At 46.0% G+C, this 144,179-nt stretch overlaps 1 protein-coding gene across 6 annotated transcripts; it reads left to right on the top strand.

The window, feature by feature from the left end:
* The first annotated feature begins 34,720 nt into the window (after positions 1 to 34,720).
* On the top strand, positions 34,721 to 83,959 carry XPNPEP1 (X-prolyl aminopeptidase 1). Of its 6 annotated transcripts, none has more exons than XM_066239343.1 (22): positions 34,725 to 34,864; positions 35,533 to 35,842; positions 41,783 to 41,859; positions 46,622 to 46,746; positions 56,604 to 56,667; positions 57,863 to 57,967; positions 61,195 to 61,287; positions 61,606 to 61,749; positions 63,402 to 63,497; positions 65,625 to 65,706; positions 67,152 to 67,362; positions 68,908 to 68,997; positions 70,354 to 70,404; positions 71,561 to 71,619; positions 71,751 to 71,828; positions 73,494 to 73,565; positions 74,793 to 74,853; positions 76,574 to 76,643; positions 77,857 to 78,030; positions 78,659 to 78,735; positions 79,897 to 79,995; positions 83,694 to 83,959. In XM_066239343.1, the coding sequence occupies exons 2-22, from the start codon at positions 35,796 to 35,798 to the stop codon at positions 83,820 to 83,822; spliced, it is 2,004 nt and encodes a 667-aa protein (XP_066095440.1). In that variant the 5' UTR covers positions 34,725 to 34,864; positions 35,533 to 35,795; the 3' UTR covers positions 83,823 to 83,959. The 6 variants fall into 6 exon arrangements, with proteins under 6 accessions (XP_066095442.1, XP_066095441.1, XP_066095440.1 ...); XM_066239341.1 differs by having other exon boundaries at positions 41,783 to 41,871; XM_066239345.1 differs by lacking the exon at positions 35,533 to 35,842 and having other exon boundaries at positions 34,721 to 34,864.
* Positions 83,960 to 144,179: the final 60,220 nt, after the last annotated feature.

Below are 144,179 nucleotides of genomic sequence, written 5' to 3'. Positions count from 1 at the left end.
GGAGGCCATGGAGCCATCCTCAGGGCCCGGGCCAACTTTGCTCTAGTGGAGCCCTGGCTGCAGGAGGGGAAGAGATAGAGAGAAAAGAGAGGGGGAGGGGTGGAGAAGCAGATGGGCACTTCTCCTGTGTGCCCTGACCAGGAATCAAACCCAGGACATCCACACGCTGGGCTGACGCTCTACCACTGAGCCAAGCGGCCACGGCCTCAGTGAGCTTTGAGGTGTCCTCCTTGAGAAGGGAATGAATGTCGGCTCTCTATGTGGAAAAAGGGGTGAAAATGGACAGTTAGTGTCTGGATGGCTGGACACTGATAGATTGACAGCTATTACAAAAATCCATTTTCTCTTTGTCTTCAGTGCACAGCTAGACCACACTACCTGCACTACACAGGCAACTAGATGTGGCTATAGAAGTGAGTTCTAGCCAACAGAATGTGAGTGAAAGTGATGTAGGCCATTTGGAGGCTAGGAAGGTTGTGTGTTCCCGCCTGCTCCATTCCCCTTCTGCTGGATATATATATAATGATGATGACATAGACCCCAGAGGACAGTGTAGCCACAAGCTGGAAGGAACCTGGGTTTCTGAATCATCACATGGAAAAGAGCTGTCTTCAGACTGTTGAGTAAGCAACAGCAACATAAAAAACTCTGTTGTTTTTGGGCAGTTATAAAATTTTATGTACTTGTTACCACACCTTAGCCTACTTAATACAAGAAGCAGCAGTCTCTCTTAAGTCTGCTTAACCCTTTCTCACTCTGAAGACCGGAATTCATTGCTCCTCTGTATGTGACCCAGATGTTAGCTGGAGCTTCCCTTTTCCTGGAGTGCTAGGTGAAACTGGAATGAATTCTTTTTTTTTTTTTTTTAAGATTTTATTTATTCATTATAGAGGGGGGGGGGAGAGAGAGAGAGAGAGAGAGAATTGGGGAGGAGCAGAAAGCATCAACTCCCATATGTGCCTTGACCAGGCAAGCCCAGGGTTTTGAACCGGCAACCTCAGCGTTTCCAGGTTGATGCTTTATCCACTGTGCCACCACAGGTCAGTGGAATGAATTCTTAATCCCTGGTCCTAAGGGTATCCAAAGCGTCTACCAAGATATCATTGAATTCCCAATGGAGCTTCTGTTCTTAGGGATTCCTTTCCCTCTTGAGTTCTTCAGCTCAGATGCTCTCTGTTCCACGGAGATAAGACATAAAATCCACACCCTGTTCTGTTTACACACACAGATTATTTACAAGCATTAGAGGTTAGACTGAGCAATTGGGGAAGAAGAACTGCAGAAGAGCTTACACCTGTAGGGCGATTCTAAAATGAAACAGTAGGTGTCACACCCTTCTTAAGTCACCTTCCCCTGGTGAGTTTCACTGGCCCTCTGCTTACCTTGTCTGAACTTACTCCCTTAGTTATCACTCTTCTCTCTCTCTCCATCTTTCTCCTTCCTGTTTACTTAAACCAGGAACCATACAAAAGCTCTTGGATACTATGAACAGATGAACAACATGGCTAAACTGGAAAGACTAATAATGGGATGTCTTTTTAAATCGGTGTTTGGAGGGGAATCAATGTCCTGCCTGGGGTGTAAGAGGGAGTGAGCAAAGGAGGAAGACCTCACTCAGCCTCTGCTCTGTAATCCTGAGCAATTCAGCTCTGGCCCTAAACATGCACAACTCACTGAGTAAAAGAAGAGAATTGTGTTTAGCTTGACCCGACCTTCTAGGAAGTTGTTTTAAAATGAATGATCTCTTTTTGTATAATCGTGTCCCTGGTGACTCATCTCAACCCATGTGGCTTATCAGAGTGTCTGTTACCAACTTATCCTTCTCCTCCAGAGAGAAGTTTTGGTAACCTCAAATTTCCCACTTCCTTCATGTTTCCACTGGCATTTTTATTACCCTAGTGAGGTTTCACTGCTGTTTATAGATGGGCATTCCAGGCAGTGGTCTACCAGCTTCCTCCTTAAAAACCATTGTTCAATGCCTCCATTTTAGAAGAAAACCCAAAAACTATTTCCCTTTGTCGCAAGCATCATGCCTTACCTCCTCCTCTGATGTCTTTGACACCAACCACGGCTTGTTATGGAAGGATTTCCGACATAGCTTATCAAGGTACTTTCCCATACACAGAAAATTCTTTCTTTAAAATGAATTCTGGTTCCAGTTGGTAATGTCATAAAAATGTTCCTCACTGTGTTTTACATGGACACGATGGAATATGCTATTTTAGTTGTACAATTAAATTTGTTTCCAGTTCCGACAGGGTTGTCCTGTACCATTGTACAGGTTGTACACCTGTACAACCCTAGGAGGCAGCTTTACACTTGAGTTTATGTGATTTGCAATCGCTGAAGTCCACAACCTGTGCAGTCAGGTGTTACAGTCCTGCTCAAGGACACCCACCACCCAACTAACCACTATCTCAATGGTCTCATTTCAAACTCTTGGGAGAAATGGTTATCCATTTTGAGTCAGTTGTCCATTCCTGTCCAATCAGATATGCCTGGATTGGAAACATTGTTCCAGGCACAGGAATCCAGAGTTTTATCCGTTTTGTGGGGAGAAGGAAACAGTTCTCAGGGAAGTTGTATGGAAAAGGTAGACATCTCAAAACATGGCATCTACTAAAAGAATTTGGCATTGGCATTGCCAAGGGCCAGTGATAGAAGCAATGGGTAGTCAAAGGGTGCATTTAAATAGATTCAAGCAGCCTGACCAGGTGGTGGCACAGTGGATAGAGAGTCAAACTGGGATGTGGAAGGACCCAGGTTCGAGACCCGAGGTCGCCAGCTTGAGCGCGGGCTCATCTGGTTTGAGCAAAAGCTCACCAGTTTGGACCCAAGGTTGCTGGCTCGAGCAAGGGGTTACTTGGTTTGCTAAAGGCCCGCGGTTAAGGCACATATGAGAAAGCAATCATGAACAACTAAGGTGTTGCAAGGCGCAATGAAAAACTAATTATTGATGCTTCTCATCTCTCCGTCCCTGTCTATCCCTCTCTCTGACTCCCTCTCTGTCTCTGTAAAAAACACACACACACAAAAAAACTCAAGCAGTGTTTTTAAACTGTGAACTATGTAATGAGCTGTGAAATCAATTGGGTAAGTCATACTTTTTAAAAAGATAAAAATGCAATAAAGGAGATTAGAAAATAGTAGCATACAAGCCACCTATGAAGGAATACATTGTTTGGTGAAATTATGTTTCAGTTACAGTGTATTTATTTGTATACTGGATCAGTATGTAAAGTGTGGATTGGCCTGACCTGTGGTGGAGCAATGGATAAAGCGTTGACCTGGAACGCTGAGGTCGCTGATTCAAAACCCTGCACTTGTCTGGTCAAGGCACATTTAGAAGTTGATGCTTCCTTCTCTCTCTCTTTCTCTCTCTCTCTCTCCTCTCTAAAATGTATAAAATAAAGTTAAAAAAAACTCTAAAAAAAAGTGTGGATTGAGGTACAAAATATCAAAAGCCAAACCAAAGTCCAAATCAAACAGTGGCCTTCACTGTTCCCTTCCAGCTCACAGATCTGATGCAGGTGCCCTGGGGACATTTATTTCAGCAGGTCATTGTGGGCCTTGCCTCCTCAGTGGCTTCTGCCTTCTTGACTGACCTTCTTAGCTGACCCTTTGTCTTGTATCTGGTTCTTGCTGCCCCTTTATCCAGGTCTCAGAAACTTTCTTCCTCTGGTAAGGCCAGCTTAGTTAGAACCCCTGCATCCCCAGGAAGGAAAAGGTGGACGAATGACAGCAGTCTGAGTCTCCAAGCCCCACTTGCCAGCAGCTTTACCCTCTCTGGTTCCTGAGTCCACGGTCACCTGGGCAGACAGTTGGTCGGAGTCACCACCTGCAGAAGTAGGGCTTCAAGTTCGTTGTGCCAATCAGGACCCAGGGTCCCAGTGGCACGAGGAACATCCAGAGAATCACCTGCTCCCGGATCTCAGCCCATGGCTTCCTTTGCCTAAGCGGAACAACTGGGAGTTTGCTTAAACACTTTGCTCTGTAGTCTCTCTGCTGGAGTTCTTCTGCATGCTGCCTAGATCTTGAAAACCAAGCTATCCTTGGAGCCGAACAAGATCCCTAACATCTTCCTCTTCCTAGTGACAGTCACTGGTTGGGTCTTTCATCTGAATGAACTGACCACCAGGAGCACAGCCCTGCTGCCTACCTGTCTTCCAGTGTCCCCTCCCACACGATGCCCAAGGAGGTCAGGGAGATGCCAACTGAGGACAACAGCTTTCTACAGCAGGTATGTACCCTCCTACTAGTTCTCCCACCTGTGGGTTTCTTCTCTGGAATCCTGGGCTTACAATCCCTCATCCTCCGACCTGCTTCCCAATCTTCAATTTCTGTAGAAGTTTGAATCTCTTTCTCTGCATTAATTTCTGCAATTTGGGGCTCTGGCTGGTGGGCTCAGTGGTAGAGCATTGGCCCAGTGTGTAGAAGTCCTGGGTTCAATTTGTGGTCAGGGCACACAGGAGAAGAGACCATCTGCTTCTCTCCCCCTCCCCCTCCTCCTTCTCTGTCTCTGTCTCTGTCTCTCTCTCTCTTCCCTTCCCACAGCCATGGCTCAAACGGTTTGAGCAGGTTGGCCTCAGACACTGAGGATGGTTCCATGGCCTTGCCTTCGATGCTAAAATAGCTCGGTTGCCTGAGCAATGGAGCAGTGGCCCCAGATAGGCAGAGCATCGCCCTGTAGGGGGCTTGCCAGGTGGATTCCAGTCCGGGCACATGAGGGAGTCTGTCTGTCTGCATCCTTGCCTCTCACTTAAAAATTTTTTTTGGTAATTTTGAACAAATTGTTAAAGTATTGTATTTTCAAAATTTCAAAAAGTAAGTCTTTGTTATTATTTCTACATGACCCACTTTAAACTATACCCCAGTCAAATTTGCTTAAAGTGCTTCAAATTCCATGATTTGAGAGAGAAGAAGATGAAAAATGCAGTCTGTGATGCAAAATGGATGCTTCTCTGTGGTCCCAAACAGCTGCACGTCCCCCCATCATGTTAGCCTCTGGATCTGCTCAGCATTCACTCTGGAATTTCTAAAATGTCATAACAGCGGGCTTTCAAAATAATATGCTCATGCACCCCCACCCCCCAAGCCTGCAATATTGTCAGGATGTTTTATCTGGTGCCATATATCTTGCACATGACAAATCCGTTTCTCCAAACAAGCTATCATACACGTCCACACCGTCTATAAATTTGGAATCCTGACATCTATGCTATTACCCTCCGATGTTTGGGTTGGCTTGAGCTGGGCATCATTGGGGGGGTCGATGTTTTTAAGGAATGGAGGGGATGTCACTCTTTTCTTCCTGATGAGTTCCCTCTGGGGAAAGTGATGTCAGGAACATGCAAGGCTTAACCCTACTGGAGAAAGCCCCAGATGCTCTCTCCGGGGTACCACGAGATTAAACAGGCCTGATCTGTAAGCATCCCCACTCCAGGGGTGATAACAAGGTCATTCTGTACTTAGGTTTGGCTTTGTAATAATACATCTGGCATCAATAGAGTTTCTTTCTTTCCAAAGTACTTTCCTACTTATGATCTCATTTGCCCTCATGGGAGGAGGAAAGGGAGCTGGTTAGGATGAGCAAACTGGAGTTTCTCCTGCTGCGGGCTGGGCAAGTTGCTTTCTTTACCTTTCTCAGGTTGAGTTTCTCCGTCTGCAAAGCAATATCATGATGGCTGTAGGTGCTGAGGGTTGTATAAATGCCAGTGTATGTGGAGCGGGGAAGAGCTTTAAGAAACCCAAAAAGCTATAGACAGAAATGTGTTGTGAAGATAAAAGTCATCTACATACTCTGGAAGGAATCTAAAAAATAAATCCAAGAAATAAACAGAAAGAGGTTTCAGCCTTTATATTGTGAAGACCCACAGGTGAATTGTGGTTATGCATAGAACCCACTGCTTTGGTAGGCTCCGAGTTTCGGTCTGTAGCTTCAAGATACCTCCGTAGGTCGAATGTCATTGCTGGTGTCGGCTCTTTCTTCACTTTACGCTCTCACACTCAAGAAGGCGTATCAGAATGCAAATGAGATCAATGTTATTATGAGAGTAACCCTGACTTCGCTCAATTTATTTTTGCTCAATTCATTTTCCAAAAGTGCAAACTCAGGATCCTTATATGCAACAAAACCAAACTGACTTAAGCAAAAGATCAAATTTATTGACTTGAATAAGAAAAAAGGATCCAGGACCAGATGCTTAAGTCACGGCTGGATCCAGGGTCTCTAATGGTTTCATCAGGACTTAAAACTATTTATCCATCTCTAGGTTCTGCTTTTCCTTGTATTGATGTTGTCAGTTTCTTCGTGAGTGACAAACGGCTTCTGGGAGCCTTAGGTTTATATCCTCAAAGCTTAGCACCCTCTGTGAAAAAAGATTTTTTTTTCTTCCAATAGTTTCAGCATAAATCCTAGGATTAAGACTTAGTGGACTGACTTGGAAGTACTATGCACAGTCCCTGCATTGGCCACCGGGTTTGGGTATGGGATGTGCTGATTGGAGAGAAATGTCTTCTCTCTCCCTCTCTCTCTCCTCCTGCTACCCCCCCCACCCGCAGGCATCCCCAAACTATGGCCCCGCGGGCCGCATGAGGCCCCCTGAGGCCATTTATCCGGCCCCCCGCCGCACTTCTGGAAGGGGCACCTCTTTCATTGGTGGTCAGTGAGAGGAGCACTGTATGTGGCGGCCCTCCAATGGTCTGAGGGACAGTGAACTGGCCCTCTGTGTAAAAAGTTTGGGGACCCCTGGATGAGGGATGAAAGTGGGGTCAGTCTCATCAGTACCATATAGATTAACAGTGAGTGTAGGGTGCTCCTCAAAGGAAAACTAAGGGGCTGTTACCAGAAACTAGGAGAACGGAAGTTGGGTGAGCAAAATCAATAGATGTTCCCTACAGCAAATACGATACTTAGGCAATTAATAGTAAGAAATGATAGCACATATTACACATGGGTGGTGCTTACCAGTGTGTTAGAGCAGTGTCACTGAACACCTCTGACCTAGTTCACTCTATCGTCTTCCAGATTTTCTTGTCATTTGATAAGTTTATTTTGGGAATAAGGAGTGAAGTTTTTGTTTTCGATTTTGATACCTCAATAGAGGTTTCCTCAGAAGAAGGAGCCAACCTAAGTGCTCTTCTCACAAGTTTTCCAGGAAAGAACCTGCCCTCCAAAGGTGAGGAGGAAATGACTAAGGTCTGTTTTATACAAGTGGTGTCCATACTTCTTGCTGTGAGAAAAACAAAGAAAAACAACGTACAAAATGTAATACCTCTGATTTCTCAACTGTTTTCATGACCCAATGGCAGTAGAAGGAAGTACATACAGTTTTATTACCTGGATTTAGAGACAAGGGAATTAAACTAGAGAAAACCAGGCTCGTGAGCAGACAGCATAGCTAGCGACCATCATTGTATGACTCAAAGCACTTCAAAAGGCCTGCTGTCTGGAAACCTGTAAAATAAGCAGTCTCTGCCATTGGAAGTGCTTCTTCCTTTGTCTTTTCTTTTCTTTTTTTTACTACCTTTTAAAACTTTTTTGCTTTCCATTTTATTTTGCACTGGTTTCAGGTAGGCAGCATAGTGGTTAGACACTCATATCCTTTACATAGCCTTCCCCTGCTATTTCCAACACCCACCTGGCACCCTACACTGCTAGTACAATACTACTGACTGGGTTCCCTATGCTTTCCTTTACATCTCTGTGACTAGTTCGTAATTAGCCATTTGTACTTCTTCATCTGTTTGCCTCTTTCATGCGGCCCGCCAAGTCCCTTCCCATCTGGCAACCACCAGTTTGCTTTCAGTGTCTATCGGTTTCAATTTTGTTCATTTATTGTTTTCTTTAGATTCCACGTATAAGTGAAATCATATGGTATCTGTCTTTCTCTGAATGACTTATTTTTCTGAGCAGAGCATAACACCCTCTAGGTCCATCCATGCTGTTGCAAATGGTAAGATTTCCTTCTTTTTCATGGCCGAGCAGTATTCCATCGTGTAAATGCACCATGACTTTTTTATTCATTCATCAGCTGATGGGCACTTGGCTTGCTTCCATATATATATTGGGTATTGTTAATAATGCTGTAGTGCACATAGGGGCACTTATGTTTTTTTACATTAGTGTTTCTGGTTTCTTTGGATATATTCTCAGAAGTGGAATCACTGGGTCATAAGGCAGTTCCATTTTTAATTTTTTTGAGGAAACTCCATGCTGTTTTCCATAGAGGCTGCATCAATCTGCATTCCCTCCAACAGTGCACGAAGGTTCTCTTTCCTTCACATCTTTGCCAACATTTGTCACTTGTGGATTTATTGATAGCCATTCTGCTAGGTATTTGTGGTTATAATTAGCATTTCTCTGATGACTAGTGACACTGAGCATCTTTTCATATGTCTACTGGCCACCTGTATGCCCTCTTTAGAGAAATGTCTATCAAAGTGCTTTATTTATGAGTTGTGTGTAGTTTAACTGGATCTAGGCATTACATTGCCTAGAAGCCAAAGCATAATTAATGCATTTTTAAGGGTCAGTTCAATTCAACTAATAGTTATTGAGGATTTATTACTAGTTGTAGCTCTCAGGGTGTTTTGGTTGCCAGTAATAGGAAATCCACTTCCAACAGTCTTAAAATATAAAAGGAATTTATTGACAAGCCCAGTGGTAAGGTGGCCTTCAGGGGAAGCTTGATCCAGAAGTTTACTGAAGACTCCGCTTCTCTTTTCTTTCTTCTCAGACTTCCAGGCTGTCTGCTTCACTGGCTGCCTTATGATAACAGGATGGCTGCCAGAATGTTCTGAGAGCTACCCGCTTCCTTATTCACATCCATCAGGAGAAAAACAGTTGTCCAAGGAGTTTATAGGGTGAGTCAGTTTTTTTCCAGAGAATATCTCCTCACATCTCAATAGTTCAAACTGGGTCATGTACTCTCTATTTCTAAACCGGACTTGTTGGCCAGAGGGTGGGATATGCTGGTAAATAATGTCTATACAGCACCACTTCCCCAGCGGCATGTGGGCTGGGGACAGGGAGCCAGAGAGGCAGCGGTCTGGTCTGAATGAAAGTCCACATATTGTCATAGAAGGAAAGGGAATAAATGCAAAAATGCATCTCATTCAGTGCTGGCTTTTTAAAAAAATTTTTAATTTTATTCAGTGAGAGGAGGGGAGGCAGAGACAGACTCCCACATGTGCCCCAACAGGATCTACCTGGAAAGCCCACTAGGGGGCGGTGCTCTGCACATCTGGGGTGTTGTTCTGCTGCTCAGCAACCAAGACAGCAGAGGCCATGGAGCCATCCTCAGCACCCAGGGCCAACTCACTGCAATTGGGCCATGGCTGCAGGAGTGGAAGAGAGGGGAGGGAGGGGTGGAGAAGCAGATGGGCGCTTTTCCTGTGTGTCCTGACCGGAATCGAACCCGGGACATCCACACGCCAGGCCAATGCTCTACCATGGAGCCAATCCGCCAAGGCCAGTGCTGACTTTTAAATTAATGAGTAGAATAATATTGAATATTTGTAAATACAATGAGAAAATCAAATATCAAGGAAAGTGTAAGGCCAGGAGCCGTCATCGTGACCATTCACATGCAGGTTCCCATTGGATTCGGGCAGGCAATAAAGAAATGGCGGAGTCAGAGGATGGGGGGCCATCCTATTTATTGGTGTCTCACCAAGACAGGCAAACCACAAAAGAAGACAAGGGAAAAGCAGAAAACCAGCTCTTCCCATGAAGGGCAAGGGATCAGGGGAGCCCCTGCAATTGTGATAGCAGGAACTGTGTGTCTGAGCTCCTGGTCTGTCCCACTTTATAGTGTAGAAAACCAAAATCCCTTAATCCAATATACAAACAAGGAAGTCTCCAATACAAAGTCACTTATCCAAGGCATAATTGGATTTCTCATGAGAGTGCACCACCCAGATCATACAATCAGTCAAGGGTGTGGGGAAAAGCTTAGTCCCAAAACCAAACCTCAGGCTACAACAACCTGGCCTGCTTATAGCCTGTCCCCCACACCCATTATAAGTCACAAGCGAGCAAACATATATATCATGTTTACAAACTTATTTGACCAACATTCCACCCCTTTTGCTCGCTTTACAATCTAAACCACAGGCATCTTCCATGATGGTCACTGTGCAAAGAGTAGGATACATTGCATAAACAGAAATAGTACCAACTACAGCAATAGAATTAACAGATCAAAAACTATGGGCGAAATGAGAGAGCTGTCAGTGGCACCAAGAGAGGCAAATCTCTTCCCTCTGGCAGAATACAGGCCAGAGTTTTATCTGCAGACAGCACTGTAGCTGGCACCAGAGGCCGCCCTGAGCGGGCGTACCAAACCTTATTGGCCAATACACCAGCATCTGCTGGTTCTATGTGTAGTAAAATAGGGGAACTCATTATTGGCCATAAAGAAATTACAAAGGTGCCCTTCAAAATGCTGTCCCCTTGAGCACTCAAGGGATAATACACTTCTACCTTAGGTGGCCAGGTGCTGGTTGCCCAAGGAGTTAACTGGAGGTCCACCTCTAGCCCCTTTCCCCATGGTGCCAACAAGGCCACCCATCTCAGATGGGGGGCCTGTACAGTCCAGGGCCAAGTCCATTGAAGCCGTTGTCCTTTAAGAAGGGCTGTTGGAGCAGGCAAGAGCACGTTGCCCTGCTGTCCGAAACCTGGCTTGAGTAAAATGTCCTTAGTGCGTATCTGCAACTGAATAGGGGCAGCTGTCCGATGCAGGAGGGCCTCTACTGGAGCTGGGCTTCCCCGTCGAGGTCGCTCATTCAAAATCCGAAGTACTGTCCATAAGCGGCGCGTCCATCCAGTAAGAGAGCCGGTGCCCCCCTCCTGTCGCAGTCCCTGCTTTAAGAGTCCATTATAACGCTCAATGATGCCAGCAGCCTGGGGGTGGTAGGGAACATAGTACTTCCAGTCCACCCCCAGCTTTTGAGCCCATTGCCTCACCATTGAACCAGTGAAGTGGGTACCATTGTCACTTTCAAGGACCAGCGGTCGCCCGTATGCAGCACTCAGGCGGTCCAGAGCCTGTATGACTGCCCTCTGGTCAGGGTTACGAGCGGGGTAAGCAGCAAGCAGCCCGGTGGCAGTATCTACACAAGTGACTGCATACTGGTACCCTTCTGACTTTGGTAAGGGTCCAATGATGTCTATCTGCCATCGTGTCAGTGGGACATGACCCCTCTGGATCTGTCCAGGTGACACCAGTGGTCTCCGAGGGTGTTCCTTGGAACATACTGCACATTGCTCACAGGCTGCAAGTACCTCTGCATAGGACACAGGCAAGTTCCAAGCCTTAACCATAGCCCACATAGTTTTCTGTCCTGCATGGAGCAGGCGCCGGTGGAGCCACTGTGCCACATCACCTGCAGGTGCAGTCTCCAACCATCGCACCCTTGCCAACGTATCTGCCTCATCATTCCCAGGATGGGCTAGAGGGGCATGCCCTGTGACATGATATACTGTCACCTGCTTCTGGTGTCCTATTTCCCATAAGTCCTGCCACATGGCCTGACCCCATAATGGACGGTGCATTACCATCCACTGGTTAATGTGCCAAGTAGCAATCCAAAGGGTCAGTCCACGATAGACAGCCCAACTGTCAGTACAGATCACCAGAGGTGAAGGTTCATTATGGGCAACTAGCCAAACAGCTTTTAATTCTGCCCATTGGCTGCTTTGGCCTGTACCCGTGTCCATCCAAATAGTCTCAGTGGCCGGATGGAAGGCGATAGCCGTCCATTTGGCAGGTTGGCCCCTGCTGGAACCATCAGTATACCAGGCATCTTCGGGGATGGGCACCCGCCCCTCCTGGTAAGGACTGACCTCAGGTTCTGCCTCCTGAGCCCCAGTTGCACCTGACTCTAAGGTCGCATAGGTGACTGGACCCAAGACCTCCTGCAGTTCTGCCCTCAATGGGCTGGTGCTAAGAGCACAGCGTTGTTGCAGATAGGCACCCCACTTGGCCAGGGTAGACATTTGGGCCATACCACTACGTGGTTTAGTTGCCCAATCTCTCACCCATCCAGCTATAGGGTATGTTGTTTTGACTGTAACTGGTGTTGTGGTTGTAATACTCTCAGTTGCCAGGAGGGCAACATACACAGCTGCCAGCTGCTTCTCTACTAATGAGTAACGAACTTCAGCACCTTTCCACAAGTGGGACCAAAATCCAATAGGTTGCCGTAGGCGCTCTGTCCGCTGCCACAAGCCCCATCCAAACCCCTCCGAGGTTACATGAATATCCAGCTCACAGGGCCTGGCAGGATCAAACACATTCAAGGCCTGTGCCACCTTGACAGCTCTCTTAGCAGCTGCAAATGAACCTTGCGCCTGCTCAGTCCAATCCCAGCGAACCCCCTTTCGAATAAGGTTGTACAAGGGGCGTAGTAACTGAGCCAAATGCGGTATAAATGCTCGCCAATACCCCAACAAACCTAAGAATTCCTGTAACTGTTTTACCGTAGTGGGCACGGGGTATGCTTGAATCTTATCTATAACTGCGTCAGGGATAACTTTTGTCTTACCCAACCAGACAACTCCCAAGAATTTAACAGATAACCCAGGTCCTTGTAATTTGTTCTCGTTAACTGCCCAGCCACATGCTTTCAAATGGGATAGCAGGGTAGGGACTGCTTGCTCCAATTCTGAAAGAGAATCACTAGTTAGCATAATATCATCAATATAATGGTACATGCGGACTACCTCTGGCTGTTTCCATTTAGCCAGGTCAGCAGCCACCAGCCCATGGCACAAGGTGGGGCTATGCAAATAGCCCTGGGGTAACACTGTAAAGGTCCATTGTCTCCCTTCCCAACTGAAGGCAAATTGGTCTTGACTCTCTGCGGCTATATCAATAGAGAAAAAAGCATTGGCCAAGTCTGCCACAAAGTGGTATGTCCCCAACTCATGGCTTAGCCGATCCATCATGTTAGCTATCGAGGGAACAGCAGCGTGCAAAGGGGGAACAACTTTATTAAGTTCCCTGTAATCTACTGTCATTCTCCAGGTTCCATCTGCTTTGCGCACAGGCCATACTGGGGAGTTGTAAGGACTGTGTGCTGGCCGGATGATCCCCACCTTTTATAGTTCAAGGATTGTCCCTGTGACTTCTTCATAACCACCTGGCAGGCGGTACTGCTTGGTGTTAGTCACACGCCGAGGGATGGATAATTGCAAAGGGGAATGTGATGCATGTCCCCGCAATACTGCCTTCACAACCCTGATCCGCAGCCGGAACTCCCCAGCTGTAGTTTCCAACCACAGTCCTTGCAAGACATCTACCCCCAAAATATATTCAGGAATAGGAGATACATACACCTTATATGGCTTAGGAGGCAGTCTCCCTATCCCCAATGGAATAGTTATTGGCTTCACTTGGACAGTTTGGCCCCCATAACCGTCAATGGCCACTGGGGTCCCAGCAAACCGCTCTGGGTTTCCATAGAGAAGGGAACATTCTGCACCTGTATCCACCAAGGCCAACACCTGTTGTACGTTGGAAGGGGACCAGTGGATAGCCAGTTCCACATGTGGCCTCCGGTCCCCGCCCATCCCCGTTAGACGGGTCCCTCGGCCTTTTTCCTATTCAAACTGGTACAATGGGTCTTGGGAGTTCCCCTCTCCCTCGGCTGTCTCTATCATATAATCTTGTAACCGAGCTGTGCGCGCACCAAATGTTTTATTGGTAGCTGCTGGGGCCTTTCGTCTCAGTGGCTGGAACTTCTGTTCTGGTTTAACCTGCCGCCAAAGCTCCAAAAGAATTTTATTAGACTGGCCATCCAATTTCCCCTTATCTGCTCCAGCCGCAATCAAGTCTACCCACATCTGCGTTCGGGTAACCTTTACAGGCCCGTTTCCCTTGTTAGTTGGGGGGGAAACATAGGCAGCAGCCCTCACTGCTTTATGATCCCGAGCGGCCTCCAGCTCTCCCAAATCTGCTACCATCTGTGTAACTGCATTGATGGGCTGCCCCACATAGGGGCCCAAGATAGCCACAAGTGACCCAAAAAGGGCTGACGGGGCGCTAGCAAGGACAAATTCCTTCATTTTGGCTGTAAACACTTCTTCGTCTGGCCCACGAGACCCAGGGTTGAAAACAGCATTCTTCATACCTAGTTCTCGAAGGACCTTTACTAACTCACTGTAGCACTGCCACCGACTCATTGCCCCCGGCAGTTCTCCAGCATTCTGCCAGACCATACGAATGGCAGCCATCACCCATTCTAATAGGGTATGGTCTCCTGGGTTGCCATGGCAGTTCTGAAGACGCTGCCTCAAGGAAGAGTGTGTGGTAATGGCGGCCAATTTCTCCATCTCTGTTCCGGAGAGCATGATGCCATCCACCCCTATATCCCATAATCGTAGTAACCAGGCTACCAGGGATTCAGTAGGTTTCTGCCTAAATTGTGCCCCCAACTCCATCAGCTCTGCCTGGGTATAGGGCCGGACCACAGAGTGTTCCATTACCTGGGCAGGAGGCTGTGGCTGCCCCTGAGGGACTCTTTGTTGCTGGGTTTTTACCTTCTTGGCGACAACTGGTCGGGCTCTCAGTGTGCGTATGGCAGCTTCAGCCTGAGCCTTCTCATCCTCAGAAGAGGAGTCGCAAGCGCCTGCTCCCGCTGACTCAAAGCCAATCCACCGGCACGGATGCTGCTGCTCCTTTGGTGACCGTTTAGGCTCCTGTGGCTGCTGGCTTTTGGCCAGAAGCTGAGACTCGAGCTCTTGAATCTGGAGTTGTTTCTCCAACAACTGCCAGTGAAGACGTTCAGCTTCCAGGGTAAACTGCAACTCTCGAACCCGTAATTCCTTCTCCAGTGCTCGCTCCAGTTCCAGCCTTTTCTGCCGTTCTGTTTGCAATTCATGCTGAAGCTTTTGACCTCAGGCAGTTTCCTCTTGAGTAAAAAACATGTAGCTCATGGCCCCTAAAAGGACAGCCATGGGGAGCCAGAGCAGCAACCAGTACTCTATCCCACCCATCAAGGGTGGTGGCTCCATACCAATCTCTGAATCCTGCCGGAAACTACGCCAGTTGTAAGGCCAGGAGCCGTCATCGTGACCATTCACATGCAGGTTCCCATTGGATTCGGGCAGGCGATAAAGAAATGGCGGAGTCAGAGGATGGGGGGCCATCCTATTTATTGGTGTCTCACCAAGACAGGCAAACCACAAAAGAAGACAAGGGAAAAGCAGAAAACCAGCTCTTCCCATGAAGGGCAAGGGATCAGGGGAGCCCCTGCAATTGTGATAGCAGGAACTGTGTGTCTGAGCTCCTGGTCTGTCCCACTTTATAGTGTAGAAAACCAAAATCCCTTAATCCAATATACAAACAAGGAAGTCTTCAATACAAAGTCACTTATCCAAGGCATAATTGGATTTCTCATGAGAGTGCACCACCCAGATCATACAATCAGTCAAGGGTGTGGGGAAAAGCTTAGTCCCAAAACCAAACCTCAGGCTACAACAACCTGGCCTGCTTATAGCCTGTCCCCCACACCCATTATAAGTCACAAGCGAGCAAACATATATATCATGTTTACAAACTTATTTGACCAACAGAAAGAAAAGAAGATAATTTGAATTTGGGACATATTGAGTTTCAAGTACCTGCAGAATATTTGGGCAATACTGTTGAACAGAAAGTTAGGATTAAGGACCCAACATTCAGAAAATCAGGTTTGGGCTGGAGATATAGGTATGATAGTTAAAAGACATGATAGTGGAGGCAGGTCAGTTCAGGGCAAGCACCCAGGGGTCGTGCAGGGCGAGTGAGAAGGAGCCCTGAGGTGTTGGGAATGGGGAAATAGTAGGGACTGGAGAAAGTGAGGGAAACACCCTATCAAGAAGGCCCAGGGGAGGACCAGTCCACGGAGGAGGGAGGGGTCATCTCAGAGGCAAGGTCGTGTCTGTTCAGGCCAAGTCAGGCCTCGGCAGTGTCTGTTGGATTTAGCTGCTGGGAGGTCCTTGTTGGCCAAGACAGAGGGATGTGGAGGGGTGAGGAGAGTCCCTGAGAAGACAGGGAAAATAACATGGTGGAGGCAGTGATGGGGGACCTCACCTTGCAGAGCCTGTCTCTGAAGGTCAAGGGGAGAGAAGGCAGAACTCAAAGAGAGAGAGAGAGAGAGAGAGAGAGAGAGCGCTACCTTTTCCCTGACAGGGCCTGAAAGAGGTTAAATACTTTTTGTATCAGGTCATTGAATCTGTTGATATTCCTCTCTCTGGACAGGGAGGGCAGGTGGGTGTGTAGGAGGCGGGGGCTGGGTCTACCCCAGGTGGTGGACCGCAGCACATAGACCCAAGTCTTTCTTTCTAGACCAGGTAAGAACAAACATCACTAAAGTGCCCATCTGCAACTGCTCAGGCATGTTGGTACCTTCCTGCTAGCAGTAGCTTGGGTGTCCTGAGTGAATTAGGTACCTTTCCTCTTCTTCACCTCCCACCTGACCCGAAGGGCAGATATGGGGGCCCCTTCAAACCCCATACAAGGACCTCTCAGAGCGCCTGATGTGTAGACTGCCTGCCCCAATGTCCAGGCTCCCCAAACCCTTTCCCTTTTCCGCCTATGTCCGCCTCACAGCTCAGCCTCCATTGTTTCGCAGTCCCGGGTTGGCCTGCCCGGGCCTTGGGAGGCTCAGAGGAGCAGTCCTTGGGCTCAGTCTTTCATCTCCCCGTCTCAATGGACCCACAGCTGGTCTCCCTTCTATCTGTTGCTGCCAGTGCCCCTGCTCACCCCGTCCTCACGGCCTGTCCCCAGGGAAAACACCCTGGACAGGGAGCCTAAGGACCAGCTGTGGTGGTGGGCTGTGCGCAGGAGCCCCCAGCCCAGCTCATCTTCCAACCTCTGCTGTTCAGTCCGAACTTTAGAGAGAAAACCTCAGTGTGAGGGTGTTTCTGAGGCTGGGAGAAAGGAAGGGAGAGATCATGGCTTCCCAGGAATGCTGCCGGGCACGCCTCTAATTAGCACCCAGGGGCACTCCAGCTCTCTCCAGCCCGCTGCATTGTAATCCCCTCTGCTCTCTGTCCCAGACCTGGGCGTAACCGGAAGTCTGAGCCACTTCAGAGGTGCAACAGGATTCCAGGAAATGCGGAGGCCTTGGAGGGGTGCAAGAACTTGGCCAGGGCTAAAGCTGCGCTCACCTGGGTGAGCCAAGTGCTGGCTTCTTTAACGGGGGAGGGAGCTATTAGCTTCTTCCCTGGAATCGCACCCCACCCAGCACCTCCCTCCCTGTTGGAGCATCAGCTACTTTGGATTCCAAGGGCTCCAGGCTTTGCATTCTATCACTGCTTGTTATGAGCAACAACTGATTTCAGCAGGAGTCCAACCTGTTCAGTGCCTGTACTGTGTAGCAATAACAGGGCTACAAAAGTAGGCCTACCTCTACCTCTCTCCTTATGCTAACAGCCCAGCTCCCAACACAAGACTTATGCAAATAAAATATTTAGAGAACCAATCAAATTTTTATTTAGTTCTTGGAGAAATAAAATGAAGGCAAACAGGGAATCGGCACAGCTTAGAGCTGTGCTATTGTTGGTCAAATAAGTTTGTAAATACGATATATGTTTGCTCGCTTATAGTTTGCATTGGGTGTGGGGGATAGGCTGTAAGCAGACAGGGTTGTTATAGCCTAAGGCAGGGGTCGGGAACCTAAGGCTCCTGAGCCAGATGTGGCTCTTTTGATGGCTGCATCTGGCTCGCAGACAAATCTTTAGTAAAAAAAAAAAATAACATTAAAAATATAAAACATTCTCATGTATTTCCTACCGCTCATGTTCATGGTTGCAGGTGGCTGGAGCCAATCACAGCTGTCCTCCGGGACAACACCAAATTTTTATTGGATAATGCCTAACGTACATGGGTCATTGTATAGCTCTCACGGAATTACATTTTAAAATATGTGGCGTTCATGGCTCTCTCAGCCAAAAAGGTTCCTGGCCCCTGGCCTAAGGCTTAGTTTTAAAACTAAGCTTTTCCCCACACCCTTGACTGTTGCATGATGTGGGGTGGTGCACTCTCATGAGGAATCCCATTATGCCTCAGGTAAGTGACTTTGTATCAGAGACTTACTTGTTTGTATGTTGGGTTAAAGGTTTTGATTTCTATACTATAAAATGGGGCAGAGGAGCCCATGTGAAGGAGAGCAGAGAAAGGCCACGTGGAGGAGAGGAGAAGCAGCCAAGATGGCAGAGTGTTGAAGGAGAAGAGAGTTTGTGCAGAGAGAAGGAGATGGGGAACAGAGGTGAATAAAGCTGGTGAGGTATGAACCTTTGATTCTAGGAAACTCAGATAAGTCAGTGGCTTTGGGAACCCTGAATGGAAAGGGAAGTGTTTTCCCACTGTGTGTATTTCTTGCCCGCCGGGTGCAAGCTAGGATTAAAGCTGATGGCCCACCAGTTCTTGGCTCTGTTGTTTCATTACTGTCTGTCCGAATCAAATGCGAACCTGCATGGGCCAGGCGGCTGTGATGGTGGCCGTGGCTACTGGCTTTACAGCTATCCAATACTGTAGCTACTACACCACAGGTGGCTATTCAAATATAAAGTAAGTAAAAGTCAATAAAATTGAGAACTCAGTTTCTGTAGCCACCAGTGACTAGTGGCCACCGCACTGGACCACAGTGCAAAATTAGTTTTACCTTGCAGAAAGTTCTATTGGGCAGTGCTGGCCTAGAGTCACAGAGGCTGACTTCAGAGGATAAGTATGGCTCTGGCCGGGCCTAGAAGGACAGCAGAATTAGATAGAAGAGGAGTGGAAGGGTTTCCAGGTGGGAGGAACTGGAAAACTGTGTGCAGAGGTTGGAATGAACCTGGCATGTTGGGACAGCGCCCAGGAGCAGAGGGTTGGTTAGAGCAAATTGTTTTTTTTTTTGAGGAGCTGTGAAAACCATTGTCCTGCTGATGATAACAGGCATAGGGAATGGAAGAGGGAAGCCCATCTGCTTCCCAGCTCCCACCCCATATCCCATCCTTCACACTGATTACCCCATGGGGAGGAGGGAGTGCTGACTGGACCTCAGGCTCCTGGTCTCAGTGAGGCGGCTGCTAGCATCACAAGTCTAGTTACCTGCTCTATTTGAAAATTGCTGGGAAGGGATGGGATGGGAGTCTGGATCTGTGACCTCCCTTTTTTAGGTGTGTGTGTATTTTTCTGGAGTTAGAAGCGGGGAGGCAGAGAAACAGACTCCTGCATGCGTCCGACCGGGATCCACCTGCATGCCCACCAAGGTGCAATGCTCTGTCCATCTGGGGTGTTGCTCCTTTGCAGCCAGAGCCACTCTAGCACCTGAGGCAGAGGCCATGGAGTCGTCCTCAGCATCCGGGCCAACTTTGCTCCAATGGAGCCTTGGCTGTGGGAGGGGAAGAGAGAGACAGAGAGGAAGGAGAGGGGGAGGGGTGGAGAAGCAGATGGGCACTTCTCCTGTGTGCCCTGACTGGGAATCAAACCCAGGACTTCCACATGCCAGGCTAACACTCTACCACTGAGCCAACTGGCTAGGGCTTGTGACCTCCCTTTTTTTACCAACCCAGATCTCTGGCAAGCTGACTTCCAAACCTCCTTGACTGAGTGGGGAATTGGGAAGAGCACAGAAGTCAGGCTTACCTGAGTTCAAGTACTGGTTCACCAGCCAAGTGCCCTTAGGCAAGCACTTTAACTCTAAGCCTCAGTTTACCCATCTGCAAAATAGGGATGATGCTAGTGCTGACCTTACAGGGTAGTTACAAGGATTCCATGCATAATGTTTGCAAAGGAGGAATATCTTTGTCATTTTTCACTTGATAGTTGAGTCATCAAATGCTAAAACAAGAACAGGGCATGAAGTACATCCAGATTCTATATTATAGATCAGGGGACGGTGGCTCAGTGTGGACAGTGATTCCTGAGGTCAAACCACAGCTTAGCACTAGGCCAACCCTGATCTCCTCAGAGCCAGAACCCCTTCTACTTCTGGTTTGTCCTGCTGCTTCTCTGAGAGAACAGTTGGCTTCCCCTTCTTTAAGCTCTGTGACCCTTCTACCCCCAACCAGGGAGCACAGTTGCTGTTCCAGGAAACCTTCCACCCCTTAGAGCTTTTACAATGTGCAAAGGTCCTGTGGTGCACAGAAGGAATGAGGGACAAGGGTTGAACAGAGCCTTGCCCAGCACAGCAGCTTAAGGTTTTCAGACTTTTAAACAGTAGTGGGATTCAAGCTGGTTTGCACCAGTTTGGCAGAACCGATACCTAATTTTTTGTTGAGTTCGGCGAACCGGTTGTTAAAATGGCACTTGTTTTTTTTTTGGTATTTTTCTGAAGTTGGAAATAGGGAGGCAGTCAGACAGACTCCCACATGCGCCCGACCCGGATCCACCTGGCACGCCCACCAGGGGGCAATGCTCTGCCCATCTGGGGCATTGCTCTGTTGCAACCAGAGCCATTCTAGCGCCTGAGGCAGAGGCCAAGGAGCCATCCTCAGTGCCGGGGCCAACTTTGCTCCAATGGAGCCTCGCTGCGGGAGGGGAAGAGAGAGACAGAGAGGAAGGAGAGGGGGAGGGGTGGAGAAGCAGATGGGCACTTCTCCTGTGTGCCCTGGCCGGGAATCGAACCCGGGACTTCTGCACACCAGGCCAACGCTCTACCACTGAGCCAGCCGGCCAGGGCTCCATATTGCTTCTTGATTGGGGTTCTCACTTGCAATTTTTTTCACCTATGGACAGAATGAACATGACTACAGGTGCTTAGAATGCACTGTTGCGCAGATGAATGTTAAAAAAAAGAGTAAGGAATGTAAATTTGTGATATCCACATTGGGCGGCTGCCCAGATGCCCACCTTAGAGAGAACCCTGATTACAAGTGCCATTTTAGGCCATGGCCAGTTGGCTTAGTGGTAGAGCGTTGACCTGGCGTGCAGGAGTCCTGGGTTCGATTCCTGGCCAGGGCACACAGGAGAAGCGCCCATCTGCTTCTCCACCCCTCCCCCTCTCCTTCCTCTCTGTCTCTCTCTTCCCCTCCCGCAGCCAAGGCTCCATTGGAGCAAAGATGGCCCGGGCGCTGGGGATGGCTCCTTGGCCTCTGCCCCAGGTGCTAGAGTGGCTCTGGTCGCAACAGAGTGACGACCGGGAGGGGCAGAGCATCGCCCCCTGGTGGGCAGAGCGTTGCCCCCTGGTGGGCATGCCGGGTGGATCCCAGTTGGGGGAGTCTGTCTGATTGTCTCTCCCCGTTTCCAGCTTCATAAAAGATACAAAAAAAAAAAAAAAAAGCAGCAGCAGCAATATGGAAGTATCTAAAATAACAGTTTTATTGTTTTTTTTGACAGGTATTATTTAATATTTTTAATTAATATTTTAAAACTCTTTTATAACAATCTAGTTTTGTGTAGCTGTTTTATTGTTCTTATTTAAGTATTAAATGCATGAAATAATAAACTACCTTCTTTTGGTATGTCGTTTTTTATATTTAAAACAGTCATTAGGGAAGAGAATCAATTGTTAAATTATTTGAATCCCACCGCTGCTTTTCAAGCCTGTTTGCAGTTGACAGCCCCTAAAAACAGGTGATCCTTCTTTAGAGATTTTGAACCTATTCCGTTTTTAAAAAAACCAACCTATTACTTAACACGCACATGATTCCAATTCCACCTAACTTCAAAGAAAGGAAGAGGGACGCGGTTGGCGATGAGGTCACACAATAGAAGTCTTTTGTTTAGTTTTGTTTCACTCCTGCCTCGGGACCAGTGCTTCCTTCGCTCTTACCTCCTTAAGCCATTCCGCGGCTTCTTTTGTGCCAAAGAGCTGGGGAGAGACACAGGGACAGGCTGTTTTTACAGCTGTGCTGAACTCTAACCTGAGAGCCGTCCATCGCGGGGCTCCTACACTCGGGCGGCTCCAGTGGGGAGGGAAAGGATGTAAATCACGCCCTCCCACGTGCGTTCCCAGCTCAGTTGTCTCCCAGCCTCACCCAGGGGCTTCTTAAGTTCTGACTAGGAAGCGGAGCTGCCAGGAAAGGTGACTCTTCAGCCCAGCAGCGAGGCTTACCCCGTGGACAAATCTACCCTGGTGTCCACAGGTGTGCCTTGCTTTACACAATAAGGGCATTGACACAACCCTGCACTGATGGGACCACACACTGGTCGGGGCCACCACCTCATCTTAGGGCAGAGGAAACTGCTTTTCTCATAAGTTTAGTGAACTCGGTGCTCTCCCGGGACTCCTCCCGTTTTGACAGCCCTGATTTTATGAAGATGTATAGATATCAGATTTTTAAAATGCCCTGTGAGAGTTCACCAGTAATGACAGAGCTAACATTTATTGTGTTCTTTCTGGGCTCCAGACACAGTAGAAAATGCTTTTCGTGTGTCCTTTTGTTTAGTCTTCAGAATAGGCTTTAAAGTCAGGTAGCCTTTTTCTCCGTCACCAATTAGCAGTTGATTAGAAGAGCTCGGTGTGCCGCAGGGCAGAGCAGACCGGATGGCACTTTTTGGACACAAGCCCAGCTCCTCGCATGAGGGGAGGGGGAGGGCTCAGGAGACTGCATGCTGTTCCCAGACTTTCTCTGGTGGGGACTTGTGCTCTGAGGCAACACACGGTCTTTCTTACTCTTTGAAATCTGTAGAAGCCTTGCAGCATCTGCTGCTAATTTTGTGAACTCAGGGCCAAGAGGAGGCCCCACGGCCTCCTCCTCACTGCTTGCAGCATCCCGGTGTTCCTGTTTCCATCACCTCCCTCCAAAGCCTGCAGAGATCTCAGTTGCCTACCAGTATTTGTCTGTCTGCGTGGTGTCTTTCTCTTTTTTATCACGGCCACGTAGAGTGGTAGTACTCCTGCGGACAGCAAACACACCGACACCTCTTATACTTCTTTATTACCTGAATTAAGAGCCCTATTCAAATACTTTCAAGAACTAGGCAGTTAGCTCAACGAGTGAGGCCAAGTGGGTGGGCACCGGGCAGCACTGCCCAACCCAGCCTGCTTGTTCAAAAGTTTAATTAGGAACCACAGGTCCAATGTTAATAGATTTTTGGGGGTGAAGTCACTTCATTTTTAGGAGTTGTTAACTTTAAAAACATGTTAAAATACCATGTAGGAATAAGACTCAGGGACCAGTTCACAACCTTTGATCGATCGAGGTTTTCACTTGAGTGGGTTTTGTGGCAGGTATGATCCCAGGGATCCCCTGATTTTGCACTTTGCTTGGTGTGTGTATGTGTGTGGATGCAGACTTTGCTCTTGAAATGATAACTGCCTGTGTTGGCTAAGCTGGGTTTGCACAGCTGAGACACTGGGTTGGACCGACAAAGCAGCGGTAGAGGTATCAGCAGACCTGGCTGCCAGTATGATTCTGCAATAGACCAGCTGTGTGGCCTTGCTCATGTGAATCTCTGGGGTCGAGCATCCTCATTTATAAAGGGAAAGCGTTGGTGAAAGTAGCCTTAGGGCCCTTCCAGTTTCAAAATTCCATATCTGTGGCTTTCATTTGAGTGATTGAATTACTTTCTTTTGCTTGAATCCAAAATGTCCAGACTTGGTGCTTAGAGACTCAGGCTTACAGTGCTCTGTGAAAACCAATCCGATTCACTAGAGTAAGGGGGACCCCTGATGTATCCCTTTTCCAATGGCTTCCATAAAAAGAGAGGCCAACTAAGGGTGCACTCTAAAATGAAGTGTCACCTCCTTTCTCCAGTGGAAAAGGTTGTTAGGAATATCATGCAGTCTGGGGAGAGTTGATGGGGAAAAAAGGACAAATATATTGATAAAGAAGAAAGATGTACAGAAATTGGAACACTTACTTACTGTTGGTGGGCATATAAAATAATAAAGGCATCTTAGAAAACAGTTTGGCAGTTCTTCAAAATATTAAACATAGAGTTACCATATGACCCAGCAATTTCATTCCTAGGTGTATGTCTAAGGGAAATGAAAACATATACCTACTAAAATTTTAAAGACTTTATTTATTGATTTGAGAGAGAGAGAGAGAGAGAGAGAGAGACAGAGAAAGTGGGAGAAGGAACAGGAAGCATCAACTTATAGTAGTTGCCTCTCATATGTACTTGACTGGGTAAGCCCAGGGTCTTGAAACCATGACCTCAGCACTGCAGGTCAACACTCCCTACAAAATAAATTTATACATGAATGTGCATAGTAGCATTAATTTACTTAAAATTCTGTTTATTTATTTACTTGAAACAAGTAAAAATGTATCTATTTAAGCTGTGCAATGTGATGTTTTGATATGTGTATACATAGTGAATTACCATAATCAAATTAACATATCACCTCCCATCATTATGTTTTTTTGGTGTTTAGAACATAAATTTCAAATATATAATACATTATTATTAGCTATCATCATACTGTACATTGGTCTCCAAAACTTACTTATCTTACAGCTAGAAGTTTGTACCCATTGATCATTATCTCCTCTTTTCTCTTAGCCCCAGGCTCTCTGATAACCATCATTCTTCTCTGTTATTATGAATTTGACTTTTTTTTTTGAGTCAACATATAAGTGAGATCACGTAATACTTGTCTTTCTGTGTCTGGCTCAGGTTCATCCATGTTGTCTGAAATAAGAGGGTTTTTTCTTTTTTTTTTAAGGCTGATGATATTCCACTGTGTATATATAGCACATTTTCTTTATCCATTCATCCATCGATGGACATTTAGGTTGTAATAAACATAAGTGCAGATAGTCCCTCGAGATGGTGATTTTATTTCTTTTGGATATATACTCAGAAGTGGAATTGCTGGATCATATGGTAGTTCTATTTTTAATTTTTTGAAGAACTTCCATATTATTTTTCCATAATGGCTATACCAATTTACATTCCCACGAACAATGCAAAAGGATTCCCTTTTCTCCGTATCTTTGCCAACACTTATCTGTTTTTCTTTTTGCCATTATTAGTATGGTTTTAATATCCATACAATGGAATATTATTCTTCAGTCAAAAGGAATGAAGCACTGATACATGCTACAACAGGGATTAACTTTGAAAAACGTTGTGCTAAATGAAAAAAGCCAGACACAAAGTTGACATATTAGATGATTTTATTTATATGAAATGCTCAGAAGGGGCAACTCTACAGAAAGAGAAAACAGATTAGTGACTGCCTGGGGCTGGAAAGGATGGGGGAGATGAGGAGTAAGGCTATAAGATAGGAGGTTACTTCTCAGGGTGATGAAATTAGATAGTAGCGATGACTATGCAACTCTCTGTGAATAAACTATAGTATAAGCCATTTAGTTGTACACTTTAAACGGGAGAGTTTTTAATGTGTGAATTATATCTCAATAAAGTTGAATAAAAAAAGAATAGTGAGAATAAATATCTGAAAAGATGGATGAATGAAAAGTTAAAGAGAAACAGGTGAAAGAATGTTATATGGCTAGGTTAAGTTACTAGTAAGTATTTTTAGAGAGCCTCATCTTATTCTGAGAGAGGGTTAGCAGGCAAATTATGATTAGGGGAAAGGATTATTAATAATCAGAAACTGTAATTTTCATTCTTGGCTATGGTCCTAAGCATATTTTTCTGATATTTTTATGCAGTGTTTTGAAGTTCAGGCAGCCTGTTACTCTGTTTTTTTTTTTTTTTGGTTTTTTTTTAACTCCATTTGTTTGCGTTTGGCTGGTGTGAGTTAGTAATAAGGATGCATTATGGCAAGAGACACTCATGACATCAGTATCAACAAGGCTGCCAAAATTCTAGAGGCCTTACCAAGCCCCAGTGAGTTACCCCATGCCTTGCAAAATACACATCGCAGAACAGGAAGAGCGGAGGACCTGATAGTTCATGGTGCTAAGTTTGGGGGAGTCTGTGTTTAAGTGCCAAAGGTGAAAAGATTTTGGCAAGAAGTCGTTGCTTTAACTCAATTGCAAGGGCAATTTCGGTGGAGTTGAAATCCAGGCCATGCTTTGTCAAACTCTCTAGGAGAAGGAGTCACAAACTAGGATGTCTACAGGAGCCTGGCAGGTAAAATAAAAGTTCCTATTTTACTTGTCCCATTTCAGGAGAGTAGACCCTGCTCTGTTCATGCTGCTTGTTGCTGCATAGAAGGAAGGACCAGTGTTGCCAAACCAACCTACTGGTTTTCCAAAAGAAGCTGAAGATACAGATTTTTAAAATTGCAAACCTTTCCTTTTTTTAAAAATTAATTTTAATGGGGTGACATTGATAAATCAGGGTACATATGTTCAGAGAAAACATCTCTAGGTTATTTTGACATTTGATTATGCTGCATTCCCATCACCCAAAGTCCAATTGTCTTCTGTCACCTTCTAACTGGTTTTCTTTGTGCCCCTCCCCTCCCCCAACCCCCTCCCTCTCCTCCCTCCCACCCTGTAACCCCCACACTCTTGTCCATGTCTCTGAGTCTCATTTTTATGTCCCACCTATGTATGGAATCATATAGTTCTTAGTTTTTTTCTGATTTACTTATTTCACTCAGTATAATGTTATCAAGGTCCATCCATGTTATTGTAAATGATCTGGTGTCATCATTTCTTATGGCTGAGTAGTATTCCATAGTATATATATACCAAAGCTTTTTAATCCACTCGTCTACTGATGGACACTTGGGCTGTTTCCAGATCTTCGCTATTGTGAACAATGCTGCCATAAGCATGGGGGTGCATTTCTTCTTTTCATACAGTGTTACAGTGTTCTTGGGGTATATTCCTAACAGTGGGATAGCTGGGTCAAAAGGCAGTTCGATTTTTAATTTTTGGAGGAATCTCCATACTGTTTTCCACAATGGCTGCACCAGTCTGCATTCCCACCAGCAGTGCAGGAGGGTTCCCTTTTCTCCACATCCTCGCCAGCACTTATTCTGTGTTGTTTTGTTGATGAGTGCCGTTCTGACTGGTGTGAGGTGATATTTCATTGTGGCAAACCTTTCCTTTTTAAATGTTGCTAATTAGAATAAGAAATACAGAATGGGAGAATATATTTACAAATCATATATCTGATGAGGAACTTGCATCTAGAATATTTAAAGATTACTTATAACTCAATAATAAAATTTTTTTAAATGGGCAAAGGATGTGAATAGATATTTCTCCAGTGAAGTTATATACATAGCCATTAATGACAGGAAATGAAGGTCAGCATCATTAGTTATCAGGGAAATGCAAATCAAAACCACAGGGAACCTGACTGGTGGTGGTACAGTGGATAGAGTGTTGACCTGAGATGCGGAGGTCCTAGGTTTGAAACCCTGAGGTTGCTGGTTTGAGCGCGGGCTCATTCGGCTTGAGCGCAGGCTCACCAGATTGAGCGTGGAGTTCTGGCTTGAATTTGGGATCAACCACATGATCCCATGGTTGCTGGCTTGAGCCCAAAGGTTGCTGGCTTGAAGCCCAAGGTCATTGGCTTGAGCTCAAGGTTGCTGGGTTGAGCAAGGGGTCACTCACTGGCTTGGCTGCAGTCCCCGGGTCAAGGCACACATGAGAAAGTGGTCAATGAACAATTAAAGTGCCACAACTATGAACTGATGCTTCTCATCTCTCTCCCTTCCTGTCTGTCTGTCTCTTGCTAAAATTAACAAAACAAAAAAAAAGGAGAAACCATTTAATATCTACTCAGTTGGCTAGACTCAAAAAGAAAGATAAAGGTGGAATTGGCAGGCAGTTAAGGGCCTACAGGTGCCAGAAATCTGTATCTTTAGACACTAGAAAAAAAAAAGAAGAGAGGTAAGTATTGATGAGAATATGGAGAAATTGGAATGCTCATACCGTGCTGGTGGGAATAGGAAATGGTGTAGCCACTTTGTAAAAGCACTTCAGCAGTTTCTCAGAAGTTTAAACTCAGAGTGACCATATGCGTCAACATTTCCATGCATAGGTATATATACTTAAAAGAAATGAAAACATGTCACACAAAAACATGAATGTTCATAGCGGCATGATTCACAATATACAGTGGGAACAGCCAACTGTCTATCAAGTCATGAATGGATCAATATTATCTGAATATTCTTTGGCAATACAAAGAAATCAAGTACTAAGCCTTGCTACAACATACATCAGAAACCTTGAAAACATGATAAGTGAATAAGGCTAGTTATACAGGACCATATAAGATTCCATTCATATGACATATCTAGAAGAGGCAAATCTGTCAAGGTGTCAGGATAGAGAGGAGAGGATGGAGGGAAATGGGCGGGGACTGCTAAAGGGTGTGGGTTTTTTTGGGGGGGTGATGAAAATGTTCTAAAATCGACGGTGGTGATGGTTGCTCAACTCTGTGAATATACTAAAAACCATTGAATTGTCTACTTTATTTTACCTTTATTTAAAAATTTTTTATAGAATTTATTGGGCTGACATTGGTTAATAGAATTATACAGGTCTCAGGTATACAATTCTATAATATCATACATCATCTGTATATTGTATTGTGTGTTCACCACCCAAATCAGGTCTCCTTCCTTCACCATGTGTCTCCCCTCACCCTCTACTGTCCTCTCCACCCCCTTTCCCTCTTATAATCCCCATACTGTTGTCTGTGTCTATGAGATTTTTTTTCTTTGTTTAACCCCTTCACCTTTTTCATGAATTGCTTACTTTAAATCAGCAGTTTTCACCTTTTCATTGCATGGCACATATGAACTAATTACTAAAATTCTGTGGCACACCAAAAAATACATTTTTTTTGTTGTTGCTGATTTGACAAAAAAAAAAAAATAGGTATGGTTTTGATTCATTCACACCAAATGGCTATGGTTGTGTTGGGTGTCGTCATTTTTTTATTTGACAAGGGAAAAGAGGTCAGTGTCCCTGACTAAAAAGTCAGATATTGCATGCTTTAAAAACTCTTGCGGCACACCAGCCTGCCTTTTGTGGCATACTGGTTGAAAATCGCTGCTTTAAATGGATGAATTGTATGGTATGTGAATTATATAAAGTTGCTACAAAAAAAGGAATTATACAGCGAAGGTCACATAAAACGTATCTGCCAGGCTGTCAATGTCAAGTCCTCTGATTATGACTTGATCAAATGCATAGCAGGCCTGGAAGAGATTGGTCAAACCTACATTCTTAGGAAGTCAGAGAATAGGGTGATCGGCTGGTTCCAAAGTCACATGCCCAAACTATGTAGTGGCCAGGAATTGTCTCTTGACCTTAACCTCTAGACCAGGGGTCCCCAAACTTTTTACACAGGGGACCAGTTCACTGTCCCTCAGACCGTTGGAGGGCCGGACTATAAAAAAACTATGCACACTACACATATCTTATTTTAAAGTAAAAAAACAAAATGGGAACGAATACAATATTTAAAATAGAGAACAAGTTAATTTAAATCAACAAACTGACCAGTATTTCAATGGGAACTATGCTCCTCTCACTGACCACCAATGAAAGAGGTGCCCCTTCCGGGTGTGCGGCGGGGCTGGATAAATGGCCTCAGGGAGCCGCATGCGGCCTGCGGGCGGTAGTTTGGGGACCCCTGCTCTAGACCATGCTGCCTCTAGCTCACGTCCAACTTTTAAGGCACAGCTAAGAAAGGGTTGTGAGAAGTCAACACCAGGAATAGCTGGGTATACTCTCTACCCTTTCCCACATTTTACAAAGGTCTCTCAAAGACTTCCCAAGAAAAGGATAAAACACAGTAAAAAGAAATACTACTTAAAGGAAGAGACAATCATAGAGCTTCCCTGAGCCACTTTTTTTTCTTATAGCATGGGAGGTTTCTGTGTGGTTGAGCACTTAGTCTGTGTGTTTCTGATTCATTTACACTTAGCTCATCAATATGTTGTTTGTGTAAGAACCATTCGTTGTCCAAGAAACCCTCTGGGCCATTTTTAAAAATCTGAACCAGAAAGGTGAACTTTGCCAAGAGTAAATGGAACTCAGATATCAAAAGGTCTGAGTTCAGTTTTCATTGAATACAAAGGGTGAGTGAATTTCGAACTGAGCCAAATGCATTCTCTCACCCTTAATTTACAGTGCATTGTTCTGGCAGACTCTACAATCCTGAAATTTGGCCCTTCTCCTCCCATTCCTTTCTAGGGTGTAACCACAAGCCTATCTTCCAGTTAACTTTATAAAAAAATAAGGCTATGTTATAACAATTTATGAGAGCCTCACTCATCACTGTTCCTATAACCAACAATTTTATTAAGACAAATTCAAATGTTTGGAAAGGTTAAAACCCTCCTCTGGAGTTGTAATTTTTTTTTTTGCTATCCTATAAGAATGTCTATTTTCAGTCCTTTCATCTGGAGGTTTATCAAAAAGGATGGTTGCCCTTTCCTCAATCGATGGCCAGGCTATCAAGCAGTTATGAGATTGAATACCAGAGGACTATCGCTAGTGGTACTCAGATATGAAGGATGTAACAGGACTTTTATTTTGTCCTTTCAGAGACAGAGAGAGAGTCAGAGAGAGGGATAGATAGGGACAGACAGACAGGAACGGAGAGAGATGAGAAGCATCAGTCATCAGTTTTTTGTTGTGGCACCTTAGTTGTTCATTGATTGCTTTCTCATATGTGCCTTGACTGTGGGGCTATAACAGACCGAGTAACCCCTTGTTCAAGCCAGTAATCTTGGGTCCAAGCTGGTGAGCTTTTGCTCAAACCAGATGAGCCCATGCTCAAGCTGGAGATCTCGGGGTCTTGAACCTGGGTCCTCCGCATCCCAGTGCGATGCTCTATCCACTGCGCCACCGCCTCGTCAGGCTATTCTGTCTTCAAAGGAGAAAGAGTCAGAAAAATGATTACTACTTTGAGTTTCTTTTAAATTGAAAGGCATCTCAAAGAAACCCCTCAAAAAGCATAGCAAAATTAATATCGCCTCAAATCTGCCAACTCAGGAAAAGCACTGTTGATATTTTGTGGACCATTTTCCTTTTATTCTAAAAACATATCTATATCAGTATATACATAGTTATAATATTACATATATAATCATAAAGTGGGATATGACATTTATTGTATAATTACTTTTTCATTTCTTAGTTTATAACTAATGATCAATATTAAAAAATTATACCTATACCTTCATGTAGAAAATGCAGATGTACAGCTGAAACACACTTAAAATGATTCAGTGAGGAGTCTTTTTATTGCAAGCAACAGAAAATCCATGTCAAGCTGACATAAATACAAAACAAAATTTTTGGTGGACATCTGAAAAGTCCAGGGGGAGATCTAGTTTCAAGCATGGCAGGATTCAGAGCTTAAATCATGTTATGAGGTCTCTGCTTCTCTGCTCTGCCTTCTGCTGCTTTGGTGCTATCCACAGGTTGTGTGTTGCATGTAGAGGCAACAGTTTCAGAGTATATGCATCCAGGTTCTCGCCTGTCAGAGGAGAAAAAGGCTCTGTTCCAGCACTCACCATGAAAATTGCATTGCACTGGTCCCATTCCAATCTCTGAGCCTCTCTCTGTGGCTCATCACTGGGCCATGATGGACTCCTGGAATCCAAGTGTTTCAATAAGAGAACGCAGACTGGGAATGAGGGAGGGAGGGAGGGAAGGAGGAAAGGATGGAGCCTCAGAGGGAAATAGGAGGATGGTAACCAGAAGGAGAATGAATGAATGTTGTGTGGCTTAAGTAACAGTCCCACGATTCATACACTTGGACATTTAGAACTCATTCTGTATTGTTTCTAGGGCTTTTGTAACAAAGTACTCCAAACTGGGTGGCTTAAACAGAAATTTATTGTCTCATGGTTGTGGAGGCTAAAAGTCCAAGATGAAGGCATCCACAGGTTCTTTCTGAGGGCCATGAAGGAAACTGTTCCATGCCTCTCTCCCAGTTTCTAGTGATTTGTGGGCAACCTTTGGCATTCCTTGGCTTGTAAATGCATCACCCTGATTTTTGCTTTCGTTTTCACTTGGCGTTCTCTCTGTGTCCAAATTTCCCCTTCTTATAAAGACAACAGTCATATTGCATGAGGGACAAGCTCTAGTATGACCTCATCTTAATTATATCTGCAATGACCCTATATCCAAACAAGATCACATTTTGAGGTACTGGGGTTTGGGCTTCAACATATGAACTTTGGGAAGACACGATTCAATCCTTGTTTCCACACACTTAATATTTCTGGTTACATTTAAAACCTATCCAGTCTGAGTTTGAATGATGAATGATGAATCTGGATGCCTCCTTTCTTCCACTGTGTGGGCTAGGTTAGATGACGTGACTTCTAGTGTCCCTTCCATATAATTTAGTGGTTAAGTGCTGGGGGCTAGGAATCTATCTTGCTGCCTGAACCTACACGACAGCCCCATCACATACTAGCGTGCTGACTTTGGGCAAATGGAAATCTCTGAAAACCTGTCTTCTCAACCAGTAAAATGAGGGTGTTCATTCATTGGGGTGTTGTGGGCCAGGCACACAGTGCTCAGCAAATGTTAGTCAGTGTGACTGTTCTACCTTTTCAAACATGTGAGGACTGCAGAGCTATGAGAAGAACCTGACATAACCCCAGTATTCTCAACCTTTAGTGATAGCAACAAGACTACAAATCTGTTTCAGGGAACAACAAGTATTTCTCTCTGTCTCCACTAAAGCCAGATGCCATAAATTCTGAGCAGACTCCTCTAGGCAACAGGATTATGAAATACCTGTTCCCTCTAGGTCCCACTTCTCTCTCTCTCTGACATCTTTTTCCTGGTACAACTTGATCTTTCCCACCATCTCTCAGATGTGGACTGGAACCAGTCATTTTATTTACAAGCTCTCTCCTTTTGGCTCCATAAATTTGGGGAAATGGAACAGACCTCTGCTGCTTTCCAAGGCTCCGCATCATTTAATTTTTTTATACTTTTTTTTCTATAAGGCTGAATTTTGCTTGTCGAAATGCTTATTCAATAACCATCAGCATTTCGAGCTCTTGAAGGCAGCAGAATCTATTTGATTACAGGTCTTTACCAAGGTCAAAGCAAAACACGTGGTCATTTTCATTTAGCAAATATTTCTTAAATGCTGTCTCTGTGCCAGGTGCAGTTCTAAGCACCAGGGTCATAGCAAGGAACAAGAGAGCTACTGTCCCTACCCTTGAGGACCTCACATTCTGGGGACATTCGTTCATGCATGAGAACTTACTACCTATCAGATATTGTTCATCATTAAACAAAACAGACACAATTCCTGCATTGAAGGATATATATATATATATATATATATATATATATATATATATATATATAGTGTGTGTGTGTGTGTATAAGGGGGGACAAACTACATTACATATAAGTGATTTTTTAAAATCAGGTAAAAAGACAATAAGTGTTATGAAAAAACTAGAGCAGAGTAAGGGGGATTAGGAATGTTGGGGAGGTTACCATTTTATTTTATTTTATTTTTTATTTTTTGTATTTTTCTGAAGCTGGAAACGGGGAGAGACAGTCAGACAGACTCCCGCATGCGCCCCACCGGGATCCACCCGGCACGCCCACCAGGGGGCGATGCTCTGCCCCTCCGGGGCGTCTCTCTGCCATGACCAGAGCCACTCTAGCGCCTGGGGCAGAGGCCAAGGAGCCATCCCCAGCGCCCGGGCCATCTTTGCTCCAATGGAGCCTTGGCTGCGGGAGGGGAAGAGAGAGACAGAGAGGAAGGGGGGCGGGGGTGGAGAAGCAAATGGGCGCTTCTCCTATGTGCCCTGGCCGGGAATCGAACCCGGGTCCCCCGTACGCCAGGCCGACGCTCTACCGCTGAGCCAACCGGCAAGGGCCGGGGGTTACCATTTTAAATAGGTGGTCAGAGTAGGTCTCATTGAAAAAGTGTTATCTGAGCAAAGACTTGAAAGCAAGGCGAGGGAAAGGTGAGGAAGGGAACCAGGGTATTTGGGGGAAGAGCAAGTCCAAAGCCCTGTGGCATGAGTGTGCCCGCTCTTTTCAAGGATAGCAAGGAGGTGGGTTCAGCTGGAGCAGAGTGAACAAGGTGAGAACAGAAGTTAGGGGCAGATCACACAGGGCTTTTAGCCTGTGTGAAATGAGGAACCACCAGCAAGTGCTTGGCAGAGCGGGGACGTGATCTCAGACTGCAAAGGACCGACCTGGTGCTGGTTTAGGCTAGACTGAAGGTGCCTGTCTGGTGGCAGTAGGGAGGCCAGAGTTATCAGTCACATGAGTGGAGCAGTAGTGACACAGACCTAAGGCGGTAAGCTCGGGGTGGTGAGAAGTGACAGGATTAGGAATCTGTGTTGAAGAAAGGCCCAACAGGATTTTCTGACAGGCTGGATTTGAGGTGTAGAGAGGGGGCTGGGATGACGCTAAGATTTTGGCCTGAGTATCTGAAAATGCAGAGTAGCCACTGATTGAGATGGTGAAGGCAGGTAGTGCACGTGTTTATGTTGGTGCATTGGGCCAGGAGCGCCATTCGGACACGTTAAGTTTGGGGCGCCTGTTAGCGACCCAAGTGGAGTAGGCAGTTGGATTTTAAAGCTGTCTAGACAGGTGACTTCGGGGAAAGCTCTAAAACCTCAGGAAGATAATCTCCAGAACCGGCCACATGCCTCTCCTCTTCGCCCTCATGGAGGGCAGCTCTTCGTGCCGCAGCCGTTTCAACCGACAAAGCTCTTGTGCCACTTGGGGAATGGTGAGAAAAATGAACAGAAACGACGCGCTAACTCGGCGTCGACCCCCGAACTCACAGCAGTCAAGAAGAAACGGGTGGAAACCGCGCCGTCAGACACCGAGAGGCGGGCGGGGCCTGCGGGTGGGCGGGGCCGCGGCGCCCACGAACGCCACAGGCGGGGGCGTGGCCAGCCCGGCGCGCGCGCCTGCCCCGTGCGCTCCGGCCGGCCTTCTTCTCTGCATCCCTTCCGCGGGTGATCAGCTGGTCTGTGCACCCCTCACGTGGATTGGGGCACGTCACCGCCGAATGGCAGCCTCCAGAAAGGCCCCGCGAGTAAGGTGAGGAGCCTGCCGGGGAACCGGTGTCCGGGCAGCGCGCGGCTCCTCGGGCCCGGGCGCGCGTGTGGCAGTCCGCAGGGCAGGCACGAGCGGGCGGAGAGCGGCGGGCGGCCCGCTGCGGTCGGGCGCAGGCCGGGGCTTGCTGGAGCCCCCCGAGCGAGCGCTGGGGGAGGGAGCCATGCAGCCGGCAAGTTCCGGTTTGTTGCTGGCGGGGCCGCGGGCACCCCCAGGCTTCCCGAGCCCGAGTCCGGCCCCCGGAGGAGTGAGTCGGCCGGAGCTGCCGGGTTCGGCCCCAGGGGGCGGTGACTGTCGCCGTCCCCGGCCCAGCAGGGAGGCCACGCTGGTTCTGGAAGTTCACTCCCCCAGGTTCCTACGGGGAGCCCCTGCCCTCGCCCCTGTACCCTGGGCATCTAATCCCAGATTACACCCGGACAACACTGACACAAGCGGTCGCTCTACTTACTGGTCTGTCACACACTGTGACAAAGATAGGTAACTGCGGGCCCCTCCCTACCCTCACGGTTTCAGAAGGCTGTGTAAGGCGGTGTTTTGACATCATCTCCAGGAAACTTCCAACACTAGCTGTCTTCTCCCGGTATACAGGGAGGTGAGAAGGATAGTCCTCCAGTCTCACATTAAGTACATTTCAGCCTGTTCTTCCCCCACAGCCAGGGTATACTGGTCAGAGCAGCTAACAAAGTGGGAGACAGAGAGACGGTCAGAGTTCACGAGGCCCAGACACCGAACTCCCTGGAGGTCCACATGGAGTCACCATTCTCCAACCAGTTGAAATGGAAATGAACACGCTTGGCAGCATGGCCAGACTCAGTTGCTGAACACAGACCATGGCTGGTGTTTGTGTTTGTGAGCTTGTGAGTGGACAGATCTCCAGCCGACCTTGACTTGGACTTGGCCTTGGCCTTGCGACAGCATGTTAGGGATAAGAACCACGCCTGCCCTGTGGAAGAGCCTGGTGAGGTGTGTCAGACCCACACGTGGAAAGAGCTACCTGTGTGTTAAATGCCGGAAATGGAGTCAGGCAAGCGAGTAATGATGAATTAGGCTTTAGGTGCAGAAGTAACCTTTGAGACCAAGGTGGTCTTGGCTGGGTTCGTAGAATTACAACATAGAAGGGTCTTTCAGCATCAGCTGATAGAACCTCTTTACCTTACACAAGAGGCCATGGAGAGGCAGAGAAAAGGGAGACCATTCGCTCAGGCACCTCCCTAGTGGCAGAATTTGAGCACCACTCAGTGTAAAAATGACTCAGTTTAGGTCAGGGGTAGTCAGCCTTTTTATACCTACCGCCCACTTTTGTATCTATGTTAGTAGTAAAATTTTCTAACTGCCCACTGATTCCACAGTAATGGTGATTTATAAAGTAGGGAAGTAACTTTACTTTATAAAATTTATAAAGCAGAGTTATTACAGCAAGTTAAAGCATATAATAATTACTTACCAATACTTTATGTCGGAATTTTGCTAAGTTTGGCAGAATAAATCTTTATAAAACAACTTACTATAGTTAAATCTATCTTTTTATTTATACTTTGGTTGCTCCGCTACTGCCCACTGTGAAAGCTGGAACGCCCACTAGTGGGCGGTAGGGACCAGGTTGACTACTACTGGTTTAGGTGATGGAAATTGAACTCGAATTGACTTAGGTAAAAAGGGGTTGAGCTGGCTTCTAGTGCAGCTGAGTCCAGTAGACTGGCATCACATTCCCTCTCTTTCACATCTGTTGGCTCTGATTCTTCAGTGTTGGCTTTATTGATAGGCAGGCTTTCCTTAGAGCAGGTAATGACAGTTCTAGACTGACAGCCCTAGTGAAATAGAGCCTTCTTACTTTAACATTTGGAGCAGAAATCTCAGCTCTGATTCTCCGGGACTGAGTTGGTCCTTTTGACCATCCCTGAACCAGTCATTGTGGCTGGAGGGATGGATTAACTAGGCTTGGATCCCAGACCTTGGAAGGTGACTCATCTCAACTCTGTGGACTGAAAATGGTGAAGAGACAGTCTCAAAAGGAAAACCAAGGTGCTCTCATCAAAAGAAGAAGAGATGGATTCTGGGTAGGCAAAGACAACATCACCTATTTCCCTTGTTGTTCCATTCTATTCTTGCCACACCTCACCATCTGTGATTGAGCATCTAGGTGGTCCTTGTTTTGCCCCATCCTGAACCACAGATTCTCATCATGGGCTAGGGGAAGGGCTAGGGGAACAAGAACCTTGCTGGGATTTCTTTAATAAGAGAGGGAGAAAAATGTGCCGTAGACATCTTATGCAAAGATTGAACAGGAAGTTCTCTGCGCGCCTCTTTCCCACCTCCAGGTACTGTAGGACAGTGGTCCCAAACCCCCAGGCTGCGGACCGGGTACCGGTCTTTGGGCCATTTGGTACTGGTCCACAGAGAAAGAATAAATAACTTACATTATTTCCGTTTTATTTATATTTAAGTCTGAACGGTGTTTTATTTTTTAAAAATGACCAGATTCCCTCTGTTACATTCGTCTAAGATTCACTCTTGATGCTTGTCTTGGTCATGTGATACATTTATCCGGCCCACCATAAGGGCTGGTCCGTGAAAATATTTTCTGACATTAAACCGGTCCGTAGCCCCAAAAAGGTTGGGGACTACTGCTGTAGGATGCTGAGAGGGTTTAGTTCTGGCAAGGGGCAGAACACGGAGTGCAGGTGGGAGCCCTGGATTCGAGTTCTAGACTAGCTGTGTCGCCAGATAGCTGTGAGGCCTTGAGCAAGTTTGATCTTTTTGGATATTATGCACATTTGTGAACAACTTTTTATGTGGATTTGTATTTTTGATTTCCGCACCTAAGAGTGGAACCGCTGGATTATAGGGTAACTCTGTATTTAACTGTTTGAGGAACTCGTGTTTTCAAAGCCACATTCCCACCAGCAGTATCTGAGGGTGCTAATTTTTCCACATCCTTGTCCTTGTTGGTTTTTTTTTTTGGTGCCCTTACTTGTTACTGTCCTTTTTATTTTAGTTATATTCTTCCTAGTGGATGTGAAGTGGTAACTCATTGTGGCTTTGATTTGCATTTCCGAAATGAATAATGATGTTGAAATTTTTTTCATGTGTTTACTGGCCATTTATATATCTTAGACATTTAATTTTCTATTTATAATCTTTGACCATTTAAAAAATTGGGTATTTTTCTGTTGTTGTAATAGTTTTTTTTTATATACACTGTATTCTAGACTCTTACCAGGTAAATGAGTTGCAAATATTTTTTTCTCATTTTATTATGGATTGTCTTTTCACTTTCTTGATGATATCCTTTGACGCATCCAAGTCTTTTGTTTAACGATGTCCAAGTAATGTTTCCTTTTGTTGTGCTTCTGATGTCATATCTGAGAAATCATTGCCTAATCCAAGGACAGGCAGTTTTATCTCTTGTTTTCTCAGAAGAAAACATGTTTATGATCTATTTGGAGTTAATTTTTGTTATATGGTATGAGGGCAGAGGTTAAACTTTATATTTTCCAATTGTTACATCATCATTGGTTGAAAGGACTATTCTTCTCCAACGAATGGTTTTGTTACACTTGTCAAAAATTAATTGGCAATGAATGTGAGAGTTTATTTCTGAACTAGCAATTTTACTTCATTGTTCTAGAAGTCTATCTTTCTGTCAGTACCACACTATCTTGATTACTATAGTTTTATCAGCTTTGAACTCAGGAAGAGTGACTCTTCCAATATTGTTCTCTTTCAGGATTGTTTTGGTTATACTGGATTCCTGCATTTCCATGTGCATTTTAGGATCTCCTTGTCAATTTTTGCATAGAAGCTAGCTGGAATTAATGGGTGTTGCATTGACTGTAGATTATTTTGTGGAGTATTGCTATTTTTTCACAATGTTAAGTCTACTAATCCATGAACATAGAATGATTTTTCATTTACTTAGTTTTTTAAAAATTTCTTTCAACAATGTTTTGTAGTTTTCAGAGTTTAAACTTTGCACATCTTTTGTTAAATTTATTTTCAGGTATTTATTGTTTTGATTCTACTGTAACTAAACTTAAAAATTATTTATTAATTTTAAAGAGAGAGGAAGGGGGAGAGAGAGAGAGAGAGAGAGAAAGAGATAGAAACATTATCTGTTTGTGTATGTGCCCTGCCTGGGGATTGAATCTGCAAATTTTGCTAATTGGGACGATGCTCTAACCAACTGATATATCCCATCAGGGCCTTGAACTTTTCTTAATTTCACTTTTAGATTGTTTATTTCAAGATATATTAATATTAATTTTTGTACATTGATTTTGTATACTGCATTCTTGATGAATTTATTAACTCAGATTCTTTAGAATTTTCTGTATTCAAGATGATGCATTTGCAAATGGTTTTACTACTTTTTTTTAAGATTTTATTTATTCATTATAGAGAGGAGAGAGAGGGGTGGGGGAGGAGCAGGAAGCATCAACTCCCATAAGTGCCTTGACCAGGCAAGCCCAGGGTTTGAACCAGCAACCTTAGTGTTTCCAGGTTGACGCTTTATCCACTGCACCACCACAGGTCAGGCGGTTTTACTACTTTTAATTTGAGCATCTTTTATTTCAATTTTTTGTTTACTTGCTCTGGATAGAATCTCTAGTATAATGTTGACTAGACATAGCAAGAGTGGATATGTCTGTCTTGTTTCTGATATTAAGGGGAAAGCACTCAGCCTTTTTAATAAAAGTTAATTAAATTGAATTATTGGGGGTGACACTGGGTAACACAGTTATACAGGTATCAGGTGCACAAGTCTACAACACATCTTCTGTACACAGTATTGTGTGTCCACCCAGTCAAGTCTCGGTCTATCACCATTTAGAGCCTCATACCCTCCTTCACCTCCCCTGAGTCACCACTTCATTGTCAGTGTCCACGAGCTTTTTCTTTTCTCTCTTTTCTCTTTTTGTACTTTTTTGCTCAATCTTTCCTCCTACCTCACTCAGCCAGTCGTCTCCCCTCCCAAGCATTCAGCCTTTTAACATTAGGGATGATGTTAGCCATGGGTTTTGCAATATTCTTAATTAAGTTGAAGAATTTCTCTTCTAGTTTATTAAGTACTTTTATCATGAAGGGGTGTTGGATTTTGTCTAATGCTTTTTCTGTCTCTATTGAAGTTATCATGCAGTTTTTGTCCTTTATTTTATTGCTATTGTGTGTTATGTCATTTTTTTGTATGTTGAACCGATCTTGTGTTCCTGGAATAAATTCTACTTGGTGATGGTGTAAGATCCTTTTTATATATTACTGGATCAGTTTGCTAGTGTTTTTTTAAGGATATTTGCATTTGTCTTTATAAGAAATACTGAGATGTTTTACTTTTAAATGAAAGAATATATGGTTCCCCCAATAAAGAACATCTTATTCTGTCCAATGAAATTAAAGTAGCAGGTATCTGAGAGCAGACCTTGAGTGAATGGTGAAAATGACTGGTTTTCTGGTTCTGGCTGTATGGTGGACTGAGCTAATGTGGACCCCTCTCCCTCTACTGACACATCAAAATGTGGTAAAGTTATAACCAAATTTCCTTTCAGTTCATAGCTGAATAAAATCTAAAACCCTTTCTGTAGCCTATAATAGGCACCTTGTTGCTTCTCTGATCTTGTCTCCTAGCTGCTTACTCCCAGTACATGGGCCTTCTTGCTTTTCCTTTGGTACACCAGGCATACTCCTGCCTCAGTGCCCTGGCTCTTGCTGTGCTCCATTTTTGGATTGTTACTCTCTTAGACATCTACAGGGCTTAAGCCCTCACTTTTTTTTTTTAGTCCTTGATAAAATGCTATCTGTTAGCATAGAATCCTTGCCTGGAAACCCCATATCAAATAACCTTCTTCTCTGACTCTCTGTTCTCCTTGCCCCAGTTTTTTTTCATAGAACACATGCTCACTATTGGACACACTGTATTCTTGTTGTGTGTCTGTTGCCTTTCTTTTCCTCTCCTTTCCTCCTTGTAACCTCCCTCCCCACGAAACCCCCATGTAAACCTCTTGAGACCAGAGATGTCGTGTATTTTGTTCACTGTTGTGTCTAGAATAAGGCCTGGATTATAGAAGATTCTCAGTAAATACTTGTTGACTGAATGGACTTGAAAGAGAAATCCTCAGGTACCAGAATTTTAGTGGAACTTAAAGCCTGAATTTTGGGGGAACTTTGCTGGTAAGCTGAGCCCTGGGAGGTTATTGAATGCTATAGGCCTTCATACCAGGGGTCCAGAGCATCAGACTATCCTCATATGGGGACAGGAGACTTGTGTGCAGATCTCCTAGCTAAGAAGTTCAAGTAAAAATTAGTCTCTAAAGCATACAACAGTGACAGTAATGCTTGTACAATCCAGGACATAGCTCATTTTCATAGTCTCTACTGAAGATAAACTCTTCCTAAATGATTATAGAACTCACAAGGAATGAACCACTAGGAGAGAGCCAGTAGATCAGCAAATTTGAAGGTTACTATCCCCAGGCTTTCTAGTGGAAAGTCTGAAATGAATTATAAAGTAAGGGCCCCAAATAATAGAAGCTAAGAGAATAAATAGAAACCACAGTGAAAGAACAGAACACCATGAAGAAAGAACAGACAAATCTGAAAAAGAACCAAGAACGTGTATGTGATAAAATCATTGCAAATTAAATCTTTTTATCCTAGTTAAACAGGAGATTAGACATAGCTGAAGAGAATTCATGAACTACAAGGCCCTAGAAGGTTTACCTGTCATGGTCACGTCTTATCTGCAGGTTTCAGTTGAGGCTTTTATTTATTTCGTCACTGATAACCCGGTAAGAGTTCTTTGGGCGCATGAATTAGAATTACTCAGTGAAGTTGATGGCCTCTCTGACTAAGGCTTGCCACGTTTACTGCGGTCAAAGTCTGCAATATCCTGTGCTTTTTCTCCTCAAGGGCGAGTCACCGGGATTTTCAGTTGAAAAATTTAAGAATAATTGAACCCAACGAGGTGATACACTCAGGAGACTCAGGTATGGAAACAGGTAATAATTTTGCCTTTTACTAGATGGAAGATGTCAAAAAGATTTTAGGTGCCCCTGCCTCGACCCCAAGGTGGGAGAAAAGAGAAGGTAAGGGGTTAACAATTGATGATAGTGGGGTAGGAAGATATATATCTGGAAATTAAAACCCATTTTGTTTCTTGGCTTCCTGGGTAATTTGGCTACTGTTGGGAAGTATTAACTACATTTTTTAGTGTAGTAAGTTAGAGAACTAAAGTTATTGCATTTCCCATTTCAGGGGTAGTTATGGTGGTGATAGGTTGTTACTGGAAGAAGTCCTAGTCCAGTTTTTCTAATCTCTACTATAATCCTTCATTGAGTACCCTCAAGGTTAGCTTTCAGTTTTCATCTCTGATTATGAAATGAGATGTTTGTGATATACAGGGTAGGGGCAAAAGTAGGTTTACAGTTGTGAGCAGGTGAAACAGAGTTTATTCTTATATTAATATGCATTAATTCTTGTATTGTTGTCCATATGAACAATTGTGAACCTACTTTTGCCCCCACCCTGTATTTCTGTGCTTTATAAATTGAATGTGCATTCAGGAAAATCTTTTCAGGAATAATTTCTGGGACTGTAGTTTCTCCCCAGAATGTTAACTGTGTTGTTGGGTTGCCAGAAACTTGAATTCTGAAAGTGATGCATTTCTGTATTTTTAGCCCATGTAAGCCAGTGCTTGCCTGTGGACTACCCAGGAGAACCACAGTGTTTCCTTGTAGCTGTGTGAGAAATCGATCCCTTGGGTCCCTTGAAGCACATAAGATACCATGACTAATCTCTGTTTAAAAGATCAGTGCTATAATTGTACTGATCCTATTTCTTTAAAGATATATATGTACGTATGCAACACATTTTGTGCTATATTAGGAGGGAGGAGAGGAGGGAGAAAGGAGTGGAAAAAAGGGGAAGTAAAGACAGGGAAAAAGTGATAGAACCATCAAATTTAAAGGTTGAGGAGAATTTTTTTTTTTAAAGCAGGCAGGAAATACCTGTTTAAATTCTTTTTTTTAAAGATTTTATTTATTCGTTTTAGTGAGGGGAGAGAGAGAGAGAGAGAGATAGAGGAGAGAGAGAGAGGAGAGAGAGAAGTATGGGAGGAGCAGGAAGCATCAACTCCCATATGTGCCTTGACCAGGCAAGCCTAGGGCTTCGAACTGGTGACCTCAGTGTTCCAGGTTGACACTATATCCACTGAGCCACTTTATTATATATTAAGAAATAGAGATTCAGGGAGTTCAGTAGTCTGAGGTTGCAATCCCAGCTGGAAACTGGAACCCACTTGTTCTGATGCCTTTGGTCTTAAAATAATTAAAGAGAGCTTCTGTTAGGGTTACCTAGATAGTATGGTTTAATACAGGGGTCCTCAAACGTTTTACACAGGGGGCCAGTTCACTGTCCCTCAGACCGTTGGAGGGCCGGACTACAAACTGACCAGTATTTCAATGGGAACCGTGCTCCTCTCACTGACCACCAATGAAAGAGGTGCTCCTTCCGGAAGTGAGGCGGGGGCTGGATAAATGGCCTCAGGGGGCTGCATATGGTCCGCGGGCCGAAGTTTGGGGACCCCTGGTTTAATAGAACATGGACTTGGGCATCAGATAGACCTGGGTCTCAGTTCCTAATGATTCCAGTTGACCTGGGCAAGTGTTTAACTCCTGTACCTTTATCTGAAAAGTGGGAATAGTAAAATCTCTCTTGGAGGATTATTGTGAGAATTAACCACTAATATATGTAAAGCCATTGGCCCTTGCTCAGTGGTGGGACAGAGAAACAAAACACCGCCTCTAAAGCTATTAATGCTGGAGGAGCGCCTTCGCATCTGTGCACATGTTAAGGTGCTGAAGTTGGAGAAACCAGCCCCTTCTATTATAACAAGGCCTGTGGGAATCCCAGCCAGTGCTTCAGGTCCAGATTCAAATTCTATTTCTTCAGCTCCTACAATGTATCACATGCTGCAGGCCTTGCTTTTCACACAGTGCACGTGTTGCTTTCACACAAGTTGTCACATTAAATTCCAGCCACCTAGCAAGCTAAATAGGGTGTGCTTTTCATGTACTTCCAAGGAGTCAGAAGTCCTGTTTGTGATAAAGGTGGAAGGTTTAGGAACTTATTTCTAAAAGCAGACCCACATATGCAAGAGACTAAAACGAGTCATTCATTTTCAAGCATGCTTTAAAAACCCTGGCAGCGTATGGGCTAATGTTACATCATGGACTAGGTGTGTTGCTCCCGGCTTTCCACTTCCCTGCATGCCCTGATTGGCTCTTGGCTGCTTCTGACACTTCTGAAAAGTAATGGGATGTGGAATGGACAGATGCTATAATAGGGCATCTTCTAAGATCCTAGCTATCTTTCACAAAAGGTTTGTTACTGTTTATTATATTGAACTGAAAAGATCAAAGATACAAAGTTGTGATATTCATTCAGCCATCTTTGAGTGAGCATGTGTGCGCACATGTGTTTTGGGTGCTGGGCTAGATAATGGATTCAGAGATAAAGATGACATGGTCCCTGCTTTAAGGAGAAGCAGTATATGTACCTGTTGTACCATTTATCACATTGTTGTCATAGTTAATTGTGCATGTAACTAATAATTGCAAGCACATAACATTTGCTATGTGCCAGGCACTGATTCTAAGGGCCTTACATGTAGTAACCAATTTAATCCTTATAGAAATTATTCTATGAGGATCACCAGCCACGCCTTTCATCTTCTCCATCTTGAGTGCCTTTTCAGCTGCTGCCACCTCAGTGGCTGTGTCTTATAATTGCACCAGCTTTGTTTCCTTCTCAGCTCTATCTGCTCTTCCAGTCAGTTGTTTTCAAGGCCTATGGTCCTTGTGGCCACAGCTGTCTCAACACCTTGTTCATTGTATCTATTCTGGCCGTAGATGCTTCCACTGCCACTGCACATTGTCTCAGCTGCTGCATGTCCCTGTCACTGCTCCATCCTAACTCTTGGTTGCAATATTGGGAGTTCTTTCACTGTCTGCTACAGCTGACAAAGAAGTGGCTGTATCTGACCAAGGACACCAGGCAATGTGAAAGGCATGGAGGCTGAGGAGGAAGGAGCAGGAGGAATGTTAAGGGTGGTGATGGGGCAGGTGGCATTGCGGAGGGAAGTGTGAAAATTCCACTGTAGAAGAGTCACGCTAATGATACCGATGATTTTTGGAGGCCTGTCAAGTGGGGGAGTATGATCTTGAGGTGGGACATGGTGGTGAAGGGCAGAATGTGGTGGTGAGGAGGTGGGTTGTGGTACCAGGAAGCAGAAGATGTCTCTGGTTGGCTCCTTATTGCCTTTGATGATTTGCAGTTTGTAATTGAGAATTTTGTGCTTGCCATTGGTTCTGTTGACTTTCTTGATGAAATTAGTATTGATAATTTTGACACATACTACAGTCAATGCTATAAACACTCCAGTCATTGCCTTTAAGTCCTTAACTCAGAATGGGTCCACATAGAAGCCAGATTCTATAAAGAAATTAATGATCTTGAAAGAAATTGCTATTGGCTTCTATCATACATTTGCCTTTTAAAATTCCAGATGCCCAGGCTGTGCTCCAGACTAATTAAACCAGAAGTTCCCCAGGTAGTTCTAATATGCAGTCAAGGTTGAAATACTACTCCAAAGGAAGTCTACATTTTTACTTGACTCGAAGAATGTTGTTACTCAGAAATATGGTTTGGAAACACGTTACATCTATTTTGAAGCTCCTGAAAGTTGTCAGAATAAAGTGTTCAGATGCTGGCCAGCTTATGAGGGTCACAAGGGGCCTCCTTTTGAGCTGAGTGGAGGTGCTGACACATGAACCTAGGTCATCCTGATACTTCCAATCCCCGTTTCTCAGGTAGGTGAGAAACAACAGGCTCAGGACATCGGATGAAGGATACTCCTCGGAAAAGTATTCAGAAGCAGCTGTAATGCAAGGAACATGATCATGTTTGGATTGGGAATAGGACCATATCTAGAGACTCTCTCTTTGGGTACTATTTTCCTTGGGGGACTGCTAAGGTGGAGCCCCAAAGCCTGTGGCTGAAGCTGCCCTTGCTGCAGGTTTTGTTTGAATGGGGCACGTTTTCAGTGAGTCCCAAGATCAGTCTGGTACCTCTTAGGGGATTCTGTTGCAAGTAATCATACTGACTGATGCATGGAAACCGAAGGTGCTGGTGATGGAGGAGAAAGGAGCTGATGAAAAAGTTAAAGAAAAAGAACCAGAAAAGGCTTCATACCTCGCAGGGTACAAGTCGCAGTGGGTCAGGGGATTAGTCCTTGAAGATAGCCTGACGTACGATAGCCTCCCTGTAACCCCATTACTTAGAGCATGTACAACAGAACATTTTGGGTTAAGTAAAACATTTTCTATTTGTTTCAAAAATGGGTTGGAAAAACCCAAAACACTGACAACACCAAATACTGGCAAGGGTGTGGAGCAACAGGGATTTTTATTTATTAATGGTGGGGCTGAAAATTGGTACAGTCAGGTTGAAAGACAGTTTGTTAGTTTCTTATAAAACTAAATATATGATATATTCTTTATAGTATCATGCTCCTTGGGTTTTACGCAAAGGAGTTGAACACTTATGTCTACACAGAAACCTGAATATGGATGTTTTATTCATACAGACTAAAACTTGGGAGCAGCCACGGGCTCCGTTTAGTTGTCATGGAGTAGTCTTTGAGTTGCGTGGGGAAGGCTGGATCGGGAACAGACTCTCCTGTTGTTGCAGGCGGCAGAATGCCTCCAAAGATCACTTCTGAGCTGCTCCGGCAGCTGAGACAAGCCATGAGGAACTCGGAGTATGTGACAGAACCGATCCAGGCCTACATCGTCCCGTCGGGAGATGCGCACCAGGTACTGAGTGGAGGTGTGCTCATCAGCCTCTCCTCTCATTTTATTCTTTATTCTCAGACCCAGTGTTGATCGATTCCTGGTTGTAACCCTGGGCTTGGCCCAGGGACCTGTGTCCAGTAGGATTCCACTGAATGCCTGTTGGTTTGGTTCTAGCTTCCTGGTTTCCAGTGAATATAGCCAGCTTTCAGTAAAGGGTGGAAAAATCGGTGCACAAATCAATGGGCAAGAAGTCTGGACCTTCCTGTTGCTGACACTCTTTACCCCACACTCTGTCCCTAGCAGAACTGTCTGTCCTTCCTTTTTTCTCTCCATCCAGGCTGTCCCATCCTTTGGCATAACCAGAAGAGCACTGTAAAGTCATTATTGATCTCCACCTAGCAGGTTTTAGGAGTGATTCTGTCATTCCCCCCTAATCCCCAGCCTCCATCTTAAAGGAGAGCAACTCAGCCAGAGCCTTTACCTCTGAGAGCACCAGTGATTTAAATACGGGGCGGTTGGGTTTGGAGAGGTGGAGACTGCGTGTCTTGGGGCCGAAAGGCAGAGGATGAAAGGATACTAGCTTCTCCTCTTTTAGGTCGTTGAGTCAGCACACGTTTGCACTCCTTTTTGTGGCCATGGTACTGTAGGGTTACAAAAGTGAACTTAAGATTGAATTCCTGCCTTTGCTGTGCTTACTGTTGAGCAGAGGGATAAGACATTATTCCAAGTGGTGTTCTTCCGTAGAGTCATTTATACATAGATATCTTTTATAGCTTTTGCTTATGAGTAAGGCACTGCCTTAGGTATCCGTACATGACACAAAGATAAGGATGGTCTGGTCTCAGGAAGTGTACTGTTTGGTAGTGGAGTTGAGATATGCCTGCGCATGTCTGTATTGCCAGGTGAGAGGTGGAAGCGCCACCATGAAAATGTGGACAGCGCGCTGGGAAGTTTGAGGCTGAGAGGGGAGGGTGATGCAGGGCTTTAGGACAGGGGAGGTGTGTCAGCTGGGCCTTGAAGGATGGGTCGAGTTGAATAATTGCTGGTAGATGGAGAAGGATTCCAGGCAGGAGGACTAGTAGGAGTCCAGGCAGAGAAGCAGGGAAGCTTGGAGTGGTTTTCAGAAACCCTGGCAGGCTTCCCAGCAAAAGCCCAGGGAAGTGAAAAGCAATAGTGGGAAATACGGTCGGTCGGGGTTCTAGGAGTCTTCAGTTGCAGGTCCCAGAAGCTGCCGTGAGGTACCTGAGCAATAGAAATGCTCTATGCGGTGAGGGTCAGGGCCGCTGCCCTGGCGCCGCCCAGCTTGTGAAAGGTGCTCCTGGGCTGCTGCCATGTCAAGGCTGCAGGGAGGGCGGCGGCTTGTGGACCCGAGGGTGGGGGTGTAGCTGTCCTCAAGAAGAACTGGGATGCGAAGGGGAAGGGGTTCGCTCGTGCTGCACGTCAGTTTCTTTCTCACCACAAGGTAGATAGGGAAGAGATACCACCCAGCAGTTCCCCCATTTCTGTCTTTTATCTCTTTAACGGTACTAGACTGAGCTGGCAGCTTGATGTTTACCCTTGCTGCTGGTGCGTGTGTGTGTGTGTGTGTGTGTGTGTGTGTGCATGTGAGGGTGTGAGTGTGTGTGTGATGGCGTACTGCATAGATATCCCTGGTAAGGGCCCACCGTGAGAAGGGGGTAGCTGGTAAGGGCATTCCTGTAATTTGGGCAGAATTCCCAAAAGATGTCCACTTTAGCTGGCCTCCTTTCTGCTCTTCCCCAAAGTTGCCAGACCACATAGTTGTGACAATATCAGGCCAATATCAATCTGGGGACAGCATCAAACCTGGGCCTCTGCCTGGAAACATGAAATTTCTTGGCCTCAGGAGCAAATAGAGGGCTGAAATGAATAACCAAAGGGATTGGGTGATTCCAGACAGCAGCATGAAGATCAGGACTCTGATATTTAGAGCCGCATCCCCAAACCGTCTGCAGCATTCCTGTTGTGTCTAATAAGGTGCTCTGCAAAAAATGTATTCGGCGGTCCAGCAGATAGTGAAGTGAGCTGAACAGTGCCTTTTAAAAAATTATGGTGAAAAGCTTAACGTTAAGTTTACCTATTTAATTATTTTACGTATACAGTACAGTAGTGTTAACTGTGTGCACACTGTTGTGCAACAGCTCTAGAATTTCATTTCTCAAAACTGAAACTATACGTGCTGAACAACTTCCCTCCACCCCCACAATTAGCACCCTCCTTTCTATTTCTACTCTACCTACCTCATAGAAGTGGAATCATGCACTATTTTTTGTATGTGACTGGATGATTTCACGTAGCATAATGTTCTCAAGATTCACCTATGTTGTAGTTTATGACAGGATTTCCTTATTTTTTAAGATTGACTAGCATTATATTGTATTTATATACTACAGTTTCTTTATTCATTCATCTGTTATTGAACATTTAAGTTGCTCATATCTCTTGGCTCTTGTGACTAATTCTGCAGTTGAATGTGGGTGTGTTTTCTCCAAGATCCTGTTGTTAATTCTTTTGGGTATATAGAATAGGGATTGCATCATATAGTAATTCTATTTTTAATTTTTTGAGGAGCCTCCATACTGTTTCCATGGTGGCTGCACATTTTACATTCCCACCAGTAGTGCACAAGGGTTCTAATTTCTCCACATCCTTACCAACACTTGTGATTTTTTTTTATATTGACATCTTAACAGTAATGAAGTGATACCTCTGTGGTTTTGATTTGCATTTCCCTGATGATTAAAGATGTTGAACATCTTTTCATGTGTTTGTTTGCCATTTGTACATCTTTTTTGGAGAAATGTCTATTCAAGTCCTTTCCCCATTTGAGTAGCTTCTTAACTGCAGGAATCCTCAGGGCCTTCATATACTCTTGTGCATTGTGCAACTCTAAGGATTGGATGAGGTATTCATTTTTTTTCCAGAGAGAGGAGAGAGAGAGAGAAAGGCATGGGGGCGGAGAGTGGGAAGCATCAGCTCATAGTTGCTTCTCATATGTGCCCTGACTGGGCAAGCCTGGGGATTTGAACCGATGACCTCAGCATTCCAGGTTGACACTTTATTTACTTTGTACCATCACAGGTCAGGTGTTCAGCATTTTTCAGACTTAAATGCCCATGGCATTCCCACAGTTGTCTCGGGGTGGCCTTGGGGACTCACTGTTCCATGGAACTGCTTGGTCTGTTGACCCACAATAGCATTTCTATATCATGATGGGTTAGAACTTGCTTCTGGAAGAGGTGAAAGGAAGGGGAGAGTGGTGGCCACTGAAGACGAGGGTTTTGCATGTGAAAGTGGATGAAGGAGGAGGTGAGAGAGTATGAGGTGTGAGTACAGGAGAAGTAGAAGATTGAGCTGGAAAGGGGATTGGCGACAGGGCAGGACACCGGGCTAGCTGGGTACAGTAGTGTTAAATTGGTAGACAGTGGGAGGTGAGGAGAGACGTGTAAGGCTTAGGGTTGGGCTTGGTCATGGAATTCACCTCTTCCATTCACCTCTGTGCTCTGGAATAGAGGAACAAGATTCACCAGCATCAGAGGAACCAAAGTTTCACCTTGACCAGGGTGGATGAGTACATAGGTTGGCCAACACAGTTTGGGCCAGAGATGGAGGAGGTATAAACAGCAGGGGAACCAGATACCTCACTGTTTAAGAAGGGTAAACCTGGGCTTTGTCCTCAAGGGATTCCAGGCCCCTCAATGGTCCCTTTTCCACCTCCTGTCAGCCCCAGGCCTCAGCCTTTGGACTTGTGTTTCTCATCACATGGGTCTTTCCTGAATTCATGATTGGTATTCTTACATCTTCTGCCTTGCAAGCATCAGGCATTGCCCTGGGCTGATTTGGTTGCCTCTGCCCTCTCTCAGTAGTGCGCAGGATGGTGGGTCCTGTGGCTGGAGCACTTTATGTAGTAGTTGGTTTGGGGTCTTATGAGAGTTCTGCTGTCACTCAGGTTCTCCGGAGAGAAGCAATAGGATACACACACACACACACACACAGGGATGTATATGTATATGTATAGGTATATGTATGGAAATAGAGTTTATTTGTGAGGGATTGGCTCACACATCAGCTGCCCTGGCTCTCAGATCTTTGGAATTGGACTAGAACTGCCCTGCATACTGGCTTTCTGGTCCTCCAGCTTGCAGATGGCACCAATGGTGTAAGCCTCTATCCAAGTAGAAGACCCAAGAGCCTGGAATGCCAATGCCCAAGGGCAGGAGCAGATGAATGTTTTGAGCATAAGCAGGAGAAAGCAAATTTGTCCTTCCTTCACCATTTTGTTCTGTTCAGACCCTTAATGGGTCAGCTGCTGCCCATGTACATTGATTGATGAGGGTGACCTTTATTCATTCTACTGATTCAACTGTTTCTGAACCCTAGAAATAATGTGCTAGCCCTTAGAAATAATGTGCTAGCCCTTTGGGAATCCCTTAATCCTGTTAAATGGACAGAAAATTAACCATCACAGTCTACTAGCTCACTGTTGCCTGAAATTGGGTCTTTCTTCTGCAAGGTGTCTCACATGCTGTCATGAGACCTCAGCCCAAAATGCCTGATGGTTCTACTTTATTTATGAATCCTCACACCCAGGGAGGCCTCACGGTATGGAGAGCTTTGACCTGGGAATCTTACCCGAATGGAAAATGGAAGGTTTTGGTAGAGGGTGTGTTAGGAGTTACATAGTGTTGGTATTTCAATTTCAATTTTATTTGGCCTGGAGTTAATGATACAAATCTATATTTATTAGTGGCAAGGTTCTTGTAGTCAGGGTGAGTTTATCTTGATGTTCTTGGTCCTGGAATCTGTTCCTAAGCCAACTTTTTGTCATCATAAAGTTGGATTCGGTCCAATATTCTTATTGATTTTAAAATTTCTCTTTGACAGTAGATGGGGAACTAACAGACACCCAGAGCAATCCTTGTTAAACTTTGGGACTGGGATGATGCTGGCCAGACCACAGGTGACACTCCGGACCCTCCCTCCGGGCTTCGTCACTGAGTGACCCTGGCGGGCCAGAATTGGATGGCTCCTGCCCAGATCAGGAAATTGAGGCTCTGATCCTAGAGAAATGTGTTTTCCAGACACATCCTAAAACCCCCAAAAGTTAAACTTGCTGTGTATTATGTGTCACTTTCCACAGCAGTCACTGTTTAAACTGGGCAGACTTGTATTCTTGTGCTGTTGCTGTTTTCTACCTCCCCGTCTCTCCTCCCCCATCACTGTTCTTTTACAGTCTTTGTGAGTCCCGTCGCTGTAGCGTAGCCATCTGCCCTGTAAGGGGAGAAGTCGGGTTGATCTGGTACATGTTGCCCGACACCCTGCTCTGGGCTAAGTATCGGGGCAGGTGCAGAGGGCGGCAGTTAACGTACAGATAAGCGTATAGGGAAGGATAATGTATCGGTAAGCAGATGGGCTCTGGAGGCTGTCTGGGTTCAGATGCCAGATTTGACCCTTAACTAGCTGCTTGACCTCAGGCAAACTACCTCCAATTCCTAAGGATCAGTTAAACTCTTTGGTTTGTTTCCCCATCTGTAAAATGGGATAGGGACACATCTACCCTTTAGGACTACTGTCAGGATTAAATGAGTTAAGATGGAAATGTTTAGAGCGTGCCTGTTACCTGATGAGTCTCATTATACTACCGCTGTTGTTGTACTGTTTATGGGTGAATAAGGGAAAATGCCCCCTTAAAGAGATTTTACAAGTGGATAAGCCACAGTCACAAGCCAACACAGACGGTCAGGAAGGCCCTGGATCGGCACTATGAGTACTAATATATGAGGTCCACGTGTAATTTCAAATAGTCCCATAGCCATATTTAAAAGAGTAAAAAAAAGAACATGTGAAATTCATCTTAATATATTTTATTGACTCCATTATGTCCAAAATGGTATCATTTTAACATGTCATCAATATAAAAATTATTAATGAGCTATTTTACATTTCTTTTTTTAATACTATATCTTCTAACCTGGTGTATATTTTACATTTACAAAACATTTCAGTTTAAAAGTGAACTGTTCATTGGAAAGACTTGATCTGTATTTAGAGTTCATAAGATTTACAGTTGCAAAAGTAGACTTAACATTCCCAAGTTGTTCTAAACACGCTTAAAAGTTTTCTAGTAACTGAAGCTGGAGCATCAGTGTTAAAATCTGTATTTAAATGAATGAAAGTGAAACGGAAGCAGTCGGTTTCTCAGTCGCGTCAGCCACGTTGTGTGCTCTGCAGCCGCGTGTGACTGGTGGCCGCCGTCCCGGCGGCACAGAGAGTGTGGGCTGAATCCCTAGGTGAGAGGGAGGCTATTCAGCTGGCAGGATCAAGGAAGGCTTCATGGTAGAAATACCTGTAAATAGAACGTGAACAGGTAGAATTTAAATGCTTGGAGTTAGAGAGGAGTTAGAGGTATAAGAAATACCATGAGCAGATCCCTGGAAGTAGGAGAACACGCGTAACGATAACCTTGAAGAAGGAAGAAACACGGGCTCGGTCAAGCCCACACTCATGAGCCATCCGGGACGGGTCAGGGTACCCTTGACCGCAGAGTCAGAAGTTGAGTTTTTGTTAGATTGCAGGGACCCACTGAGGGTCTCTGAGCAAGGCAGAGGCGTGATCTGTTGGAGGGAGCAGTGCTTCGTGTGGACTGGAGCAGGGGACCACTGGGAACTGAGAAACCGTTAGGAGGCTATTGCAGGCTCCCTGAGTTGGGGTACAGAGGGCTTGGACTTGGGTGCTGGCTTTAGGAGCAGAGAAGAGGGGAACAGTTCAGAGGAAAAGTCAGACAGCTCCAGTGTGGAGTTTACAGGCCAATGGCCGAGGGCATTGGGAAGTTTGGAGCCCGAGGCTTTCTTGTGCCACCCACAGAAAGTAATGAGAAGCCCTGAGTTTCTTGCTTGTTTCTGTGGAGAGGGGAGCTTAGTTGGGGCGACTGTTAAGTTGGATTGTGGGTGCTTGCCAGGATGGTGAGGACAAGGGGGAAGGGTTGGCTTTGTGTGTGACCTGTCACAGCCGCCTCTTTGGTAATGGAGGCTGCTAGGCTCTGTGGCTCCTGTTCCTAATTGTTTCTTTTTTTTTATTTTTTATTTTTTTATTTTTTTTTCTTTCATTTTTTCATTTTTCTGAAGCTGGAAACGGGGAGAGACAGTCAGACAGACTCCCGCATGCGCCCGACCGGGATCCACCCGGCACGCCCACCAGGGGCAACGCTCTGCCCACCAGGGGGCGATGCTCTGCCCATCCTGGGCGTCGCCATATTGCGACCAGAGCCACTCTAGCGCCTGAGGCAGAGGCCACAGAGCCATCCCCAGCGCCCGGGCCATCTCCTCTCCAATGGAGCCTTGGCTGCGGGAGGGGAAGAGAGAGACAGAGAGGAAAGCGCGGCGGAGGGGTGGAGAAGCAAATGGGCGCTTCTCCTGTATGCCCTGGCCGGGAATCGAACCCGGGTCCTCCGCACGCTAGGCCGACGCTCTACCGCTGAGCCAACCGGCCAGGGCCCTAATTGTTTCATTTCAGGCTAGATTCGGGGTTGATGGCATTTCTCCTATGGGTGGGGAAGGGAGGCTGTTGGAGAATGAAGGGGAATCTTGAACTCTTTATCTTTTGTGTATTTTCCAAAACACAAATACACCCACACACTGTTCTGTGTTAGAAAACGTACCCCAAATGCATAGTTACACAAGGACTTGGCACTCTAGGGTCTGCTTCTCGCCGTCCCCTGCAACTCGAAGGGTTTGTCTTTGTAAACTCGGAACGGCGTGGTGGTATTAATGAGTTTGGGCCCAGGGGGACTTTTGCAGTGAGGGCTTGTCCATTCTCTCTGGTAATCTGGATACTTTCATGTCCCATCTAAGTAAAACGTTGAGATTGGTGGGCACCCCGGCCCCAAACCGGGAGCAGCAGTAGTTGGGGCTGAAGCTGCACCAGCTGTGCCCTTTGTAAATCTGAGTTCTTCCTCCTCCCATCTGTGGGCCCCTCTCGGGGTCAGCTTAGTCAGAGGGTCATGTTCTGTCAGGGGTGACTCTGCCAACAGAGTTTCTGGCTGTGTTAAGGTTCCTCCTTCTGGAAGACATGAATCAGATTTTCCTAAACTCTTTGGAACCTATTCCCATTCCTCTTGGAGTCGGCTTCCTATTTTGTCTTGTATTTCTTAAACAGACTCCCTCTCCCCTGGGGTTGGGGGCGGTGAGTTTTATCCCAGAGTGATTTTATCTGCTCTCTTAATGAGAGTAATACTAGCTAGCTGTGGTGACATATCTCGAAGTTGTAGGGGCCAGGTAGGTACCTTGGAGCCTTACTTCTTGTTCCTGTAGCAGTACAGAGTGGGTGTTCCTGGTTGGTGGGTGACTTTCTTTCACCAGAAAGAAGAGTGATTTAGGAGTCGAGGCTCTTACCATCCTATGATACCACTATTGGAGCTGGAGGAAGGGAAGGAGAATGGGGAAGACATACCCGTTTTTCCTGTCCTGCCTCAGAATCACTTCCACCCACATTTTATTGGTGAGAACTCGTCAGGAGACCCCCCGCCCCCCAAGTGCAAAGGGGCCTGGGAAACCATGTCCCAGATGGGGAGCCTCTTTTTAGCAGCTGTGCACTAAGGAAAGGGCATGGACCTTTGGACAGCTGCTTTCCCACATTCCTTGATTTGGTTTCATTTAAGAGAGAAGGAAATGCCCAAGACTGGAAGGTACCTTAGTATCTGGGGACAGGTAGCCCTTGTCTTCGTTCACCATCTAACGTCTGAGACTTCCTCTGGACACATAGCCGTTTGCTCATTTGGTTTCAGAACCTAATATGTCTGAGGCACTGTACCAGTCTCATGGGTTATGAGGGGAAGGGGCTGGGAGGGGAAGGACGTCACCCCAGCGTGGGCCCTGATAGCTTTAGGTATGCTATCTTTCCACTCAGCTGTCAGCCTTGCGTATTACCCCATTCCTTCTGCATGTGGCCATGCTGACTGTTCTAAAAACCGGGCTCTGATCATGTCAGCACCCCTTTTTGAACTTTTAGTCTCTCTAGAACTTGCAAGATAAAGTTCCAGCCTCTTAGTGTGATGTTTGAGGTCCTTGACCATTGTCTTCAGCCACCTTTACAGGCTTCTCTGCTGCCACTCCCTCGAACTTTCTTCCCTGCAGTCAGGCTAACTGGCTTTCTCTCTCTTTCTTTCTCTCTCTCTCTCTCTCACCTATTCCTCTTGGGCCTTCGCACATCTTTCCCCCTCCCTGGATGGCTTTCTGCTTCTCCTCACCTGTCCTTGCTGGCCCTGGTCAAGCATCTGAATGGGGATTCTGTTTCGCCTCCTGGGTGGGACCAAGAGTTTCTCCTCTTTCCCTGACAGGAAGGGACAGGGTCTGTCTGCGTGGGAGCCATTGGTTACACTCCCTAGGAAAGGAATACAAACAGGAGGTTCAGAAACAAGCTTCTACCTAAAAAGAGTTGAGTTTGAGAATGATTGGCACTTAAAACAGAAATTCAGCCTTGCTTTTCAGAAAAATAACAGATGCCTAAATGTTAGTGGCAAGAAGGGGGATGGCTGTTGGTAGGGTTTTGGCTAAGAGCTCAGTGAGGAAAGGGCAGTTTTGATCTGTTGTTCTTGACTTGCTTTTTTTTCCAGATGAGGAAATAGAGGTTAATGGGAAAAGCTCTTTGATCCCTTAATTAATTAGGGTCTTCTGCATTGTGCACTAAAATTTTCTTTTTTAATGTTCAGCTTGCCTTTTAGGCTAGACTGTCTGTTCCCTGAAGGCAGGTGCCAAGGAGTCGCCAGCCTCTGGAGTCTCTGCTGGGCCTAGCGCAGGGCTGAGCATGTCGCTGCCAGCACGAGGCCGATCGGGCTCCAGTCCCTCGTCCTTTCTGTTTTCCAGAGTGAGTACATCGCTCCGTGTGACTGTCGGCGGGCCTTCGTGTCTGGATTCGATGGCTCTGCGGGTGAGTCGCTGAATTCTCTCTGTTCTTGTACTTTTGTTCGCCTCCCAAAAATAGCTGGAGTGAGTTTCAGCCTGTGATATAGCACCGAAAAGGAAAATGCAAGCCAGACACTCCCCACCGAGTCCCTGCGAACCATGGGAGCTCCCAGCACCCTCCCGCTCCCTGCGGTCCCCTTTTAGTGACCCTTTCTCTCTGCCTTTGCTTTTGACGTTTTAGAAAGTTCTAATTTAAAAAATGGTTTTGAACTTCCTATTGAAGAGCACGTAAATATAGAAAACCATACCAATTTCCCTGAATACACCTGTGCAGCTAGCACTGCAAATAACTAATGGGACCCAGTCTCTCCGAGCACGCCTACCTTAGCATACTGGTCCTGCATAACTCCCCAGTGGTTGGCTTTGGAGTTCTCTCTTCATTTTCAGCTTAAATAACAAAGATTAATGTTGAGCTCCATTGGTGCCCTGCCCTGCTTTCTCCAGAACTGTCGGGCCCTTGAGTTTTAGGGTGTGTTTCCCACGTCAGACTCGGACCCCTTAAGCTAGCTAGAGTTGGCGAGAGCCCTCTCTCCTCTTAGTTAGCCTCCTGCTTCCTTTGATGTCAGTGCTAGTGTTGGCTGGCACTTAGGGTTGTTTTTGGCTGATACCTCTGCCGAAAGCCGAGTTCTGCCAGGCCCATGGGAACTGAGGGCAGGTAATGGGAGGCAGTAACTCCCACTGAGTCATCGCGAACACTCACAGGGTCTGGCTGGGCTCTCTCGGGAAAGGTGGCTCTCTCCTTTGGGGTGTCCGGTGGAGCAGATCACAGTGGTCCCTGCACAGGAACCGTTCTACCTCTCTCTTCTGGATCATGAGGCCGTTTTGGCCATAGATCCCTAGACCTCTGTTCTGCTGGCCTTGAACCCTGCTGCCCAGGTCAGGCCCTTTGTGTGCAGGGCCCAGTATCCGGGCAGCCGGGGTTGACTCAGGACTGCTTCCTTCAGAGCATGGCCCGCAGCTGGTTCTCAGCAGCTTGGTCTGGTCTTGCCTGGAGGCTTCCCTGCAGTCAGTGCCCACCTGCCCCGCTGGAGTGGGGGTGGGTGGCTGGGCCTCAGGAGCTGGTGCCTCTCCTTGCCAAGGCTTGCCCATCTGCGGCCATTCGGTGTAGTTGTTGGGTGCTTGTCAGAAGCCGTTCTCATTTCTGTGCTCCCTTGCTCCAGGCACAGCCATCATCACAGAAGAGCATGCGGCCATGTGGACCGACGGGCGCTACTTTCTCCAGGCTGCCAAGCAGATGGACAGCAACTGGACACTCATGAAGATGGGTGCGTAGAGCCAGGGCCGCCCAGCCTTGGCTGGCTGGCTCTGGGCAGGGACCCTGGAGCTCCTCGGGCCTCTTGGGACTTAACCCTTTTATGGGGTCATGAACTGTTTATAGAATCCAAGGTGCATTAGTCTGTTTGGGCTGCTGTACAGAATGCCGTCGACTGGGTGGCTTCACAGCGGAACTTTATGTTCTTAGTCTGGAGTCTGGAAAGCTGAGATCAGGGTGCCAGTGTGGTCAGGGGCTGTGAGAGCCCTCTTTCTGCCTTACTGTGTCCTTACATGGCGAGATCTCTCTGTCCTCTTCCTCTTAGAGGGTAACCAATCCTGTTGCATTAGGATGCCACCCTTATGAGTGCATTTGACCTTAATTACCTTCTAAAATCCCTGTCCCTGTACATAGTCACAGTGGGGGTTGGAGCTTCGACATGGATTTTGAGGGGACACAGTCCAGTTCATGGCATGAGGACAACCAAGAAAATAACATCCTTGGATAGACATACCCTTTCGCATTCATTTTGGAAGGTCCTGGGTCAGGATGGTCATTTCGGTGAGGGCCAGAGAGGACAGCTGACTTGCCGCAGATCACATGGCCTGCCATGCACTCGCCTCATGGGCTGGGGCCTTTCCATTGCTCTTTGTGGCCTCATTATTGAGAAAAAGAGAAGAGTCAGGGGCCATTGACATTAGAGGCAGGTAGCTGTCCCCCTGAGGATCCTGGACTTGCTGCCAGCAGCTGAGCTTTGGGGAAGAGCACAGGGCAGGTGCATGGGTCTGGACCTTCCTTGGATAAGTTACTCCACTGGTGAGTTTCAGTTTCCTCATCTGTAAAATGGGGTAGTGAGACATAAAGAAATAATACATGGTAAGCGTTGAGTTCAGTGTTTATTGAGTAGTGTGTGTGTAGACTCTGGTTTTTTCATTTAGTTTTGTGCTGTGTGTGTGTTTTTCCTTGACATTATATCGTCTTTAGGAACACAGTGCTAGAGGTTGTACAGAGGTCTCTTTCTCCGGAATTTTGAACTTGGAGAGTAGAAGATAAAGAGGAAGAGGGGTTACCCAGGCCGAGTGGGGAAGAGTGAGGGGCCAATACCTGGAGTTTCCTGTTTGATGTAGGAAGCAAAGAGGAAAGCAGGTTGTCACCAGACTCACAGTTCAGGGAACAGAGGTTGTTGACACTGAGTTGCGTTGGCACCAAGATCCAAGCAGCTAGTACTACTACGGAGGTGGTATGCGCACGCACACATGCACGCACATGCACGTACACACGCATGCACGCACTGGGGCCCACATTCTCCATATACACAGGTATGTTTTGATGATCTTAGAGTGTCCTTAGGAACATTTTTGTCCAGGCAGTGGAATTTATTTCTGAAGTTCTTTCCTTTTCTATCTCATACGCACACACATACAGGCATTTTGGGCTGTAGGATGTTACAAATGGACAGACCCAATGCTTATCAACTTTTAAATACATGCCTGTCTTTGGCTCATGCCCCCTTAACATACATACATACATATATATATGTGTGTGTGTGTGTGTGTGTGTATATATATATATTTGTTCATATGTATATATGCTAAGTGTTTGTCCATCTGTCCAAAGATTAATTATTTTTTAAAAAATAACTACAAATGGAAATTGTGATCTTTCCTGCTTGCACCCCAGTTGATGACCTCATGTCCCCTGAGATGTGGGTGTCTCTCTTTGGGGCCCAGACCTCCAGCTGTTAGGTCTGTTAACACTTTGGGGTCAGAGTGATAGAGAAGTGAGTGTCTGTGGCTCCTTAATGTGGGTGTGTGGCGGCCCTGAGGGACGAGTCCTTATTTCTTCCAAGCCCCTCTTTGGTTTCTTCTCATAGACGTCTCTTCCTAAGTCCCCTTTCTTCCTCAGGCATCTCTCCTGTGTCAGGAGATTCTGGTGGTCTGGTTGGTGAGTGATTCACCCCTGGGGCTTTGCCAAATATTTGTCTGCTAGGAAATGACCTCTCTTTGTCCTGTGAAAGTTGTATTAGGGATATTAAAGAAACTTCACTACTAAGTGGCTTGTTTAGTAGTTTGAAAAAATAGGTAAGAATCAAATAGCAAAATAACCCAGTGCCAGCTTGGGCAGCATTTTAGAACTCAGATTCGTGAGCTCATTTCCTCTTAAACCCTTGAACTTCCTTCTGTGGTTATGAGGTTATCAGTACTCAGAGAGAATAGTAAAGATACGTACTGTTTTAGAGCATGTGAACTTTCACTCTAAATAGGCATATATTTTACCAAGATATTCCTTGTTTAGCAAAAATCTGATTAAAAACGTGTACATCCCAAAGGTAGATGGCTTGGGTTAAAGAAAAACTGCAATATCAGAAATAGCTTCAGTTCCCTTCTTGAAGCTTATTTGGTGTCCTATGACTTAGAAACAGAAAGGGCTGTTTTCTCTTGGGCGTCGGGAGGCCCAGGGAGTCATGTTAAAGATGGTGATGGTGGTTCTTTTGTGTCTCTTGAAAGATAAAAAAAAATATTTTATTTTACTGATTTTAGTGAGAGAGGAGAGAAAGAAATGGGGGTGGGGAGAGGAGTGGTAAGCATCAACTTGTAGCAGTTGCTTTTTTATGTGCCTTGACCCAGGGACACGCCTGGGGTTTCGAACTGGTGACCTCAGCATTCCAGCTCGATGCTTTATCCACTGCGCCACCATTAGAAAGATTTTTTTGCTGCTGAGACTTGCGCGCAGCCCTCTGTCAGGCCTGGTTGTGGGGCAAGGTCTTCTCTCTTGGGTGTTGCCCTCCAGATGATGGGAGGGCACTGTGGCATTTGTTTGCCTTACCTGGGTGGGATATAAGGGAAGCTCCCAGCCTTCACTGTTTCAGCACCCAAGTTCTCACCAAGTGACCAAGAGTGGTAGGTGACCGAAGGCTGTTGAGATGATCTTCGTGGTGACACAGTGTACCTATGATGCAGTGATTCCCAGGATGCTGTTTTTACCTGGGGTCTAATGAAATTCCTGCTTTTCTTTCTCTTCTCGCTCACCCTGATCTATGCTTTCCTTATATAGCATCTTAACTTCTTGCAGCCTTCCAGAGGGAAGGGAGGGTCAGATTTTCTAAATCCTACAACCCGCCTTAAGAAGGTGCTTAATAGCGACCCTGCTCTCATACTGTTGGTGAATTGCATCCTTCTGGGTAGGACAGTGAGCTTGGGCCCCCTGGGAATTGTTTCTGATCAGTTCTTCCCCGCGTAGGTCTGAAGGACACACCCACTCAGGAAGACTGGCTGGTGAGTGTACTTCCGGAAGGATCCAGGGTTGGTGTAGACCCGCTGATCATCCCTTCAGGTGAGTGAGCTTGGGCCCTTCCAGCGGGCTGAGGAAGCGGCTTCTGAGTGCCTCTCCAGCCTCCCGGTTTGCTGTGGGCTGTGCTACATCTGTGGGCTCAGCATGACTTGCTATCTCCATGAAGGTTAAAGGGAGGATTCTGGCATAGAGGCGGGACGGCTATTGGTGGTGGTGGAGATGTCCTTTTACAGCTTCTCATGCGGCATACCCAGTGCAGGGCCCCGGGAGGGTCGCCTTTCAGAAGGTGCCAGGCTCCTCAAGTCCTGTTGCTGGCTACAGGCATTCGGTTTACGGCGGGTTATATGTGTTTCTCCTCAGATTACTGGAAGAAGATGGCCAAGGTTCTGAGAAGTGCCGGCCACCACCTCGTTCCTGTCAAGGAGAACCTGGTGGACAAGATTTGGACAGACCGTCCCGAGCGCCCGTGCAAGCCCCTTCTTACCCTGGGCCTGCATTACACTGGTCAGAACCGCGGCTGTGCCCAGCAGGGCCTCCAGCCATCGTCCCCTTTACCGTCACTACTGGCTGCATCCCAGTCCTTGAGTCAAAGTCAGGCGTGGGCTGATGGGAGGTCTGGCCCACCATGGTGCAGTGGGCATTTGATGACAGCAGGACCTTTCTTTATTCCCACTGTTGCCACCTACTGCCACTGACTTTGGCAGAGTTTATTCCTGCAAAGTTCTTCTGGGCAGACTCAGGTGCTGCTAGGATGTTCTCCATGCCACTGAGCTGCTGACTGCCCCTTGGCGTGTCTGGTACTGGACACAGAGCCTGGAGGATGGCCCGTGCCGCTTCCCTCTCTCCTGCTGGTCTCTGTGGGTTTCTTCCCGGGCCCCCGCCCTCTGTACCTCCTGCTCTAGAGCTTTGGGGAGGCGGGTGGGCTTCTTTGGCCGGTGTGCTAGCGGTGGGTGGGGAGCAGGTTCCGTGCACAGCTGTGGGGGCTGAGCGTGCGGGGGCAGCGAGGGCTGGGGGGGGGGAAAGGCCGGGGAGGGAGGCAGGGCTGCCGGCGGGAGGCTTGCTGTGGGGACGGGAGGAGAGGTGGACGGGGAGGTCTGGAATGCAGGCACGTTGCCCAGAGGGGTCCTGGGAAGAAAGCATTGCAGCCCGGACTCGCAGCCAAGTTTTAAATGGCATTCCTGTGTTGGGCTTCAAAGGAGCTTTAGTTATGGGGCAGCCCCAGCTCACTTTCCTGTGACACCCTTACCGAGGTTACTGCAGATGGTGTGGGGGGGTGGCCCAGTGAGTGGCCCAGGTCAGCTAAACACTTCCATCAGCGCGTTCTAAATTTTTAAAGAAACTGAAGTCGAGGCTGACCTACTGCTTGTAGGAGAGGGGAGAGCAGATGTTGCCGGTGAGAGTTCTGTTCAGCAAACACTTGAGTGCAGGCCACAGAGAGGCTGGGTGAAGGAGCAGTCGCCCACCCTGGTCATGGGTGGCTGTAACCCGAGTTACAGTGCTGCTCGATGGCGGTGGGGGAGTGAGCTCCTCAAGGCCATGATTTCACCCCGGGGGGTGGCAGGGAGGCCCTGGCTTTGTTTGACAGGGCAAGTGTGATGTGGAAGTGATGGTCGCGGTGAGTCAGACCGCTGGGAAATCCTACGGTCTGAGCACTGAAAGGCAGGTCTTGCTGCCTCAGGAATGTGGATTGGAGGTGACACTCCCCTATCGCTTCTCTCCGCAGGGTAGTGTGTTTTCAGAGTTGCCTGTGTGTCCTTGTTGCATTAATTTTTACCTGACAGTGTAACTAATTGCTGGTTTAATTGCCTGTCTTCCCTTCTAGATTTGTAAGCCTCTTGAGAGCAGGGACTGGGTATAGGTCAGAGCTGTAACAGCAGTGACCAGCACAGTGCCTGGCAGAGGTCTAGGCCTGGGAAGTCTTGACGCTTCATAGACATTTTTGGATAAACAAATGAATTGATTTTGCTGGTGAGGTAATCAGGGCTGTCAACTGGTGTGGATAGAGTCACACCTGTTGTGTAGTGCTTGATTCCAGGCTTCCTGTCTGCTCAAACAACACGTTCCCTAGGGTGTGGCGCTGGTTGAGAGTATTTGGGATGCAGGTTTCTGGGATTAGGGGTGGGGTTGCAAGCCTTTTTTAAATATATTTTTTGCAGGCATCTCCTGGAAGGAGAAAGTTGCAGATCTTCGCTTGAAAATGGCTGAGAGGAACGTGGTGTGGTTTGTGGTCACCGCCCTGGACGAGATTGCATGTGAGTGCTCAGGTTGCACTGTTTGGGCGTGTCACCTAATCTCTCCTTTGATTCTTTGGGAATCTGTGTTCTCATGTCACTCAGCTTTCTGAGCGGCCGGCGAATACTGAAGAGACCGTGTCACCAAATGGGTATACGTATGCCAAATAGGATGGGAAAAGAACTATGGGGAGTGGGGGAGGGGGTTTAGCCTGTCCCTGAGGAGTATTTCAGCCCGGGCTGCTGTCAAATTAATGGTGATGTCCACCTCTGGCCAATCTCTTCAGGACTGTGAGACCTGAGGATAGACATTCTCTCCAAACATTTTGTGCCTGTCAGTATTCATGTCTCTCTATAGGTGTACAAGTGGGGTCATAGGAGATACACACACACACACACACACACACACACACACTTTTCCTGTGGTTCCCTAAGTTCTCTACAGTGAGAATATTCTAGAAATATTTACCTCAGAAAACCTAGGAACTGAAAGTTCTTTGTGAAGCCTTTTGATGCAATAGCAGTTTCTCAAATTTTAAGCCTTAAACTGGCCTCATGTCCTTATTCAGTACCTTCTGTTATCTTCTGGAGCCTGAAGGAGTCTGGTCGAGCCTTCCTGTTCTGGCCGCTGTTTTCTGACTAGATTTGACCCAGCGTAACTGAGAAGAGGCGCTGCCTTAACTTCTGGTTTTCTCACGAGTGAAGGAGACCCTGTAGTGCCCTGTCTTCCAGTCCTCAGCCCTCAAACTTAGGCGTATCTGGTTTATAGCCCTAATTAACTTAATAACTCAACATCCGAGAAAATAACATAAAGCTAATTTCTCCCCTTGATTACTAAAAAACTACATTCCCATTGTGGCAAACTTGGAAAATGCAGAGGAAGTATAATAAGTAGAAGGAAGGAAATTTAAAAAACCACCGATAATCCTGTTACCCAGAGAAGATCGCTTCTAGCATTCTGTGCGTGTGTAATTTGGTAGCCTGATGCTTTTCAGTATGCTCTAAGCATGTATGCACATGCTTTTAAGGGATTATCTGCTATCCTATCATATGGCTCTATCATAATTTACTTATCCATATCCCTAAGGATGACCTTTTTATTATTTCCAGTATTTCCACGATTTTATTATGATGCCACCATCAAAATCTTGGTGCACCAAAACTTGTGTCTTAGTTTCCTGGTGATTTTCGTCCTGGTTCGGGTTGGCTGTTAGCGGTGGAATGATGGGGAGAGAACGTGTGTGTGGCTGGGCTCTGTTTGACCTGTCTTGCCATTTACCTGCCTGAAAAGCTGTGCAGGGGTATATGAATAGGCCCTTGGTGCCACAGCCTTGCCAGCCCCAGGAACTGCCTTTCTTTTTAAGTGCCAGTTTAGTCTGATAGGCAAAACAATGTTGCCTCATTGTCTTACTTTGAGAAGCCATTATTTTAAAATAGACACAGCACTTTATAGCACTCTGATCTTCAGGAAAGAAAGCATTAGGCAACTGGAAGCCGGGGGCCCAGGGCCCAGAGCTATACTCCCTGCTGGTCCCTCTAGTTTCTCAGACAGGCGGTGACCTCACCAGACCCTCCCGATGCTGGCTGACTGGTCCTCTACCCAGCCAGGGCAGCACAGCTAACCCACGGGTGGGCTGTCGGCTCAGGTTTCATCCGTGGGCCCCTCTGACTCACTGCTTTTGTTCCTCTGCCGGGAAGCCCCGCCTCCACCGGCTGGGTGACCCTTGCAGGGGGGGCCTCCCTGGCCTCTGTCCTGGGTGGGTCTCAGTTCTGCCTTTGGTTGTTTGCCTCAGGAGGGAGACAGCGCTTGGCTCCTTCCCCTTCGTTTGGGAGTGCCGGAGGCTTTCTGCGGCGGCCCTGGCAGGTCACCACCGGCGGACCATTCCAACTCTTTGTCTGGAGGGCATTTCTTGTGTTTTCTGAGGAGTAACTCCTCAGTTCCCTTCTTGGGACAGTGAGGTGGCGGCATAAGAAACAGTTCTGGTGCCATCACTTGGCGGACACGAGCAACTGCAGCTCAGGCGGGACCAGAGAAGAGGTGCCCTCGCTTCTGAGAGATGATGCCACCGACTCGTTCTACAGCATGAGGCTCACGCCCCCCTTGAGTATCTCAAGTCAGGCAGTGACAGGGACTCTGGTGTTTTTTAGGGCTGTTCAATCTCCGGGGATCCGATGTGGAGCACAATCCGGTGTTTTTCTCCTATGCAGTCATAGGACTCGAGACGATCATGTGAGTGTGCCCCGCACCCCGAAGTCCTTCCGCACAGCAGCTCAGAGCCCCGGGCCCCTTTCGGGCCGGGCTCCCAATCACTGCTTCATGCTCTGCCGATGCGCTGCTTCTCCTGTCTCCCCTTCCTGCCTCCTGTTTCCTTTCCCTTCCGTCTTTGTTAACAGCAGGTATTTATTCATATCCCACCTCTACCCCAGATGGTTTGAACTCTGAAAGTCCCCGTAGCACTAGGAGATACGAGAATAAGTAGGTGACGACGTTAGAACAAAACCAAGGTTAGTTCACAAAATTCCCACTGTAGAGTCTCGTTCAAGCCACACATTGGATTTATGTTTTCCAGCAGCCTATGCAAAGGGGTGTAGATGCTCAGGGACACAGTCCTGGGTTCACAGTGCAGACAAACCAGTCACTGGGAAGGGCAGAGTGACCCAGGAAGACCCCTGAGTCACACCCTGTCAGATCGTAGTTTATCTTCTGAGGTGTTGCCTGTGACCTTCCTGCCATTGCTTTTCTATCTGGATGGCCTTTTGTGTTCCAACAACATCTTTATTGAGTGCCTGTTATATGCTAGGGTCTCTATCGGGTGTCAGGGTGAGTGAGAGAGACAGCGTCCCAGGTTAGAGTTGGGGACATAAGTGTCTCCTGGGGGATTCAGGCACATAAGTGGGCACCCACCAGCTAGTGAATGGGACGGGTACAGGCGTTACAGGAGGGGCCTGGGCTAGACTTGGGATCCGCAGAGACTCTCGGGGGAAGCAGGACTGACTGCAGCAGAGATTAAGGATACATAGGAGCTGGCTAGGTGAGTGGGAGGTGGCAAAAGGAATGGTGATCAAAGTATCGGGAACAGTAGGAGAGAGCACAGTACGTGTGGAGGACCTGGAGTGGGCCAGTGTGGCTGGAGCACAAGAGTGTGAGGCCAGAAAGTGAGCAAGAGCCTCGTAAAGGGAGGCTCTCACTGTGGCCACGTTCAGGGGCATTGGCTCCTATCCTGAGTGAGCTGTGTACAGAGAACCACGCGACCAGCTTGGAAAGAATATTGTGGCTATGAAAGACAAGATGGATCGGGAAGGCTGGAGGCAGGGGCACCAGGTCGGAGGCTGTGGCACTAATCCGGCTGAGAGATGGCAGTGGCCCGAACGAGGGCAGTGACTGGGCCAGGCTGGAGCTAAAGCTGGCCAGGTTTGATAGAAGTGGGGGGCTATCAGTTCAGGAGGGAAGGAGGGCGTCAGGGAGGACGGGCTAGTCCTGACCTGGGAGCTGGCTGGCTGGTGGCAGCATGCACGGGGACAGGGCACCGTCTGCAGGGCAGGAGTTGGCAAAGGAGTGTGTGGGGGGAGAAGTGCCTGATTCTGACCTCCAGAGGCTAGAGCCGGTTGTCTGTGGGTCTGTGCTCGCACCACGAGCCCTCGCTTCCTGTCCCCTCACCTGTGGCCCCTCTGCAGGCTCTTCATTGATGGCGACCGCATAGACGCCCCCAGTGTGAAGGAGCACCTGCTTCTGGACTCGAGCCTGGAAGCCGAATACAGAATCCAGGTGCTTCCATACAGGTCCCTCTTGAGCGAGCTCAAGGTCCTGTGCACCAGCCTCTCCCCGAAGGAGAAGGTGTGGGTCAGCGACAAGGCCAGCTATGCTGTGAGCGAGACTATCCCCAAGGTTGGTGGCCCCGCCAAAGCCCGTCCAAACCCTGCCACACTCTGTGCGCCATCCCCCTTCCCAGCCTGCCGTCACGCGGCTTTGTCTGTAAAGCAGAGGGCAGTCAGGCAGATCTCAGGGCTGGCTCTCGGGTCAGGTGTCATCTGCCTGGACGGGCCCTTCAGCCTCGAGCCGTAGCGAGAGCCGGAGGGGCCTTGGAATTCATCGAGTCCTTGTTTTCCAGGGTGCACATGAGAGATGGTTTTAGGCGGCACACATTAACACTTCGGTTTATTTAAATGTACCTGTTTTAAAAGTGTTTTAGTGTATACTAGAAAACAATATAATCAGCATATGAGACCATGATATAAAAAATTATTTAAGACAAAGTTGAGTTTAATAAGCTAAGTTGATTTAAAGATAGTTTAAAGAAAAGCATTAAGTAAATAAGAGTCCAGGGGTAGGCAGCTCGGGCAAGAGCTATGCTGGGGGTGTGGGGGTGCTTGGAGCGTGGGGAACATTACTTCCTCGGCAACCCCCGACATCTGATCGAGAAGGGGCCCTGAGACCCAGAGGAGCGTTGGGAGTTGGGCATTTGTCCAAGGTCAAATAATAGTGATAGTCTGCCCTTGACCGAGCTTCTGCTGGGCGATGCCTGACCCTTCATTTAAATTAGTGCCCGGGGCAGGACTGGAATCCAAGCTACCTTAGATGTCACCTGGGCCTCTGGCTGCCAGGTGGCCATTGACAAGCCCAGTGATGTCCCTCGTCTCCATCAAGCTGTGGGCCATCTGGGGCCTGGCCCTCTAGACCTGGCTTGTCATTGCACCCCTGTCCCTGTAACACAGAGACACTCAGTTACTCAGAGCTTTTCTTCCTTGACTTCAGTGGGAATCACACCTGCCTTCTCTGTTTCATGAGGGGGTGGATGAGAGAGAAACAAGAGCGGAGGGAGCGAAGGCCATCTGACCAGTTCTGTGCAAGTGCAGGGTAGCGTACATCCCATCTCCCTAAAGCAGGCTGGCGTCTAACTTGTTCTCTAATGGGGGAGGGTTTTCCCAGCCCTTTAAGATGAGACCATGAATAGTGGCTGACGTGTGATCCCCGAATGAGAAGGGGGAAGGAGCAGGAGCCCTCCCTCATTAGTCATGCGCGTCCCCAGACATTGGGAAAAAGGCTCCTTTGTACAGCGATAACAGGGTATTTCAGTCAAGCCTTGATCCCTTAGTGAACTCTGCCCACAACTATGGAGGCTTGAAAAGCAGTATCTGGCTGAGGGCTGGCAGCCAGCAGTCTCAAAGAGCTAAGGGGTAGTGGGTAGAAAAGAAATACCTTGGTGGACGTACTTTATCTTTTTTGATGAGCTCAAGCCCCTTTTGTTATGCTCTGAGAGTCATTAACCAGAAGAAGCAGATCTTCAGGCCCCATGGTTCGGCCAGCTTGGGTGGGTCTTGAGTGGGAGCTCTTCGAATGGTTTGTCTTTGGTGTGGCGTGCTGGGTGAAGAGGTAAGGGCCTGGTTGAGGGGAGCCAGCCTCGATTTCCTGTCTGTCGCCCTTTGCCTCCAGGATCATCGCTGCTGTATGCCTTATACCCCCATCTGCATTGCCAAAGCTGTGAAGAATTCTGCTGAGTCAGAAGGCATGAGGCGAGCTCATGTGAGTAAAGTAGTTTGTGCAGAAGAGGGGACGTGTGGTCGTCAGAAGGCCCAGCTCCTGACCTGCTCTGTGGCCTTGAGTTTGGCATGAGTTGAGACCCTCTCTGAGCCATCTAGAGTTAATGAGAGATGAAATAAAATAACTGATGGGCTGGATCTTTACAAACTATAACATACAACACAAAGAGAATTGAAGAGAGTGTAGCTCAGTGGTAGTCAACCTGGTCCCTAGCGCCCACTAGAGGGCGTTCCATCTTTCATGGTGGGCGGTAGTGGAGCAACCAAAGTGTAAATAAAAAGATAGATTTAACTATAGTAAATTGTTTCTTTTTTTCTTTTTTCTTTTCTTTTTCTGAAGTTGGAAATGGGGAGGCAGTCAGACAGACTCCTGCATGCGCCTGACCAGGATCCGCCTGGCATGCCCACCAGGGGGCGATGCTCTGCCCATCTGGGGCGTTGCTCTGTTGCAACCAGAGCCATTCTAGCACCTGAGGCAGAGGCCATAGAGCCATCCTCAGCGCCTGGGCCAACTTTGCTCCAATGGAGCCTTGGCTGCGGGAGGGGAAGAGAGAGAGAGGAAGGAGAGGGGGAGGGGTGGAGAAACAGATGGGCGCTTCTCCTGTGTGCCCTGGCTGGGAATCAAACCCGGGACTCCTGCACGCCAGGCCGATGCTCTACCACTGAGCCAACCGGCCAGGGCCAGTAAATTGTTTCATAAAGATTTATTCTGCCAAACTTAGTGAAAATCTGACATAAAGTACTTGGTAAGTAATTATTATTATATGCTTTAATTTGCCATAACTCAGCTTTATAAATTTTATAAAGTAAAGTTACTTCCCTACTTTATAAATCACTATTACTGTGGAACCGGTGGGCGGTTAGAAAATTTTACTACTAACAGAGATACAAAAGTGGGCGGTAGGTATAAAAAGGTTGACTACCCTTGATGTAGATGACGGTGAAAATGGCGAAGATGAAAATGAGGAAAGTGAAGCCTCTTAAAAGTCTGGATTGTATCACAGAGCCAGCAGAGGGTCTAGAAAGAATTGGGGCCCAGAGCGGACTTTTGACAACGGCCTGTCTCCTGGCCCTGTAGGATTGCAGCGAGCCTTGTGAGGGAGCTGCATGTGCTCTGAGGCCGGCCTCTTGCGCACTGGGACTGAACTGCACAGCAGCGGAGCCCTGTCCCGGATGGGGGCTTACTGCAGACTTGTCACAGCAAGTGCGTGTCGGTCCCCAACTGCTGGTGCTTTGTGCCCTATAGATGCAGCCCTCTCAGAATCAGTTAGGGCTGGGCTCTGAGTCTGCTCATCTGGTTTCCAGTAATAACTTAAAAATGTCTTCATTGTTTGCACAGATTAAAGATGCCGTTGCCCTCTGTGAACTCTTTAACTGGCTGGAGAAAGAGGTTGGTTCTCTAGTCTTTGTTTACTGTGTGGCTATAGATTGTCCAGAAATCAATGTGTGTGTGTCTAACCGAGTCCCCTCCCATGCTCTGGTGACCATGGTGTCTTATGATCTGATTTTAGTGCTCTCTTTTAATAGTTTTTTGTCTGGAAATTTGTTGTGTGTATATTTAAACATTCTGTAATTGTAGAAATAGCCACAAGGACGAAGGAAGGAATTTCTTAATGGAGTTCCTTTCTGGGTCAAGGAATTGTCTTGTAACTAAGTAGAATTTCATTATAAGGAAAAATGACTCTCATGATACTATTGTAAGGAAACTGATTGTATTAAAGGAAATCTATTTTTGTGTACATTATGAATATCAATTTAAGCCATTAAACTTTTTGTATTAAACTGACTCTTGACCATTAGTTTCCTGCCCTTTCCCTCCTTGTGGTTGACAGGACGGTGATTTCTTTATGTTATTATTACATAATATCTCATTCCCTTGAAGTATGAAATCAACAACTCTTTAAAAGTAGCTTAAATAAGAAAAAGAAAATATCACCCTTACTGCCACCAGTGTAATTATTTTTCCCCCTCTGGTTGTTGTTTATCTGTGTAAATCATTTTTATACATCTTTCATTGTACAAATATGATTTTGTTTTGTACATTTTACTTACTTGGTATCATAGTATAAATGTTTCGCCTGTGCTTTGAGGCTTTTAAGAAATGATCCAAATGGAGACTGTGTTTAGTGGCTAGACTGATTTATGTCCCTATTCCTCTTTTCTTTTTTGATGTTTAGACTGTTTTTAACTTTTGGCTGATATCATTGCATTTATCTTGATTATTTATTTAGGATGACTTTCTTAGGAAGAGATGCTTCTAAAATTTTAAACTTTGATGTATTAAGTTTTGGGAGGTTTCAGGATGCATTACTGCGGTATAAAATAGTTGAGTGGGAAAATTAGAAACCCTTCACTTTAGATAGTGTTGGTGAGAGCCTCTGGGAATTCCCTGCTCGTTAAAGATGAGACATAGCTGTGTCCTGTACATTGTGGACAGCTGGGACATGGGGACTGAGGAAGAAGTAAGCTTTCAAAGTACCCTCTTGAATATGTAGGAGACACGTGGGTTACCACACCAGATGATTTATAAGCAACTTCCTTGTCAGGTGCCCAAAGGTGGCGTGACAGAGATCTCAGCTGCGGACAAAGCTGAGGAGTTTCGCAGGTAAGGGTCCGTCTGGGGTTCCCGTGAACCTTGGCTCACTTCCTTGGCGTTCAGTGAGGCTGGGAGGTCCTGATTCTCAGCACAATAGTAAACTTGGAAGTCACTCTGCTCTGTGTGTCTTTCTGTTCCAGGCAACAGGCTGACTTTGTGGACCTGAGCTTCCCAACGATCTCCAGTACGGGACCCAATGGCGCCATCATTCACTACGCGTAAGGCCTACAGAGGAGCGCGCTGGCTTCACGGCTGCTTCTGCCTAGGAGCCTGAGCAGGGGAGAGACATTTCCCAGAGGCCCCAGGGCCCAGCTCGTGTGTCCACGGACACTGTTCCGTGGGAACTGAGACCTGTAGGCTTCCCTGAGGCTCAGATGTATGGCATTGACCTTCTCCCTGACAGTCAGACGGTTGTTCCTTGCTCCTTTCTGAGGTTTCAGAAGCTGTCCTCATAGCCTTTGAATCTTGATGATTTGAATTTTTAGTGTGCCTTTTTTCCTGATAACTGCAGCTTTTTTGATGCACCAGTCCTAAAAAATTCCACTGTGGTGGAATGCCCTGTGACGGGTAGGGAGTTAATCAGGACCTGCCCTTCCCTCCTCGTGGGCTTGAAGCCTGGCAGCACAGCCCACGGGCATTTTTACAGATGACCCGCGAGCGCCCACGGAGCTGAGCATCCCTGCACCGGGAGACAGAGACAGGAGGGCTGCTCCCTCCCCAGTTGAGGACTGACGGCTCTGCCCTGGAGATGGTGGGCACTGGAACCGGTGTGGCCGTTGGGCCCCAGCCTGTTTGCCCAGTCAGATGGTTTTGCTTTGAGTTGGACATTTCGAGTTCTCTGCCCCTCATCTGTGGTGCGCAGTCTGTGAGAGGGCGCGTGGCCTGTCTCACTGTGCTGTGCGTGGGCACGGGCGTCCCCCTCCCCCTTTTGACAACTGCTGTTGGAGTTTTTGTCTTGGGGCACATTTTGAAGGTGTGTGTGGGAGGGAGTCACATCTGTGACCACATAGTTCTCCCGCAGGAATGGTTCTGTCCCAACAGGGAACTGTCAGAAGGGCGACATCTTTTGTCTTATGTTGCACTTAGGTGATGAATTTCCTGGCCCGGCACTATCCTAGAATGTCCAGATAATTAACACATTAAACAGGCTGTGGGAGGCCTGTTGGGAGGGGAGCTGTCCCGGGTCTGGTTGGAGGGGCGCTGACGCCCGTGGGCTAAAGGAGCCGGGCACCTCTCCCAGCTGCAGGCTGGGGGCCCGCGTCCCTCTCAGCACTTCCCAGTGTAGTGATGTGTGGAGAAGGCTCAGGGAAATGAGGTCACTCTGTAAAAATACCTCGTGTTCACTTGAAAACAGTGCTCTGGCAGACAAGCATCACGACCCACTCCTTTTCCCAGAGAAAGTCCTGTGTCATTTTTCTCCCAAATGGAGACATTCCCCCTGCCTGCCTGGTGGCCTGAGAAGCAAGCATGAAGGCTCCTGCTGGGGTCAGATTGAGGGAGGGCCTGGGATTCCCACACCCAGAGACAGTGACTCCAGGCTGCTCTAGTCCTAGTTTTCAGGACTCTGGCTTGGTTCTGTCCTGTCTATTGATTATTATTTTTGTAGTTTTACCATGATCTCATGAATACCTACGTATTTTGTTCCAGACACAAATGGAGATAGTACAAAGAAGTACGCTATTCTTCCTTTTCTTAGCTCTATCTTGTTGGGGGAGATAGGTTGACTGGGTTTTTGAGTAGTGGAAGTTTAATATTAGTTAGAAAACTAAATGATTGGGTTTGAGACTTACATAGTTGTAAGAACAGTATTAAGTGTGCCCTCCTCCCGGATTTCGCAAGTGCTTACATGTGTGGAAGAATGCATTTTTCATTAACTCTCGCAGGCCAGTCCCTGAGACGAACAGGACCTTGTCGCTAGATGAGGTGTACCTCATTGACTCGGGTGCTCAGTACAAGTAAGTGAGCAGGGCGGTGTGACCTGCACTCTGTTGAGACGGGGCAGTGGGCAGGGGGATAAGCCAGGCTCCAGCCGAGAGTGCTCAGCTGGCAATCTCATTCTGCACCAGCCACTAGTGAGGTGGTCCCCGGTCTCGTCCTTTGTTTCACCCTGGTTGAAATAACCCAGTTGTGACTTGCTTCCTGTGAAAGACTGACAGAAACGTGAAGTCTGTGGCCGAAAGTTGTTAAATACTAAATAAATAACCTAAAGCAAGCTTGCAGAACCACTGCAAATTCTCCTGCCCCAACCCATAAACCTCTTGCTATCTCCCTGGACTTGCTGTGGCCCAGGGCCTTGGGAAGTGAGGGAGTAATTCATTTCATTTAAAAAAATTTTTCTTTAATTTTAGTGAAGTGAGAGGCAGCAAGGCAGAGAGATAGACTCCTCATGCGCCTGACTGGGATCCACCCAGCAAGTCCCCTACTGGCAGTGCTCTCTCCATCTGGGGCTGCTGCTCTGTTGCTTGGTAACCAAGCTATTTTAGCACCTGAGGCGAGGCCATGGAGCCATCCTCAGTGCCCGGGGCCAGCTTGCTTGAACCACTTGAGCTATGGCTGCAGGAAGGGAAGAGCCAGAGAGAGAGAGAAGGATGAGGGGGAAGGGTGGAGAAGCAGATGGGTGCTTCTCCTGTGTGCCCCGACCAAGTATTGAACATGGGTCTTCCACATGCTGGACTGATGCTCTCAGCTGAGCCAACCAGCCAGGGCTGAGGGAGTAATTTTGAATGAATGAATGTGAAACAAAAGTTGCCCCTGAATTTCTGAATTTCCTTCTTCATATTTTGCTGCTTTCATAGTCATTCCCAATAATTCTCAGAGGAGAACCCATGGTTTGGTTGGGTTTTGTTGTGGGACCCATGAGAGAGCTGGAGTAGGTGCTATCTGCAGGGAGAGGGCATAAGCAAGGCCTGGCAGTGGTCTGCTCCCCACTGCCACGGGGACCATGGCTGGTGCAGAACCTAGTATTTAAATGAGCTCGGCCAGGTACATGGAGACCACGCCCAGCCTTGGGTGTCAGCAACAGCAGCCAGGAGCTTAGAGTGCTGGTGTTGCTTGGGCAATGGTATAAACTGTGGTTCACTTCTAAATTTTAGCAGGATTCAGGAAGTTATCTCTTCTATGTCACAAAGAGACGCGCTTGGGCATTTTTAGGGTCAGTAAACTTGTCCTTTTCTTTTGGAAAGGGATGGAACCACAGATGTGACCCGGACTATGCATTTTGGGAGCCCTACGGCCTATGAGAAGGTAAGGTGGAGCAGAAAACTGGAGAGACCCTTTCTTAAGAAGGACTGTGTTTTTATGAAAAGGGATTGTATAAATAAATAAAATGATGTGTGGGATAGTAAACTAGTCCATTACTGTGGAGTTAGGCTTATCTGCTTTGTGACATCCATTTAATTAATTATTGGAGAATTTTAAAAGCATTCTGTCTGCTAAGGTCACACCAGCTCAGATTAAAAATTAAACAGCTGTGGCCTTCTCTTGAGTCAGGAAATCTCTTTGAGGATGGGAGTAGGGTAGTGAAATACAGGCTTTTTCTAAACAGTATCTAGATTTTTTTTAAGTTTAATGTTCAGTTTATGGGCTTACCTCTCTAAGAACCCTTTGCAATCACATACTCTGCTCAGTTTAGGTCTGTCTGCAAGGAAAGGAGGAAACAGCAGTGGGGGGGGTATGCCAGCACTCTGGGGACAAGGCTTCTGTGGCCCCTCTCCTGTCTGCTGGCTCTGTGGCCCTGAATGAAGCACTTAGACCATCCGTATAAATGGGGATACAAGTATCCGCCTCCTAGGCTGGCTGTGAAGGTTCCACAAACTGAGCAAGTTCCCGGGTCAGACTCACTGCCCAGCAAATGTTGGTTGAGTGTCTGAGTGAATCTCAGAGCTCCTTCAGGAAGTTTATGTAGGGAAGGAGGGTTTATGGGATGCAGTGAGACAGATTTTATAGTTTTGGTTGCTTGCCTTGTCTCATCATAGGCACCAGCACCTATTTTTTTTTTAAAGTGAGAGGAGGGGAGATAGTGTCTCCCACATGCTCCCCAACCAGGATCCACCTGACAACCCTGTCTGGGGCCGTTGCTTGAATCAACTGAGCTATCCTCAGTGCCTGGGGCCAACGTTCGAACCAATTAAGCCACAGGCTGCAGGAAGGGAAGAGAAGCAAATGGTCACTTCTCTTGTGTGCTCTGACTGGGTATCAAACCTGGGACATCCATACACTGGACTGATGCTCTGTCTACTCATCCTTCCCGGGTGCCAACTGGCCAGGGCCCATCAGCACCTTATAAGAGTTTGAGCTTGGGTCCAGATACCTCTGGTGTGACTCTTATGCTGTAGAGGAGCCCCAGGCCAGATTGAGGAGTTGGGGTGCGTCCTGGCTCCGCCTCTGACTTTCCAAGTGGCACTCTTCTCGTCTAGGCAGCAGGGCTAACCCCTGGGTGCAGCGTGGTGGTAAGGAGCACGGGTGTTGACTCGGGGCCGCCTGGCTCTGAGGCCAGATGCTGCCAGATGCGTGACCTGGCTGGCATGCTGCCTTGTCTCTTTAAAGTGTGGATGGCAGCAGGGCCTAGTTATGACGTGTGGGCTGAAGCATACACTGCCGAGTGTTGTGCCTGGCACAGAGACTAGCTCATTACTGTTAGCTGGTGTCATCAGGACTGATTGTGACTTTTCCTTTTCCTAGTCTGAGGCTTCGGTGACAGAGAGGGTGTCAGGATGCTCATTGTAAGGGAAAGATGTGTGGGTCATCTCTCTTGACAGTTCTCTTTTACTCAATTTAGTATCAAGATTTTCTGGAAAACTGGTTCCAAGGCCAAACTTTTTCCCACCAGATTAAAAAATTTTTACTTTGATTTTCTGTGTGGTATTGTTAAAATCTTTAGTGGCAAGGCTTTCTAAACTACCGGAAACAGCAGGATCAAAGTGCCCAGCTCTTCTGCAACATGCCCTCTGGTTTTCTTTGGCAGGAATGCTTCACATATGTCCTCAAGGGCCACATAGCTGTGAGTGCAGCCATTTTCCCAGCCGGAACCAAAGGTAGGTGGCTCCTTCTGTCATGTGGCAGGCCTTTTCTTGTTCACACATCACACGTGTCTGAGTTTGAGTGGAGAAACATATCCTCCATCTCTGTGTGGGGTCCAGCCCGCTTCAGGCCCAGCCAGGGCCAGCGGTGAGGTGCTGTGCGGAGGGAGGTTCCTGGACCCCCTGATGAGCTCAGAGGTGTAGCATTTGGCCTGGTGTCAGCCGTGTGCCAAACTCCTGACCACTGATGGTGTTGGATGACACAGGCTGGTGGCTCCCAGCAGAGGGCAGCAGGACACGCGGGCTTCAGGGCCCCCGTGGAAGTTGGTGTAGCCTCCAGTCTGTCCTTCAGTCCTGGGCCAGTGCCTTCTTTCAGGACCCTGGCTAGGATTTATTTTATTGGGCACCTGTCAGTCCATACCTCCTTGCTTAAGGACTGGTGGGTGGGGCATCGAATGGGGCGCCTGCAGGACCTGGGCCTTGAATCTGCTTAGGTTGGGCCTGCACTTATCTCCTGGGTGGGGGTTTCCTCATCTGTGGTGCCTGCCTGCTTGCCATATGGTTAGTCCAGGTGTCCCCAAACTCGGCCCACGGGCCGCATGCGGCCCCCTGAGGCCATTTATCCGGCCCCCACTGTGCTTCCGGAAGGGGCACCTCTTTCATTGGTGGTCAGTGAGGGGAGCATAGTTCCCATTGAAATACTGGTCAGTTTGTTGATTTAAATTTACTTATTCTTTATTTTAAATACTGTATTTGTCCCCCCCCCCCTTTTTTTTTACTTTAAAATAAGATATGTGCAATGTGCATAGGGATTTGTTCATAATTTTTTTTTATAGTCCGACCCTCCAACGGTCTGAGGGACAGTGAACTGGCCCCCTGTGTAAAAAGTTTGGGGATCCTGGGTTAGACTCTCGTCTTTGTAGTTCTGAAACCTCAGAGCTGGGAGGGGACGTCTGTGTCATCTAACGCAAGCCTTACCCGCTGTGGGCGACCGTCCCCTCACCAGCATCCTGGGCAGGTGGCCGCCCCGCTGCACACTGAGCTGCCCTCCTCAGGCGCTCAGATTGTTAGAAAGTTCTTCCTTGTCTGAGCGGAAATCGGAGCCCTCTAGTAACTTGTACCTCTGGTTTTCGTTTCACCTTCTAGAGCCAAACGGAGTCTCATTTCTGAAGTGCTTTGCGACTTGAAAAGCACTGCACAGCTATCACGTGCTTCTCTGTGTCCCCAGGCCACCTTCTCGACTCCTTCGCCCGCTCGGCGTTGTGGGACTCTGGCTTGGACTACCTGCACGGCACGGGCCACGGCGTCGGGTCTTTCCTGAATGTTCACGAGGGGCCTTGTGGCATCAGTTATAAAACGTTCTCCGATGAGCCCCTGGAGGCAGGCATGATTGTCACTGACGGTAGGTGGCCCTCACAGAGCATGTGTGCACGGATCCTCCAGCCTCTTTGAAAGCTCTTTGTTGTTTCTTATACTTTAATTATCCCAAGGTGAATTGGAAGTAATTTTCCCTTGTCACCTTGAATTAACCTTTTATGATTATAAAAGTGATACATGTTTATTATAGGAAAAGTGAGACATTGGAACAGTATGAAGAAAAAAATAATTTGTAACCTAATCACCCAAGGGAAACATGACTTAATATTTTGATATGTTAGCCTTTGGTCTTTTTTTAAGCGAGATTGTACTGGACGTATTGTCTGTATTCTACTTTCTTAATTTACTGCCTTTTCCCATCTAACCGCCAAGTTCTTGTGCATGTATTTCAGTGCCTGTCGGATGTGTCCTCTGCTACTGTCCTCCCCACCCTGCAGTCAGTTGTCAGGAACCTCAAAACCTTTCTTCCGGTACCCCAAGTGCTTATTAGAAGAGGCCACAGGGGAGAAGGGGGCCTCTCTGGGCTCTTGCATCCAGACTGAGCGGGCCCTTCGCTGTTCCTGCCCCCTCTCTGGGCTGCCCCATGGAGGGAGAGCTCTGTGTGCATGTCTCCATCGTGGACCGCTGCTCACGGTGGGTTTGCTTTGTTCCAGAGCCAGGCTACTATGAGGACGGGGCTTTTGGAATTCGCATCGAGAATGTTGTTTTGGTGGTTCCTGTGAAGACCAAGGTGAGTAATCGATATATTCATTTTTTAAATTTCCTTATTCCTTAATGGGAGAAGATGAAGACTTACATGTTTGGAGCCAAGACTGTGCTGTTTTGGGCACAAGTCTGTGCCTTCTTTCCCTGACATCAGGGACTTTTCTGGAACGGGCTGTCCCCTGCAGAGCCAGAAAGAAAACCCTTAATGACCGGGGACCTGGAAGGGGAATACATGGAGTCAGGCAGGTCCTGGCTTGACCAGAGGCAGCGTCTTGTCCCGAAGTGCCTTCTGTGTGGGGTGCTTGTTCACAGGCTTCTCCCAGACCCTGACTCAGTGTCCAGGCCTGGGACTAATGCCCCAGGTGCTTTTTCTCAGGTAAAGCTGAGGAAGCCATGGGTCAGGGGCCTCGGGCTGGCAGTAGATCAGGTGTGTTGTCTGGAAGACAGATGTGTCCCGCTCTCCCCCATCAGTATTACCGAGAGGTCACAGGGCCTGAGGTGCTATGCTATACTGAAACACCTGTTCTCCTCCTCCACTGATGCCTGGAAACTGAGCAGATCAAGGGAAGTGGCTTCCTGTGCTTCCAGCAAGGTGGACCCCAGGGCCTGCTCTCTGCTTCCACATTGCAGTCACTGTTCGTGAAAGTGGCCTCTTACCCCCCAAATCCCTGCCAGGACAGAGACCCAGCGTGCTGTGTGTGCCCTGGCTGTTCCGTGTCACGGTGGACACAGTTGTTACCTCCCCCCTAGTGGGCCTGGCTGGGTCAAGGCTGGCCTCATATTTGACTGTGTAAAAAAAGGATTTGGGGGATGATATCCCAGCAGGGTCTTGAGAACCCAAACCTGGGAAGCCCCTGCGCCCAGTCACCCACACTCCCTGCCTACTTCCTCGCCATCACAGTGGGCAGCAGTGTCGTGGCCCTGCTGCCCGGAGCCCGTCAGCACCTTTGTGTGGCTTGTCCTGAGGGCACAGGCTCTGTCTGCGCCTCAGAGCAGCTCCTGGAGAGTGGCCTCCGCTGAGTTCATTGTGCCTCCTGTGCCTCTCAGAAATGTTGACCAGCGAATCAGTCTTGATTGCCAGTGACCCCTGGCTGTGAGGGCTGGCCTTGTCTGGGGGGACTGACCTCAGGGTGGCTCATTGTCATAAAGAGGAGTCAAAATTTCTGTTTTCTTCCTTCCTCCCCAGTATAACTTCAGTAACCGGGGAAGCCTGACTTTTGAACCTCTAACTCTGGTTCCGATCCAGACCAAAATGATAGATGTGGACTCTCTTACAGACAAAGAGGTAATGGGGGAGTCTTGGGCAGAGTGGCCATGGGGTGGGGAGCTACCCTGTGTTCCCTCGTTTTTCAAATCCAAGGTCTTGGCCAGCCGAGTCAGGTGATCAGGTCTGCTGAGCTCTGCAGGTAGCTTCCTGGATTCACTGGGCCTTCCCAGCGCTGTGGGGCTGTGGGTTCATGGGTGGAGGCGTTGCCATCGTTTCCCAGGACTGCAGGGGCTGCAGCTGCCATGAGGTGTGTTTGGCAAACGTGGGCCACGCCATGTGTCTTCCTTACAAAAGCCAGACGGCTGTGTGGGGGGCCTGTTGGCTGTTGCACAGAGCAGATTGTTTTCATGTGTTGTGTGAATCACTGAGGAAGTGAGAAGCGGATCCATTATATCGTATATATGCCTGGTTATTGCACGGGGAGAGCCCATAGAGAGAGGAGACCTACTGTTCTGGTCACTGGGCTGTGACAGCCTTCACAGAGCAGGAGCACGACGGTGCTCACCTGTCAAGCTCGGAGGTTTCAGGTCTTGAAACCCCCTCAAATCCTGGGGTGGCTTTCCAGGCTCCTGAGGCCAGGGAGGTGGCAGGCTCCGTACCCTGGAGTAAGGCTTTAGGGGCCAGGCAGGTGATCAAGGCCAGAGCAGAGACAAGGGTCAGAAGTGGGTCAGGAGCAGTCAGCGCTGGACAGACAAAATAGTTCCCAAGCCAGGGAGACAGAAACCAGGACACGAATTCCAGGGCAAAGCAGGTGGTCAGGGTGCCGTCAAAATGTAAGCGACTGGCAGGAGCCAAAGGCAGGACAAGCGTGGTGGTTACTTGGCAAATAAAAGGTTGTTGTGGCCCTGACTGGTTCGCTTAGTGGTCAGCCCGGTGTGTGGAAGTCCCGGCTTCAATTCTCGGTCAGGGCACACAGGAGAAGCACCCATCTGCTTCTCCACCCTTCCCCCTCTCCTTATTCTCTCTGTTTCTCTCTTCCCCTCCCACAGCCAAGGCTCCATGGGAGCAAAGTTGGCCCGGGCACTGAGGATGGCTCCATGGTCTCCGCCTCAGGTGCTAGAATGGCTCTGGCCGCAACAGAGTGACGCCCCAGGTGGGCAGAGCATCGCCCCCTGGTAGGCACACTGGGTGGATCCCGGTCACGCACAGGCGGGAGTCTGTCTGACTGCCTCCTTTGGAAAAATACACACACACACACACACAAAAGGTTGTTGTTACCACTGGCCTTATCCCAGGGCCTTCGAGTGCCTCTAGGGCAGGAACGTGTCCTCAGTGGGGCCTGCCTGGGCCTGGCTTGGCACTACAGCACGTACCTCTGAGGCCCGAGCAGCCTCCTCTTAGAGGACTGCAGCAAGGGCCCTCCTAGCTAGAAGCCTTTTCTGCCTTGTCTGCTCACCTAGGGGTGACAGAGGGGCACCCAGTTTCTGCTTAGCTTTCCTCTGTGCTTGGCACCTCTGCGTGACCAGTGTCCTTGGGTCAGCCAAGCATTCACACCCACAGGACCCAACGGGGCCCTGCTGTGCTGGTTTATTCAGCTTGTAGACGACGAGGAACAGGACAACATTCCCCCTGTCAGCAGCACAGGGTCAGCTGTGTGTCGTCAGCCGGGAGAGTCCCCGCAGCGGTCCAGGGGCTTTTCTCTAGCCCCGCAGGGGACGATTTAGGGGAAAGGGGACGAAAACATGTAGTGGGTACAGGGCCCACCCTGTGTAGAGGCTTCTTCCCTAGGAACCGGTCTCTTGTAATGCCCTTGGGTGCAGCGGGCAGGGTCTTAGTTAGGGACTCTCCAGAAACAAGTCCATGTGTTCTGTTGGAAGCCCAAGGTTATGGCTTCCTACCAAGTAATTCTAGGTCATGCAGTTCTTGCTGTCCACACAGAGTGTACTAACCAGGAGGACTTCCATATGACTTTCTACTTCCAGGGAAATAGTGCATGAGGAAGGTTAAGTGAGGCCATTTTTCCCTGTGGGAGAGTTTTGTTAGCCCACTCAGTCTGCACCATGACATTGGACTTAGACCAACCAGATAGCTCTGTCTCATCCAGTGCTCATTACTGTACCTTGAACACCCAGATCACTGAGCTATTTTTCTGTCCAATTAGTTTTTATAGGACAGATATCTTACCCTGGGACCATTAGCATTTCCTACAAATAACCAGACAACAGTATTTATCATATCAAGCAGACTATCTTTTAGCAAAAGGGTCCCTTTCCCATATAGTACGCAATAAATCTGGGCTTCTTTCATTTGAAGGCAGTAATATCCCACAACAAGTTTCTGTTCATTGGGTTATCAAAATACGTGTGTTGCCCTTGACTCTTATCCCCAACAGACTGTCTTAGCTGTCACTTTTGGGAGTTTTAGGATTGGGCCAGCATTCCCATCAGTTGTCACCAGATGGCAGCAGAGGACTTTGGTTGGCTGTGACCAGGGCAGCGGCAGACTGCCTGTGGGAGGTTGCTGTGGTGCCCTGAGGCTGCCCTCGCTTACCCTTTCCCTCCCTCCTCTGTCCAGAAGGGCCTTGGGGCTTTGTCTGTGGTCGTGGTTGGCCCTTGCTGCAGACATAGCACTTCCTTCCCAGCAGGGGTAGTAGGCTCTTTGTCAGTGGGGATTAGAGCCCTAGATGGGCAAAGCCAGTTGGCACCATCACCCCATCTGTCTGCCCTGGTGCCTTGAGGACTCATGTGTCCTGTCCTGACCTCTTAGCTGGGCTTTGGTACCTGCTCCAGACTCTAGTCCCCAAAGCCCATGATTTTGTAACAACACTGTCTCCCCAAATGGCATTTGGCTCATTACAACAGCCACAGCCGTGGTGGTGGCAGTTTGCTGCCTCTCTGCAGGGGGGTGTCCAGTCAGGCCCACTTACGGAGAGTGAGGGAGTGGGTCGTTGTCCTCATGGTGGAAACTGACTTTACTCCAGCCTTCATTCCCCAGCTCCTCACGCCCACGAGGGGCGATGCACCCTGTTCCAGCTGTGGGACTGGGATCACCAGACCCAGTGGCTCAGCCTGCAGCCAGGTACCAGGCCTGTCAGACCTCCTTTCTACCTCGTTGTCTCCTGCCGTGGCCGCATCTGCTGAGAGTGCAGTGGGCTTCCTCCCTCCTCCACCCTGCAGTACACAGTCCTTGGCCGCACGCTTGAGACCCATGTCCTGGTTTATTGCCAGTGTTAGGTTTATCCAGGTTAGGTGCTCAGTGTGTAGGAAGGCGGCTTCAGGTGTGTCCCTTAGCGGGAGCCTTTCTAGCAGCCCAGTGCTGTTTGTCAGGCTCCCCCAGCACCCAGGGGGCTCAGGTGTACGGGAATGAGGCCACTGGGGGGGGGGGGTGCAGGAGCTACAAGGAGACCCTGCCCCTCTCTCCCGTAGTGGCCTGTGGGTGTGGTTTCCAGCGCCCCGACATGAGGCGCCTGGTTAGTTACTCTGCACGCAGGGAAGCCCGGAGCCATCACTTGCCATTAGGTTTTATGGTTCCCTCCCTGTCATGGCCGGTCCACGCGCTAGACCTAGGCTGTTTCAGGGGCATTTTCACCAGAAGCGATGCGGCCTCGTCCTGCCTGTTTCCAAGGAGACAGAGCACAAAGAAGCCCCTTGTCCGAGAGCAAGGTGGAAGGATTCTCCTCTCCCGGGTGATCTCAGCATGTGGGCCTTCACTGTCTGCCGGTAGCTTTGGAGCGAGTGTGCCTGTGAACATGGTGCCCCCTGTCTTTCTGCCTCTAGTGTGACTGGCTCAACAGCTACCACCAGACCTGCAGGGACGTGATCGGCAAGGAGCTGCAGAAGCAGGGCCGCCAGGAAGCGCTCGAGTGGCTCGTCCGGGAGACGCAGCCCGTTGCCAAGCAGCATTAGCGCCGCCCCGCTCTGCTTTCCTACAATGCTCTGGGGACAGGAAGACACTCGCAGACCCTGACCTCTTTCCCCCTTTCTTCCTTAACCCCCTTTTTACTTTTAGACTGAGAAGAACTGAAAATCTTCTTAGCCTCTTTGATATTTTCTTGCAAATACTTGATCTTTTATGATTTTTTAAAAAATGGTTGGGAACGAGCCCAGAATAAACACGCTGCACCAGAGGCAGTGTCCCGGGACGGAACCCGAGCGGCTGCAGGGAGTTTTCTGGCCGGCGACGGTGGAACCGCGAGTGCTCCCTGGCGGTCCAGTTCCAGGTGCTAGTGCTGTATTCACGATCACCTTGATGCTCATGAGATGGTATTTATGACCAGTGAATAAAATATCCAAAGGTGTTTCGTCTCCCCGTCTCTTTCCTCATGGCACTGTCCACGCCGCGTGTCAGGCAAGCTCGTTTACAGGGCCAGCGGCCTCCAGGGCGGACGTTTTCTAGGTGAGAGGCCCCTTTGAGGAGAGACCCTTGGCTTCTCTCCATATTATCTTAGTGGTAAGCCTTTATTTCTTTGGAAAACGGGAAATGAAATGAACTAATCTATATTGACCATTCAGGACCAGGATGACAGCAAAGAAAACGTGAACAGAGGGTGAGCCTAAGTTGACAGAGTGCCTCTTTTTCTTTGGAAAACCTAATATTTTGGTGAGTATTTTTATTATCAGGTTTTTTTTTTCTGATTTTAAAATGTCATTGATATGCAAAAAACCAAAAAGAATCATAATATTGAAATTGAGTCTTCCACGACCCACCCTGTGGTAAACATGACAGATATCTCAGCCTAGCACCACGGATCTCATGGTCTTATTCCTTACAGACAGTGGGCTTTCTCTTCACTTGTACATGTGGAGCAAGCCTGAAGGGCTGGCAGAGCTAATGTCCCCGTGACCTCAGAGTGTCATGGCTGCGGATGGGGAAACTGACTTCCTCACCCTGTGGCCGGGACGGATGAGATGTGGTCTACACCACCTCCTGAGTTTTCCCATGGCACTGAGCCTTACTTGCCCATCGTGGTAACTCCTTCAATGATACACCCCTTGTTTTCTTCCTTTCTCCCCCATTGTTTCCAGGGGCCACCCCCACTAAACTTTAAATGCATTCTTGTTTTAGGGTGTGCTTCTTTAAGACCCAACCTCAGATATACTCATATAATCACTATTGTATATTATGTGTATTTAATATATATGCTGTATATTTTTGCCTATTTCCTTGTATTGTCTTCAGTAGCATATAGAATGAGTATGTATGTACATATAAAGGAATATAGGCACACACATCTGTCCCTTATATAAAAGTTGGGTCATTCTGTACCTATGCAATTTGCTTTCTTAACTTGGCAGTAAATATAGCCAGGTTATTTTTTCACATCGGTACATATAGATCTAATTATTTTTAATGACTGTAGGCTATTCTACTGTATGGCTATGTTCTTTTTTGCACTAGTCTCATTAAATCTTAAAAGCATATATTTGATTTTGACAGCTTTGAAAGATGAATGAATATAAGCATATTTTGGCCATTTGCCGAAGCATGATTGGCAATGTCCGTTACTTTCTCCAGCTGGCAGAGCAGGAAATGAAATGAACTAATCTATATTGACCATTCAGGACCAGGATGTGACGTGAACAGAGAGGGTGAGCCTAAGTGGACAGAGTGCCGGAAACCCATCTTGCCCGCTTTCCACTGGCCCTCCATTCTTTTCTCTCAGGGATCGTTGATTCCAACTGGCTGTGTGGGAGGAAGCAAGATAACACGGCTGGTTCTCAGGTTCTGTTTGTAACGTGGCCTCACAATAACAGGATCTATTTTGACCCACCAAAGATCAATTCTTGAATGCCTTTGGTTCATACTTGCTCATATTTCTAGTATGTTCCACAGGATTGGACTTAGAAGGTTTCTCCTCAGATGATGGGGTGTATTAATCATGTGTCTCATCTGTCATTCCTCTAAAAGTCAGAAGACCTGCCCTTTAAGATGCTAGCTATCATCTCTGATGCCCCAAGGGTTTCCTTCTCTCAGAAAACAGGGGTTGTGAATTGCATTTGATTTTGGAATTTCAACAGAATGCAACTCAAGTGTGACGGCACCTCCACTGTTTGTTCTTCAGGCTGTTAGGCTTGTTACCTCCCAGGGCAGTCGATCTGGAGCAAAGTTGATTTAATTGGCGGAAGCGAAGTTTCCCGGTGCTTCCTGCGTGGACTTGCCCGTCTTGGCATTTAAGTCCAAGAGACATAAAGCAGGTGAGATGGCCCCAGAAAGATCGAGGACCAGAATAGACCCACACTGGGCAGGAGCTCAGAGGGAAGATGAGACAAAAATGTGGATTGAAAGACTTACTCTTTTTCACTTTTATTTTATTATTATTATTTTTTACAGGGACAGAGAGAGAGTCAGAGAGAGGGATAGACAGGGACAGACAGACAGGAACGGAGAGAGATGAGAAGCATCGATCATCAGGTTTTTGTTGCGACACCTTAGTTGTTCATTGATTGCTTTCTCATATGTGCCTTGACCGCAGGCCTTCAGCTGACTGAGTAACCCCTTGCTCGAGCCAGCGACCTTGGGTCCAAGCTGGTGAGCTTTTTTTTTTTTTGCTCAAGCCAGATGAGCTTGCGTTCAAGCTGGTGACCCTCGGGGTCTCGAACCCCGGTCTTTCCGCATCCCAGTCCGAGGCTCTATCCACTGCGCCACCACCTGGTCAGGCTCTTTTTCACTTTTAAATAAATGAATAATAAAAAAAGTTTGAGTACAAAAACAAATATGCTAAATTTATAGAATAAGTCTAGGGAAGCTGGTCTTGTTTCTTTGTCTTGTTCACTTTATCCCCTCGAGAAGTTTGTGTTCAAGGTAGTGAGGATTTAAGGAAAAGGAACAGAGGTGGGGGTCTCTGCTGGGAACATCCCAGGGGCCAACTTCAGAGCTTGTTCACCCTCTGGTTAAAAAAAATTGATCTGTGTGGCTCGTCCTGTGGGAGGGGCCTGCCCCACCATGCTAGCTCTCGGCTCTTGTCCTGCCTGAGGGCCCATCCTGGCACCTGGCAGCCCAGCACGAAGGAGCGGTCAGTTCTCATCAGATGGGAGTGGGCAGTTGGGGAGGGAGCCCAGGGTGTGCCCAGACCGTGAAGGAGGCCTAGCCCTTGGTGTTTCTGGCAGGTGAGGGGTTTAGACCAGCAGTGACATGGTGACACAGCATGTAATGGGAGGGCTGGCCTAGGGGGCAGGGGAAGGTGCTTGTCAGTTTAGAGTCTGTACCGTGGTTTCTACTTGCTGGAAGAGCTGGGGAGCAGAGAGAAAGAATTCACTCCATAGGGTCAGAATTGCAAAGCAGAAATGCAGATTCTGGCAAAGGGGTAACAGTTGTATCATAGTTTTTAAAATTTCTCTAAATCACTCCATAAAAACAAACTGGGATAGCAAAACTAAAAACACATGGATGAGACTGCACCAGTGACAGGGGCAAGTCCCTGCACCAACCCTTCCTAGGAGCAGGTGGAGACTCACAAGCTTGCTATCGGCATCCGTGCAGGGAGGGGGACGTTATCGGCCGGGCCTGGGAGAAATGCGGGAGCTCAGAGTCTCGGAGCCTCTCTGAGGACAGCAGGGGACTGGGAGCTGTTTACATGCTGCGGTGGGTGAGTGTGGGGCCTCGTGATGAGGCCTGCAGGGGCTGGAGCCATCCGTGCCACCGGAACTGGTGGGGCAGACTTCTGCCCTGATGAGAAACTACTGGGTGCGGCCCAAACCCGAGCAGGGCAGGTGCAGCAGAGATGCGGAGAGAAGTCCAGTCGGAGGGAGCCGCTAGGACATGGCGGCCAGTCAGCACCGTGAGGACCCCGGAAGATTCCATTGTTCAAGTACATCCGCTTGTGTCTGACTCACTCACTGAAGGACACCTTGGTTGCTGCTTATAATTTTATTAAAAGGGAAAATTTGTATTCTTTTTTAAAGGAACTTTCAATTTTATTTTTCCATCATAGAAGTAGCACGAGAAAGGCTGTAGTGATGAGAAGCATGGTTCTACAGCAGATGGCACCATGTACGAGCTGTGAGTCCTTGGGCAAGAACACAACCTCCCTGAGCCTGTTTCCTTCTTTGTAAAGTGAGGACAGTGGTGGCATCTCCCTGTCACTGGCTGTGAGGAATGAGAAAGCACCCGTAGTGTCCTGAATGTTAGCTTGGCCTGTAGGCCTACGTCTTCCAACTCAACCTGAGATGCTTGGGTTTCTTTTTTTTTAAATTGCAGCTTTATTGAGATAAAATTCCCATACCGTTTAATTCACCAGTTTAGAGTGAGACATGTTAATACTGGTGCTTTCTTGATCTCTCCAGGAGGTGTCATGCGGCTTGTACATCATACTTATCGCATCCGTAAACCATTTATTTTGTCGTGATTGATGGACTGAACACCACCACAGTGTGGGAGGCCATATTTGTTCTCGCAATGTCATCCCGAGCTCCTGGCATAATTCCTCACATGGAGCAAAACTATTTCATGAATAATTTTCTGTTTATTCAACAAATATTTATTGAGCACCATGAACTGATTCTGGAGATTATTGTACCAAGTGACAAAGGAAAAAAAGGGGCCGAAAGATGCTGGTTGAGGAATCTCTGGAGGAAGGAAAGTTGCATAGGCAGCGTGATATAAAGAGGCAAATGAATAAAATCTAGAAGTTGGTGAAACAGTTTCTCAGTCTCTGACAAAGGTAGCCTCTTGGCATGTCACACTTCAACTCATGTCTCTTACCAGGTCCCTGTGGTTTCCTAGGATTACAGACTCACTGAGGCAGCCAGCACTTCATAAGAGACATCAGAACGGCTGTGGGGAGCTGTTCAGAACTCGGGGAAATTCCACGGAGATGCTTTATTTCCTTTAGCAAATCTGTACTTAGATGTAGCCTTTTATGAGGTAGCTCTAACATGTGAGGAACAGCAGGAAGAGCGTCACCTCAGAAATGATTCAGTCACAAGGCAGAATGTACTTTGATGGCTGTAGGAAAGAGCTATAGCTTCGATTTATTTATTTCATCTAAGGCATCTCTAGAGAGCACCGTCTTTCAGAATGAAAATCAGATCCTGAAGATGAAGAACTTTTTTAAGGGAAAGTTTCTTTTTTATTCTTTTGCACTGACATAATCGCTTGAGAGGATCAATTTGAGTCTCTGTATTCAGAATTTCCTGAGCTGTAGAATGAATAAAGTATATATCGTCTGCCTTAGGCATTGCACCGTAAATATTTCATGGCTTTAAATATGTGCCATGATTCGGTATGTGTTTTAGTCATCAGCTGAATAAGGATTGAGAGCCCCAAAATGAAGATACTGTCTTTCAGTTCGGTGTGTTTTCACCTGGGGGCTTTAAACATATGTCACAAGGAAAATTCTGTCTCCAGGAGGCTAAGGTTCTCCTGGTGATACAAGAATTGCCAAGTCACTTCCCCATTGCTCAGGGCCTCCACTTCTTTCTAGGAGTATATTCCCTAGAACCGCTCATGGAAGTACTTGGCGATTTCAGAAATTAATTTTGGTATTAAGTATTATTACTCCAAATCCAGTTTTTTTTGAGAGGAGCAAAACAGACTCTCACATGTGCCCCGACTAGGATCCACCTGGCAAACCCACTAGAGGGCGATGCTCTGCCCATCTTGGGTCGTTGCTCAGCAACTGAGTCCCCCTCCTTTTTTTTTAGCACCTGACGAGGAGTCCACAGAGCCATCCTCAGCACCTGAGACCAACTCACTCAAATCAATGAAACCATGGCTGTGGGAGGGGAAGAGAGAGAGAGGGAGAGAGAGAGAGAGAGAGAGAGAGAAAGGGCAGGAGTGGAGAAGCAGATGGACTCTTCTCCTTGTGTGTCCTGACCGGGAATTGAACCAGGGACGTCTACACGCCAGGCTGACGCTCTACCACTGAGTCAACTGGTCAGGGCCCCAAATCCAGTTTTAAAATTAAGATTGAAAAAGCGTTTTGATATTGCAATAAAATGAGCAAATAAATAACATTCCACAAATATTATTGTGGACTTACTATGTATCGAGCTGTTCAGTATCACATTTGAGGTGACAGCAGTTCCTGGCACCTGAAACATCAAGATAAGATTGGTTTGCATCCCTAAATCCATGTTCTGTGACAGTCCATAGTCCTCTTAAAGGAATGCCCACTTAAGAGGTGAAATAAGGCCAAGTTCAGGAATAAGTATATCAGAGAGAAGTGAAATATAGGGAAAGTGTTTAGAGCAGTGGTCCCCAACCTTTTTTGGGCCACAGACCGGTTTAATGTTAGAAAATATTTTCACAGACTGGCCTTTAGGGTGGGACGGATAAATGTATCACGTGACTGAGACAAGCATCAAGAGTGAGTCTTAGATGGATGTAACAGAGGGAATCTGGTTATTTTTTAAAAATAAAACATTGTTCAGACTTAAATATAAATAAAATGAAAATAATGTAAGTTATTTATTCTTTCTCTGCGGACCGGTACCAAATGGCCCACGGACCGGTATTGGTCCGTGGCCCGGGGGTTGGGGACCACTGGTTTAGAGGAGACGGAGGAGCTCTTCCAGCTCGGAGAATCACAAAATGCGTGATGTATCTACATCATGATTTAGCACCATGGAGATGGATCTACATGAAGGAAGAGGAGAAACACTTAGGGGACGAGGAGCCAGTGTGAGCAAGGCCAGGGCTGCAGGGAAGTGTGGGCGATGCAGGGAGGAATTGGAGAATGCGGTCCCTGAAAAGGAGGGGTGACGGTGAGTGGAAAAACAAGAGGAGGAGAGGCTGCCAGGGACTTGGGTAGTTAAGGGTTTTGCCTTTTAATGTCCGTGGGGAGATTATCCAGATGTCCTGTACCATAAAGACATGTTCTTATCCCAACACTGATGACATTTGTGTACAATGGTTCATTTGAGGACCTGTTTTCAGCTCTTTCATATATACACTTGGAGCGGGGCAAACTTCAGTCTCAATCCTTCCCGGATAGACCGCTCCATTCCATCTTTACAGCTTGCCCCCGATCCAGACCCTCCCTGAAGAACTCCAAAGCACCATTTCCCCATTTTGCAAGCATGCTCCTTTTAAACAGCTCTTATACTACTTTCTTTGTGGAAAGACCGAAAGGGATAAATGACAGATGATTAGAAGCCAGATGATTAGGAGCCGGAAGGCCTGCAACCTGGGACCAGACCTAGCTTTCTCTTAGCTGATTGGATGTCCTTCAGCTCACTCAATGCCCCTGCCTTCAGTTTCAAGGTTGTCCTTAGCAGTAAGACAATTGGTGTTTTGGAAAGTATTTTCCAAATATAATGATTGCTCCACATAGGTCCTTAACATTTCAGGTCAGAAACAACATTTAGAGATTTACTGCTACACAGATCTAACGGAGACCTAGAGAGGTGGGATATGCAGGGGCTGCATTGGGGCAAACTCCAGATTGCTGACTCTGAGGTCCGGGCTTTTTCAACCTCACAAAGTCAGATCTTCGGAGGCTCAACAAATCCTTTGTGCTCTCTTCTCTTGTTGGGGAAAAAACAACAGCAAAAGCTGTACCTCTGAGTCGGTTGAGCTCAGATTTATCTCCAGAGTCTGGCTGCTCTGTGACCTTGCCTTCACTCTCCAAGTGTGGGAGGGAGGTCCTTCTCCAGCCCACCGCCTTAGTGGCCCTGGGAAGCCTCTTATTTGAATTCCTATCAGGGCCACATTTAATGCGCCAAAGCCTGCGTTGGAAGCAATAGCCTGAAGTTTATGAAATAAAAGATTGATATCAGCGTCATGAAACTCGGGCAAAAGCAATATCTTTCCTATATCTTGCTATGCCTTTAACTCCGGGAACCTTCATAGTCGGTGGCCGCTGAAAAATGAAATAACAATAATAATAATGACAATAATAAAAAAGGCGCTTATCTTCCAATAACCCCAGTTTTGAGTAATGTTGTCTTTAATTCTTTTTTATTGATTTAATGACAAGGGGAGATTAAACTTATTACTTCAGTTTCCAAGTACATTTTCACTTTTGAAGGAAAGATCATTGTATGGAGCGTAAAGGTCGTTTTGTTTGTCACCTGGCATATTTATGCATTGTTGGTTTGGGCAGCTGAAAGGCATGACCACGGCCACCTGTTTCCCCTGAAGGGAAGTGAAAATCAGGAGATGGGATAAAGATTTACTTTCCTTAGCAAATAAAGCATTCTGAAACCAAGTCAACTTTCTACCCGGTCTTCCTGAAGGTCATTCCTTGTCACAGCGTGGGCTATTTATTTGCACACAGAAGGCACAAGTGTCTAATAAATGATAGGATTTAACATCTATGACCCAACGTAATTTGGCTTCAAACTTCCCAGTCTTACCTCCTGTTACTTAACTTACCAAATCTGGTGAATAGGTCAAACTGGACGTTTGCCATTTCCCATGTGATTATATTGTATTTTATCCATTCACACAACCTCTGCCCTTTAACTGCGGTGTTTAATCTATTTATGTTTAATTGGGTTTCAGTTTACCATCTTGCTATCTGTTTTCTATTTGTGCCATGTGTTCTTTGTTCCTTTCCCCTCTGTCCCTGTGTTCTTTAACAGTAACTGAGGTTTTTGTTTGTTTGTTTGTTTGTTTTTTGTATTTTTTGAAGCTGGAAACGGGGAGAGACAGTCAGACAGACTCTCGCATGTGCCCGACCGGGATCCACCCGGCACGCCCACCAGGGGCTACGCTCTGCCCATCAGGGGGCGATGCTCTGCCCCTCTGGGGGGTCGCTCTGCCGCAACCAGAGCCACTCTAGCGCCTGGGGCAGCGGCCAAGGAGCCATCCCCAGCGCCCGGGCCATCCCTGCTCCAATGGAGCCCTGGCTGCAGGAGGGGAAGAGAGAGACAGAGAGGAAGGAGGGGGTGGGGGTGGAGAAGCAAATGGGCGCCTCTCCTATGTGCCCCGGCCGGGAATCGAACCCGGGTCCCCTGCACGCCAGGCTGACGCTCTACCGCTGAGCCAACCGGCCAGGGCCAGTAACTGAGGTTTTTTTTTAAAAAATGTATTATTTTAGCACAGGGGTCAGGAAACTTTTTGGCTGAGAGAGCCATGAACGCTACATATTTTAAAATGTAATTCCACTAGAGCCATACAATGACCTGTGTACCTTACGCATTATCCAATAAAAATTTGGTGTTGTCCTGGAGGACAGCTGTGATTGGCTCCAGCCACCTGCAACCATGAACATGAGCAGTAGGAAATGAATGGATTGTAATACATGAGAATGTTTTATATTTTTAACATTTTTTTTATTAAAGATTTGTCTGTGAGCCAGATGCAGCCATCAAAAGAGCCACATCTGGCTCGTGAGCCATAGGTTCCCGACCCCTGTTTTAGCACCTCTAACGACTATCTGAAATCCCTTTCTGATAATTTCATCCTCCCTTTCACTTTTGTGACTGTTTCTGCTGACTGATTTCTCTCTTTGCTAGGGGTCACATTTTTGCACTTTTCCATGTAACTAGAGAGTTTTGATTGTGTGCTGGATGCCACTGTGAGTACCTGTATTTTATCATCTCCCTTGATGGAAGTGTTAAGTTTTGTTTGGGCAGCCAGTTAATTTACTTGGGGATCCTTCCAAGGCTTGTTTTATGCAGAGTGAAGAAAGGTTAAGAAAATATAGTGCTTTAGGGTTAGAAATATATCTAGGGTCCCAATCACTGCCGGTAAGGAGTCTGGATTTTATGATATTTAAACAAGAAGCCATTAAAAAAATTTCAGCTACAGAGTGATACGATCTGATTTATTTTTTTGTAAAAGATTGCTTCATTTTCTTGGTTCAGTTAACAATATACTTATTTAAGAGCTCTTAAGAGCCAGGACATGTGAAAGGCATTGGAAACAGGACCATGAATGAATACATAGGACATCCTTGCCCTAAAGAGTTCACAGCATGGTGGGGGCTCTCGTGTAAAGTGTCACGATGGAGGCAAGCACAGGGAAATGTTGGGAGACAGACCTGGAACCTCACTGATGGTGTCCTAGAGGAAGGGACTCTCAGCTGACTCTTAAAAAGTAACAGGACTTATCCAGGTAACAAGAGGACAGGAAGAACACCTTGATTAAAAGTATGGAGACATGAAGGAGTCCGTGCGGAGAGACAAAGAGTTGAGTTTTGCTGGGTTTGAAGTATGAAGCTTTATTCACCCTCTTTCTCTTGCTTTGAATGTGCTTTTCATCCCCAATTGAAGTTCATGTGCCTGTGCTTTGACTCCTTCAAGGTTTAATTCAAATAACACCTCCTCCATGAAGCATTTCCTGGTGCCCACAGAGGAGTGATTAATGTCTTCATTGATAGTGTTTGTTATGCTCATATCTAATCATCCATGCCCACTTGTGTTTCAGTGACAGAGTCTGACAGGGATTGGCCCATATGTAGTAAGTACTCCACAAATTTTACCTGATGACTCAGTCCAGTAATTCTCCCAGGATGATCTCTATTTTTACTACCAAAGCTATCATCTTTATTTAGACTCATGTCTTTTCTCTGCATTGGGCTTAGCCATTCAAATAGTTTCCCCAAATCACATGGCTGCCATACCTCTGTTTGTGCTATGTCATGTTTGCTGACCCGTTTCAATGTCAACAATGCGGTATTTACTTACCTTTTCTTCACCTTGTTTTATCAAGTATCTGGTACTTTGGCTCTTAAACCTGGCAGAGCTCTTAAAATGACCTAGCTCACTGGGTTTCAAACTAAAGTCACATGGGAGAATTAAAAAAACAAACCATGCCTGGGATCCACTCTCCAGAGATTCTGATTTAATTGACTTCAGTAGAGGCCCTAACCAGGTGGGTCAGTGCATAGAGCGTTGTAACAGGTTTGATCCCTGGTTAGGGCATGTATGAGAAGTAACCAATGAATGTACAACTAAGTGGACCAAGAAGTTGATGCTTCTCTCTCTCTCTCTCCCTCAAATCAATAGAAACCCTCCCCCAATAATGAATGCATGAATGAATGGAACAACAAACTGATGCTTCTCTCTCCCTCTAAAAATCAGAATTAAAAAAAATGGCCTTAGTAGAAGCATGGACATTCTATTTTAAAAAAACACACAACTATTCTCAGGTGATTCTAATGCCATGATGGCAAACCTATGACATGCGTGTCAGCATTGACACATGTAGCCATTTTTGATGACACATGGCTACATACCAGAGAAGTATGGGGCTGCATGCCAAGAAGGATGTTTCATCCTCGGCTCCTGCACGGCCAGGTGCAGTAGTCGAGAATAAAACATTTGCTGTAGTGTAGACACTCTGTGCTGGAGGGCTCTAGGCCAAAACAACAGAACTCCGGCACAGAGCGTCTAGTTCTGGGGCTTCTGGTTAGGATGTTAGGGGATCTTTGACCTCACTTCCGGCCGGCGGAGCAAGGAGCAGCAGAATGGGGGGATGCATCTCTGGGGGCCTGTGATCGCCATTACCAGCAACCACATAACCATAGCAACCATCATCCAATCTACTGTGCTGGGGTGTCGTGGATTTCTAATTAACCATCAATACTGAGATAAGTGAGGGGGAGGCTGGGAGAGGCGAGGGCCTGTGCTATGGGTGCCATTTCCTGCCATTAGAAATAGCGGCAGCTATCTTAATTTACATAAGATGCAACTTGCAGAATTTCAAGACAGCATCTGGGCTCAGGTGTTTGTTGGCTTGAGAATCTGGAAAGGTGCCACTTGGAGAATCAAGAGGAGTGCCACTATGAACAGGAAATCTGGAGTGCCTGGAACTGATTACCAGACACTTTTAGCACCCTGAAAAATATAGCAATGGCTTTACTCACAATTTTTCCCTCCACGTACTTTTGTGAGACCTTATTCTCAGCGTTAAATAATATCAAAACCAACAAAAGAAACAGATTGACAGATGAAGTTAGTAGCGCTTGCTTGGGCTTGAAGTGTACAAAATACCAACCTTCAATTGAAGATTTAGCCAATGAAATTCAGCAACAAAAAAGTCACTAATAGGCAGGTTAGTTAAAGAATTCCCCCTCCCCCTCACTTATCTTAGTTCACGGCACCCCACACAAGTTAAATAATATCAAGACCAACAAAAGAAACCGACTGACAGATGAACAGAGAAGTCACTAAGCAGGTAAGTTAAATAATTAGTTTTTGGTTTATTAAATACAGTTATGTATTATAATTATACATTTTTGTTATTTAAACTATAAATATAGCGAAATTATGGGTTTTTTCTCGAAGTGACACACCACCCGAGTTATGCTCGGTTTTTTGGCGAATTTTGACACACCAAGCTCAAAAGATTGCCCATCACTGTTCTAATGTGTAACTAGAAGTTGAAGCCATTGGTTTAAGTCAGGTTCCTTATATTATATATGACAAAACACTATCTATTACAAGGGAAGAAAGTGAAGTCTGGAGTGGTCGAGTGACTTATCTGAGGGTCACACAAGAGACCTACTTTAGATCAAATCTGCATCTAGAACCAAAGTCTCCTTTTTGTGCTGCTCTGTGGGCTAGCCCAGCTGGTTTCTTCTAGCATCATCAATTTACTGGTGGTCAGTGCTCTTTGAGCCCTGAACCACCTCCCCTCACCACTTCTTGCAAGAATACACCCCCATTTTCTGGAGCCTGCTGGGCTTAGGTTTGAGGGAGAGGAATTGTTTTCATGACTGTTTCCTTCTCCACAGTAGAGAAGCTCATCCTTCTCTGACAATCAGATTTGATCATCATTTGACCATAATTTCGTTGGAAAATTTTTCAAAGGAAAGCTTGTTCTGGACTGTGTCACTCTCAGGGTTGTTAGGAGGATTGAATGAGATAACAGAAAAAGCATTTAACATTATGCTTGTGACAGAGTGTGCCCAGTAATCAGGGACACTCAGTAATGTCGTTGTCATCATTCTTACTAATCAGTGCTGTGTTACGTGCCGAATTAACAGTGACACTGATTTACAGTGGGTGTGGGTAATGCATGTACTTTAGTGTCTTTGAGTGGCTGTACCGGGCACTCTACATACTGTGTCATTTAGCCTTTACATTACTGCTGTTCTAGGTATAATTATCTCCTGTTTATATGAGAATAAACTAAAGCTCAGAGCATCTGAGTATATTGCTCAGTCTTTAAAAAAATTTTTTTAAAATTCATTTTAGAGAGGAGAGTGAAAGGAAGAGAGAGAGACAGAGAGGGAGAGAGAGAGAGAGAAAGGGGGAGGAGCTGGAAGCATCAACTCCCATATGTGCCTTGACCAGGCAAGCCCAGGGTTTCGAACCGGCGACCTCAGTATTTCCAGGTTGATGCTTTATCCACTGCACCACCACAGCTCAGGCTAGTCTTACTTTTAAATGACGGAGGGTAGGTTTGTGTCCCTGTCTGGCTGGCCCCAAAGTTTAGATGCTTTTTTCCTCAATTGATCACCTCATTTTCTCACAGTATTTTGCAATGAGGGCTTTTACACGTAGCATTCCTGACCTTTTCGGTCAACTTCACAAGAGTCAACAGTCGTGACCTTCCACAAAATGGGCATTCCTGATGTTCCTGTAGCACCTGTCACAGCCTCATAACATCAGCATGCTTGTTGATCAGGTTGGTCCCAAGGTCTTCCCCTACACACCCATATTCCTGTCTCTTTGCCTTCGGTCACGCTACTCTCACCACCTGTGCCACTCCTTCCTCCTCTGCCTTCCTCTCATTTCCTGCGGTCCACTTCCAGATCTCTCTTCTGGAAAGTCTTCTCTGGCTTCCCTCGTTGCACAGACCTCTCCTTTTTCTGAATTCCCATTGCAAGCAGGGCCTACACCGTGCAGGTAACACTTGTCTTAGTCAAGCTCCTAAAAGTAGCAAACGCCACTCTGATTAGCTTATGCCCGGGAAGAGGAGGTTCTGGAAGGACACAGAGGCAGGTCCTCCAACCCAGGGGCAGTTCCCATGGCGGACACAGAGGCAGGTCCTCCAACCCAGGGGCAGTGCCCATGGCTGGGCCTCAAGAGGGTGGAACCAGGACCTGGAAGCCTTCCGGAACCAAGGCTGCTACTCTCAGCCTCGGGTCTACTTCTGTCCATGCTGCTCCATTCTTTCCTATGGAGCCGACCTGGGTTCTTCCGGGTCCGTGATCTGGCCAGCAGCCTCCCCTCCCGTGCAGGGCATTTTATATAGTCTCATAATGAGCATTTAAAATTTCTCATCAAAAATAAAAAGGCAAGCAATAGACAGGGTCAAAATATTTACACCACATACATCTGACAATATGTAGAGGTATTTTTAAACTTACAAAACAATCAGACAACAAGTAATAAAAACAGGCCAAATATTTGAGCAGAAACGTGAAGGAAGACAATTTACCAAGTGGGAGGACCTTTGAGGAAAAGAAAAGAGGAAACGGCTATGCGAAGACCTAGCAGCACTAACTTGCAGTAGAGTATGTTAACAAGAACTATACACTGTGTGCAGCGGCGAAGTGACCATCCAAAGTCCTGCCGCGGTTTAACAACAGCAAGGCTTGGGGTTCAGGCTGGTCCTCTGCATGCACAGTATCTATCTTTCTCCCTAGGTGTGCATGGCCAGGCTTTCCCTAACACCCTGAGCTCCCTGGAGGGGATGCGGCCGGACCAGCTGCGCTCTCCGTGGGTGCTCACAGCCAATCATCTCTTTTATTCCTGATTTTGAGCTGCATCTCTTTGGACAAGCCATCTCTATACACTGGCAAATTGCAATAGTTATGATCATAGTAATAACATCACAAGAATAATCAAATGCTATTGAAACAAAAAATGCACCAATTTACGCTAGGCTTCGGCAAATGTAATGTGCATTTAAGTTTATGCACATTTATGATTTATGATAAAGACGATGCCCTTTGTGATTCCCTGGAAGCTGTGACAGACTGCCCTCTGCAATCTAGTGCTGTCTGGCCTTTTGTCTCCCCTCCCCCATCCTCAATTTTGAAAGGGAGGGAAACCACCCCACTTGCTGCAGTCTGAGTCTATGCATACTAATGCAAGGCGAACATCATGATGAACTACTGATAGATAATTCTTTTCTCTCTTTTTTTTTAACGGATCATCTTTTTCAATACACTTTTCACTGGCAGGACCAGCTTGGGTTTCTGCAAATAGCCTGCATGCAACTAGGTCTCTTTATTAGTTCCCTGAGGCTGGCTGGAGACTACATACCCTGTCCTTATGTCATTGGTCTCATCCGGGCAGCTTTGGTAACTTCCGGACTCTTGAAAACAGCCTAGAGTCTGCCACTGATCTTGTCCACAGAAAGAAGCAATCCGGTTGGTAGTGGGAGCCTTTAAAAGACTTGTTTCTGAAGCGATCTTATTTGATGCACATCCAGGACATTGGGATTACTTCGATTGTGTGTTTAGGACACGGCTTGGAGAGAGTTGCTGCTGGTGTATTTACTCCTCTCTCAGGACGGAGCTAGGGGACCACACCTTGGGGAGAGTGCTTTGCTCTTCTATTTTAAATTCCATGTTCCCCAGGTGGAATTCCTCTCTCCATCTCCACAGTTCCCTTGGCACTCTCGACCTATCTGACACTTTCTACTGCCTGCCAGGTACTAGGATCACTTAGCTTCAAGTACCTCTTTTCTCTGTTCCATGTTGAACTCTTTGAGGAGAGAGGGTGTCAGAGCTATTCCCTGGCATGTGTGTTAGAGGTTCAATAAAACCCGGGCAGATTGTCAAAGTCAAAAATCTGTCGATTATATCTCAGTAAAGCGGGGAGGGAAAGGGCACACAGCAGACAAGAAGATGGACCGTGTGCAGGCTCTGGCCGCATTAAGAAGAGCGCCCATATCTGCAGATCAGACTGTCTCCACAGGGCGGTTTTGTCTTCAACTTTTCTGGGAGGGGAGGGCGAGTAAATACACTGCAGATGAGGTGATCTACAGTTGGCAGTATTTTGCAAACAGGACAAGTCAGTCAGTTATCAGACCAGGAAATGTGGATTGCTAGTTCCAGAGGGACAAACAGTTCTAATCTCAGCTAATCAATCACAAGACAAAGAACAGGAAGTTGGAGGGGCTGTGTCCAGCCTTGTCTGCAGGTTCAGACAGAAGGGTAAATGTCTGTGTTTGGCTTTGTCGCAGGTAAATAAGGGAGCCACCCCAATGTGTTACAAGAGTCATGAGAAACAGTGCCCTGTGAATCTTACCTAAGTCACATGGCAAGGGTAGTTTTTTTTTTTTTTTTTGTGGTAAACTGTTTAATGAAACACAAAATTTTGGAAGAAATTCTTAACTGTCACTATTTTCTGGTCAGGGTAGAGGTGCCTAAAGTTGTTGAAAAACAACTGGGATGCTGAGGACCCAGGTTTGAAACTCCAAGGTTGTTGGCCTGAGTGTGGGCTCATCTGGCTTGAGCACGGGCACACCAGCTGGACCTGATGGTTGCTGGCTTGAGCCCAAAGGTCACTGGCTTGAGCAAGGCTGGAACCCCTGGTCAAGGCACATATGAGAAACAACCAATAAACAACTAAAGTGCAGCAACTATGAGTTGACATTTCTCATCTCTCTCCTTTCCTGTCTGTCAGTCTCTCTTGCTAAAAAAACAATCACGTTTTTTATGTGGCCACACCCTAGAATTGTGATAGACAGTCTGGGGATAGGATTATAAACATTAGTATTTTCTAAAAACTCACCAGGCAATTTTGCTGTGCGCCCAGGTTTGAAAACCAGTGATTTAGACTAGTCAGTGCCCAGCCCTGGAAGGGTGACTGAGGCCAACTTGGTCTAAAACCCATGGGCTGAGAGTGTGGGAGGATTGATTTCCCAAAGGGAATTTTAATCACTATGTTACCTGAAGAAGGGTGAAGGGATCCTGGATGGTAAACAATGACAGATGTTCTCTATTTTGAACTAAATGAAATGTGACTCCTCTTTGCTTCTGTTTGCTTCCATGTTTTGTCCTGAGCGAGGAGCAGCTAAGTGCTCCCCAGTGTCCGTGGCTTTAGCTGTTTGTTACACAGCCTGAGGGCCAGAAGCTCAAACCCAGCTGGGCTTCAGCTGGGCAGTCACATCTTCCTTTCTCTCAAGAAGTGACCGTCCTGTACAGGTCATCAGAGAATAGAGTATGGCCTTTTACCTTAGGGGAAGGAGTGTCACCAAAGCCTGGCCCTCTTCTACAGATATCCTTGCTTGTGAATTACATTCCTGAATTCATATCACTTCTATTTCCTCTTTTTTTTTTTTTTTTGTATTTTTCTGAAGCTGGAAACGGGGAGAGACAGTCAGACAGACTCCCGCATGCGCCCGACCGGGATCCACCCGGCACGCCCACCAGGGGCGAAGCTCTGCCCACCAGGGGGCGATGCTCTGCCCCTCCGGGGCGTCGCTCTGCTGCGACCAGAGCCACTCTAGCGCCTGGGGCAGAGGCCAAGGAGCCATCCCCAGTGCCAGGGCCATCTTTGCTCCAATGGAGCCTTGGCCGCGGGAGGGGAAGAGAGAGACAGAGAGGAAGGAGGGGGGAGTGGAGAAGCAAATGGGCGCTTTTCCTATGTGCCCTGGCCGGGAATCGAACCCGGGTCCCCTGCACGCCAGGCCGACGCTCTACCACTGAGCCAATCAGCCAGGGCCTATTTCCTCTTGAATTATAATACTTTTTTATTTTTTTAAATTTTTATAGCCAGCCAACCGGTTTTCCCTAAGGAAAATGCATTCCCAGCTTCATGAAGATATAGGACATTAACTCCTGGACTCATAAGCTGGCCCTGTTCCCAGGCAGTAAAACATGTGAAACATAAAGCACTAAGAAAAATAAGATGAGCCTAAAATAATCCCCAGAGCTCTGACTGTATCTTCCAGGAGGCAGGGAGTCTCTCCAAGAAGGCCCCTACTGACCTCACTCAAAGTCTCACAAGTTCTCTAGTGGTCATTAGTTCTGCAGGGATTGCTGGTTAGTTTGAAACTGATGACGTTCAGTCCTCCGTTTGGTGCTCTAGCCAAATAAATTCTGGCACAACTCCTGAAGCAATGCCTAGGCCCGGCCTTCCCGATATCTTCCATCGCTAATTACAACAGGCCCCCTTATCTGGGGTTTTGCTTTCTACAATTTCAATTACTCGTGGACAGCCATGATTGAAAAATATTAAATGAAAAATTCCAGATATTTTCAGAGAAAGAGAGAGACCACATTCACCAAACTTTTATTATAGGATATTGATATATTTATTACATTCCATTACTAGTTATTGTTGCTAATCTCTTTCTTTGCCTAATTTATCAATTAAACTTTATCATTGGTATGTAGGTATGGGAAACAACATATAGGGTTTGGTACTTACCCATGGTTTCAGGCATCCATGGGGCATTTCGGAACGTTTCCTCCACAGACGAAAGGGGAACTACTATGTATCTGTGCTCGGTTTGGTCATCTTGTTGCCCTCACCTCTACAAGAATCTTCAGTGACAAAGGCATGTGATTAGGAAGAGTAAATAAGCATTGCTATGCTCAGCACTGTGTCAGGTGTATCTTATTCTTACAACGTTCCCAGAAAGTAGGTATTACTGTCCCCAGAGGGCGATGTTTCTTAATTGTTCTGAAGTCATACAGCTGGTAACCAGCGAGTTGGGACTTGCTCTCCCGGACTCTGCCTACGCGGGGCCCTCAGCATTAGAGCCCGCCCACAGGGGTAGGAGAACCTGACCCCAGTGACTCCAAACCAGGGACATTTGCTTTCTAGAAACAGCCAAGGAAGAAGGCATCCAGTAGGTCCCCAAAAATATTTTGAGTCTTGGAATCACAGAACATTTAGAGGGTAAAATTATAGTAAAGTTGGGTTAGTAATCAGGGGTCCCCAAACTATGGCCCGCGGGCTGCATGCGGCCCCTGAGGCCATTTATCCGGCCCCTGCTGCACTTCCGGAAGGGGCATCTCTTTCATTGGCGGTCAGTGAGAGGAGCACATTGACCATCTCATTAGCCAAAAGCAGGTCCATAGTTCCCATTGACATAGTGGTCAGTTTGTTGATTTAAATTTACTTGTTCTTTATTTTAAATATTATATTTGTTTCCATTTTTTTAAAATTTTTATTTTAAAATAAGATATGTGCAGTGTGCATAGGGATTTGTTCATAGTTTTTTTTATAGTCCGGCCCTCCAACGGTCTCAGGGACAGTGAACTGGCCCCCTGTGTAAAAAGTTTGGGGACCCTGGGTTAGTTCATCTCCTTTACTTTATCACCTTCTCAAGTCATAAAAGCACCAGACATTGTCTACTCCGTTGCCTAGTTAGTACCCTCCCCAGCTTTTTTTTTTTTTTACGGGGGGGGGGGGCGGACACTGATTAAAAGCATCATTTTTAGTAACACATCATGACTATTTGAATGTGTAGTTTTCTGGTCTGGTATATATGGAGTATGTACTCGGCATCTAAAACACATTATTTGTTTCTAGGTTGAGGCTCCCAAAAGCCCCGAGAATAGCAGGGGGTGTAGTGGGAAGAGGCCAGGGTTTTGGGGGCAAATCTACAATTGTGTTCCCGCCAGCCCTTGTGATCTCTGTGTCACCCATGGGACAATTTATTCCCCACCCCTTTTTTTCTGTTTCCCTCAATAGATTTCATTTTAAAAGACTTTATTGATTTTAGAGAGAGGAGAGAAAGAAGGGGGGGGAGGAAGCATCACCTCACAGTAGTTGCTTCTCATCTGTGCCTGGACTGAGCAGGCCTGGGGTTTCGAACCGGAGACCTCAGCGTTCCAGGTCGACGCCTCATCTACTGCGCCACCACAGGTCAGGCGACGTATTTTATTTTAAAAGACAAGAAAATAAGTAATACCTTCTAGATTGATTTGATTTTCATCTAAAGTGATTTAAGTAAAAATTTAACTGGTTAGGTATTTATTTATGTATTTATTTAGAAATTAAATTTAATGGGATGACACTGGTCAATAAGAGTACACAGGTTTCAGGTGAACATCTCTATCGCATCTGGACTGTTGATCGCCTTGTGTGGCCATCATCCAAAGTCAAATGTTTCCCTTTTGTGAGCTTCAGATCCTTCATTTGGAAAATGGACTTGATGCTCGAACTGAATCTGAAGAGTGGATACTTGTGAGACGCTCATGTGGTCCATGTGCTCTACTCATGAGGTGCTATGGAATGATCAAATCATGGCAGATTTTTCATTGACATTTAGGCTAAAGTCAAGGGGTACACTGATCTGATGAAGCCAATTTAAAAAGCCACAACACTTTTTCTTGGACCCTAGGGTGCTAGGGGGTAAGGACACTGATCTTCCCCAATGTGTAGTAATGCTCAGATTTCACATATTTTGAGTTTGAAAAGTTTTCTGCATTGCTTTGCAAGGCTGTAATAGAAAAATAAAATAAATGAACTTCAAAGAAATTGCTATCAACATGTGATGGGAAAACAGATTCTATCTGGGGGATAAAACTTGACTTGTTGATAAGACAAAAATTATATGCAGATACTGCAGAAAGCTCTGTATTGACAGAAGAGTTTTCACCATGAAATGTTAGCAGAACTTCCTCTCCTGCTTCCAGAGAATTTCTCCTTTGATCACAGAATCAAGAGGAGTCCGAGAATTAGTGCCTTATATTGATTTCCTTCCATGAATGTTCCTTGATAGTTGAAGAAAGGAATCTTTACTATCCCCTCCCCTGCTTCTGTTCTCGTTTCTGAAGAACTTGACTGCAGGAGAGCTAGGAATCTTTATGTCTGTGGACATAACTGATTTCAGTACGACTTAGAGAGTCCAGCCCAAAGAAGAAGGAAGATGAGGACAGAAAAATCCTATTGGGATGATTTTTTTCATTCCATCATGGCTGAGACTGGGGACTTCCTGCCAGCACATCCTTGGTGACTTTGTCCAGTTGGGTTTTAAATAATTCAGGTGACTGGCCTCTTATTATTGCCCTTTGGGGAGTTATTCTATCATGTAATGGAGCTGACTCTTAGGAAGTTCTTGACATATTATTGTGCGCAATTTCCTTATATATTTCCCTTTATTTATTGCATTCCCTAAAGAAATCAATAAGAATTAAAAAAAGAAAAGAAAGCAGTTAGGAGATAGATGGGGTGGTGAGTAGCTATTGCAGTGACGGACAATCTTTTGAGCTTGGTGTGTCAAAATTCACCAAAAAACCAAGCATAACTCGGGTGGTGTGTCACTTTGAGAAATCCCCCCCCCATAATTTCATGATATTTATAGTTTAAATAACAAAAATGTATAATTGTAATACATAACTGTATTTAATAAACCAAAAACTAATTATTTAACTTACCTGCTTAGTGACTTCTTTGTTCATCTGTCAGTCGGTTTCTTTTGTTGGTCTTGATATTATTTAACTTGTGTGGGGTGCCGTGAACTAAGATAAGTGAGGGGGAGGGGGAATTCTTTAACTAACCTGCCTATTAGTGACTTTTTTGTTGCTGAATTTCATTGGCTAAATCTTCAATTGAAGGTTGGTATTTTGTACACTTCAAGCCCAAGCAAGCTCTACTAACTTCATCTGTCAATCTGTTTCTTTTGTTGGTTTTGATATTATTTAACGCTGAGAATAAGGTCTCATCTCACGAAAGTACATGGAGGGAAAAATTGTGAGTAAAGCCATTGCTATATTTTTCAGGGTGCTAAAAGTGTCTGGTAATTGGTTCCAGGCACTCCAAATTTCCTGTTCGTAGTGGCACTCCTCTTGATTCTCCAAGCGGCACCTTTCCAGATTCTCAAGCCAACAAACACCTGAGCCCAGATGCTGTCTTGAAATTCTGCAAGTTGCATCTTATGTAAATTAAGATGGCTGCCGCTATTTCTAATGGTGGGAAATGGCACCCATAGCACAGGCCCTCGCCTCTCCCAGCCTCCCCCTCACTTATCTCAGTATTGATGGTTAATTAGAAATCCACAACACCCCAGCACAGTGGATTGGATGATGGTTGCTATGGTTATGTGGTTGCTGGTAATGGCGATCACAGGCCCCCAGAGATGCATTCCCCCATTCTGCTGCTCCCTGCTCCGCCGGCCGGAAGTGAGGTCAAAGATTCCCTAACAGCCTAACCGGAAGCCCCAGAACTAGACGCTCTGTGCCAGAGTTCTGATGTTTTGGCCTACAGACCTCCGGCACAGTGTGTCTACACTACAGCAAGTGTTTTATCCTCGGCTACTGCACCTGGCCGTGCAGGAGCCGAGGATGAAACATCCTTCTCGGCATGTGGCCCCATACTTCGCTGGTATGTGGCCACGTGTCATCGAAAATGGCTACGCGTGTCAGTGCTGACACGCGTGTCATAGGTTTGCCATCACGGAGCTATTGGCTGGTGGGGGCAGGACAGGAAGCAGGCTAGCATCCACTCAAGGACAGGACTAGTCAGCGGGAAATGCCCCTCACAGTGGATCTGAGGAGGCAGCATTGGCCTCAGATCCACAGGGAACTGTCTTCTTCATTTTGTGAATCTCCTTCTTTACTTCCCTCTACATTGACATGTGTTCTTAAGATGTGATTTCCACAGTCTCTATGGATTTGGTTGATTTTTGGGTTGCTCACTTCAAATTGATATTTAATTTATTTCAAAACTCCATAGCTGTCCATGTTAACATGCATAACCCAAGTTTTTAACATTCGTCCTGGGAGGCCTGGGGCGGGGGTGGGTTAGATAGCTTTCCTCCCCTCCATGTGGTAACTCAGCTGTTGCTTTTCCCACCTGTGCTGTTCCCTGGTTTGCACTCACTCACCTGTCGCTCCCTAGTGGAACTCTGGTTTACAAAGTAGATTTCTGAAAGAAACACAAGAGGGCAGAAGCGTAGCACACACGAGGGCTCTACTGTCTCCAGAATCAAAACAGAGCCTGGTTCAGCCCCACTGTACCTCCCGTGGGCAGTCAAGAGCAGAGACTCCAGATGGACGCGGAGAGGATAAAGGCCTCTGTGACATTCTCAGTCCATAGAAAGGCATACACAAAGTGGAGAGATAGTCAGAGAACTACTTCTTTCTATCAGCCAAAGGTCAGCATGATTTACACAGTCAAGCCTTGCTCAGCTTTTAATAGATACTGAACCACAAATCCAGTTGTTTACTGCATCCAATGACTCGCCATCGTTCTTGGAATAAAACTCAAAGTAGTACATGTGAGCCACAAGACCCCGCCTGACTTGGTCCTTGTTTGGCTCTCTGACCCCATATCTGGCCAGTCTTGCTTGCATCCTAGCCACAATGACCACCGTCTGTTTTCTCAAATGCATCACCCCCGCTGTGCTAATGGGTTTTCAGATGTTGCCAATTCCTTTGTCTCCTCTCTATTTTCTAATTAATCCTATCCACTTCTTATACCATTGCTCAATCACTCCATCTTCAGGGAAAACTTCTCTGACCGCCTCCATTCCCGGACAGGTTGGGTTACTGTCATGAGCTGTCATAGGACTTTGCCTCCAGAGCAGGTATACTCGGCCACACAATCACACAGGTACACATGCGAGTGTGTCCACTCCCCTGGGCTGTATGCTTCATGAGGGCAGAGCTCCTTGTCTTTTTTGCTCCTCGCTATGTCCCCAGACCTGCTAGGGCTCTGCGCACCCTGGCGATTGCCTCCTTTCTGCAGGAAAAATATCTGTGTTGGTTACAACCCATGCTCAAGACAAGCCTGTTGATAGCAAGGTGCGAGTCCCACTTGGGAAGGGCCCGAGAGTAACTGGCCAGGATTCCAGACCTGTGGGTGGTTGTTCAGAGTGATTTGAACAATTCACACCAACCATTTGAACCCAGTAAAGGAAACCTCTTCCACTGGCAAACGAGATTGTTGCCAGTTGAGGCCATCAAAGCAGTACTCTAAGGGGTCTCACACAGACTTTCTGGTGGGTTCCCAGGTTTATTAAACACACCCGCCTCCATGCACCTCAAACATTCTTACCAAGTAACTGCCACTCTCCTTAGTATTTTGTTTCCTTTCCTGTTGTGCTTCCTCTTTCTTTCTTTCTCTTTTTCTCTGATTTAGCTTGTTAGCTCACTGAGAAGGGAACAGGTCTTTGTGTCTTCACAGCAGTCAGTGCTCTCTTAACTAACACTTGCAATAATCCTTATGCATAACAACCACAGCGCACGTCGCAGGAAAATTAAAGGGCTCTTAGAGAACTTTTTTTATTTTTCTCACATTGTGGGTAGCTCACTGGGATATTTATGTCCCAGTTAAATGTGAGCTAGAAGAGTGATGAGACCCACTAGTATTGCACATAGAAGCACCAACCATCAATTACCCGGAAGCTGTATCATTCAGGGACACAACTAAAGGGAACCAACCAGTGTAGAGAAAGCCCAGTGGTTGCAGGAGTCACTGAAGCACATGAGTAGACTAGTCATTTCGGGAGAAAGGAGACTGTGCCAGAGGCCCGGGTAGGAATTGTGACCAGGAAGACATGAGGTGAAGAGTGTTCACCGAGAGGAGGACAGGGGGCCTGAAGAGCGTATAAGCAGAGTCACGATCCCCATCGTCATCCTCATCTTGTACTCACACTGAGTTGGGGAAGAGCTTCCCAGACAGCCTCGGCTGGTGCTGGGAACACAGGGAAGTGCCACGGAAGCAGCAGCTCAGTCCTCCATCCTTCCAGAAGTCCTGAGTGGGAACATGGAGAGGTCAGTGGTGGATGATACTATAACGGCCCAGACGGAACCATTAAGGTTAAGACCCACTGGCCCAGAGAAGGTGATCAGGAAGGAGGGAAAGTCAGGACTTCACCTCCCAAGTGAAGTCCTCCTGCCCCTCTACTCCTCGGCGGCTCTTCTCAGCTAGACTACTCCTGCCCCCCGCCTCGCGCTCTCACCCACCTGGCCCTGAGGTTTGATGTTGCTAGTGGTCTGTAGCCTCCGCGTGGGGTTGCCTTGTCACTCCAGTTAGATTAAGGAGACCAGGGTCCTCCTCTGCCACCGTGTTGGCCACCGCAGTGCATGGTACAGATACGGTTGCTGTACAAGTGTTACATTTGAAAACGATCTTGTTCTGCATCTAAGTCACACACGGAGAAACCACCAGGTCCATCCTACCAATTTCTCCTGATACTGTTTGGTCCTGATGCTGACTATCCAATGGACAACTCTCTGTTTTCAGGCTTGGTTGCTGGTTGCAACATGCTCGGGTGAAACATCAAAGAAACCACAGCATGCCTCTCTTGGAATCAACTACAACCGTGGAGTTTTCTGTTTCTTCTCTCTATGCTACAGTTTGAACGAACACTGGTTATTGATTCAGGTGGCCCAACTTCATTTCCTGTTGTGTGCTTCAATTAGCCTCCCTCTGGGTCATGTTGGTGACCTCCTGCTGGGTGTTCCTGAATGCAAGACCTGGTGGGTGGTCTTGGAGGGCTCTTGTGTTTCCTTACTGAACTCCACAGAGATGATTGCTTTAATATATTTGAGCTGTGTAGAATTGTTTTTGCTCCCATTGCTCTCTGAAAGACATCTATAATTGTGCCTATCCTATTATCCCCTGATTTAAAAACTTAGGCGTGTGATCCAGAGCCAAGATAAAGCGGGAAGAGTCATCAGACTCTTTCCCCATTTTCTTTTAAAGCTAAAAATTTAGCTGGAAACTAACCAAGAAAAAAACTGTGATGTCTAAAATTTCATCTGTTAGGTAGGATAACAGAGTGGGAAGACGGACTAGAATAGAGTTTAATCTGTGTTTTGCTACTATCCTCCCAAATGACCTTGAACCAGTCATCTCAGCTTTTGTAGTTACTGCTTATTCATCTATAAAATGAAAGGATTACATTAAATGGACCAATTCTAAGGCTCTTCTAGTTCTAACATTCTAGAGAGATGAGGTACACAAACCTCAGAAGGTTTTAGAAGAATGGAACTGTTCTATCAATAGTTCAGTGGTGGATTTGGACACGACTACTATAAGGATCATTAGAAACTGGAGAGTCACGAGGTGATGTCCTTTATTTCTCCTAGGAAACGGAGTTCACCCTGGGTTTCTGTGTATAATATTTTAACACCAGGCAAGTAGAAGAGAAAACCATAGGAGAGGCAAAAGAGGGACTTACTCTGTATAATAAGCACACATTATTTCATTATAATATTCACAATAACTCTACAAGGTAGACACTATTATCTCCACTAGACAGATGAGAAAACTGAGTCCTAGATGAGCTCAGTTGAGGCCAAGTCAATTGCCTAAGATTACATGATACACAATAAGTAAATTGGGTATCTCGGATTCAAATCCAACTTTCTCTGATTTCAAAATCTCTACCCCGCCTGACCTGTGGTGGTGCAGTGGATAAAGTGTCGACCTGGAACGCTGAGGTCGCCGGTTCGAAACCCTGGGCTTGACTGGTCAAGGCACCTATGGGAGTTGATGCTTCCTGCTCCTCCCCCCTTCTCTCTCTGTCTCTCTCCTTTCTCTCTCTCCCTCTCTCCTTTCTAAAAAAATGAATAAATAAAATTAAAAAAAATTATTAAATTGTAAAAAAAAAAAATTTCTACCCCAAAATTCTATTTAAAACAAAACAAAGTACTATAAGAACAAATGCCATCCCTCCAACTTGGATTTATTAAAAATGTTAATGCAAATGATTCTACAAAGAACTGTGTTATGAGTATGAGGTGAGAAATTGCCTTGTTTTTGTAGTAGGGACGATTCCTAAAAGAGATGCTCGTTTTTGTTTTTGTATTTTTCTGAAGTGAGAAGCAGGGAGGCAGAGAGACAGAGTCCCACATGCACCCCACTGGGATCCACCGGGAATGCCCACCAGGGGGCGATGCTCTGCCCATCTAGGCTGTTGCTCCATTGCAACTGGAGCCATTCTAACGCCTGAGGCAGAGGCCATGGAGCCATCCTCAGTACCCGGGCTAACTTTGCTCCAATGAAGCCTTGGCTGCAGGAGGAGAAGAGAGAGATAGAGAGGAAGGAGAGGGGGAAGGGTGGAGAAGCAGATGGGTGCTTCTCCTGTGTGCCCTGACTGGGAATTGATCCTGGGACTTCCACATGCTGGGCCGACACTCTACCACTGAGCCAACTGGCCAGGGCAAGAGATTCTCTTTTAAGAAGAGCCTGTTCCAAGTCTGTATAACACATCCATCTCATCACTGCTAAAGAACACATCTATCCAGTTGGACCGCATCGTCATCCTGATTCTGGTCTAGTGTGTAGTGGGTGTATGAGCACAGTTTCCAGTACCCATGCTCCTCCTTTGCTGAGTAGGCAAATGCAGATACACTGTTTGGAGCTGGGGATGGGGCTAGGGTGCTGGACCATGTGAGGATGGATGCATGATTTTGCTCTCAGAAACATTATGTTCTTCCTAATTAGTTGAGACTATTTGATTTCGAGTAACAGGAAACCAATTAAGCTACTATAAAACAAAAATGGAAATTCATCCTAAAGATGGAGGGAGGGACACTCATAGAAGCAAAGGCACACAGCTGAGCCTCTGGAAGGAGCTGGAAGAAGAAACGTGCAAAGTAACAGGAACCCAGGAAACCCTCTCTGTGCCTCTCACGCGTGTGCTTTGTTCCGTTCATCTGCTTTATTTGTCCACGTCTGCAGGCGGGCTCTCTCTGCACACAGTGCCATGGATCAGGTCTACAGAGGTGACATCTATTCTTAGTCCCCATGAAAAGAATTCTCATTGGTCTAGCTTGTGGCACATGTTGTGTTAATTACAGTATTGGTCCCAATTCTTTACTATCCTTCCAAAGAATTATCTAAAATCATTACATGGCCTCTTGGAGGACGGATGGCATCGAGGGAACTGGTATAGGATGTTGGAAGAATGGAAACTCATGTAGTGCCCTGGTAGACTTTTTGTGAAACAGTCCCCCATAGTAATCTGGAAAACAGAGAGTGGCCTTGAGCATTGGGCTAGCCAGTTTTAAAGCAGAATTTGAAAGTTTGATGAAGTAGGACGAGAAAGAGAGGAGCTCAGGGAAGAAGGTTTGCGAGCAGCTTCAGATGGACATCGACAGCCTAGCATTTCCAGGATGTTCAGTGTTGGAAAATGGAACAGTTTTTAACCATTACAAAGTGTGGCACAGCCTTAGGACTGAGACCACATCCAGAACAGTGTCACTAAGATCATGTATCAGAGCAAGTAAATGTCACAGCCTTTGTTAACATTTCTGAAGAGACTAAGATATTATTGAATAGATCCTTTTACCTGAAAGTGTTGTTAGAAATATTAAAATGTGGTCCATCTAAGCCCCAGGTAGCAGATGTGACTGGTACCCCACCTGGAAAACCTTGGCTAGGGTGGTGCCCTCCTCCTTCCCCAGCTGCTAGAGCTGTTGGTGGCTAATGGCTCCCACCTGCACTCACTTCCACAGGGTCATCCCTGGCTGACCAGAACTATCTTAAACTCCCTTCAGTCTATGTCCAATGTCGCATCATCTGGTGGCCTTTCCACAAATAATTCCCAGTGATTCCAAACTTAAAACAAAAAGGCAGAGTTTAAAATAGAAACCTAGATCAGCTCTAGAAATTCAGTCATCAGCGACTGGAAATGTGAACTCTACTTTATATATTTACTGGATCTACAATATCCAAGAAAGACAGTTCCACAGCATTTAAGCAACTTTCTTTCATAGGATATAGATAAAAATAATACCTGACTTACCGGCGTCACCCTTTCTTCCATTATTCCCTGATACATTTGCTGAAGTTTGAATGAGAATGGGGAAAGCGCTGAATATTACATTATATAGAAGAACTTATTACAAAGCCAGCTCACAAAGCCCCAGTGACTACAATAAAAGGCAACTGATCTGAATAGCAAGAAAGGAGAGTCATTATTATCCAAAGTGTCTGGACAGGTGAAGGTGGCTGACCTTCTGCTGCAGAGCCCTGAAGATTCTAAGAGGGGAATGCAGCCTTTTGAAATAATGTGCTGTTCTATTCAACCTAAGGCAGTGGCTCTCTTTAGCTCTAATTGTGTCGTAGGTTCTGTGACTTTGTCACAATTCTTCTCGAAGTAGCAACTGATGTGAAGAAAGGCCGTTGTTCCCAGGAGCTCGCTGAGCAAGGCTGTCTAGGGCCTTCTCAGTCTGGTCCCCAGTCCAAGTGATCTAGCCTCCTTTCTCACGACTCTCCCCTCCTTGGGTACCATTTTTACTCCTACTTTGGTTCATTTCTTCATGGGCCATGAATGCGGTACAATCATGCCATTCATTTATATCCTCTGTGGTCAAATCATTGCTCAGGGACAAATGTAACCAATTTAGTTCTTATAAGTTGAGCAAAATGATCCTTCTTCTGAGCTCTGTTGGAATATTGTCTTTTTGATGACTTTGTGTTGCCTACAGGATAAAATCCAAAAGCTTCTTCTGTGGATGGCAGTATCCTGAATAATCTAGTCTGGCTTCTTTTTCATGCATCATCTCATGATAGCCGCCCTTGTCTTACAAGTATCTAGCCACCCTGGCTTCCTCTAATTCTTCAAAGGCAGGAAGACTCAGGGCTTTTGTCTTTCCCATTCTTTCAGCCTAGCACAGATTTCTCCTTCTTGCTCATTTGTTCAATTTCTATTCATGCTGCTGATGTGTCTGTGACACGTGGAAGCAGCTTCCCAAGTGGTCTGGATTTCTACTGCTTACAATACTGTATCTTGGGAAATTTGCTTAACCTCTCTACTGCTTATAGTACTGGATCTTAGGAAATTTGCTGTAGTTTTTTCTTTTTTTGTATTTTTCCAAAGTTAGAAGCAGGTAGGCAGTCAGAAAGACTCCCGTATGCATCCACCTGGCATGCCCACCAGGGGGCAATGCTCTGCCCATCTGGGCAGTTGCTCCGTTGCAACTGGAGCCATTCTAGCACCTGAGGCGGAGGCCATGGAGCCGTCCTCAGTGCCTGGGCCAACTTTGCTCCAGTGGAGCCTTGGCTTCAGGAGAGGAAGAGAGAAATTGAGAGAAAGGAGAGGGGGAAGGGTGGAGAAGCAGATGGGCGCTTCTCCTGTGTGCTCTGGCTGGGAATCGAATGAGGACTTCCACACACCAGGCTGATGCTCTACCAGCCAGAGTCTCCCCCCCCCCCCTTTTTAGAGATTTTATTTACTGATTTTATAGAGAGGTGGGGGAAACGAGAAGTATCAACTCATAGCTGCTTCACTTTAGCTGTTCATTGCTTGCTTGTAGTATGTGCCTTCACCGGGCAAGCCCAGGGTTTAGAACCAGCAACCTCAGTATTTGAAGTCGACTCTTTTTCCACTGCACCACCACAAACCAGGCTAATTTCCTCTTTTTCCCCCCTCTCTCTAAATAATGGAAATAATAATGGCAAGGACCTCAGAGGGTTGTTAGAAGGCTTAAATAGATAACCCAAGGAAGTCTGGGAAAATGGCAGTGGTGGCCATAGTTTTGTAATTTCTTCAGGTACACCTATTACATTAAACAAAGTACTAAGCTAGAAAAAAAGTCAACTTCACCAAATCTGTACAAAAATCTTTACAAAAAAGCTAGTTGACACAGTATTTTCAGGAACCATAAATATAAGTAGGTGAGGACAAACCACCAACACGGCGAGACCTGACTTGTATCACAGACTGCTGGACGAACAAGGGCGCGCACCGGGGCACTGATGTAGCTGCCCCTCCCGCCAAGGGGCAGGCAGGTGTCTGCTGGAGCCTTAGAGAACAACCTGAGAGGCTGAAATGGGTAGTTTTCATACTCTGCTAGCCTGGCAGCAAGTGGTGAGTTCTGATGGTGCCTGGTTGGCAGCCAGGGCCCCATGAACTCTCAAAACTAGCCAGACAAAACTCCCCACCAGGACAAAGACCCCCAGTGAGTAGCAGCTACTGGGGACAGGAGCCAAACTGAGCAGCGCGGGACCGGTAGAGACAAAGAGAACAGGAAGTCTGGATGAAAGGAGAAGAGACCGGAGCCAGGAGAGTTTCAGAAAGGGTGCCGGGCACATTACAAACGTTTCACAACGACAGCAGAAGAGGGCAATCCAGATCCGTGACGTTAGGAACGAAAACAACCGAATTCCATGTAAAAACGGACACCAAAAAGATGGAGGCCAAATTCCATAAAAATGTGAAAAATTAAAAACGTGGATAAGGAGCGGAATAACATGCCTACAGACAATTGAAGCGTGGGGGCAGGAGCACGCTGACAGCGCCAACGGGAACACGCTCTCAAGTGAAGAGGGCGGACAGGTGGAGCTCATCAGCGTGGAGATGGCGTCCCTGGAGGAGGTCTTCCCTGGAGGGGATGACGGAGGAAGTGTGGGGGTTTCCTCGTCCTCCGCCTCAGGGACAGCTCCACACAGCCAGAGGCTCCGCTCCTTGGAACTCAGCAGCGATTACCGTCCGAGGGGATCCAGGGCAGAAGGTGTGACTTTGCATGGATAACAGACCCAAGAATCACTACTAGAGCAAAGCATGTGAGAACCAAGCGGAGTTAAGCTGGGTGGACACGTCCTGCAGAGCAACAAGCAGCAGGCAGGAAGCAATTTGGGAAGATGTTCACAAACAGCTTTGGAGCCTTTCCAGTGCCCGTTTAATGGTCCATGCGTAGGGAACCCACAGGCACTTAGAGCTGCTTTAAAGTTACAGAGTGGTCGGATGACGTCAGAGTAATGGCGGGGTAGGAAGCGATACCGATAAATCTCCCCCAAAACTCAACAAGATCTTCAACCAGAAACAGAAAAACCTATACTTGGAGCTTCCAGATGCTTCGCAATACACCCAAAGATGCCATTAAGGAAGAGAAAATCGAATATCATGGATACAAAAGAAAGAGAGGTAACACAGCTAGATGAGGAAAAATCTATGGAGAAAAAATTTAATATATTGGAAACCTTGGAGCTAAATGACAGAGAATTCAAGATAGAAATACTAAAAATCCTCCGAGATATACAAGAAAACACAGAAAGGCAATTTAGGGAGCTCAGAAAACAACTCAATGAACACAAAGAATATATGTCCAAGGAAATTGAAACTATAAAAACAAATCAAACAGAGATGAAAAACTCAATTCACGAGCTGAAAAACGAAATAACAAGCTTAGCTAATAGAACAGGTCAGATAGAAGAGAGGATTAGTGAAATAGAAGACAAGCAACTTCAGGCACAACAGAGAGAAGAAGAAAGAGACTCAAAAATTAAAAAAAATGAGATAGCCCTACAAGAATTATCTGACTCCATCAAAAAGAATAACATAAGAATAATAGGTATATCAGAGGGAGAAGAGAGAGAAAATGGAATGGAGAACATACTCAAACAAATAATAGATGAGAACTTCCCAAGCCTGTGGAAAGAACTAAAGCCTCAAATTCAAGAAGCAAACAGAACTCCGAGTTTTCTTAACCCCAACAAACCTACTCCAAGGCATATCATAATGAAATTGACACAAACAAACAGCAAAGAAAAAATTCTCAAGGCAGCCAGGGAAAAGAAGAATACAACATATAAAGGAAGGCCCATTAGATTATCATCAGATTTCTCAGCAGAAACTCTACAAGCTAGAAGAGAGTGGACCCCAATATTTAAAGTCCTGAAAGAGAGGAACTTTCAGCCACGAATACTATACCCATCAAAGCTATCCTTCAAATACGAAGGAGAAATAAAAACATTCACAGATACAGAAAAGATGAGGGAATTTATCATCAGAAAACCCCCACTCCAGGAATTACTAAAGGGGGTTCTCCAATCAGATACAAAGAACAAAAAAAAAAACAGAGCCACAAGTAAAAGCTCCAAGAAGAACACAATAAAACCAAATTTAAACTGTGACAACAACAAAAAGAAAGAGGGGGAGAAGATGGAGATTAACAGTAGCAAAGGACGATGGAGTGCAAAAGTACTCACAAAATAGTTCGCTACAATGAACAGGGTAGGGACCCTTTTCATTACTCAAAGGTAACCACCATTGAAAAAACCACCACAGAAGCACATGAGATAAAAAAGATAGCAACAGAGGAAAGATGTATGGAATACAACCAAATAAAAACAAAAGATAGAAAAATGAAAGAGAAGGATCAAACAAGACACAAAACTAACAGAAAGCAATCTATAAAATGGCAATAGGGAACTCACAAGTATCAATAATTACACTAAATGTAAACGGATTAAACTCACCAATAAAAAGGCACAGAGTAGCAGAATGGATTAAAAAAGAAAATCCAACTGTATGCTGCCTACAGGAAACTCATCTAAGTAACAAGGATAAAAACAAATTCAAAGTGAAAGGCTGGAAAACAATACTCCAAGCAAATAACATCCAAAAAAAAGCAGGTGTAGCAATACTCATATCGGATAATGCTGACTACAAGACAGGAAAAGTACTCAGAGACAAAAATGGCCATTTCATAATGGCTAAGGGGACACTGAATCAAGAAGACATAACAATTCTTAATATATATGCACCAAACCAAGGAGCACCAAAATATGTAAGACAGCTACTTATTGATCTTAAAACAAAAACTGACAAAAATACAATCATACTTGGAGACCTCAATACACCGCTGATGGCTCTAGATCGGTCATCCAAACAGAGAATCAACAAAGACATAGTGGCCTTAAACAAAACACTAGAGCACCTGGATATGATAGACATCTACAGGACATTTCATCCCAAAGTGACTGAGTATACATTTTTCTCCAGTGTACATGGATCATTCTCAAGAATTGACCATATGTTGGGCCACAAAAACAACATCAGCAAATTCAGAAAAATTGAAGTTGTACCAAGCATATTTTCTGATCATAAAGCCTTGAAACTAGAATTCAACTGCAAAAAAGAGGAAAAAAATCCCACAAAAATGTGGAAACTAAACAACATACTTTTAAAAAATGAATGGGTCAAAGAAGAAATAAGTGCAGAGATCAAAAGATATATACAGACTAATGAAAATGACAATACGACATATCAGAATCTATGGGATGCAGCAAAAGCAGTGATAAGAGGGAAGTTCATATCGCTTCAGGCATATATGAACAAACAAGAGAGAGCCCAAGTGAACCACTTAACTTCTCACCTTAAGGAACTAGAAAAAGAAGAACAAAGACAACCCAAAACCAGCCGAAGAAAGGAGATAATAAAAATCAGAGCAGAAATAAATGAATTAGAGAACAGAAAAACTATAGAAAAAATTAATAGAACAAGGAGCTGGTTCTTTGAAAAGATCAACAAAATTGACAAACCCTTGGCAAGACTTACCAAGGAAAAAAGAGAAAGAACTCATATAAACAAAATCCAAAATGAAAGAGGAGAAATCACCACGGACACCGTAGATATACAAAGAATTATTGTAGAATACTATGAAAAACTTTATGCCACTAAATTCAACAACCTAGAAGAAATGGATAAATTCCTAGAAAAATACAACCTTCCTAGACTGAGTCAAGAAGAAGCAGAAAGCCTAAACAGACCTATCAGTAGAGAAGAAATAGAAAAAACCATTAAAAACCTCCCCAAAAATAAAAGTCCAGGCCCTGACGGCTATACCAGCGAATTTTATCAAACATTCAAAGAAGACTTGGTTCCTATTCTACTCAAAGTCTTCCAAAAAATTGAAGAAGAAGCAATACTTCCAAACACATTTTATGAGGCCAACATAACCCTCATACCAAAACCAGGCAAGGATGGCACAAAAAAAGAAAACTACAGACCAATATCTCTAATGAATACAGATGCTAAAATACTAAACAAAATACTAGCAAATCGAATACAACAACATATTAAAAAAATAATACATCATGATCAAGTGGGATTCATCCCAGAATCTCAAGGATGGTTCAACATACGTAAAACGGTTAATGTAATACACCATATCAACAAAACAAAGAACAAAAACCACATGATCTTATCAATAGATGCAGAAAAGGCTTTCGATAAAATACAACACAATTTTATGTTTAAGACTCTCAACAAAATGGGTATAGAAGGAAAATATCTCAACATGATAAAGGCCATATATGATAAACCATCAGCTAACATCATATTAAATGGCACTAAACTGAAGGCTTTCCCCCTTAAATCAGGAACAAGACAGGGTTGTCCACTCTCTCCACTCTTATTTAATGTGGTACTAGAGGTTCTAGCCAGAGCAATCAGACAAGACAAAGAAATAAAAGGCATCCATATCGGAAAAGAAGAAGTAAAGGTATCACTTTTTGCAGATGATATGATCCTATACATCGAAAACCCCAAAGAATCCACAAAAAGACTACTAGAAACAATAAGCCAATACAGTAAGGTCGCAGGATACAAAATTAACATACAGAAGTCAATAGCCTTTCTATATGCCAACAATGAAACAACTGAGAAGGAACTCAAAAGAATAATCCCCTTCACGATTGCAACAAAAAAAATAAAATACTTAGGAATAAACATAACAAAGAATGTAAAGGACTTATATAATGAAAACTATAAACCATTGTTAAGGGAAATCAAAAAAGATATAATGAGATGGAAGAATATACCTTGTTCTTGGCTAGGAAGAATAAATATAATCAAGATGGCTATATTACCCAAAGCAATATACAAATTTAATGCAATTCCCATCAAACTTCCAATGACATTTTTTAAAGAAATAGAGCAAAAAATCATCAGATTTATATGGAACTATAAAAACCCCCGAATAGCCAAAGCAATCCTAAAGAAAAAGAATGAAGCTGGGGGCATAACAATACCTGACTTCAAACTCTATTATAGGGCCACGACAATCAAAACAGCATGGTATTGGCAGAAAAATAGACACTCAGACCAATGGAACAGAATAGAAAGTCCAGAAATAAAACCACATATATATAGTCAAATAATTTTTGATAAAGGGGCCAACAACACACAATGGAGAAAAGAAAGCCTCTTCAATAAATGGTGCTGGGAAAACTGGAAAGCCACATGCAAAAGAATGAAACTGGACTACAGTCTCTCCCCCTGTACAAAAGTTAACTCAAAATGGATCAAAGATCTAAACATAAGACCTGAAACAATTAAGTACATAGAAGAAGACATAGGTACTCAACTCATGGACCTGGGTTTTAAAGAGCATTTTATGAATTTGACTCCAATGGCAAGAGAAGTGAAGGCAAAAATTAATGAATGGGACTACATCAGACTAAGAAGTTTTTGCTCAGCAAGAGAAACTGATAACAAAATAAACAGAAAGCCAACTAAATGGGAAATGATATTTTCAAACAACAGCTCAGATAAGGGCTTAATATCCAAAATATACAAAGAACTCATAAAACTCAACAACAAACAAACAAACAATCCAATAAAAAAATGGGAAGAGGATATGAATAGACACTTCTCCCAGGAAGAAATACAAATGGCCAACAGATATATGAAAAGATGCTCATCTTCTTTAGCTATTAGAGAAATGCAAATCAAAACGGCAATGAGATACCACCTCACACCTGTTCGATTAGCTGTTATTAGCAAGTCAGGTAATAGCAAATGTTGGAGAGGCTGTGGAGAAAAAGGAACCCTCATCCACTGTTGGTGGGAATGTAAAGTAGTACAACCATTATGGAAGAAAGTATGGTGGTTCCTCAAAAAACTGAAAATAGAACTACCTTATGACCCAGCAATTCCTCTACTGGGTATATATCCCCAAAACTCAGAAACATTGATATGTAAAGACACATGCAGCCCCATGTTTATTGCAGCATTGTTCACAGTGGCCAGGACATGGAAACAACCAAAAAGCCCATCAATAGATGACTGGATAAAGAAGATGTGGCACATATACACTATGGAATACTACTCAGCCATAAGAAATGATGACATCGGAACATTTACAGCAAAATGGTGGGATCTTGATAACATGATACGAAGCGAAATAAGTAAATCAGAAAAAACCTGGAACTGTATTATTCCATACGTAGGTGGGACATAATAGTGAAACTAAGAGACATTGATAAGAGTGTGGTGGTTACGGGGGGGAGGGGGGAATGGGGGAGGGAAAGGGGGAGGGGGAGGGGCACAGAGAGAACAAGATAGAGGGTGACGGAGGACAATCTGACTTTGGGTGGTGAGTATGCAACATAATTGAACGACAAGATAACCTGGACTTGTTATCTTTGAATATATGTATCCTGATTTATTGATGTCACCCCATTAAAAAAATAAAATTATAAAAAAAAAAAAAAATAAAGTTACAGAGTGTGCAACAATGTCCATGGACGGCTGGTACCTGGAAAGGAAGGCAGGCGTCTGGGAGCAGAGCCACCCGCATAGCAAAGGCTTGGGGTGCAGAACGTGTAAACTATCCCTACTGGGTGAGTCTGAAGTGGAGGCCTCTGCCTCTGACCACCCTCTTCTCTCGCCTTGACGTTTCCCACGTTATCAATTGCACAACCTCATTGTGACTTTCAGTGCTCTGACTGTGACTTTTCCCTTCTCGCTGTCTTTTCCTTCTCACTCAGTTAGGTTCCACGGTTCCATATATTCACTCACTCGCAAACATCGATGTCAGCCCCTCTCTCCACGGTCCTCAGGTAGCAACCTTGACTCGGTAGGTCAATAATCGCTCAATATCTTGTCCCAGCTCTGACCTTTTCCTAGAAGTTCCGTCTGTTCTCTTGACATTTCTACTTGGGTATCTAAGAGACTTGAAATTTAACTCGCCTGCCTACTCTTATCCAATCTTCCTCATGTCAATAAACATTGCTGCATTTACTAGTTACTTGGGACAGAAACTAGTTCTGCTCTTTCCCTCAAACGCTGTATTCACCCTATGAATGCATCATTGGTGTCCTCTTCCCAAATATGCATGAAGCCCCTTTACTCCGCTGCACCGCCACTGAATACCCCGAGCACAACTGCACTATCTAGCCCTAGCACTCCGTGTTCCCACCGATCTTTGCGTCTAAGGTTGCCTTCTACCTCATCCATTTCCACATGGCAGCTGGAGTAGTTGTTTACAATATAAATCAGATCTTGTCACTTCCCTGCTTAAAACCCTCCAGAATCTTCTGAGTGCCCTTAGAATAAAACCCTGAATTAAGCTTTCATGAGCCTGATTCATCCTCCCTTCCCACTAAACCCCGGCCATTCTGGTCCTCTTTAGGTAGCTGGAAATGTCAACCTTGCTGTAACCCGAGGGCCTTTAGGACAAAGCACGAATGTACCATGTGTGCCAGCAGGGAGTGCTGTGTGTGGCTGGGGAGCCTCTAGCAGGGGTCCCTGACCTTGTCTGGGGAGGCGGTGAGGACTGCCTGAAAAAGTGACGTTGTGCTGTGATGTAAAGGCTAAGCTGGATTAACTATGTGAAATACTGTGGAAGAGAGTTCCAGATAAAAAGAATGTGTGCAAAGGCCCTGGGGCCGATAAATGGTAGGGTATTTTAAGGGGGATACAAGTGTCACCAAGAGTTGGTCAGAGACTTGACCCTTCAGAGTCTTTTTGGCCATATCAGGAGTGATTTCATTGGGGTCCAGGCTACTCGCAGGCTGTCTGTTAACTGAAATCCCACTCTTAGCAAGTCATTTTTTCAGACATAGGGCTAAAATGTGAAACCAGAGGGAAAAAAATTCCACTGACAAAAAAAAAAAAAATTCTGGCCCTGGCCGGTTGGCTCAGCGGTAGAGCGTTGGCCTGGCGTGTGGGGGACCCGGGTTCGATTCCTAGCCAGGGCACATAGGAGAAGCGCCCATTTGCTTCTCCACCCCCCTCCCCTCCTTCCTCTCTGTCTCTCTCTTCCCCTCCTGCAGCCAAGGCTCCATTGGAGCAAAGATGGCTCGGGCGCTGGGGATGGCTCCTTGGCCTCTGCCCCAGGCGCTAGAGTGGCTCTGGTCGCAGCAGAGCGATGCCCCAGAGGGGCAGAGCATCGCCCCCTGGTGGGCAGAGCGTCGCCCCTGGTGGGCATGCCGGGTGGATCCCGGTCGGGCGCATGTGGGAGTCTGTCTGACTGTCTCTCCCCGTTTCCAGCTTCAGAAAAATACAAAAAAAAAAAAAAAAATTCTGCTGACATCTTGGTGTAAATGATGTCTCTGCACGCAGATTCTATCAGGGGAGGAGTGGGTGTTTCTCACTCTTTTGGGGAGCCCTGAATGACAGAAACTGGAATAGGGGGAGACACTTCTCACTTCAGTTCACAGAGGCCCTTACAGCAATGCCTCGGTGGGAGCAGGAGAGGGAAATGCCTCCCAGTTTCTCCTCTGGGCGGAAGCATTCCTCCTCTCTGGAGGGCGCAGAGCTCACTGACAGGACCTGTGGGTCAGGAAGCAGTGGTCTCAGGGGTGCCTGTGTGTTGTCAGAAGACCCGGCGGGAGCTCAGGCCAGTGTGACATAAAAGATCTGCCACGCTGCCCTGGTGTGTCCAGGTGTTTCCATTTTCCATAAATTACAGGCGGCAGGAAACTGGTACCCCTTAGAGCTCCTGAGCATTTGCAAATAAGAATGACATGAGATTTGGGCCACGAGAGCCGGGCTGCAGAGCAATCGGAGACACCTTGTGGGTCTGGGTGTCAGCTTCCTCTGCCTCCCGCCGGTTCTTTGATTAGGACACACTCGTTTTCTTGTTCCTTCTTTGGTTCCTTCTGTCCTTCAGTTGCTCTCTCGTTTTCCCTTCAGTCTTTGTCCTGCCTTTTCTTCTTAGTTTGCAAGTGGATTACATAAACCAGCGCGCACTGCGTTTCCCTGCGGCCCCAGCCTGAGCACCAGCCGTCAGTCTCGTATCTTATTTGACCACATACCTCAGACTTGCTGACTCGCGAATACCGCCCATATTCGGAGAGAGTCGAAAGCTTCTCCCTTTGGGACAGACCTGATGCATGACAAACGCTTCTTCTTCTCCGGTGTTCACCTGTTATGAACCTATTTTCCTAAGCCCAGCTCCTTTATAGGTTTTGAAGCCTCTCAGACAAGGACATGTCTGTCTGTGCCCTGAAAACAAGTGGAGAGAGGGAGTAGCAGGCGTCCTCCGCCCAGACCCCCGAGTCAGTGGGCTGAGCTGACAGGGCGGGAGGCCACGGCTCACTTTAATGGGCAGGACGTATTTTCTCCTGATTGATCACTTTCTCCATAAATTAGGGATCCGCAGCTCTGCTGAGGCCAGTGACTTACTGAGAAGCCCTTTAAGCAGTAAATCCCCTCTCTCTCCACTCTCTGGGCAGGAATGACATTGCTCAAGTCAGAGAGAAATATGGGACTGCCCTTTGCAGGGATGGCACTTCCTTAACAAACAAAATTTCACTTGCTAAAGCCTCAGCAGGGCAACTTTGGGGGAGGACCAGCTGCTGCAGTCTGATCTCATTTAGCAGGAGGCCTCGCTGGGGGGGGGGGGGGCAGGGCACCGATCTGCATGGATTGAAATGCTTGGCTTTGGTTTGTTGTTGTTACTATCTTTTGGCAAAAGAACATTTATTTATGGGCTGACGTACACGCACACCCAGCATTGCCCTTTAGGACTGAGATGGTCATCCTCTCCACTCTGAGATGGTTGGCAGCTGACAGCCCTCAGCTGAGTCACCATCAGAGACTTGCACTCAGCTGAGTCATCATCGGAGAATTGCCCTCAGCTGAGTCATCATCAGAGAATTGCCCTCAGCTGCAGAGAGCCATCACCCAAGTGCATGCTCTCTCCCTATAGGAATCAGCTGTGGACAGTGTCACGACCAGGATTGTCCTGGTTTAATTCCTCCTTCACAATCCTGCTTGTTTCCCCTGTGGGCAATGATCCTCATAAAAGTCTCCAATTCATTTCCTGTAGGCAACTCCCCATCTCAGAGTGTTTCCCATGACACGCAGTGTTTACGAAAGCATTTCATAATTTTCACATTGCCCCTCCATGTGCTCTGTGCAGGCGTCCCCAAACTATTGCCCTCAGGCCGCATGCGGCCCCCTGAGGCCATTTATCCGGTCCCCGCAGCACTTCCAGAAGGGGCACCTCTTTCACTGGTGGTCAGTGAGAGGAGCACTGTATGTGGCGGCCCTCCAACGGCCTGAGGGACAATGAACTGGCCCCCTGTGTAAAAAGTTTGGGGACCCTTGGCTTACAGCCCTGATAGCATTTGCTTATATTCTCACAGGGCAACATGCTTTCAAGATTCACCTTTTTTTTTTTTTTTGCTTTAGTTTGATGTCTAAGCTCACCCATCACTTCTTCTTTTTTTTTTTTTTTATTAAATAATTTTATTTTTTTAATGGGGTGACATCAATAAATCAGGATACATATATTCAAAGATAACAAGACCAGGGTATCTTGTCGTTCAATTATGATGCATACCCGTCACCCAAAGTCAGATTGTCCTCTGTCACCTTCTATCTTGTTTTCTTTGTGCCCCTCCCCCTCCCCCTTTCCTTCTCCCATTCCCCCCTCCCCCCCGTAACCACCACACTCTTATCAATGTCTCTTAGTTTCACTTTTATGTCCCACCTACGTATGGAATAATGCAGTTCCTGGTTTTTTCTGATTTACTTATTTCGCTTCGTATCATGTTATCTAGATCCCACCATTTTGCTGTAAATGTTCCGATGTCATCATTTCTTATGGCTGAGTAGTATTCCATAGTGTATATGTGCCACATCTTCTTTATCCAGTCATCTATTGACGGGCTTTTTGGTTGTTTCCATGTCCTGGCCACTGTGAACAATGCTGCAATAAACATTCACCCATCACTTCTTACTCATTACCCTAATTTTGTGACTGCTCAGTTGTTGCAAAAATAGATTATACACATTGAGTACAGTTTGGTTGCCATCTGTGGGGAACGCTCACCAGTCTACCCCCCAGTACCCTTACTGGGAACCACTGTAGACTATGCATTAGTCACAAATGAATGTGACTCTGCTCTTGCTGGCTCTTTATGCAAGTAGTGAGCTTCTTTTCACGGGGCATATTAAAGCTGAGAAAAATGGAGAAAGGGGAAAGAGGACTAATGTTTATTGCCTGCCTGTGTGTTCACCAGGCTAGGACTTTTATACATGTTGTCTCATTTTATGCCCCCCCCAAACACACTTATTTACAAATTACAATTAAGGCTATTTTACCAGTGAAGATTTTTGAGGCTCAGGGAGGTTAGAAAATTCTGAGATACAATGCTGAGAAAATATGGGGATTTAAAATTCCACCCAGAATTTATTAGATTCTTAAACCCATTCTTTTTCTCCCTTAAAACATGCTTTGATCCAGAAGATGAAGAGTGTGTGTGTGTGTGTGTGTGTGTGTCTTGAACCAAACATTTATAGCTCAATAGATGGTTTAAGCATAAAGATGACTTTGTGGCTGTGTGGGGTAATGATTAAGAGCAATAAAGGGCTTCCGAGAGCCTAGACTAGTTCTGTTTTACTGGGAAACTCTTAATTTCTTTACGTCTTAGTTTCTCCATCTGTAAAAAAGAAACCACTATAGTACCTACCTCCTGGTGCTACGTCAGCAGTCTGAGAGGGAGGAATAGGACAGGCCTGGTACGTCGTTAGCATTCAGTAAATGTCAGGTGTTTCAAAAGTTATTATCAGATAGTGGTTGGACTCGATGAGCGGTTCAACACTTAGAGCGCGCACCTAAATCACTGAGCATTAAAACAAAATTATCCAGGCCGGAACTACACAGAGTCTGACACAGCACAGTTTAGATCCAGCCCTGGCGTTTTTCTATTTTTTTTTCTTTTTGTATTTTTCTGAAGCTGGAAACGGGGAGAGACAGTCAGACAGACTCCCGCATGCGCCCGATCGGGATCCACCCGGCACGCCCACCAGGGGCGACGCTCTGCCCACCAGGGGGCGATGCTCTGCCCCTCCGGGGCGTCGCTCCGCTGTGACCAGAGCCACTCCAGCGCCTGAGGCAGAGGCCAAGGAGCCATCCCCAGCGCCCGGGCCATCCCCGCTCCAATGGAGCCTTGGCCGCGGGAGGGGAAGAGAGAGACAGAGAGGAAGGAGGGGGGTGGGTGGAGAAGCAAATGGGCGCTTCTCCTATGTGCCCTGGCCGGGAATCGAACCTGGGTCCCCCGCACGCCAGGCCGACGCTCTACTGCTGAGCCAACCGGCCAGGGCTGCGTTTTTGTATTTTAAGAGCATCTTCTTCGACGCATCTGCTACAAATCAGTGGATAAAAACAATTCAATTAGTAGTGGAACAGGAAGTTTCCTTTTACTTCTGAGATTCTGTGATGCTAAAGGTGAGTATTGGTTGTTTAGAGCAGTGGTTCCCAACCCCCAGGCTGCGGACTGGTACTGGTCCATGGGCCATTTGGTACCGGTCTGCAGAGAAAAAATAAATAACTTACATTATTTCCGTTTTATTTATATTTAAGTCTGAATGATGTTTTATTTTTTAAAAATGACCAGATTCCCTCTGTTACATCCATCTAAGATTCACTCTTTTTTTCTTTCTGAAGTTGGAAACGGTGAGGTGGTCAGACAGACTCCCACATGTGCGGGACCAGGATCCACCTGGCATGCCCACCAGGGGGCAATGCTCTGCCCATCTGGGGCATCGCTCTGTTGCAACCAGAGCCACTCTAGTGCCTGAGGCAGAGGCCATGGAGCCATCCCCAGAGCCCGGGCCAACTTTGCTCCAATAGAGCCTTGGCTGCGGGAGGGGAAGAGAGAGACAGAGCGGAAGGAGAGGGGGAGGGGTGGAGAAGCAGATGGGCGCTTCTCCTGTGTGCCCTGGCCAGGAATCAAATCTGAGACTCCTGCATGCCAGGCCGACGCTCTACCACTGAGCCAACTAGCCAGGGCTAAGACTCACTCTTGACGCTTGTCTCGTAAGTTCGACAATTATATTTAAAAATACCAAGTTTTTACGCCGGTCGCATAATTTTATTTTGTGCATTTATCCATCCCACCCTAAAGGCCGGTCCGTGAAAATATTTTCTGACATTAAACCGGTCTGTGGCCCCCAAAAAGGTTGGGGACCACTGGTTTAGAGAAAACATTGTAAATCAGTCATTTTCAGCCGAGGTGATGTCGCCATCAAGGGACATTTAATGGATAGATTTAAATATAATACGTAAACAGATATACAGACTGTCTCTGATATTGAAATTTTACTGGAGGAGGGCCACTAAGAACAAATTGTCTAACAGGGTTCCTCTGGGGGGTGATAGTGAAAAAAAAGGTTGAGGAACACTTGTGAAGGAGTGAGTCTGATCTTCGCATTCAATCTACACACTTCTACCTTCCTTTCTACTTGACTAACTCATACCAATATTACTCTTGAGTTCTGAGTAGGAAAATAGTTAACTGGTAGTCCAGAGATACAAGAAAAAGAACTTTAAAGAAATTTGAAGATACCTGTTAGCTAAAATTTTAAGCAGACCTTGCATATGCCAGAGTTTGGTTCTTTCTTTGTTTTTTAAGCCTTGTAGTTTGTTTACTCTTTTTGGCAACCCGATTGCTATCTGTGTGGTCTAGAAAACAGTAGTGAACATAGGCAAAGAAATCTCAAAACCTGGGGAAATAGCATTTCCTCTGGGACCATGTATTAGAGTTTGCAGAATGAAGTGGCAGAAAGGTTGGGCGTAAATGATGTGGGAAATACTCATTAATCACGACTAGATTGCCTGTTTTCCAAACAGCTTAGTAACAATAGAGTTGGCGTTTTCTGTATCCACCAAAGCATCTCCCACTCAGCATCTTGAATGAGATGTGATGGGTTTCTCTCCTGTAGGTTTATTACTTTTCTTGCAAGAACGCCTACCTCCTTACATGCTGGGCGGAGGGAGCTTAGGCGGGGAAACAGGTGTGCCTACTTGGCAAGGGTTGTGGTGTAGATTAAGCATCAAATGCCAGATGTGCTGTTCTCTGGAAACCATTTCTGTAGGACTGTACTTCATGTCAGTATATTAACTTTGAGTTTTCATATTGCACATATTCCTCTCTTCCCACTCGTAGAATGAATACACATACAGACAGACACATCGCCTTTCACTGAAGTAAAAAGTAAATACTGAATGAGAAAATGATTGTGACTTATATGAGAGGAAATAGTTATTAATACTAAAAAAAATTATGTGTTCAAAATAGGTACTCGTGAGTCACAAATAAATAAATAACAAGACCCAGAAATATGTTCTAAGTGTTATTTCTCACTAATAAGATACAGAAATTTAAAAATTAAAATGGGACGTCACGGAAATGGCGCCGTGAGAAGCGTGTCCGACAGCTCTCCCCTAAATCACAACAAATTTATCAACTAGAAACAGAAAAATTTATCCTCGGAGCATTCCGGAGTTCCACACAAACTGAAAGCAAAAGGACTGTTATCACTTGAATCTGAGAGACGAGGGTGTGGAGGAAGCTACCGCAGCGACGCTCATTCAAGCCGCCAGGGAGTGCGCCCGCGGTGAGTCAGCCCATATACTTGGGAACCGCAAGCCGCCGCTCGCGGCCGCGAGCCCCTGAGCTGCCGGGAGCCCCCGCGGAACCGCCACCGCGAGCGGCCGCCACGAGCCGCCGCGCGCGCGCCCGGTCCGGTTGAGCACCGCTGACGTTCCCAGCGGCCCGCACACTGCGAGTGGGGGTCGCCGGCCACCGGTGCCCTGAGCGCCCCATTCGCGCGCGTGCCTTGGGCATTCCACGCGCCCAGGGCGCCCTACTGGCCCGCACACCCAAGGGGCTCCATTATCCTGTGCCTGGTGCGGTCCAGCCGCCAGCGGCGGGGCGAGCGGGAGAGGCTTGGGAGATTCTCTCCGTGGGCGGGGCACCTCACCCAGCCATTCAAGCTAACAATCAAGCGTTGGGGGAGGGGCGCGCGCAGGCAGCCTAAAATACCTTCTGAAACACAGCTGCGACCCAATCACTGAAATTAGCTTAACCCATAAAATCTGCGCACCCTCGGTTCTAATTGATAAGATCTCTCTCAGTTCAGCGATCCAAGACAAGAGGCGTGATATTTTTTAGTGCCTCTCGCTAAAGGGGCGGGGGCAACTTCTGATTGATAGAGCCTCCATATTCAGGGATAAACGCTAACAAGAAGGACTTGGCAGATAATAAGGTCTGCTTGTTTCTTCTATCTTTTTGCCTTTATTTCCTCCACCTCGGTCCTTCTATTCTCTGCCCATCTTATGCTTCCCCTTTCTTGAACTACACTACCCATGAGTGTTGCATTTTATTTTTCTTCTTCATCCTCACCCTCCTTTAAGGTAATACTCCAAAACACTTAACTCTCACTCTCTCCTCTTTTGTTTTTTTTTTGTCTTGCTTTATTTATACTACACTAGTCATAAGCAGAGACTAGTGCCTCTTCTTCCCTGCAAAAACAGGCTACAAAGTGTGGAAAGCCTGGGTTGAGAGGTCCAACTAAATGATAGGCGCTGAACAGTCACCTTGACAACAATTGACTCCCACCCCCGCCTGATTACACTGGAGGCCCTGACTCTCAGAGCCTTTCCCAAAGCCTTGCACTGAGTGGGGATAGAGTGGGGATTTCCCAGCTCTTTGAGCCTCTTACTCCCCAGGCAGAAGCAGTTGCAGCCTTATAGCTGGATCACCAGGCTGCTAATTCAGAAAGGGGGGACTAGGAGAGAGAATCCAGGAAAGCAAACTCTCTCATCGTTGGACCCTGCAAACGCCAACAAGCCTTTACTTCCAGCAAGACTAAAGCCAATTATATGACATTGCCATAGAATCCCATCAACTGCAAATCCCTAACTAAGAGTGACACAGGGGCAGAGCCTGGGGTACAGAGTCACCGACTAGGAAGAGGGAGAGAAAAGAAAAAGGAAGAAGTTAACCTCTCAAAATCAAGAAAAACCCACAGACTTTACAACTTGATCCACTAATTTTTTTTTTTTTTGTTGTTGTTGTTGCTTGTTTCTTCTATCTTTTTGCCTTTATTTCCTCCACCTCGGTCCTTCTATTCTCTGCCCATCTTATGCTTCCCCTTTCTTGAACTACACTACCCATGAGTGTTGCATTTTATTTTTCTTCTTCATCCTCACCCTCCTTTAAGGTAATACTCCAAAACACTTAACTCTCACTCTCTCCTCTTTTGTTTTTTTTTTGTCTTGCTTTATTTTGTTTTTTTTCTCCTATTTTATTTCTTCCTTCGTTTTTCTCTTTTTCTTATTTTTTCCTTTCTATTCGTTTTTTCTTTTCTCATTTTACTTTCCTCCCATATAATCCTCAATCACGAACAAATTAGTTAATTTGGGACTCAAGGCTTTTTTTTGGTTTTATTTCTCTTTTTTGCTTTTGTTTTTATTTTTTTTCTCTCTTGTTTGTTTATTTTTGTGGCATTTTGGGACCTCCCAACCCAAGGTCTCCATTGTATTTAGTCTTCGCTCCACTTAATACAACAGATTTTTACTTATTATTTTTATTTTTTCTTCTTTATTATTCTTTTTTGGTCCTTTTTTCTGACTCCCTCTTATCCCTCTCATTATATCTCTTAGTTGACCATCACTTACAAGCAAATCATCTTATGCTTGTCTAAGATTTTCTTCCTTTTTTTTTTTTTTTTTTTTTTTTGCATTTAGTAGGTCCCTACTCCCTTTTTTTGCCCCTTGAACTCTTCACCCCAAATCAGGCCCTCCATTATAGGCATGATATTTCCCTGAGGAGGGGAGAGGAGGGAAAGAGAAGAGAGAAAAAAGGGGGAAATAATAAATTATTACTGTTTTTTTTTGTGGGGTGTTTTACCCTTTTTTTTTTTTTTTTCTTTTTACTCTTTATTAATTCTAATTAGTGCTATCAATAAGACCACCCTCAGATGCCGATAAGAAAGAGGAAATCGAATATTATGGATACAAAAGAAAGAGAGGTAACACAAATAGATGTGGAAAAATCTATGGAGAAAAGACTTAACATATTGGAAGCCTTGGAGCTAAATGACAGAGAATTTAAACTAGAAATCTTAAAAATACTCAGAGATATACAAGAAAACACAGAAAGGCAATATAGGGAGATCAGAAAACAACTCAATGAACACAAAGAATATATTACCAAGGAAATTGAAACTATAAAAACAAATCAAACAGAAATGAAAAACTCAATTCACGAGCTGAAAAACGAGGTAACAAGCTTAGCTAACAGAACAGCCCAGATTGAAGATAGGATTAGTGAAATAGAAGACAAACAACTTGAGGCACAACAGAGAGAAGAAGAAAGAGACTCAAAAATAATAAAAAACGAGAAAGCCCTACAGGAATTGTCTGACTCCATCAGAAAGAATAACATAAGAATAATGGGTATATCAGAGGGAGAAGAGAAAGAAAATGGAATGGAGAATATACTCAAACAAATAATAGACGAGAACTTCTCAAGCCTGTGGAAGGAACTAAAGCCTCAAATTCAAGAAGCAAACAGAACACCAAGTTTTCTTAACCCCAACAAACCCACTCCAAGGCACATCATAATAAAGATGACACAAAACAATGACAAAGAAAAAATTCTCAAGGCAGCCAGGGAAAAGAAGAGTACAACATATAAAGGAAGGCCTATTAGATTATCATCAGATTTCTCAGCAGAAACTATACAAGCTAGAAGAGAGTGGACCCCAATATTTAAAGCCCTGAAAGAGAGGAACTTTCAGCCAAGAATACTATACCCATCAAAGCTATCCTTCAAGTATGAAGGAGATATAAAAACATTCACAAATACAGAAAAGATGAGAGAATTTATCAACAGAAAGCCCCCACTCCAGGAAATACTAAGGGGGGTTTTCCAACCAGATTCAAAGAACAAAAGAAAACAACACCACAAGTAACAGCTCCACCAAGAACACAATAAAACCAAACTTAAACTGTGACAACAAAGGAAAAAAAGGGGGGAGAGGATGGAGATTAACAGTAGCAAAGGATGATGAAGTGCAGAAATACTTATAAGATAGGGTACTACAATGAATATGGAAAAAAAAAAATTAAAATGTATTTATATATTTATTTCCTCTAAAGTTTCCAAAACTGGTTAAGTAAATAATGATACATTTCTACTATGGGGCACAGAGCAATCATTAATATTATTTATGTGAATATTTAAAGGTTTAGGGCAAAGGCGCCAAGATATCTGTTAGTAAACTAGTCTCTATATAATTAGGAAACTATAATAAACTCCATTTATTTTGTTAAAAAGCAGCTGGTGAGCTAGCTAGACAAAATATTATTATGTATCATGACATACAATATGATTAGCTGTTATGACATGTGCATATGTAACATATGTAAAGACACAGAAAGATTTCTAAGAAAATGTATTTGTCCATTTGTGGCAGAAATATGGTTTGCTGTTATTTTCAGTGTCTTTCCCCCCTGTAGTTTCTAAGTATTTTGCCCTAAATTTCTAGTGCTTGGCTAATCATAGTGAAGTAATAAGAGTTATGGAACATAAAAAGTTTTTCTAGGTCCTTTTTCTTACCCCCTGTTCCCCAGTCTCTGTCTTTTGTCAAGGGCGAAAGGCAAAGCCCAGCCAGGGTTTAGTTTGGAATAAACAGAGGCATTTCCAAAGGCTTTGAGGCTACTCTGGACCTAACAGTGACTGTCCTTGGCTGAAGGGCACTGTGGCAAAGGTCTCTGTCTGAGAAGCAAGATGGCATGGGGTGGTGCACAGCTGCCAGGAGCAATGGGAGCCTTCTCCTCTCCCAATTCTACCAGTAACTCAGGAGAGACTGGGGGAAGTCACTTCACAATTTAGGACCTCATGGTTCTCAACCTAAAACAAATTGGAGCCTGTTAATCTTCAAGGCCTTCCAGCTCGACTGCTTTGTGACTTAATATTATGTGTATTGTTTGAAGCTGATTTGTGTCCAAGTTGGGAAAAGATGAAGCCCCACTTTGTATAACCAAGTTGGGAACATCATTGCCTTCAGTTCTTTTATTAAAAAATAAGTCAGGTTGAGATTTTTTCTTTCTCTCTTGAGTCAGAAGACTTTTCATGATAAAAAACTAAAGATTCTTAAGATGTGGCTTCAAACACTCACAACATATTTATCAATGAACTCTACGATGGAGAGGAATCTGGCAGGCACCAAACCCAGTGATAAAAGGCTGCATCTCTCAGTGAGGGCTCATGGATTTAGTGTGACCCCTGATATGATACACTTAGAGTATAATGTTGCTTCCATGGGATTCCTGCTAAAAAGGGAAATGTCATGACAGAACAATAGAAGAACTTAAAGGACCTTCTGTAATATTACTAGCTTGTGCTCTTAAAATACAGTAAGAGCCCTGGCCGGTTGGCTCAGTGGTAGAGCGTTGGCCTGGCGTGTGGAAGTCCCGGTTTGATTCCTGTCAGGGCACACAGGAGAAGTGCCCATCTACTTCTCCATCCCCCCCTCTCCTTTCTCTCTATCTCTCTCTTCCCCTCCCTCAGCCAAGGCTCCATTGGAGCAAAGTTAGCCACTGAGGATGGCTTCATTGCCTCTGCCTCAGGTGCTAGAATGGCTCCAGTTGCAATGGAGCAACACCCCAGATGGGCAGAGCATCGCTCCCTGGTGGACGTGCCGGGTGGATTCCAGTTGAGCGCATGCGGGAGTCTGCCTCTCTGTCTCCCTGCTTCTCACTTCAGAAAAATAAAACAATAAAAATACAGTAAGGTAATGAAATACAAAGAAAGATAGAGGAGTCATGCACTGAAAGAGACCAGAGAAACATATCAAAAAGCAGCCCATGATTCTAAAGGATAGTACTGGAATTATTTATACATCTTGAATAGGTACACATAATTATTTCCTGAGGTAAAGAGAAAATAAAAGAACCCCCCAGTAGTTCAATAGTGGAAAGGAAGGTCATTGAGCTAAAGCCTGCCAGACTCACATGCCTCTGCTGTGAGGAAACAGGGACACTGGAAGGTAGGCTTCCCCCTCACTCCTCTAAGGGAGGGTTCAGTCTCTTCCAGCCCTGCTCCAGCCACCTATGACCTAACCTTGCCCAGAATGCTGGGGTTTGCCACTGAAGGCTGAAGGTGCCCAGGGCCGTCGGCCCCATCTACGACACTGTGGACGAGCCTAGGGTATTTCTTCCAAGAAGCAGGTAAACTGATCTCATTTGCACAAGGGCCACTTAACTATGTCTTGCCTGAATAGTCAGGTTTTTTATTCTTCCCTCAAAGATCTCTGTTGTGGGTGTTGATAGTCCTATTTTCTGCTGCTTTGTTTAATATATAATGTTTTCTTTATTTCTCCTACCTCAATGCCCCACTCATATTTCAGGCTGGGACTTACTCCTAATTTAGAGCTCTCTTTCCCCCTTTTGCCAACTTCTATTATGAATCTACCTTTGCCACCCAGCTTAGTGTATCCCAAGGTTCTCTTTACCAAGCCACAGTCACAGAGCTCCAGGGAAAAGCAACCTGGTCTCATCTCTCTAGGCAGAGGAGAACAGAAGCTCCATATCCACACATGCTACAGATGGCTTTTCCAGTCTACCTGAATCATTACCAGCTAGAAGCAGTGGTCATTGGGACTTGGATGTGAGCTGCCAAGTATAGAATTGTGACAACAATTCCAGTGCCATGCGGACTTTTCCTGGATGTGGACTTTTCCTGGACTCCTGCTCCTTGAGACAGCTCCTAACAGGTTGAACTGGGGTTGGGTTGCATTTATCAGGGACTTGGCATGGTGTTGGGTCCAACTTGGACTTGGTGAACTTGTTAAGGACACTACTCTTTTATGGATTCTTGCTGTATTGGCCAAGAGTTTGCTTAAAGGCTTTAATCGCTGTAAAAAAAAAGTAGAAGACTGGATAAAGAAGATGTGGCACATATACACCATAGTATACTATTCAGCCATAAGAAATGATGACATCGGATCACTTACAACAAAATGGTGGGATCTTGATAACATTATACGGAGTAAAATAAATAAATCAGAAAAAAACAAGAACTGCAGGATTCTACACATTGGTGGCACATAAAAACGAGACTAAGAGACATGGACAAGAGTGTGGTGGTTATGGGGGGCAGGGGAAGGGAAGGAGGGAGAGGGGAGGGGGAGGGGCACAAAGAAAACTAGATAGAAGGTGACGGAGGACAATCTGACTTTGGGTGATGGGTATGCAACATAATTGAATGACAAGATAACCTGGACATGTTTTCTTTGAATATATATACCCTGATTTATTGATGTCACCCCATTAAAATTAATAAAAATTTATTTATTAAAAAAAAGAACCCCCAGCAGCAAATATCTTATTACTTGTCATCTTTAAGCTTTGCCTGACCTGTGGTGGTGCAGTGTGTAAGGCGTCAACCTGGAATGCTGAGGTTGCCTGTTTAAAACTCTGGGCTTGCCTGGTCAAGGCACATATGAGAAGCAACTACTACTAGTTGATGTTTCCTGCTCCTCCACCCTCCCTCTTTCTTTCTCTCTAAAGTCAATAAAATCTTAAAAAAGTTTTCTCCATGTTTCTCTGAAGATGAAATTCACAGATTGCACCGCAGCGGCACGGGCTTCCATTACTTTTCCTCCTATAAACATGGATTTGAGAAGGATGGGCTGCTTTAGAAAGCTTTGATGATTATGCAATCATATGAATTAAGATTTTAGGAGTCCCTTTTCCCCTTTATTTGTACATTGGAGAGAGAAATTGATTTTAAAAATGAAACAAGTCCATGAGAAGAAATTTAATAATAATGTTATTACTAACAATGCAGCTACTCTTGCTTAATACAGAGTAGGGGCACTATACTAAGTACTTTTGCACATTATCTTACTTAGCTCTCAAAATTCTGTTAGTTTGTATGTCCTCAGATTATAAACTCAGAGTAGTTGAATGATTTGCTGAGAATCAACAGGCTAACCAGGAAAAGGCCATGGAATCAACATCATGAGAACCAACATCTTTGAATGTCTCTCTGCACCTCCTACCGGGTGCAAGCCATGAAACCAAAGTTCTGATGGCAGCCCAACAATGGCCAAGCAAATCATAATATTTTTCCTGTTATTCAACTTGTTTGGCTCCACTCACCTTAGCCTTTTCCATGATCATCATCATCACTCTGCTTACATAGTTTATGTAGATACTTCAGACTATACTTCAATCCTAAGAAAGATTTGCGTGGCTTAGCTGGTGCTGGGTTATAAGACATACAGAGAGAACAGAAGCTAAGATTCTGTCCTGATGTTTCTAGACGGTAAAACCACACAGCATGGCACTTGGATCTCACACTGAATTTCATCTCACATTGAATTTTACTCTCATAGGGAGGAGAGAAGAAAAGAGGTGCTCTCAACGTCAAGGGCGGGACTCTAAGATGGCAGCGCCAACAATTTGGGCAGAGATAAACTCAGCACGTTGGCATTCCTAATTCATGGCCAAGGAAACTGTCCACAGCCGGACACTGAAAACCCACAAGGAGGTCACCAAACGAGAAAGAGAGCTAAGGCTGCTAAAGGTCCAGTAGAATAATGGCAAATAGAATAATGTTGCTTGAGAACATCCTCTCGGCTCTTTGCTGAGGGAACCAATGGCCATGTATTTTATCATCACAATAATTGCGCGGTTGTTCTCTGGAAGTCTTCACAGTAGTGTTCTGCACCGCTGGAAATATCCTGGCATTCTCTGGGCATCTTTCAACTCTGGGTTGCAGTGTATGTATCAAGGAGAAGAAGGGTTCAGATGCCTATCCTCAGGATGACTGATGCTTTGTAGTTTAATTTCCAGTGCTTTGTTTCTCCAACATAAATCATACTGTTCCAATGACAGAACTACTATAGTTGTGTAGTCTTTCAAATATGTTTTCTCAACTAATGATCTCATGTGGCTTAAAATTATACTGACAGAAACAAATGCAGCGGCTTTTAAACTTATGATACAACCCCCCCAAAATAACAAAAAACAACAAAACAAAACAAAACAAAAAACTAATGATATCATCCATGGATTGTTTTTTCTAAATTGTGCAACGATGTGAATGAATGAATCGTACATCATTGCAAGAAGCGGTTTCCCTCAATGGGTTCTACCTGATGGACTCGCAGTGCATTTCAGATCAGGTAAAAGCTTTCTATTGAAATAACCCTGAAAGTGGCTCTGGAGTTCAGCTGAAACCCTGAAGGGAGACAGCTGTGAACTATTTAGCACTTTCCACTTGCCAGGAGCTCCTGTGTTACAGATGTCTTTCCTTGGTGCATAGCAACTTATTTTGTGAAGGAGGCTAATGACGTACGTGGCTTTCAGTAATTCTTTCCCAGTTTCATCCCCCTTAATGTGGGTTGGCTTTCTTAATGGGTCACCGTACCGCAGTCTCTTCACCACAATCCCCAGAGGTTTATTTCTTTCTGATCCACACTATGTCTCAGACATACAGATGTTCATCGGGAAACTAGGCACTTAAACCTGATGGCAGCTCCTGGGATGTAATTGGAAGTAAAGAGATGCATCCCAGCTCAGTGTAATGGAGATCTTTCTCCCAACCTGGGGCAGATCTTAAGCAGACAATCCTGTTTATCTCTGTTTGCTTAACTCTTCATTTTGCTTGTCTTGTTTCTAGGTCTTCTCTAGGAGAAGAAAAATAAATAAAGCTTCTCTGAGTAGCTTGAAACTCAAGGGATACCAATGAATTACACAATGTCAAGCACTTAATCTACGCGGAGTCAGATTCTAGTGTAAGTCTCCTAATGGTTTTTTACATTGTGCCAATGACATTCTATCTGGCCTCACACTGCTGACATCATGATGGTTACATTGTCCCTCCCAAGAGACCATAGGCACTATATGGAAAGAGGAGCTTCAGGGTCACCACTATTCCTTACACAGGGTTTGTTTATTTATTTATTTTTATTTAGTGAGAGGAGGAGAGGCAGAGACAGACTCCCACATGCGCCCTGACCGGGATCCACCCCATAAGCCCACTAGGGGGTGATGCTCTGCCCATCTGGGGCCCCTGCTCTATTGCAACCGGAGCCATTTTTAGCACCTGAGGTGGAAGCCGTGGAGTCATCCTCAGTGCTTGGGGCCATCTCGCTCTAACTGAGCCATGGCTGCAGGAGGGGAGGAGAAGAGAGAGAGTGAGAGAGAGAAAAGAGATCAATCAGCATGAATGTAGTATTCTTATTTCCAATTTGCCAACAATGGAATGAAGGCTCAGGGAAGTTAAATAACTGTCCTAAGGCCACCCAGCTAATGAGGAACAGAAGGAGCCAAAGACAAGAAGGATGGGATCCGGGATCAGCACCTGCCTCTGTTACATCTCAGCTGCCTTCCTGTTCTGGTGGCTTGATGTTCCATGGGACCAGGGGTGATCTCCACATTCACTGACTCTCTACAGCACGGGGCACTGTGGGCACCAGTTCAGAAGCCCCGCTGGTGCGGCGGATGACGTGCTGGATCAGGGCAGGGGTAGAGTTTTTGGCTAGTTCTCAGGAAACTGCCTGGCTTGCATGGGCCTAACCCCTGGTAGGACTGTAAAGTACAAGATCAACACCACATTTCATCTAACACTAGGAGGGTGTAAGTAATAGACGGTAAGGTGACTAGGTCCAGAGAACCGAGACCGAGGAAGATGCCATAAGCAGATCTTAGCGACCCAAACAGGAGGACCTGAAGTCTGGGGATCAAAACCTTGGGAAAACAAGCCCCGCCCAGTCAATGGGACACAAGCTAAACCTCGAACCATCCTGCGAGGCTGGAGAGGCAGCCCTGTGATTCACTAAGTGCTGGGTAGAATGACCTGTTCTTAGAGCCAGTCAGAGGCTTAGAGGTGACCCCTACCCCTGACTTGGAAAAGGCTAGATCCCCAAAAGGCCCTCACGTGGAAGAGGACCTGGGTTGGATATGCAGGTGGCAGACACCGCTGTGCCTGCGTGGGGGTCTCTGGGACTCCGCAGAGCTGTCCTCTCCAGGGCAGTTCAGACATCAGCACCGGCGCTTGTGTTCAGGCCCCGGGAACCAGGGCAAGGACACATGAATGACCTGGTTCCATTGCAGGTGCTGTGGCGCCCAGGCTGCTACAGGCACGCGGTCCAGGCCCAAGGAGCAATCGGCAATCTTTTTTTAAAATATATTTTTAAAGATTTTATTTATTGATTTTACAGAGAGAGGAGTGGGAGGGAGGGAGAAGTATCAACTCACAGTTGCTTCACTTTAGTTGTTCATTGATTGATTGCTTGTCCTATGTGCCTTGACTGGGCCAGCCCAGGGTTTTGCATCGGGAACCTTGGCATTCCAAGTCGAATGCTTCATTCACTGCTCCACCAGAAGCCAGGCAGGAGCAGCAATCTTAGCTCTCCTTTCCCTCTTAGTTAAAACCAACCAACCAAACAACCAACCAACCAAACAAACAAACAAACAATTAACCAACTAACCAGTCAAACAAACAAACCAAATTGCACCCCAGTGCTTCATTCCATCGTATAGGTCAAGGGAAGCTTTATATCAGGGGTCCCCAAACTTTTTACACAGGGGGCCAGTTCACTGTCCCTCAGACCATTGGAGGGCCGGACTATAAAAAAAACTATGAACAAATCCCTATGCACACTGCACATACCTTATTTTAAAGTAAAAAAACAAAACGGAAACAAATACAATTCTTAAAATAAAGAACAAGTAAATTTAAATCAACAAACTGACCAGTATTTCAATGGGAACTATAGGCCTGCTTTTGGCTAATGAGATGGTCAATGTGCTCCTCTCACTGACCACCAATGAAAGAGGTGCCCCTTCTGGAAGTGCGGCAGGGGCCAGATAAATGGCTTCAGGGGGCCGCATGTGGCCCGCGGGCCGTAGTTTGGGGACCCCTGCTTTATAGGCTTCTTGTTTCTTGCACTCACATTGCATCATAGATACCACCATTGACAGGGTATAGGCCTGCTTTTTATAAGCATTTCTGAACAAGGGGGAACTCATGGTTAATGAATCCTGCACAGAACAGGCTGCTACTCCCCACCTCTCAGCTTCCTCGGAGGGGAAACACCAATCCTTTTTTCTGGTCCCTGGCTGCCCATGAATTAAAATCAGCTTATTTCAGAATCATCCCTAAACTTCAAACCCAAGTGGAAGTTTATGAGAGAGCTCCAGGCTCTGTGAGTTACGGCCAGTGATTTAGCACCGTTATGTTCACTGGTGGAAGAGTGGCAGCTCTGCGCTGGGGGAACAGGAGGGCCAGGTTCTTGTCCCAGCTCTTTCACAAACAGTTAGACTTCGCTATTTAATCCATCTGGGTCTCAGCGTACTCATCTGGACAATGTCAGGGTTAGATGAATTCTCCTGTAACAGGCTGTGAAGCTATAAAGCATAAATGAACACACATGTGCATATTATTAAAGCATTTAGAATTGTGGATGTGGATAACGTTAGCAATGTTTAGCTACCACTTTTTTTTGTTGTTATTCCAGATGTCTAATAGGTGTTTAATGCAAGAGTAATAGTAATTCTACCATAAACTACTTCTGAGCTTTCTGTATGCCATTTAATGATAATGGACATCTTTGGAATTATGGTTCAAATAATATGTGTGTATATCTATCTGTCCCTATTTGGTTGACTGGTTATTGCTGTCATTAACATCATATAGTTGTAAAAAAGATGTTACATATTATTCTCTCTCTCAGTTATGATAGAATTCTGCCCCATCCTTCTTTCTTGCTCAGTTTCTGGTATCATGCAGTGACCAGGAACACTCCCCTCCCCCAGTTCCCACAAATGGTTGTAACAAGGACAACTGAGCCCTCCTACAATGCACGCTTTGGTTCTTCCGTGAAGAGCACAGGATCTAGTCTAATCCAATGTTCTTATACAAGGTACTCTGGGGGAAAAATAGTTTCAGAGTGTTCTCCAAACACAAGGCGTTAGAATAACTGATGGCTATGGCTCCTATCATTGTTACACCTGTAGGTGAAGCATTGTGACACTTATATTGAAAAAGAAGTACAACACAGCCTGATATTACCCCTTGTGCAGAATTTCAGCTGTTGTAAGAAGCGTTTGAAACAGCCTGGACCTGAGTGGGAGCACTTGGCTAGATAACAGATCGCATTGCACCCTGGAAGGGCCAGGAGTCCGGTGCAGGATTGGTGTCCTGTGCTCCCGTGGAGCTGGGCTGCTCACTCCCATCTTTAGCCACGTGCCTGGGAGACAGGGTCGCTGTGCGCTTTGGTCCCAAGCTGTGTTTTCCTTTTAGATACAGATTCCTTCATTGTGAAATGCTTCCTCTGTTGTCTAAATCTCCCTCTGTGTCTCTTTATCCCATCTAGACTTGAAACCTCTAAGGTTACTGACCTCCCCCATTCGTTTCCATATGGAACGCCCCACGGATTTGTGTGTCATCCTTATGCGAGAATGCAGACTCTGGAAGCATCTGGTCTGAAGTCCAGATGAAGAACCGAAGGCTCAGAGAGCAAAAGAGTATTCTGAGGTCAGACAGCGAAACAGACACAGAGCTGGTGCCCACTGCCCTCCTAGGACAGCGTGTTACAATTTGCAGTTACATCTCAGCTCACTACTGGGTCTCATCTTCTTGAGATAAGGACCAGGGCTCCCTTGTTTGCTACTCTATCCCCGGTCTCTAGCACAAGGTCCAGCGCAGGTGGGTGCTCAGGAGTAGCTGTTGGAATAGTTGAATAAAGGAATGAACCAATGAAAACATGGTTGAACAGAAAGAAGCATAATAAAGCTTCTTCTTGTTGTTACATGGCCACAGACAGCCTACACGGCATCCCCTGTCCTAGCCTCTTCATTTAGACATCGATGCTGAGGTGATATAGAAGAAGAGCTGTGGCTAGGACTATACAAGTCCATTCCTATCATTAGAAAACAAAACTCACAAGGCCAGGTGAACGTCCAGAATTATTAGAGCCCTTATTCTCATATAAATACAACCAATTTGGGGGGCAGTGGAGTGAGCCAAGATAAGCCTTGGAGAAGCCTGGCTGCGTGGGCAGGAATAAAGCCCAATTTGAATAGATGACTTGGTTAGGAGTCAAACTGAGCTCTGCAAAATGGTGAAATTGGCAATCTGAATTTTGGTTACTATTTCCCAGTAGTAAGTACCCAGTGCTCTAGTGCTCTAGATATTTCCAGTACGAGGCCTGAAAGTGCCAGGTCCCAATTTATGATTTCAGTGTCCCCTCCTCCATCAAAGCCCTAATGGGCCCGACACTTTATCCTCGGCTGTTGGGGATGATAGATCTTATATGTATGTTCCCATCAAGTCATTTACAGCTGATCAAAGTTTCCTATTTCACCTCTCTGAGGAGCATTTGCCTTTAATATTTAAAGGTTTCTGATGTAGAGATTTCAGAGGAATATTTTAGTGAGGGGAATAGGAGAGAATTCACATTGCACAGGGATTTCTTATCTCTCCTTGCAAACTGTCCTGTGTGCACACCCATGCACACGCATACACAGATATCCACAAACCAAGGCATGGAGCCTAGCGCATCCTGCTTCCTCGCATAGTGGTCATTTCTGCCTCGTTTGTGCCGGGAAGATTAAGTCTCTCAGTCCAACTCCTATAAACAAGATAATTTCTTTCTTTGACAGACCTCAGACTTTTCAAGGGCTGATAATACATAATAAAATAACTGTTTAAATAGGAATATATTTATTAGTACTAAATAGTTATTACCATAATGGTTTTCTAAAGAGGGCCATAAAAAGATGTTGTTAAGAATTTTACTGGATCGAATGAAAGTTTTAAGTTTTATTGGAGAGGAATAAAAGTAATTGGAATGGGTTTTATGGGCCTCTATGTCCATTTTAAATAGGGGCAGGCAGTGAACTTGAGCGAAACACAAACCTGGCTGTGTGTTACTCTAAATTTGGTTTGGGTTAATATAAAGTCGGTGCTGGTCTCTCTTCCTGACCCCTCTTTCTACATCTCTCCCAGTTGCAGCTTGTCACCGATGATTTGCTTATCTCCAGCTCCATCCCAATTCCAGGCAACGCCACCACCACCCTGGCCTCCTGCCTGGACCAGTCCAAGAGCCTCCTAGTCAGTTTCCACATCTGCTCTTATCCACCAAACCATCCTCCACTCTGTGGTTCCATCAGGGGAAGAGTCTTTTCACAACTGCCTGTGGTTCTTAGAACAAATTCCCATGTCATTACCCTGGCAGTGAGTCGGACATGATTAATATTCACACCATCCTGAGGATGGTTTGTCTCCCTTGCCTTATGGCTGTGGCCAGAGTACATACCAGGTCGAAAGCACCCTGAGCCAGCAATCTCCCTCTCAAAATGCCAATGAAAAAGCTTAATACATTTAGAGCAACAGAGCTAAACATGGAAGGTGGACGGTGTCAAGTCCGTGTTTCTAGGTGAACGTTAGTTCCATCGCACAGTGCTTACAAGTCCTTACAACGCAGGCCGGACTGGCAAGTGCACTTAGTGGTGAAAGGGAGGGCCAACGTCCTCCATAGATGTTCTTCTGAGAACATTTATTTTGTGTTTTACACATAGGTGACCTAGTGATTGCTCAGATATCCCTAGAATCTGTTCAAGGTATCATGGTTCTGTCAACACACATTCCTTTAAATAATAGTAAGGTGATCTCAAATCAGGCAATACCATGGAGATGGCGCATATTAAACCAAGAAAACTTTAATCACCT

Source organism: Saccopteryx bilineata, chromosome 7 (assembly GCF_036850765.1).
Source record: "Saccopteryx bilineata isolate mSacBil1 chromosome 7, mSacBil1_pri_phased_curated, whole genome shotgun sequence".
Taxonomy (NCBI): domain Eukaryota; kingdom Metazoa; phylum Chordata; class Mammalia; order Chiroptera; family Emballonuridae; genus Saccopteryx; species Saccopteryx bilineata.
Note: the sequence above shows the minus strand (reverse complement) of the source record. Positions and strands in the feature narration are given on the sequence as shown.

Excerpts from the sequence above, each read along its gene's own strand:
- XPNPEP1 (XM_066239341.1), top strand. The coding sequence starts at position 35,796 with ATGTTAGGGATAAGAACCACGCCTGCCCTGTGGAAGAGCCTGGTGAG. Across the intron at positions 46,747-56,603 it reads CGTCGGGAGATGCGCACCAG|AGTGAGTACATCGCTCCGTG; the intron begins GTACTGAGTGGA and ends TCTGTTTTCCAG. Across the intron at positions 61,288-61,605 it reads CCCGCTGATCATCCCTTCAG|ATTACTGGAAGAAGATGGCC; the intron begins GTGAGTGAGCTT and ends GTTTCTCCTCAG.